The sequence below is a fragment of the Leucopleurus acutus genome (genome assembly GCF_964270905.1).
Source record: "Leucopleurus acutus genome assembly, chromosome: 11".
NCBI lineage: Eukaryota > Metazoa > Chordata > Mammalia > Artiodactyla > Delphinidae > Leucopleurus > Leucopleurus acutus.
This window is the reverse complement of record NC_139152.1, coordinates 84,107,713-84,224,119: the sequence shown is the minus strand read 5'-3', so window position 1 is coordinate 84,224,119 and position 116,407 is coordinate 84,107,713. Positions and strand designations below refer to the sequence as shown.

General features: G+C 42.5%; 1 protein-coding gene across 2 annotated transcripts; it reads left to right on the top strand.

Annotated features, from left to right (window-relative positions):
- The first annotated feature begins 25,534 nt into the window (after positions 1-25,534).
- On the top strand, positions 25,535-110,763 carry GNPTAB (N-acetylglucosamine-1-phosphate transferase subunits alpha and beta). Of its 2 annotated transcripts, XM_082850029.1 has the most exons (21): positions 25,535-25,786; positions 50,715-50,800; positions 59,451-59,570; positions 60,632-60,673; positions 63,382-63,587; positions 81,435-81,499; positions 81,767-81,901; positions 86,381-86,542; positions 86,938-87,117; positions 87,335-87,505; positions 89,063-89,186; positions 90,281-90,484; positions 91,166-92,271; positions 94,329-94,528; positions 94,748-94,967; positions 95,624-95,737; positions 99,861-99,946; positions 100,199-100,297; positions 103,715-103,882; positions 107,316-107,406; positions 109,354-110,763. In XM_082850029.1, the coding sequence occupies exons 1-21, from the start codon at positions 25,670-25,672 to the stop codon at positions 109,429-109,431; spliced, it is 3,774 nt and encodes a 1,257-aa protein (XP_082706155.1). In that variant the 5' UTR covers positions 25,535-25,669; the 3' UTR covers positions 109,432-110,763. The 2 variants fall into 2 exon arrangements, with proteins under 2 accessions (XP_082706155.1, XP_082706156.1); XM_082850030.1 differs by lacking the exon at positions 50,715-50,800 and having other exon boundaries at positions 25,665-25,786.
- The last annotated feature ends 5,644 nt before the right edge of the window (positions 110,764-116,407 follow it).

Genomic DNA, 116,407 nt, shown 5'->3' with positions numbered 1-116,407 from the left:
ATTCCAGTCCAAGGAAACAGCAGGAGAAAATGCACAGATGGTGAATTGCCTGTTTTTCTGGACCTAGAGAAGTACCCTAGGGGACTTCCATGGCGGTCCAGTGGTTAGGACTCCAGGCTTCCACTGCACGGGGCACGGGTTCCATCCCTGGCCCGGGAGGATCCCACATGGCCGGTGGCCGAACTGAATAAATAAACCATTAAAAAAAAAAAAAAAAGAAGCGCGCTAGTGTAAGGCAGGGAATGGAGAGGTGGGCAAAGAGGCCACGTCACCTGAGGCCTGCTAAGAATCTTATTTGTTTGAACGTATGGACACCAAGGGGGGAAAGTGGCGGGTGTGTGGTGGTGTAGTGGGATGAACTGGGAGACTGGGATTAACATATATACACTAATATGTATAAAATGGATAACTAATAAGAACCTGCTGTATAAAAAGATAAATAAAATAAAAAATTTTTAAAAAGACTAAAAATGTACAAAAAAAAGAACCTTATTTGTTTGGTTTTGGTTTTGGTAGTGAGGAAACAGGAACATGGACAGACTTGTATTTCAGGAAATCACTGAGCCTGTGGGGAAGTGACCACCATATCCAATAACGCAGAAGCTTTTGATTATGCTTTTTAAAAAAATCACAAAAGTTGACATCCTTAGTTATCCACTGTAGGTCTCTACTTAGGTTTCTGCATTCTGAAAACCCACCAACTTCCCTGGTCTTGCTTGCTTTTCCCTGTCCCCTCCTGCTTCCCCTTTCCTACTCTACAACTGATCTGATTTAAAAAACCCTCCCTGAGGCAGAGGAATTACGACATCAAATGGAATTCACCTGATCATTTTATCTTTCTGTTGCTTATGTAAGTCCCTTAATCCAACTGGCTAATCACTTTTAACACAAACATACAGGAGTTGTCTGACTATAAAGGCAGAAAGAATAAAATAAGTATGGATACATATATATATATATTTAATACAGGTATATAAGTGTAACTAACTGCATACACATAAATATGGTGTCAAGCAGCCCTAAGGAGCACAGCGCTGCTTTCTTTTCAAAAAGCTTCTGATACCGTAGATCTTTTTTTTTTTTTCAAGCAAGGGATACTTTATTTTATTTATTTTATTTTTGTCTGCGTTGGGTCTTTGTTGCTGCGCAGGCTTCTTATTGCGGTGGCTTCTCTTGTTGTGGAGCATAGGCTCTAGGCACGCAGGCTTCAGTACTTGTGGCACACGGGCTCAGTACTTATGGCTCGTGGGCTCTAGAGAGCAGGTTCAGTAGTTGTGGCGCACGGGCTTAGTTGCTCCACAGCATGTGGGATCTTCCCGGACCAGGGCTCGAACCCGTGTCCCCTGCATTGGCAGGGGGATTCTTAACCACTGTGCCACAAGGGAAGCCCCTTTTTTTTTCTTTTAAATATTTATTTGGCTGCGCCGGGTCTTAGTCTTTAGTGATGGCATGCAAACTCTTAGTTGTGGCATGTGGGATCTAGTTCCCTGACCAGGGATTGAGCCCAGGCTCATTGGGAGCCCGGAGCCTTAGCCACTGAACCACCAGGGAAGTCCCAATACTGTAGATCTTATGACACCCACTGCTTGGAACAGTAAAGTTTATATGGTAAGAAATGCAAAAATCCCGAAAAACAACCTTACTGGTGAAGGAAACCAGGTTATGTCACCCCCAAATATGCCTCTTTGACATACTGTTTTGAGCCAAAGGCAATTAGGAGCAGCGAAAACAGGAAAAGCTCTCTCTACCCTCCTTCTTTCTGCCTAAAGACAAAATATAAATTGCCTTTGCTGGAGGTTCTAGACTGTTAGCCCAGAGATGACACCAAACAAATCTCACTGTTAATTTCCCCCAAATTACATTCCCACAGTTTCCCGCCCTTGGAAACCTTAAAACGCTTTCCTTTGTCCCGTCATTTCTATACAAATTTATTTTTTCTTTGTTAAAATGCTATATACACCCAAGTTCTAGCCATCCCTTTGAGTTACTCATCCCTGAGTTTCTCCTGTGCATTTGAGATATACATATTAATAAACTTCTGTTCATTTTTCTGTTTTTTGTTGACAGAGACCCAAGCTGAGGACCCAGAAGAGTAGAAGAAAAGAAATTTTTTTTCTTTCTCTACACTGGGTAACTTTAAGATGTATAATATAATAAATATTGTGCATCTCCCTTTGAAATGATTCTGACTTTCTGTCAAAGGAAGTCACACTGTCTCAAAAGTAAGGGTCTCAGTGGACTGTCCTTTTGAGGATGAAGTCATTCTTCCTTGATGATCATCATTTATTGAAAGATAGTGATGGGCTTCCCTGGTGGCACAGTGGTTGAGAGTCCGCCTGCCAATGCAGGGGACGCAGGTTCGTGCCCCGGTCCGGGAGGGTACCACATGCCGCAGAGCGGCTGGGCCCATGAGCCATGGCCGCTGAGCCTGTGCATCCGGAGCCTGTGCTCCGCAACGGGAGAGACCACAACAGTGAGAGGCCCGCATACCGCAAAAAACAAAAAAAAGAAAGAAAGAAAGGTAGTGTTGTTTTGATCTAAATAATCCTCACACCAAAGCTCAGGTATCATCCCCTTCTCATGGATGAGGAGACTGAAGCTCAAGGTCATGCAGCTAATGAACAGAGGTGCAGAATTTGAATCCAGGTCTATCTGACTCAAAAGCCTGTAACCCTAACCATTGTAAGGACTGTCTCACTCTTCTAATTCCTCAAACTCCAGAATTACAGAAGGAAACTCCTTAAAATATATAGTTATCTAGGACTTCCCTGGTGGCATAGTGGTTAAGAATCCGCCTGCCAATGCCGGGGACATGGGTTCAAGCCCTGGTCCAGGAAGATCCCACATGCCGTGGAGCAACTAAGCCAGTGCACCACAACTACTGAGCCTGCGCTCTAGAGCCTGTGAGCCACAACTACTGAGCCCACATGCCACAACTATTGAAGCCCGCGCACCTAGAGCCTGCACTCTGCAACAAGAGAAGCCACCGCAATGAGAAGCCCACGCACCGCAATGAAGAGTAGCCCCCGCTCACCGCAACTAGACTGTACACAGCAATGAAGACCCAACACAGCCAAAAATAAAATAAATAAATAAAAACAAATAAATAATATATATATAGTTATTATTAAATTTTTGTATATGTTTATTTATGCATGGATATATTATGCATTTTGAAAAACTTACCCAATATATAATAACAACTGAGAAGCATCCATAATTCCCTGACAATAAGTCAACTTTCTCAATTTTCTAATTTCTGTTTGGCTTTTTCTCATAGGAATATTCAAAATCAAATCGTAGTTGCAAATTTGTAGCTTGTTTTTTTTTTTTTGCCGTACGCGGGCCTCTCACTGTCGTGGCCTCTCCCATCGCGGAGCACAGGCTCCGGACGCGCAGGCTCAGCGGCTGTGGCTCACGGGCCCAGCCGCTCCACAGCATGTGGGATCCTCCCAGACCAGGGCACGAACCCGTGCATCAGCAGGCGGACTCCCAACCACTGCGCCACCAGGGGAGCCCATAGCTTGATTATTTTTATGTATCAAATATCTATTCCATGTTGTTACAATCTTCGAGTTACCACTTTTACTCTGTATTCATCCATTGAATTAATGAACTATAATTTGTTTCACTGCCCCCAATGTTAAACACTTATGCTCATCCAGATAGTTCTCTATTTTAAATAACATTCTACAAACACTTCAATTTTTTCTGCTTTTCTTTTTCCTGTCCTTTTCACACATAGGATTGCTCTGTCAAAGGACAATACAAATATTTTAAAATCCCTGTTAACATTCTAAATTATATAAAAGTACTGTACCAATTTCATTGATAACCTCACTGTTGCAGTTTCATCATATATCACCTCCATTTCTGTATTCTTAGTGTTATCTACTACAGTAGCTATAAAACACTACTTGTGGTATTAACTTATACTTGCTCTCAGAGCTATAGCTCCTTTATTTCATTGTTGTGATAGATCACAAGTTACCCAGTGCAGCACCCATTTTCCCTTCCTCCTTAGTAATAAATTCCCAATTTAGAGTGGACACATTCTGCCCCATACAAAAGGATCAGATTTCTCGCCTTCCCTTGCAGCTAGGGGCAGCCATGTGATGGTTCAGACCTACAGCATGTAATAAGAATCCTTGGGCTTCCCTGCTGGCGCAGTGGTTGAGAGTCCGCCTGCCGATGCAGGGGACACGGGTTCATGCCCTGATCCGGGAAGATCCCACATGTCACGGAGCGGCTGGGCCCGTGAGCCATGGCCGCTGAGCCTGCGCGTCCGGAGCCTGTGCTCCGCAATGGGAGAGGCCACAACAGTGAGAGGCCCACGTACTGCAAAAAAAAAAAAAGAATCCTTATGTGATATAAGAAGGCTGCTTAAGGGAAAATGACTTGCAACATAATGGGATGGCAGGACTCCAGCAGCCATATTGGAGTATGAAGTCACCAAATTTGAGGAGAAAGGCTCTAAGTGAGGATGGTGGAACAAAAAGGTGGTGGCCTAGTCCCTACTGATCATGGAGCTGCTGGGGCAGCCCTGGATCACCTAGCTCTGGGCTTCCTTTATGTGAAAGAGTAATAAACTTCCATCTTACTTAAACACTATTATTTGGGTAGTTTTCAATACAGTTGACCCTTACGCCATCCCCCACCCCCAGTGGAAAATCTTATAACTTTATTAGTTGGTCCTCTGTATTCGTGGTTCTTCATCAGCAGATTCAACCAATCTTGGATCATGTAGTACTGCATCACATATATATTGAAAAAAAAATCCGTGTATATGTGGACTGGTACAGTTCAAACTCATGTTTGTTCAAGGGTCAACCGTACTTCCTAAATTAGTTTTTTTATTGCATCCCTTTCATGATGTCTCTAAATCCCAGGTACCCAGTTGTTCAATGGGCCATATTCCTAGAAAACTGAGTATAAAGTCATTTTCCTAAATACCATCTTTAAAATGCTATAATGAATGCTCTTGTAAATTATGCCATCATGTATCCCATCTGTAAATCTGGACGTGCATATGCTGAACTTGCTTAAGAGCCTTGCTTATTTCTTCTAACAGCTCATGATAATTTTACAAACTCAACCTGCCATCGTTTTGTTCCCCTCTTAAAGTGTGTTTTTACATCCCTGGAGTTCCCACTTTAATACACCACATTGTTATCCTGTATTGATTATTAGACACTGTACTTGAAGAATTACTTTTAGAAATAATTTGAGGTGTTGATGATATTTCTCCAGAGAGTATTTTGTTTACTTCATGTTGGCACTGGGGACGTTTGCTATTCACCATCATGCAGACCTTATTTTATGGCTCGAGGTTTTCTATGCCACGTCCCCCCTGCCTTGCACGCGCCCCACTCCAGATACCTTGAAGCCAGACCTGCAGTGTGTATGAGGGCTGGTTATTTCTTGCTCACCCTTACTTTGGACCCACAGCCCTGGTCTCCAAGGCTTAAATCCCTTACTTAGAAGATGGTTGAAAGCCCTTTTCAATGGCCTTTCCTCACGGGCCGATGCCCCTGACCAAATACAGTCCCAGAGCTGGGCTCACTCCTCTGGATTCTATTCTTTTTGGAGATCTTGGCCCAATAACTCCTCATCCTTTGGTTAAATCTGATGCTTTTAAGATGTTTTTATATTTCCCCAGATTTTTCAGTTGCCTGAATTTCCTAGTCCAACGTTGTTAGAAGCAGAAGCTGGGGCACTGCATTAGGTCCATTTCTTTTATGAGGATAAGTTGTCATGTTTTTGCAAAAGCAACTTTTTAAAATTCACAGTTCAGGAGCTTGGTCACTTGTCATTACTCAGCTCTTTAATTACCAGATAAGAGTACAAAAATTAGCACTGCTAATTCCATTTCCTTTACCATTCTTTACTTATTCTATGTATTTTGATTCACAGGCAATAAAAACCTCAATTATTTCTCTCTTCTAAAAGCTGCAGTATCCCCTCTCCGTGAATGTGGACTGAACTTAGTGACTTCTGAGGACTAGAGTATGGAAAGAGAAAAAAGGTATCTTTACAGAGGAGAAATCTGGCAGACAACACCTTAACCAGATCATCAAAGTTAACATCGCCCGTAATAAACTGCTACTGTATATATTGATATAATAGGATATCATAATATGATGTGATGGGAAAGTACTTCACCTCTGTAGTATTTTCTCCAAAGCCATACCCCCCAGTCTAATTGTGAGAAAACAAGACAAACCCAAATTGAAGGTCATTCTATAAAATACCTGATTGGTACTTTCAAAAGTTTCAAGGTCATGAAAGACTGAGAAGCTCTCACAGACTAGAGGGACAAAGGTAACATGATATCTAAACGCAGTAGGGTGTCCCAGATTGGATCCTGGAACAGAAAAGGGACCTTAATGGAAAAAGTAGTGAAACCTAAATTAAGCCTATAGCTTAGTTAATGGTAATATGCCAATGTTAATTTCTTAGTTTTGACAAATGTACCATGGTTACATGGTACATGTTAATATTAGCAGAAACTGGGTCAAGGTTATATGGGAATTCTCTGCTCTACCTTTGCAACTTTTCTATAAATCTAAAATTAGTCCAAAATATTTATTAAAGTTGCAGTAATATATTTACCAAAACTCAATAAGATTTCATATTTAAAATCGCATACTTCATTAGTCTCCTTTTGACAACCATATTACTTTTCTCAGTTATATTGTAGAAGCAGAGAACATACAGTATGCCTAGATGTTCCCCTAGAATGAAAGATTCCTGCTTCTTTTCCATTGTCTAGTTCTCGCTGGGAAGTGGTTCTTCAGGCAAGGACTTCCCTTCCTCCTGGCCGCATCAGGACTAGCTCTTGCCAATGGAGGTGGTGAGCCATTTCCCAGTATGGGCAGTGGGTATGCCTTCTTCACTTTCTTCTCCCATCAGCTGGCAGTATGCCAGCGCCCACGATGACCTTGGAAGCCACTTGTTATGGATAGAGACTATCAACCTGGGTCCCTGAATAACTTTGTGAAGCAAAGAACTGCACCCAAACCCCAATCCCCAGCCATTGAGAAACACTGGTTTGGGTCTTTACAGAAATGAGATACTAAAGCCTTTGAGATTTCTGGGTTTATCTGCTACAGCAGCTCATGTTTCTCAACATATACATACACTTAACTTGCCTCTCCCACCTTGTTTAACTCATCTGAACGGGGTTGACTTCACATGGTAACTCTAGATTCCCAGAGAAGGTCAGGCAGAGGTTAGTAAACATTGCTATGAACAGCAAACACAGGAGAGCTAAAGTGAATAAAGATGATTGTAATTCAGTACATTTATTTATTTATTTATTTTAATGTGTGGGGTTTTTTCTTTTTTATAAATTTATTTATTTTATTTTATTTTTGGCTGCGTTGGGTCTTCGTTGCTGCACACGGGCTTTCTCTAGTTGCAGCGAGCCGGTGCTACTCTTCGTTGCGGTGCGTGGGCTTCTCATTGCAGTGGCTTCTCTTGTTGTGGAGCACGGGCTCTAGGCACGCGGGCTTCAGTAGTTGTGGCACGTGGGCTCAGTAGTTGTGGCTCGCGGGCTCTACAGCACAGGCTCAGTAGCTGTGGCTCACGGGCTTAGTTGCTCTGCGGCACGTGGGATCTTCCCAGACCAGGGCTCGAACCTGTGTCCCCTGCGTTGGCAGGCGGATTCTTAACCACTGCGCCACCAGGGAAGTCCTGTAATTCAGTACATTTAAAATCAAATCAAAATAGTATATTTTTCAATGAATGGCAGGGCCTCAGGACTCATCCCACCAAAGAGGATGTCACCATGCTTCTCCTTCCAAGAGTCTCTGGAACAGTCAAGGAAATTTATGTGAACGAATGTGTGTAACCATTGCTCTGAAAAAAAAGGGCTCACGTACTAAAGTGTACCATCTCTTTAAAAAGCACCATCTGGGACTTCCCTGGTGGTCCAGTGGGTAAGACTCTGCGCTTCCAGTGCAGGGGGCCGGGGTTTGATCCCTGGTCAGGGACCTAGATCCCACATGCATGCCATAACTCAGAGTTCGCATGCCGCAGCTAAGAAATCCGTATGCTGCAACGAAGATCCTGCTTGCTGCAACTACGACCCAGTGCAGCCAAAATAAATAAATAAAATTTAGCACCATGTATAATTTCTACTCTCCCTTTTACAATTCAGAAGAAACTTAAAATATGCTCGTAGGGGTAGGGGTTAAGTAGAATCTCTTTTCTATATTCCTGCTCTGGCAAAGGGGCATTGTCATAATAGGGATGTCACAACTCCGGGTGTCAGTCACCTTTTGAGTGACCCAACCCGTGTGTGTGTGTGTGTGTGTGTGTGTGTGTGTGTGTGTGTGTGTGTGTGTGTGTGTGTGTGTATTACAGGGCAGGGATCCCTGAGCTGTGAATGGATTCTGGGCCCTGTTCCCAGGTATGGAGAGAAGTCACCTCTGTACACAAAGGCAGGAAACGTTACACAGTGAGCCAGATTTTTCTGGTGCCTAAGCTATACTCACTTGTACATAATTAACCTTTAAAGATATACTGTTTGTTTTCTTTAAATTGTTCATCTGGCACCCTTTCTTCAGGGTATTCTCCTAGAATACCTAAAAAGGGGATTCTTTCTGCTTCACTCACTGATCTATTCCCAGAGCTTGGAGCAGTGCTTTGACATAGGTGCTTAATAAATACTTGGTGAATGTATTCACCTCAGCAATGACCTTCTTCAGGAAGTCTTCCCTCTGTGCCACTCCCCTGTATCAGGAGGCATCCTGGGCTACTTCCGTTACATACTTCACAATGTAACTTTTCAGTCTACCCACTAGACTCAAAACTTTGTGAGCAGGAACTAAACCTCCTACATTTGTATCTCCAGTGCCAAGCACTATGTTTTGTGCTGGTCTCAGCCTATCAATAACCAATGTGGTTGGACCGGCCCTTGTGGTTATTATGATTGCAAGATGCCCTTCAGCAATAACCATCAGGAAACTTTGAAAAGATAAAGTGTTATTACTTATAAGACCTGGAAATCATATAGCACACCTGTGAGGTCTAAGGGAAAAGAGAGAGAGAGAAAGAGCATGCATGGGACTGGGTTCTCCTTTTACTGGGGTGGAATAGATTACTGCAATTTAATAAATATTTTGGAGTAATTATAGATTTATACAAAAGTTGCAAAGATAGCACAGAGCAGGAATATAAATTGAAGGAAGAGAAAAAGATGAATAGTCCAAACGGTCAGTTATTAAAATCAATCAAGATCTCAAAAACAAAGGAGCTTGGCTCTTTATTTAGTCTGTGGCTGGTAGTATGTTTATTTGAGATGGCCATCTTCGGATGCCTTGGTGATCAAAGCTTAAGTCAGGGGACTTCCCTGGAGGTCCAGTGGTTAAGACTCCGCACTTCCACTGCAGGGGGCGAGGGTTCAATCCCTGGCTGGGGAACTAAGATCCCACATGCTTCATGGCATGGCCAAAAAAAAAAAAAAGCCTGAGTCAGGCTGTTGTATTACAAAAAAGAAAAAAAAAACGGTCGGGGCTTACACTACACACTAGCACAAAATAAATGTTTATTGAAAAAATATGTACCAATGAATGCTTAATACTGATTTAATACTATTGCCTAGAGAATCTGGTCTTTATACAATCGTACATACCATCAGCACATTAGCATCTCCTAAGAGGCACTGTTAACCCCATATCACTGAGTACAGAAATCAGAAAGGCTCAGCAAAGGTTTAGAAATTCTGGCTACTCAAAGGGAGAGAAACCAGAGCACTTTGTGGGAGTGATACCTGTTCATTACAAGTTGCTACAGGTTTGGGCAATGGTACCAGAAACTTCCTCAGTTTCATCATATTTTCTGGCAGATGTTTTTAGGCTCCCAGGGTTAAGGAAGAAAGAACATATTTGAGAAATTTGGGGATTTCCATGATGACAATGAGAGTGAGAATTTCTTAAAAATTTTAAGAGTTCAGTTTTTTTTTCCTTCCCCTTATGAATAGTTTCGAAATTAACTTGCAAATATAGCAACTCATATGATCTGACTTTCTCAGTTTAGCTAATCTTAAATCTCTACATATATAGGGTTTTCTTAGGAGGTGCAGTTCATGCTTTAGTTGTCGTTATCTATGGAAAACTGAGGTATATGCTCATGTTTACCATGATCTCGTGAATTTATTTCTGTAGATAAAGATATTACAGGGAAGGGGGAAGAGGTTTCGTCAGCTGTTCTGATGTAAATTGAACAAGATTTGAAATTGGCTAGGAAAATGACAAAAATACCAGGTCAGCAGAAAATTGTTTGCCTCCCACCCATCTGAAAAAAAAAGTAATTTTTTTTTTAGCCATACCACATGTCTTGCAGGATCTTAGCTCCCTGACCTGGGATTGAACCCTGGACCCACCGCAGTGAAAAGCACCGAGTCCTAACAACTGGACGGCCAGGGAATTCCCAAGAAGTAATTTTTTTGAAGGAGGCATTCCTTTCATAATTCTTTTATTACTTACTAACTAAATTAATTAATAATTAATGTTTTATTGAAGAACCAATCACCCAGGATTTGTAGTTAATTCATTCAACAAACATTGAAGATGTACAAGTTGTCAGATGTTGTGCTTTGTGTTTAAGGATACATAAAGCAAACAGTGCCTGAAATTAATGACTCCATGTTCAAATGAACTTGGTTTGCTTGGGGGATGAAAAGTGGTCCTGGGTGACCGGAACACATGAAGATAAGGCTGGGAGATCCTGGGATGACATTGTGAAGGGATTTACATCCGTATGATAGAGAGATTGGGTATAACCTGGAAGAAACCTTCAAGAAAAAGGCGAAAGTTCTGTGAGTAGGGTGGTGTCATTATCAGATTTATTCTCTGCAGGGGAAGGCTGCTGCAGGCGTTGGGTGGATGGACTAGAGATAACAGTGGGGATTAAGGACAGGTGGGTCCTTTTAAGAAATGCTAATGACCTAATCTAAGGCATTGGACTGTGGATGGAGAAAAAATGTGGTGGCCAATTGAATGAGTGGAATAAGAGAAGAGTTGAAATGCAGTTGGTTTCCTGCTTGAGAGGCTCACTGCCTGTATTAATCATGAACTGAGCCCGGGAACAGAAGTATGATTATGAGTTTGGTTTTAGATATAACAACGGTTTAACGACTAGTTTAAGATGCTTCTAGGAAACCTAGGTGAAGCCAACTGACAGGTAGATGGAAACTGACTTAGGTGGCATCAGTGGACCAGGGCAGGGGGGTACATTATTAAAATAGGTGAGACCACCAAGGGAGTACGTGCTGCCGTGACATCAAGCACAAGAAGGAAAAAGATTGGTTTGGGCAGATAAGCAGTCAGTGAACATCGCTACATGAAAAATGTCAGTAGCATGGTACAAACAGAAGTTAGGTTGCACTGGACTGAGGACTGAAGGCACTAGGTTTAGACTTCCGATTCTAAGAGGACAGGTAGAGAAGTACATGATTACAAAATGGGAAGATGCTCACACTGATGGGTTTGTTGCGGGAAGGAGGACCCCTTCCAGGGCCCGAGAGCAGGCTCTTGCCTAATGCTCGGAAATGAATTGTCCGAGGAGACACATGTGCTGACAAAGCAAGAGACTTTACTGGAAAGGGACGCCCAGGCGGAGAACCGCAGGGTAAGGGAACCCAGGAGGAGACTGCTCTGCCACGTGGCTCGAAGTCTTGGGTTTCATGGTGATGGGGTTAGTTTCTGGGTTGTCTCTGGCCAATCATTCTGACTCAGGGTCCTTACTGGTGGTGCTCGCATCGCTCAGCCAAGATGGATTCCAGCGAGAAGGATTCTGAGAGGTTGGTGGGACATAGGGACTGTTTCTCCTTTTGACCTTTACCGAATTCTTCCAGCTGGTAGTAGCTGGTTAGTTCTGTGTTCCTTACCAGGACCTCCTGTGGTAAAACAGCTCATGCAAATGGTCACCTGGCCAGGGTGGGCGGTTTCGGCCAGTGGTTGCCCTCACAGGTTAGGACAGAGTCCAATCTGAGGACTGATTAGCAGAGGAAGTAAGTGATGAAACAAGGTCATGGAGGAGCAGGAGGAGGGAATGAACAGGAGCAAAAGTGTGTTTCATTTCCAGGAACTTTTTGAGTTTCTCAATCTCAGTCATGTAATTTCAGTGCCTGTGCTTAGATTGGGCATAATGACACCGCACACCTCATCTCAGATGGGATTGGATCTCATCCAAAACTCAGAATGGGACTTGAACCCAAGGGCTGGGACTCCAGCCCGCTGTCTTTTTTTTTAATTTTTAAAAAATATTTATTTATTTGGTTGCACCAGGTCTTAGTTGCGGCAGGTGGGCTCCTTAGTTGTGGCATGAGAACTCTTAGTTGCGAACTCTAGTTCCCTGGTCAGGGATCAAACCCAGGCCCCCTGCATTGGGAGCGAGGAATCCTAACCACTGGGCCACCAGGGAAGTCCCTTGAACCCCTTGTCTTAATTGAAATCCTCACACATGGTCTCGGGACTTAATGAAGCTCAGGTTCTTTATATCTCCTCACAGAAGGAACTCAGGGAGAGGCAAAGTAATAGGAAAGAAGTAGATTTATTGAGAGAGATACTCCATAGACAGAGTAGGGGCCATCTCAGAAGGTGAGAGGCCCTGAAATATGGGGGTGGTTAGTTTTTATGGGCTGGGTAATTTTATAGGCTAACGGGTGTGAGGTTTATTCCAACTATTTTGGGGAAGGGGTGGGGATTTCCAGGAATTGGGCCACCGCCCACTTTTTTTTTTTTTTTTTTTTTTGCGGTATGCGGGCCTCTCACTGCTGTGGCCTCTCCCGCTGTGGAGCACAGGCTCCGGACGCGCAGGCTCAGCGGCCATGGCTCCGCGGCATGTGGGATCCTCCCGGACCAGGACACGAACCCTTGTCCCCTGCATCGGCAGGCGGACTCCCTACCGCTGCGCCACCAGGGAAGCCCTACCGCCCACTTTTTGGCTTTTATGGCCGGGACTGTCGTGGTGCCCATGGGTGTGTCATTTAGCATATGCTAATGCGTTACAATCATGAGGCTCAAGGTCTACTGGAAGTTGAAGCTTCCCCATCTTGGGCCTTATGGGTTCTAAGCAGTTTTTGTTGTGTCCTCAACAGCTATGTCATTCTTTTAAATGTTGTGCCTTCGTGCCTCCCCTGTCTCAATATCATTGAGGGGTTCTTTCTCTTGCCCAGCGCAAGTTCACATGCCCGATGCACAGTGAGGCCAAACAAACTGAAACTTTGGAGTTTGGAGCAGAGAAAGGCTTATTGCAGGGCCCTGCATGGAGACACGTGGCTCATGTTCAAGAACCTCAAACTCCTGGATGGTTTTCATGGAGAAGTTTTTATAGGTAAAATTTGAGGTTAGGGCTGCAAAGTGACTTACTTTTGATTGGTTGATGGTGAGGTAATAGAGCGGTGCTCCAGGGATCATGTGCTCACCTGAAGTTACCATCCTCCACCTGGGTGGGGTTTTAGTTCTGCAGAAGAGCTCAAGATGCAGAAGATACTGTGACGTGTATCCCTTCAGGAGGAAACAAGACCCTGCCCCAAGGCTGCACTATTGTTTCATGACTGCTCCTCCTTTGTTTCTGCAATCCCTTACTTCCCTGATTAGCAACTGCTGTTTGAATCTGCCCTTTGGTACTCAGGGAAGGTCTAGGAGGCTGAGACTTTTTTTCCTAAGAACAAGAAACAGGGGACAAGGACTTCCCTGGTGGCGCAGTGGTTAAGAATTTGCCTGCCAGGGCTTCCCTGGTGGCGCAGTGGTTGAGAGTCCGCCTGCCGATGCAGGGGACACGGGTTCGTGCCCCGGTCCGGGATGATCCCACATGCCGCGGAGTGGCTGGGCCCGTGAGCCATGGCCGCTGAGCCATGGCCGCTGAGCCCGCGCGTCCGGAGCCTGTGCTCCGCAACGGGAGAGGCCAAGACAGTGAGAGGCCCGCATACCGCATAAAAAAAAAAAAAAAAAAGAATCTGCCTGCCGATGCAGGGGACACGGGTTTGAGCCCTGGTCCGGAAGATCCCATATGCCGCGGAGCAACTAAGCCCATGAGCCACAACTACTGAGCTGGTGCACCCTAGAGCCCATGCTCCACAACAAGAGAAGCCACCAGAAGGAGAAGCCCGCGCACCGTAACAAAGAGTAGCCCCCACTCTCAGCAACTAGAGAAAGCCCGCGAGACCCGGCGCAGCCAAAAATAAGTAATAAATAAATAAATAAAAGAAGCGGGACATGAAAAGGATTTGTACACTGCTCAGTTTCATCACCATTTCCAAATCGAACATTACAATTGTTCTTACTCTATAGGGTTAAATTAGTTAATATATTTAAAATACTTAGAACAGTGTCAGGGATATAGTTAGACACACAAGAAATACTAGACTTTATTATATTATTATTATAATTATTATTTTGTTATAATATTGTCATACTACTAATAATTATTATTACTATCTCTGTTATTATCATTACTGTAAGCAGATAGGTTAGGGGGTCCCTAGAGAAAGAGAACCGGGAATGGCTTTCTTGATGTTAGAGAAGCCATTTTGGCCTAAGCCTTTTTTTTTGGCCGTGCCACGTGGCGTGCGGGATCTCAGTTCCTCAATCAGGGATGGAATCTGTGCCTCCTGCAGTGGAAGCACAGAGCCTTAATCACTGGACCACCAGAGAAGTCCTGGCCTAAGCCATTTTGTGATTTAACCCTGGCCACAATGCTTGCATGATCAGGTCTCAGTAATCAATTATCTTAGGGAACAAAGGAACGGAGGAACCGGTAAAAGGCAGTCAAACAATAGTGCGGCGATAAAGCAGAGTCCTAGTTCCTCCTCAAGGGATATACGCAATAATATATCTTTGAGTTCTGCAGGAACTAAGGCCCCCACTCAGGTGGAGGAGGGAATGGTGATGTTCACCCTTCTGAATTCAATCAACTAAAGCTTGGACTCTGTCAACCTTTGCCCCAGTTCTATGCTGAACTCTCCTCTGCTCAAGCCGCCTCATGAATATGCAGGTACCCTAGCTTAAAGCTTCCCCAATATTGCTGTTCGGGGAGACTCTGCTTCGGGAAAGATCCCTGCTGTTCTCCTTACTTTGCTGCAAGTAATAAATCCGTCCTTCTCCTGATCTTTGGCTTGGTTGTGTCTATTGTCTTGATACCTACCAAGAGGTGAACCCAGTTTTGGGCTAACATTATTACTGTGGAAAGAGTTTCAAAGTCTCCTTTAGAGTAAGCTCCATGATTCAGGAATGGCGTTTCTTTCCCTTGTAAATATAACCCTAAGGCCTAGCAAAGTACCTGGCACATAGTAAACCCTTGATAAAAAATATTGACTTGTTGAATCTATATGTGAGGGGAACCACTGGCCGAAACCACCCACCCTGGCCAGGCCCAATAGTAACAACTTTCATGAGTTATCTTACAAAAGGAGGTCCTGGTAAGGAACGCAGAAAGAACAAGCTACCACCAACCCGAAGAATGTGGGAAAGGTCAAAAGGAGAGAGGAGACACCAGTCCATACGTCCTACCAACCTCCCAGAATCCTTCTCACTAGAATCCATCTTGGCTGAGTGATGCGTGCGCCACCAGGATGGACCCTGCGTCAGAATGATTGGCCAGAGACAACCCGGAAACTAACCCCATTACCATAAAACCCGAGACTGCGAGCCACGTGGCAGAGCATTTCTCCTGGATTTCCTTACCACCTGGGTGCCTCTTCCCAATAAAGTCTCTTGCTTTGTCAGCACGTGTGTCTCCCCAGACAATTCATTTCTGAGTACTAGACAAGAGCCCACTCTTGGGTCCTGGACGGGGTCCCCCTTCTTGCAACATATTTATAGAGCAAGTTGTGGATCAATATATATGAGATGATATTTTAAATGCAATTTAATGGTGAAGTGTTTAGGGATGATGTGTGCTGATCTCCGCAACTTATTTTGAAATCCGAAAAAATGGACTGATGAATGGGAATTGGCATAGCTGTTTGAATAGATATGTGAAAAAGCAAATAAGGCAATGTGCTAATAGTAGAATCTAGGTAGTAGATGAGAAGGTGCAGGGTGGGTATTGTACTTTCAATAAAAAATGCTTCAACTTTTTAAAAAAATAATTAAATCTGCAAAAACAATTGTCTGGAAGAATATGCATCCTGTTATTAACAATGGTTACCCCTTGGGATTGGCAACGGGGCCTTGGAGGGAAGGAGTCATTAACTTTTTACCTTATATGGTTTTATTGTTTTTATTTTTATGAGTGTGAATTGTTTGGAACAATAAAATTTAAAGGTCAATTTGTGGGAATTCCCTGGGGGTCCAGTGGTTAGGACTCTGTGCTCTCACTGCCAAGGACCCGGGTTTGATCCCTGGTCAGGGAACTAAGATCCCACAAGCTGTGTGGCATGGCCAAAAAATAAAAATAAAATAAAGGTCAATATGCAAAAGAAAAGGCAAGAGGAAACATTCACAGAGAAAAGAAACAGGATGAGAGCTATAGGAGATTTTGTCTTCTTTGACCTACTAAGTGTAATACTTTCATAATAAGAAAACTAAACTAAGATTTAGTTAAAAACAAAAAGATATTAAAATTCATAGAAATAATGCACAAAAGTAAATATTTGCTAAGCAGACATTTTTGATTCTTACCCACATTTATTAGAAATTATTTGCACGGAAAGTAATTCATTGGTAAATTTCACCAAAAAGAGAATAGTTTGACTAACGGGTTCTGTTCTTATTACACTCTTGTTACCATGATCTTTGAAGCCTCAAGGATGTGCTTGCTGGAATTGGACCTTCTTTGGAAATTATCATTGTGGGTCCTGCCACTTAGAGGTGAAATTGAAACCAAGCAAGACCCTGAAGGCCCTTCCCAGGTACAAGTCTCTCCGTGTCTCTAGCTTCTTGTCTGTAGAAGAAGCTTTAGACTTCTAGGCCTTCCCTGAGTTCCAAAGGGCAGACTCAGTTAATGATTGAGAAAATGAAGGAAAAAAGGAAAAGCAGTCAAGCAAGAAAAGTACTAATAACTTGAACAATAGAGTCACAGGACTCCTAGTTCCTCCTGGAAGGATATAGATAACAATCAGATGCATATCCTTGAGTTGTTTCATAGAAACCGGGACCCCCGCTGGATAGAAACTGCTAATCAGACTTGTTGGAACCAGAAGGTTGAGGACTGAGACTTCTGAAATAATCACCTTGTTACCTCACCACCAACCAATCAGATGAATGTCCACAAGCTGATCACACACCCTGCAACCCTCACCCCTAATGTTGCCTTTAAAAACCCGTGCCATCAGGGAGTTCAGGTCTTTTTAGCATTAGCTGCCTGTTCTTCTTGCTTGGTGCCCTGCAAATAAACACTGTAATTTCCTTCACTACAACCCAGTGTCAGTAGATTGGCTTTGCTGCATGTTGAGTGAGTGAAACTGAGTTCTATTAGGTAACAAATGTGTTGAGTATTTGTTGTCAAAATCTGTAATTTGGACAAGGGATTTAAGCAAGTTTTAGGCCCATGATTGAATCATTCATTTATTCATTTTACAAACATTTTCTGAGTCCCTTCCCTAACAGAAACCTGATGGGCATGAAGAAGGTTTGAAGACGTATGAGGAGTAGACCCTGCCCTAAAAAAGGCTTACAGTCTTGTTCAAAATACAAGTACGCACTTGAGAATTTCAATAAAAGCATGATGCAGTGTTGCATACCATAAAACCATGGCATCTCACATTTATGGAGGATCTTTTTTTATTTTTTAAATAAAAAAATTTTTTATACAGTAGGTTCTTATATAGAGGATCTTAACCATTATTTGGTTCAACCTCATGAGATGGTTAATGTCAAATAAGGGATAGAGAATTTACAAGCAGAAGAGATCACTGACTGAGGGTCAGAGTGATTTCTGAGGTTCCAGCCTAAGAGTCTGTGAGAGTAATGGTACCATTGATAGAGGCACAGAAGGTAAAACAGGGAGGTGATTTAGGCACAAAGATGATGGGATCTGTTTCAGACACTGAATTTGAAGGAATAGGACGTTATATTGACTAGTCTCCATTTGCTCCCAGATTCATTCCCATACCCTTTGCTGACCCTATAAATGGCTTTTCCCAGCCTCTTGTAGCTTCTGCGTGGCTGACTTCATCCCTTCTGATAATGCCTGCATTTCTAATCCACGACTGCAACTCCTGTTGGGCAGCTCCTTTTCCACAGCTCCAGCTCTCACCAGATTCTGATAACACCATTTCCTTGAAGATATTGTTAAATATACCATTTCCTTTTAGACATTTCCGTAGAGATATTATAATTTTGCCATGGAATGAAATGGAAAAGGAGAAGAGCAGAGGGCAGAGGTCTCGTCCATATAGTCTGGACCACCTAGAGAGGACAGGAGGACACAACCCAAAAAAGGAATTTATCAAAGATACTTAAGGGGAATTCCCTGGTGGTCCAGTTAGGACTCTGTGCTTCCACTGCAGGGGGCCCGGGTTTGATCCCTGGTCAGGGAACTAGGATCCCACAAGCCTCAGGGGCTGCCAAAATAAAAATTAAAAAAGATACTTGAGAAGAATCAGGGAAGTATTCTGTTCTGAATACCAAAGTAAGACAACATTTCAAGAAGGGGGTTGTTTGGGACTTCCCTGGTGGTCCAGTGGTTAGGACTCAGTGCTTTCACTGCTGAGGGCCCGGGTTCAATCCCTGGTCAGGGAACTGAGATACCCCATGCTGCATGGCACAGCCAAAGAAGGGGGTTATTGAAAATATTACCAAACAGTGTAGGATTCATTATTTCAGTGGTGTTTTAGTATTTCAGAGGGCAGGGTTTTTTTTTTTTTTAGCACTTGGTTTAGAGTTGAGGGTAGTTGTCTCATCAGAGAGGGCAGTTTTAATAGCAGCAAGGGTAGAAATCAGGTTGTCAGAGGTTAAGGAGGGAACTCAATTTAAGATTTGACAAGGGATTTGAATTGACATTTCATCCAAGAAGACATACAAATGACTAATAAGCATCTGAAAAGATGCTAACATCATTAGTCATTAGGGAAAGGCAAGGAAGTACAAATCAAAACTCTACTGAGCGACTATAAATAAAATGAGAGGTCAGGGGTGGTGGTGGTGGTGGGATGAATTGGGAGATTGGGATTGACATGTATGCACTAATATGTATAAAATGGATAACTACTAAGAACTTGCTGTATAAAAAAATAAATAAAATAAAATTCAAAAATTCAAAAAAAAAAAGAGAGACGGTGCCGACTGTTGGAGAGAATGAGAGAAAACTGGAATCCTCTTGCATTGCTCCTGAGAAGGTAAAATTGTGTAGCCACTTTGGAAAATGGTTTGGCAGTTTTTTCAAGTGTTAATGTAAACTTACCACAGAACTCAGCAATTCCGTTCCTTCATATTTACCCAAGAGAAATGAAAACGAAAACATAAGTCCACCTGAAGACATGTATGTGATTGTTCACAGCAGCATGACACATAATGGACCCAATCTGGAAATGATTCAAATGTCCAGTGACTGGATAAACAAAACATGGTAAGAATACAATGGAATGCTGCTCAGAATAGCAAACAAGTCCAAGAGAACTTTTTTTTTTTTTTTGGCCGCTCTTTGTGGCTTGCGGGATCTTAGTTCCCTGACCATGCCCTCGGCAGTGAAAGCACAGAGTCCTAACCAGTGGACTGCCAGGGAATTCCAAAGAGAACTTTTAAGGTTATGAAAATATTCTGAATTCTAAGTCTGGATTACGGTGATGGTTGAACAACTATAAATTTACTAAGAACATTGTTGACCTAAAATGTCTCAATTTTATGGTATGTAAATTATCTCTCGATAACGTTGGTTTTTAAAAAAATGTTAACTAGATAATATTCTAGGAAATTGAGGTAAAAGAATTAGGGCGGTAAATGGATACAGAAGCCAAAATATTGTTTCAGGATTGCTCAACAGACACTGAGGTTTTGACCCATAACTTTTTATTTAATATTATTAGAGAGGAACTTATCTCAATATAAAAGAATGTTTCAGTTTTTTTAAAAAAGGAATATTTCTAGCTTATCTAGAGGAACTTCTCAGAATTAATTAGCAGTAAATCTGCACATTGTGAAGTGAAAATAAAGCCAAGAAGAATGACTTTACCCATTGACTCTAGACAAGTATGAAGTGGGTTGGGAAACATGAGCAAAACTAGTTCTGTCTCATCTCAATTGCAGTTTTAATGCAATTAAACCTGCTTTAAATTGAGGACTCAAAGAGGATATCAGCCCTAGGAAGGAATAGAACTGTCCACATTGCCAGGGAGAGAACTTAGAATGTAGCTTTTAGAGTTTTGTTTGTTTCACATGCACCTCACAATGGGGCAATAGAGAGAAACCGGCAGCTAGTCTGTACTTGATGATAGAAGAAAAGATAAAAGAAAATAGACTTTTCTTTTTCATGAGCTTCCCTCTCTATTCACACTTAACGCTAATCATTATTAACCCTTTCCTTTGGTACCCCCTAGAGATTCTTACCATAATCATTTCCTAACCCTTTTGGCCTGAAATGTCAGAGGCATCAGTTATATTGCCTTCTACTGTGATATTTGCCCTTCAGATAAACTAACTCTGGAATTTGGTGCCCTTAACTATATAGCTGGTATCACTTGGATTTATACTGTTTCCTTAAGATTGGTAACAGTCACTATAATAAATTTAGAGCATTGCCAAAGCATTGTAGCAAAATATCGGAGTAACCCCTGCCAATCTTCTAGAAGGCAGACTGTGTAAGATACAAAAGTCTTCCTATTTAATTATGCACTTAACATTGCAATGAGTTAGATAATCAGTGTTTACGGATAATCAAATACCTATGTTGAGGGACTTCCCTGGTGGCACAGTTGTTAAGAATCGCTTGCCAATGCAGGGGACACAGGTTGGATCCCTGGTCCAGGAAGATCCCACATGCCGCGGAGCAACTAAGCCCGTGCGCCACAACTACTGAGCACGCATGCCACAACTACTGAAGCCCGCATGCCTAGAGCCCATGCTCCGCAACAAGAGAAGCCACTGCAAAGAGAAGCCCGATCACCACAACGAAGAGTAGCCCCCGCTCACTGCAACTAGAGAAAGCCCGCGCGCAGCAACGAAGACCCAATGCAGCCAAAAATAAATAAATAAACAAACAAATAAATAAAATATGTATGTTGAGTGCTCATTACTTTGGCTCTAAGGAGCAGAAAACTAAAAACCAATAAAAAAAATCATGGAGATCAGAAAGTTCCAAAGGTATGAGGATCAGGAAACTGATACAACTTTCAAACAGAAGGGTAGGAGTTAGCTTTTGCAGGTAGGTAGATTTTGCAAAGCATATCATGGTGGGCTTGATATTGATCCTGGGAAATAGTTGGAACCTGTAGTTAAATGGATAGCTTGTGAGAACTTAAATGGGGAAGTATAGGAGCTGGAGCGGGGTGGGCAGAGGGAGAGAGAGAATATATATTCTTTTTGAGCAAACCTGAAACTTTCACAAAAATTGACCATATACTAGACAACAAAGGAAGCCTCTATGAATTCCAAAGTGTCAATATCATATGAAATACATTCTTTTACCTTGTTTTGGTCAGATCGTTATTTGTAGACTAGAACATCTACTCATTGATTTAAACATAAAAAGATTCAGTTGGTTCATCCATGAACCATTAGGAGGGATGAACAAAGATTTTAGGTTGAATATGTAGGAAGTGCTCCCCAAACCTCAGCTGAACTGAGCTCCAAGGGAGCTGTGGACTCTGCCACGGTCGGAGAAGAGCAGACCAGGACATCTGCTACAGAGGCAGGAAGCCACTTCCAGCAGTGCTGGCTTCAGAACAAAATCACACCTGCACTGACTCACTGGCAAAAAACAGGTGCCCTTTGCCCAGCTTCTCACCCCATGTCACTCCCGAATTAAAATATTCTGTGAATTCATCTTATTAGGAGAATCTAATTACACCTGGAACCCTAGTTTCAGGGATGTGCCAGTTATCAGTTGTTGCCTCTCAGCTCCGACTTCAACCGTTCAGAATTGGCTCCGTAATACTGGACTTGGACTTGGAGTATTTCTCCTTTGTAGTGATTCTGACGCTAAACTTTGCCAGTAGAGGGCGCTGGAGGCATACTGCAGGAGGAAGGGGGCGCTTCCTGATTCCACAGGGTTGTTTTCGGTTTTTCTTTCACGTGCTGCCTGGTGGGTTATTGTTCCAGTGTGTGGGGACATAGTGGTGCTCTGCCCCATCCATGAACATCCAGAGAGCCCAAGTTACCACCTTAGCTTAGGTCTGGAACCATCTTGCCTCGGTCCCCCTGATGTGGACACTGTGCGCCCCAGGCAGGGCACATGCAGTGGAGCCCCACATCCCAGAGTGCACCTGCATTCCATATTGACATTCATGCGATGCAATAAAGTTAGTACTTAGAGGGAAGCTTATAGTTTTGGAACATTTATGAAAAACAATAAACACTGAAACAGCTAGCTCAAGAGCAACAGAGAAGGGAATTCCCTGGCGGTCCAGTGGTTAGGACTCCTTCCTTTCATTGCTGAAGTTCCTGGTCCGGGCGCAAAAATGCCCGCCTTGGGTGCGGCCAAAAAAAAAAAAAAAAAAAAAGGAAAAAATTGAGACAGACGAAGAAGTAATATACAAAATGAAACAGAGTAAATAACAATAAACATAACAGAAATTTAAAAACCTAGATGACTTGAGTACATTTCTGGAAATCCGCCAGCCAAAATGATCTAGGTCCAGATAGTTTTCAAAGTGAGTCCTACCTCAAAATTTTGGTGGGTTCTTCATAATATTCTTTTTTTTTTTTTTTTGCGGTACGCGGGCCTCTCACTGTTGTGGCCTCTCCTGTTGCTGAGCACAGCCTCCGGACGTGCAGGCTCAGCGGCCATGGCTCACGGGCCCAGCCGCTCCGCAGCACGTGGGATCTTCCCGGACTGGGACACGAACCCATGTCCCGTGCATCGGCAGGCAGACTCTCAACCACTGCACCACCAGGGAAGCCCGGGAAGCCCCATAATATTCTTGTTTCCATTAACAACATATTGAAATTCAACTCACCAAAACTTCAATAATTCCAACTGTGTACTTGATACTTTTATCAGTTCAAAATATATACATTCATCCAATAATTTTTATCAATTGGCTACTATAGGCAAGGCACAATACTAAGGGTAGGGATATATTATGAATAAGATGGGCAAGTCTCTTGCCTTTATGATGCCTGTATGGCATCGATGAAACCTACCAAAAAACCCACAAGTAAAAATCAAGTAAGTAGAATAATGTATGGTCACACTAATGAGAAAAACATGTATATTTGTTTATGTGTACATGATATATTTGCATTCACAAAAATAAACAGTGGACCACGTTATGTTTTGGCTCTTGGAATTCTATCAGAAGCAATAAAATTTCTTAATAATTTTGTTTTATTTGATATTTTGCAAAAAAATTAAAAGCCTCCCTGGCTTTCTTTTTTAGGATAAAGAAGAAAGGCATGAGGTCACTTACAACTGACCTGTGTTTTATGAACACACACTGTATATCCTGAAAGGAGGCAGGGGACAAAATTAAAGTAGGTTGTCTGACAACAAGCAAGTATTTCAAACCTAAAGCTGAAAAGTAAAGGCATTTCATAATGTGAACACTTTATTTTATTTTATTTTATTTTAACAACTTTTTACCTTGAGTAAAGCAAGGACTCAGCTAAATATAGATGTATCAGGAGTTATTTCAACTTTGCTTAATCAGCTAGTTCAAGCTCTTTGTTTAGGTTCAGTTTTCTTATCAAGCTTAAGGTAAGGCCTTCCAAATACATCATCTTTATATTCAACATTTACGTTTTGCAGGCCCAGGGCAAGAGGCTCTTCTTTGTGTAGGATTGTTTATTTTGGTTGCTCATTTTTCATCAAGACTGAGCAAAAGGTGACTCAGAGATGGATGGTGTTTTGGAGCCCAACACTTAAAGCATTCTCGTCTCCTAAGTTTCAAAACCACTGAGAATGTGGTATAGGTACAGAGAGATGGAGATCAAAGCGTCAGCTTTAGTACTGATAGAGTTAATTGGAGAATGTTGTTCACCTCCTCAGACAAGTGGGCAGCCAATATTTTCTCCCTGAATGAGACAGACTTTCTAGGCCCAGGCCTAGGCTGGGACACAGGTGCTCCTGTACTTGGCAAGATAGTGGATCAGAACTCCTGTCTCTGGCAGACAAGCTCAATTCCTTGCAACCTCACCAGTCAGGTACCTCCCTCTTCTCCTGGGATGAGGGGTGGAAAGAGACACCAGGAGTGTTAATAAAATGTTGAAAGAAAAAAGTGTATCTTGAAATGAAATATTGTCATTGCAAACCCCTGGAGACTTAAGTCCTCTGGTTTTATTCCATTATGTGGTACTGTCTAAACCCCCTCTTCTACCTGAAGGCCCTGCTAGAAATCATCTGGTGCCAAAGTAGAAATAACTGACCCCCTTTGCATGGGTTCCTGCCCGCATGACTTCCAGTACATCACATGACTTCTATCATAACAACTTTTTCTGTATTTAGTGGTTTATGTGTTTATCTCCCCAACTAGACTCTCTGGGAACAGCGGCCTGATCTAGTTTTTTTTTTTTTTTAATTTACTTTATTTATTTATTTTTGGCTGTGTTGGGTCTTTGTTGCTGTGCACAGGCTTTCCCTAGTTGCGGCGAGCGGGGGCTACCCTTCATTGCGGTGCGCGGGCTTCTCATTGCGGTGGCTTCTTTTGCTGCAGAGCATGGGCTCTAGGCGTGCGGTCTTCAGTAGTTGTGGCGCACAGGCTTAGTTGCTCCGCGGCATGTGGGATCCTCCCGGACCAGGGCTGGAACCCGTGTCCCCTGCATCGGCAGGCGGTTTCCTAAACACCGTGCCACCAGGGAAGCCCTAGCTCATTTTTGAATATCCAACACCAAGCACTATGCCAGGCACCGGACACTAAATACATATTTAATTAATAAATGAATGAATGAATTTAGGTTTTGGCACATTTAGCCCCCAAATTTCCTCTTTCAAACAATATGGTTAGACAGCCAGAGAGGAAAGGAGGCCCATAACAGTATCTCCTCTTACGGCTGTGAAAAACCATGATTTCCCAATTATTGTAAATGCAGGAAGGGTTTTGCGCACCAAAACATTCGTGTCAATATAGCACCGTCTGGGTCGCGGCCTCCTTGCAGAGGCCAGCCCCGGCCCGGTCGCCCGCCCAACCCGGTTTCGAGGATCCCAGCCAGGCCGGGAGAGCCCGCGGCGCACGCGCAGTCGGGGAGGGCACTCGGTTGCCCTCCGCCCCTCCGCCCTGCAGGTGGCGCTGCTGTTCCCACCGCCGCCGCCGCCGCCGACCCCGTCTCTAGCTGGGCTAGACCGGGGCGGCGCCGGCCGCCTAGCGGGCCGCGCGACCGCCTCCGCCGCACCGAGGGCGTGGGCTCCCGGCTCCCGGAAGCGGCGGCCGCGGCGTGGAGCCGAGCGGGCGTCGATCCCCGGAGCGGCAATGCGCGGCGGCCGGAGCCTGTGACCTGAGCGCGGCAGCCCGGTGGGGGCCGCGGAATGGCGGCTCGTTGAGGAGGCGGCGGCGGCGGCGGCGGCGGCGGCGGCGGCGGCGACGTCTCCGGCCCTTCGGGCGCGGCGCGGCGTGTCGGCGGCCGGGGTGATGCTGCTCAAGCTCTTGCAGAGACAGACCTATACCTGCCTGTCCCACAGGTATGGGCTCTACGTCTGTTTCGTGGGCGTCGTTGTCACCATCGTCTCGGCCTTCCAGTTCGGAGAGGTGAGTAGAGGCGCGGGAGCCCTGGCCGGGGCGCGCTGAACCCGCACGACCCCACGGCGCCCCAGCCCCGGCGCGCTCCACTCTTGCCTCGCCATCCTCCCTGCAGCTCCGGGGACGAGCTCCAGAACCTGCCCTTTCCCCGGGGGCGCCGCGAACTCTGAGCTCCTCTCCGGGCTGCGGTTTCAGCACCTGGGCTCCAGACCTCGCTCTCCCGACGGTTTGGGGGATACGCGCTCCTTCTGCCGAGTCCCTTTCCCTCCAGGTGCCTTCTTCAGGGTCCCCAAGTCATTTGACTTTCTTCCTCAGGCCTTGTTCTCCACGCACCCCTCTCCCGGGACCCAGAGTTCCTAAATTGCACTGATTTCTCAGTCCTTGCCCCACCTGCGGTTTCCTTCTCAGGTGTCACCCTTCTGATCTTTTCCCTTTGACAGAGGCACTTTATATTCTTAATCCTGTTTCTTCCCGGATCTCAAAACTTTGTCCAAGAGGGGTGTTTTCTTGGCACGTGAATTTGCAGTGGGGAGAGTGTACGGGCCCCAAATTTAAAGGACTTCCACGTGAAAAGGTGCTTTTTTTTCATTTTTTTTTAGTCTCTTATTTGAGACAGCTGAATATCATCAGTGAGCCCTTAGAGGCTGTACTGGTAGATGTGAAAACACTGATGTGTGTCATCTCCAAACACTTTTCTCTATCCCGAGATCAGCTGAGCCTAGGGCCCCTTCCTGTGAACAGGATGCCCATAACCGTCTTGGACTCCAGCACCCAGTCTCTTGGGAATCAGCACAAGCTCTCGGATCATGGGATATGCTAATCATTTAGATTCCAGATCACACAAACCCAGCCTGTCTTGATCTGCTGTTAGTTAAAGCGTAAAGCATATGTATAAGTATAAAGTAATTCGTTAAGATTGTAAACCCCAGAGGGTCCAAGCAACAGGTTTGGCAGGTGGAAACACCCAGGTTTAATAGATTTTGTGCCCCTCTGGGTATGGACTTTAAATATTTTCTTGAATGAAACAGCCTTTTGATTTAGGTTGCATGGCTATTTCATGACTGACAGTCTCATACAGTATTCTTTGTCATAAACAGATGTACAAGAGACTATGAATAGGTGAGAACTGGAGTACACGTATGTGATTTTAGAGAACATCCCCTTTTAAAATGTGTCTAGGAATTGGAAGAAAGTTGTAGTTTCAAGTTGTTAGAAATTCGTCTCTTTGTTTTATTATTTTTTTCTTTTTTGGGGGTAGGAGGTTGCAAAAGGTTTAAAAATTGACAGAATATTTTTCAGAAATGCCACAGTATACATTTGCTTGAAGTCTGTACCCATGCTGGATTGTGGACTCCATAAGAGAGGGTGCTATCTTTAACCACTGTGACCAGGTGCTGTGCCAGGTACTGCCAGAGTATACAGTCTAAATATTTGTCTAATGAATATATGGCATGATTTTCAGGTTTACACTTTTAGTAGTTCTTGGTCTAGGGGCTGATGAAAATAAGTCTTATAAGTAAGGGTTGAGAAAGTGCCCCAGACTTGTAAATGTGGAATATGTACCTAATATTATACTACCTGATGTTCTGTCTTTGTTTCATGTATTGCACCTTAATGCAGTGATTGTATCTATACATAGTTAAGTGTCTTATTGCTGATAAAAGATTTTTTTGGCCCTGAGTAATTTTAAGTTAGCTGTTTATTAACTCCCCTGCAGTGTGAAGGTGACTCAAAGGCATCAGTTGTTAGCCTGCCCTGTCCCCTAGGGCTCTGCCATCACTCTGGACGCCTCGTCTTGGTGAGGCAGGGACTGGATTAAAGGTCATTCACCTGAAAAAAAAATTTTTTTTTCTTTTTATGTATTCCACGTCTGGTTATTTAGTTACTGAAAGTCTTGAAATGGCCACAGATCTTAAAGTTTGGAACAGACAAAAGAAATGAGAGGCAAAGAATGCCAGCAGGTGGCTTGGGAAATGGAAACAGCTGGCTCCATACCCCTACTATATTGCCTGTAGTTAATTTCTACAGTGCAGCTGAAAAGAGGAGCTGCAGGATTAGGCAGATCTGGGTTTGAATGCTGGTGCCAGTGTTAATGATCATGATCATGGCTAATACATAGGGCTTATCAGATGTTAGGCACTCTCTTGACTGCTTTACATATATTAACTCATTGAATCCTCACAACATCATACCTGTGAGATGGGTACTAGTGTTAACCACCCCCCACCCCTGCCTCCAATACCAAAGTCTGAAGGTGATCAAGACCCTTACACTCAGCCCACCGTATCCTCCAGTTCCGCATCAGGGATACTGGAGGGCTGACTGTATACCCGTTTTACAGGTGATGAAACTGAGGCACCTGCACAAATTAATCCAGCTAGTTCATGGCGGAGCTGGGCTTCAAACCAAGGCAGTGTATGGCTCCAGAGCTGTACTCTTAAGCATGTCTCTGTGGCTTCTCAGATAGTCTGGGCTGTCCCTTATATGATCTTCAAAAGGATACTTAACCTCTCTAAACTTCAGCCTCCTCATCATCAAAAAGGAGGCAAGAATACCTTCTTTGCAGGGTTGAGCCTATTAGCTCCTGGCACATAATAGGCTCTCGTTAAGTGGTAGAACTACAGCTGCTATCATTATTGTCATCAACTATCTTATGCCCTTCGTACTTATTTTGAAACAAACCTTTGAAATAGAATATGCTCAGCACACAGTTAATATTACCAACTTGTTAATAACTTCACTGATTGTAATGGGTAGAAGGGCTAAGATCATTGTTAATTGTGGGTTCATCACTATCTTTTTTCCCTCTCTCAGGATAAGTGGTATTATTGGCTGCTACCTTTTAGTAAGCTGTTTGTATACTCATCCAAATACTGAGAAAGAAAAGTGGAATTGAGAGAGGGAAGTACTAAAAAAAAATGTTTTTTTATTTTCCCCTTAAGTTGAGCCAGGTCTTTTTGAAGAACCCTTGGGAGCTCTGATGAGACAAAAGCAGAACCTGATCCAAACCCACAGGGAGGGCCCTCTGGATGGGGACTAATGGCCACTGAAGTGCATCGCCTTGGGTGAGGGTAGCAGGTAAACTAGTTGATTTCGGCGAGTCATGTGGCCTCCGGGAGCCTCAGTTTCCTCATCTATAAATGAATGATTATCCCTTTTAGCTCAGAAACTTCTGATTTTAAATGTTTGTCCTCTGTTAATATTGTATAGACCTTAAAACGTGCTTTTGAAGTAAAAATCTGTTATTTCAGGGTCCTCATTATTTAGTACATTTTATATGGAAATCCACAATCCCTTATCTGAAAATTCTACTGAACTTTGGAATTAAACATCGGTATCTTGTAGTGAAACATGTATTTACACTCAGTGGGGAGAATAAAGACAATAAATAATTTCAAGTCAGTTTAGGTCAAGTTTTGCCACCAGATGAGTTCAGGTCAGGTCAGGTTTTCCGCCAAAAAAGATCTTCAGTGTTGAGAGCTTTTTGGATTTTAGGATTGTGAATAAAGGATTGTAGATCATTACTGGGTATGTGTGTATCTGTGTGCATGTGTGTGTATAAAATACAGTAGATCACTTCCTTACATGTACTAAGTATGGAAACAAAGAGGTGTCCAAAAATTAACTTCAGTGAGGGAGTCGGACAAGTTCAGATAGAATCTACCCATACTGGGTAGTAACCCTGGCCTCCCTCCTCTCTTTTGCTCACCTGTCTTCTATCGCCATTTTGGATTAGTTAGATATTCAGTGAAAAAGAAGGTTGAAAACTGGGTCCAGCTCCAGTTTCTCATACTGGCCCAATTTCAAGAAAGAAATTAGTTATGCTTATATTTGATTACTTTGCTCATTAAACAGATACATTTTGAGTGTGTTCTTTGCCAAAGGCAACAAATAGTTGACGTTATAGGAACCTGGCCTGAGAGCTGGGAGGCAGCCTCTGGCCTGGCTCTAGCCCCACCATAAACTGTATCCTCAGCGGTTTCCAGACTGTGTTACTCCCAGCTGCCTCCTAGGTTGGGGCAGCCACTCTTGCCTGTTTGTGTAGATTTCTTTTGGGTGTGGAGAAAACTTTCATTATTAAAAATGTTTTAAAACTTCCAGACTGGATTTCTCACACCCCCATTTTAGCTTTAATGTTCTGTGAATATACATTTATTGGATGTTTCACATGGGAAAGCATGAACTGTAATGTAATGGAGTTTGTGCTACAGAGAAAATGCCGGTGGCTGCGCTGAGCCTCTTTTATTTGGCTGTGCTGCGTGGCTAGCGGGATCTCAATTCCCCAACTAGGGATTGAACCTGCGCCCTTGGCAGTGAAAGCGCAGAGTCCTAACCACTGGACCGCCAGGGAATTCCCTTACTGAGCCTCTTTAAATGGTATCTTTCTTTTGGGGGGTTTGGGAGAGATACACAGCCCAGCTAAGTGTCAAATCAGAGACATTGTCATTTTCCCTGCTATTATTAGCACCTCTAAAGTGCTTTGTACCCAGTAGGTGCCAAATAAATACTTGATGTGTGAATGAATGAATGAATTGGGGGTGATCTTAAAGAACCTCCCGTTAAGCTCATTTCCAGTAAAGTTAAGTTTTCTACTCTGATGCAGCCCATCGTTACTTACCTTTTATTTCTCAGACATGATTGGTCAGGTTATACCCTGTATGGTGGAGGGTACTATCAGATACAAAGAATTATGTACAGCTCATCCTTGGCCATCTTTGGCTAGTTGAGATGAGGCCATGATATACATATGAGTAACAATACAAGGGAGTAAGTAATTGAATGCCTGAGTAGGTGCACAGTAATGACTTAGAAGATCAGAGGAAGGGAAGAAAATTATGGGTTGAAACATCCTAAGGGAAGTTGAGACTTTTACAAGGAGACGGGAGCTTTTTCTTTTTGAATTATTAGTGGTTTAAAATTGTTGCTGGTATTAGCCAATGGCAGTTGGTTGCAAGTGAGAGAATTCCACTTCGGACCTGGGTTAAGAAAAAAGCAGTTTTTTAATTCATGTAGTTGAAAAATATAGGGTGAAATTTCTGGCTGGATCAGATCGAGGTGCTCACATGATGTCATCTGGACTCCTTGTCCCTGTTCTCCAGCTCCATGGGTTTAGTTCTCAGACAAGCTCTCGCCGTATGGGAGCCAAGATTGGTGGCAGCAACTCCAGCAGCTGGTCTCCCAGTTTAGTAACCTTCTCTTCCTCATTAGTGCCAGCTAGACCCAGGGCAGCCTGCCTAGCTGGGGAGTGAGTGCCCTTGTGCCTTCATTAACCACCTTGATCATTTCCGGAGCTAGGGTTATGGGTGGGACTGTCAGCCTCCACTGAACCACATGAACTGAGAGGGGTTCCCCAGAGGGAAATCAGGAGGCTGTTATCAAAGAGCCGGAGCAACAGATGTCCTAGACACTGGCTTGAGTCAAAACCCATCTTTTCCTTGGCCTTAACATTGACACATTGGCATTGTGACTGTGATAGCTGTTAGCCCTTTACCTTGTTCTAGAAGATGTGAAAGTGTGTTGTTTCCATTTTCCATTTTTGATACTGTGTTTTTAAGTACTCTTATCTGTGAAACTTGTATTCTGTTCTAAAAATTTTATTTATTAACTTTTTTTTTGCTGCATTGGGTCTTCGTTGCTGTGCATGGGCTTTCTCTAGTTGTGGCGAGTGGGGGCTACTCTTTGTTGTGGTGCGTGGGCTTCTCATTGTGGTGGCTTCTCTTGTTGTAGAGCACAGGCTCTAGGCGCGTGGACTTCAGTAGTTGTGGCATGAGGACTCTAGAGCACAGGCTCAGTAGTTGTGGTGCATGGGCTTAGCTGCTCCACGGCATGTGGGATCTTCCCGGACCAGGGCTCGAACCTGTGTCCCCTGCACTGGCAGATGGATTCTCAACCACTGCGCCACCAGGAAGCCCACCGAAACTTGTATTCTTGAGTGGGCGTATTAATATGGAGTTTTGTTAAACACAGCGCTAGTGTGCACTCATAAATCTTTCAGTAACGATTCAATATATGTCTTTAATGGGTGATTTGATAGTTGCATTTGATTTGACTTACTCTTGAGGTCTAAATAATGTTGATCTTGTTAATGAAATTAAGCAGAAAATTAAGAGAGAAAGCTTCACCTGACCTTTTGCAGCATCTGTCACCCCATGTATGTGACAGTGAGTGAGGGAATGCTCACTCCCTCTTTCTTCAGGAAGACCCCCTCTTTGTTCTCCTTGTCCTCACCATTACTTCTCTGTCTTAAACGCTGGGATTCTCCAGGCTTTGCTCCCTGGCTGTCTCCTCTTAGAGGGGATGTCAGGTTTCAGACCCCAGCCGGATGCTTGTGACTCCCCGGTTCCAGTGCCTTGCCAACAGGTCCTGGATGCACACCTCCTGCTGGCTGCCTGCAGCATGTCCCTGCCACTGCGCCGCCCTGTGATGCAGGGGCCTCTCTCGTCACGGTGCTCTCTCCTCACCACGCGCAGACGTGACTGCAGAATAATTCTGTAACAGTTCAGCGTTCTTCCAGCTCCTGAACTCTCCCAGAAGATACAGGAAGAGTTTGCCCCAAGACCTCATCAAACCTTTCCTGGAACTGGCCCCAGCTGGATCATAGAGCCACCCCTAATAGACACCTTAAAAGGAGGAAGAGGTTTGCTTTTTGACCAGTCTGATGCCCCCGTGAAGTTGGGGCCCCTCTCCTGAACATTTGTGTTATATGGAGGTGGTGTTCCACTAGGAAAGAATAGGTCGGTGTCGCTGGCGGCTACTAGCTGTACGGTTGTAGTAGCTGTACGGTCGTGTTGGTGAGCACATCCGGGAGGACATGTAGCAGGTGTCTTTTTCTCCCACTGGCCCTTGATGTCAGCTTGTAGGGTTAGCTCTGCCTCTCCCCCTGGATGAGACACTCTTGTGGGCCTAACTCAGCCTGCTCTTGTCACTCCTGGGTAAGAAAATGTCCCGTGGTTGCTTCAGATTACAAAACACAATGTCAGTTCAGCCATGAAAGCCTTCAGTCTCATGTCACAACAGAGCTTTGAGCCTGTTGAAGTTGAAGCTTCTTGCCTCCGGCCCAGGCCTGCTCCAAGCAGAAAGCCTGCAATTGAGGAAGGGAGCTTGGGTACGGTGGGCTGCTTCTCTCTTTCTGTCACGGAGCCTGTTTCTGACCCCTCCTGGGTTGTAGGACTGGGAAGAAGGAAAGGAAATGAGGGCAGGAAAGTCCTTCCTAAATAGGCGCTGGAGCTCTGCGATTTGCTGGTGTCAAAGCTCGTTCTCTTCTGAGTGCTTTCAAAGGGCATCCTTCAGAGACCCCACCCTGAGCGCTGTCACTTGCTTTTACTCTGCTGAGAGCAAATGCCTCTTCCTCTGGGCTGGTTGCTTGCTCCTTCCTTAGCCCCTCAGTGTCTGCTCTTCTGGCGGACCACGGACCTGGTCTGAGGTGACCCTCTGCAGTGCTCTCTTGTGAATGGCCCACATCTCATCTCTTGCACAGGTGACCTGCATCCTTTGCTCTGTAAGAGAGGAAAGATACCTTTTCCTCTACTCTCCTTAGTTCTCAGCTAGGGCCCCTGTAACAGAAGATAGATTAGCAAGAGAAAAGCATACATTTATTTAATGTAAGTTTTAGGGACTTCCCTGGTGGCACAGTGGTTAAGAATGCACGTGCCAATGCAGGGGACGCGGGTTCGATCCCTGGTCCGGGAAGATCCCACATGCCGTGGAGAAGCTAAGCCTGTGTGCCACAAATACTGAGTCTGCATGCTCCAACCACTGAGCCCGCACACCACAACTACTGAAGACCGCGCACGTAGAGCCCATGCTCTGCATCAAGAGAAGCCACCGCAATGAGAAGCCTGCGCGCCACAACGAAGAGTAGCCCCTGCTCGCCGCCCCTAGTGAAAGCTCATGTGCAGCAACGAAGACCCAGTGCAGCCAAAAAATATAAATAATCTAAGTTTTACATGACCTTGGGGCCTTCATAAGGAAATGAAGACCAAAGAAGCAGTTAAACCCGAGGGTTGTAATGCTGGGCTTGATGGAGCATGGAGAATAGCGGAAAAAATGCGATGAGACAAAAAAGGGTGTGCGCTCTGGGGAGTAAGCTGGGGGAGACGCGAGGCCTGTTCATTCAGATTTCTTGTGGCATTCCTCTGTCTTTAGAGATGGGGATTTCTCCTTTCTTCCGAGCATAGAGAGGGCCTGTCTCACAGAAAGTCTTATGACCTGTTTCAGGGGAAGGTCAGAAAATCCTTTTTATGTGGTGTTTCTCAAATTCATTCAGCTTGAAATATTCAGTTTGCCAAGGTGCCGTATTTTGAGGTAGCATGTCCTGAACCCCATCAGCTCAAAGTGGGGGTGTGTGGGCTGACTCCAGGCTGGCAGTAATGTCTCCCCATCCCCGGAGCCGATAGCCAGCCAGCCCTTTCTGTTTCTCAGGTACGAGGTGGATGTTGCATGCACCCAACTGTGTGAACCCGAGGTTGGCTCTCTCGGTGATCCTAGTTGAGTCCTTTTCCCGGACTTGAGGTTTCCTGGCGTGGGAGAGAGATTTCTACCCCGTCCTTTCGATGAGGCAGAACGGGATTAACAGAGTGCCAGCAGCTTCCCAGAGCTCTCCTCTGACCCCTTTTGCCATGATGTGGATGAGTTTTCAACCACCTGAGGAAACGTTGCATCTTGGTCCTACATATCGCTTTGGAATGTGGTATCTGGTATATTGGTGCTTTAGAAGAAACATGTCTAGATGTATAGCTTCTCAAAGCAGGTACAAATTAATTGAGCTTGCCCAGGAGATGAAACTTATTTGCCATTTCTGTACTCAGCTCTCTGAACACAAAGATGTTGTCTTTCTTCCCTTGGAATCCCTGTGCCCCAGCAGAGCACTTAAATCATTCATTAAACTAATAAATTTTTTGTTGTAGCACCGCCCCTGGGCTTAGAGCAGTGAACAAAGCCCACTGGTTCCTGCAGACTGAGCGTTTATATCCTGGTTGTGCAGACAGACATTAAATGCTACTTAATTACAATTGTGAAAAATGCTAAAGGGGAGAGTGTTGCGGGAGAGACCAGCAGTGAGACCCACCCTGTAGTGGCTGCGTCGGGAGAGGCTTTCTTTTTTTCTTTTCTTTTTTTTTTAACATCTTTATTGGAGTATAATTGCTTTACAATGGTGTGTTAGTTTCTGCTTTATAACAAAGTGAATCAGTTATACATATACATATGTTCCCATATCTCTTCCCTCTTGTGTCTCCCTCCCTCCCACGCTCCCTATCCCACCCCTCCAGGCGGTCACAAAGCACCGAGCTGATCTCCCTGTGCTATGCGGCTGCTTCCCACTAGCTATCTGTTTTACGTTTGGTAGTGTATATATGTCCATGCCACTCTCTCACTTTGTCCCAGCTTACCCTTCCCCCTCCCCATATCCTCAAGCCCATTCTCTAGTAGGTCTGTGTCTTTATTCCCATCTTACCCCTAGGTTCTTCATGACATTGTTTTTTCTTAAATTCCATATTCACCCTGTATGACAGACTCTAGGTCTATCCACCTCATTACAAATAGCTCAATTTCTTTTCTTTTTATGGCTGAGTAATATTCCAGAGGCTTTCTTGATGCAGTTTGAGCTCAGCTTTGAAGGGTCAGAACTACTGAGGCAGAGGGCGGAGGGAGAGCAAGTCTGCTCTAGGCGGTTGGTTCTCACCTGGGAGTGATGTTGCCGCTCAGCCTTGAGGCGTTTGGCAGTGTCTGGAGACATTTTGGATTGGCATGACTGGGGCATGGGGTTGGTGCTGCTGGCATTAGGGATTCTGCTAAATATCCTACAGTGCCCAGAACAGTTCCCACAACGAAGAGTTGTCAGGCCCTGAATGCCAGTAGTGCCAAAAATGGGAAACCCTGAATTAGAGGAAACAAGAATGGCTGCAGGGCACTCAGTCAGGGGCCTTGCACTAGGCTGGTGGAGGGCAGATAAAGAGAAGTGGGCAGATTTGAGAGATTTAGGAGGCAAAATCATCTGGCCTTCATGTTCCATTATGTGCCAGACACTCCACTGACATCTTGGTATATAAAAGTGAACAAGATAGACAGGTTCATTTGTCCTCCCAGACCCTAGCGATAGGTGCTCAGTGCATATTTGTTGAATGAATACTTACAAATATTTAGTTTTGCTCACTGATTGTGATTGAGCCTGTGAGGAAAGGTGGTTTAAATAAGATGCCTAAAGTATATAAGGTACCTTGCATAGTGCCTGGCGCAAGGTGCTGAGTAAATGCCAATTCAATGCCAAGTGCCCCATGCCAGCCCTGATCTTCCCTTGACTACAACACTCATGAAGACAACAGGGCACCTACCTTCTGGCCTGATGTCCAAGGTCACACTGAAGAGTATATTAATCTTTTCTTAGAGACAGAGTAGAAAAGTTCACAATGATTTCTTTATCTGAGTGTGCTTTATTTTGGTTGATATGAAAGCAGAGGAGGCAAGTGCCTTATTAATTTAGCACAGCCTGCACTTTACAATAACGTATGTTATCCTGGTTCCTTCTAAACTGTAACGAACAATTGTAGCTGTGATAGGTTATGTATATTCACAATGTATCTTCTTAAGTTCTTACTGTCCTTAGATTGTTTCAATCTTGTGATCCACATGCAGTATCTTTAGCAGGTGATTAGTCAGCCTGTGTGTGATTCATACATACACTAAATTAAGCAGGGAAAAAAGTGATCTTTCAGAAATGTTACAGACTAAGTCACACTTGTGCAAGGAGAGTCAAATGCATTCTATGTATGATCAGACTAAAAACTGTATTGCCCTTTATTTTTTAATTTTTTATTTATTTTTGGCTGTGTTGGGTCTTCTTTGCTGTGCGCAGGCTTTCTCTAGTTGCGGCGAGCGGCACCTCTCTTCGTTGCGGTGCGCAGGCTTCTCATTGTGGTGGCTTCTCGTTGCGGAGCATGGGCTCTAGGTGCGTGGGCTTCAGTAGTTGCAGCACGCCGGCTCAGTAGTTGTGGCGCACGGGCTCTAGAGTGCAGGCTCAGTAGTTGTGGCACACGGGCTTAGTTGGTCCGTGGCATGTGGGATCTTCCCAGACCAGGGCTCGAACCCATGTCCGCTGCATTGGCAGGCAGATTCTTAAGCACTGCGCCCCCAGGGAAGCCCTGTATTGCCCTTTAAAATTGCTTCCCAAAATTGTTTCTTCTTTTAGCTTCTAGTTTATCCCTCCTTCATTACCTCTCTCCATTAACTTCATTTCTGTTTCTGACTAATTCTAAAATGGATAAAGTTTCTTTACCAAATTTCGTAAGTTGTTCACTCAGCAGAGATCAGTGGAGGTGTTTACTCTGGGCCAGGTACTCTACTGCTTAGAGACACAAAGATGGTTCTGTATCTTTCTGCTATTGAGGAGCTCACTCTCCAGACAGAACAGCAAATAGGCAAACTTAAGATGCATTGTGATAACTTAAGTTGAAGAGCTAGGCCTGGGTGTCCGGGGAAGTTTCTCAGGGTGACATGTGAGCTTGATCTTGAAGGAGATGGCTGAGGGAAGAAACGGGAGCCCCTCCCCCCTTGTAAGTGAAGGATGCTCTAGGTGTAAAGGTATGGGTATGAGAGGTAGCCCTCACCTTCTGGAACAGAAGTGGTTCTGAAGGGCCGCAGCAGCGTACCCAGGAGTGAAGCTGGAGAGGCAGGCGGTGGCCAGTTTAGGATTTGCCTATGGAGTGACTCCAAGGAATTTGGATTCCTCCTGAAGAAAATGGGGACCATTCAAATGGTTTTAAGCAAGAGAGTGATGAGTCAAATCTGTGTTTAGAACAGTTGCTCTGAGGTGTTGTGAACAGTGAACTGCAGATGGATAACTGGGAACAGGAGACTGTGGGGCGTAGTAGGGGTTCAGGTGAACCTGCCACACTGGGTGCAGTGCTGCACAGTCAGCAGGCTTTGCATGTTGATTTTTATAATTGTACAAAGGCCTGAAAGAACAATGTCTTCGCTTTTGGAAACTGGCATAATCTATATCTAATTAATTGCTTGACTTTTTGGGCGAGTCTCTTTATTTTAAAGTTGTCCGTACTGAATAGTATGTAAAGTAGAGTAACTTACATCAAAGTACAGTCAGCCCTCCATAGTCACAGGTTCCATATCTGCAGATTCAACCAACCAGGGATTGAAAACATTTGGGGAGGACTTCCCTGGTGGAGCAGTGGTTAAGAGTCCGCCTGCCAATGCAGGGGACATGGGTTCAAGCCCTGGTCTGGGAAGATCCCACATGCCACGGAGCAACTAAGCCCATGCGCCACAACTACTGAGCCTGCGCTCTAGAGCCCACGAGCTGCAACTACCGAGCCCACGTGCCACAACTACTGAAGCCCGTGTGCCTAGAGCCTGTGCTCCGCAACAAGAGAAGCCACCGCAATGAGAAGCCTGCGTATCGCAACAAAGAGTAGCCCCCGCTCACCTCAACTAGAGAAAGCCCGCACACAGCAACAAAGACCCAACGCAGCCAAAAAAAAAGGGGGGGGGGGAAATTCTAAAAAGTTCCAAAAGGCAAAACTTGCAAGTGCGCCAGCAACTATTTACATAGCATTTACATTGTATTAGGTATTATAAGTAATCTAGAGATGATTTAAAGTATATGGGAGGATGTACTTAGTTTATATGCACATACTGTGCCATTTTATATAAGGGACTTGAGCATCTGTGGATTTTGGTATCTGTGGGTTGGAAGCGGGGTAGGTGTCCCTAAGGATACCGAAGGACAGCTGTACTTCAGAATCACTGAGATTCTAGCATTTAAAAGTAAGCTATTACCCCAAGCCAGCAGTTTGCCACAGGTAGTCTGGGGACCCTATCCAGTGATCCACAAGTTCAAACTATTTACACGATAATACTAAGACATTATTTACCTTTTTTCGCTCATTCTCTTATTAGAGTACAGTGGAGTTTCCCAGAGGCTTAACAGACATGTGACATTGCAGCAGACTGAATGCAGAACACAAAGATATTCCAGTTGTCTTCTATGAAACCACACATTAAAGAAATTTGTGAAAATTAAAAACAATGCAACTCTTCTCACTAAACTTTTTTGTTTAGGAAAACAGTTATTTTTCATGAAAATCTTTATGTTGCCCTGTAATGGGTTTATTTCTTAAATGAACAAATATTTTAAAATTTCCTCAGTTTTAATTTTAATATGGTGAATATCAGTAGACATAACCCACATAAAATTTAAAAATTTAAAAACTCTTTGGAATCTTAAATAATTTTTTTTTTTTTTTTTTTTTTGCGGTACGCGGGCCTCTCACTGTTGTGGCCTCTCCCGTTGCGGAGCACAGGCTCCGGACGCGCAGGCTCAGCGGCCATGGCTCACGGGCCCAGCCGCTCCGTGGCATGTGGGATCTTCCCGGATCGGGGCACGAACCCGTGTCCCCTGCATCGGTAGGTGGACTCGCAACCACTGCACCACCATGGAAGCCCTTAAATAATTTTTAAGAGTATAAAGGGGTCCTAAGACTGAAAAAGCTGAGAACCTCTGCTCCAAGAATTTAAGAATAAATATGTGGTGGGACTTCCCTGGCGGTCCAGTGATTAAGACTCCACACTTCCACTGGCGGGGGCGCAGGTTCAATCCCTGGTTGGAGAAGTAAGATCCCACGTGCCATGTGGGCCCCCCCCCCAAAAAAAAAAGATGTGGTACCTGTGTTATGGATATTTAAACCACCATCATCTCTCACCACTATTGCTTCATTACAGTCCATTCTCCACATTGCAACCAGGCTACCTTTTAAAAAATGTGAATCAGGTTACATCATGCCCATTGTACACAGTAGAAAATTCAGACTCCTTCTAATGGTCTGTGTGTAAGATCCTAAATGCGCCACTTCTTTGAGCAGATTGTGTCATGTATCCACTGTGTGTGCTGTAACTATTTCTACAAAAATGTACCCTAACAGACTACCTTCAAGTTTGCTGGCTTAAAACAGGAGCAGCAAACTACGCCTGTTTTTGTATGGCCTGCAGTCTAAGAATGGAGTTTACATTTTTAAGTGGCTTTAAAAAACTAAAAGAAGAAGAAGAATTCATAACACATGAAAATTATATGAATTATAAATATCAGTGTCCATAAATAAATGTTTTATTGGAACATAGCCACATCCATTCATTTACTGTTGTCTATGGCTGTTTTCTCAGTACAACAGCAGCATTGAATAGCTGTGGCAGAAACCATATGGCCTGAAAAGCCTAAGATGGTTACTGTTTGGCCCTTTACAGAAGAGGTTTGTCAGTCCCTGGCTTAAAATGACAGTTATTTCTTCTCTGGGATGTGCAGGTCAGGTGGGAGCTGGCTCATCTGGGTTGGACTTGGACCACATGTCTTTCGTCCTGGGACCAGCAGAGCAGCCTGGACATGTTCTTCTCAAGCAGTGGTAAAGGCACAGAACGCAAGCGGATACTTGCAAACCTGCCTGAGGTTGAGGTTCAGAATTGGTGCCTTCTTTTTGTTCCTTGACACATTAGGTTTGTGTCCGCCTTAGGACCTTTGCACTGTTGTCCCATCAGGCTGGAGAGCACTGCCCGCAGACCACCATGTGACGTGCTCCTGGTCATACAGGTCTCAGCTCAGTAATGCCGTCTCAGGTGGGCCTTCCCCACCACCCAACCTAAAGCAGCCTCTTTCACAGGTCACTCCTTTTTCTATTCCCCTTCTTTTTAAAAGTAGTACGTAGTTTCAGTCTGAAAATATGTATGTGTGTATTTAATGTCTCATTTCTCTCTCCCTCAAAATGTAAGCTCCGTGGGAGGAGCATTTCTGTCTTATTCACTACTGTATCCTCAGCCCCTAGAATAGAGCCTGGCACCAAGAGGTGGAGTGCAGAGATACTTTTTCCCTAGTATCTAAATATGGAAAGGTCACCTGAGTGATCAGTTTCTAAATTGAACCTTAATACAAAAGTATACAGGTTTAGTTGATATCAGTTGACATATAAATATATTAGGGTTCTTCAGAGAAACAAAGCCAATAGGATATATGTATGTGTGTGCATATGTGCATGTGCGCACGTGTGTGTGTGTGTGTGTATGGAAATAGACTGATTATATGGAATTGACTTACAGGATTGTGGAGGCTTACAAGTCTCCAAGATCTGCATTTAGCAAGGCTAGCGATCCAGGAGAGCCAATGAAGTAGCTCTAGTCTAAGTCCAAAGGCCTGAGAACCAGGAAAGCCGATGCTGTAGTTCCTGTCTGAAGGTTGGCAGCCTAGAGACCCAGGAAGAGCTGACGTTTCAGTTCAAGTTAGAAGGCAGGAAAGACTGATGTTACGGCTCAAGGCAATCAGATCAGAGGACTTTCTCCCTTACTCAGCCTTTTTGTTCTATTTAGGCCATCAACTGATTAGATGAGGCCCACCTACATTAGGGAGGGCAAGCTTCTTTACTAGTCCCAATGCAAATGTTAATTTCACTTGGAAATAGCCTAGTTGAGGAAGTTCCCTTCTGTTCCTAATTTGCTGAGAGGCTTTTATTTTTTATTTTTAAATAATAAAATGAGTGTTAAGGGAATTCCCTGGTGGTCCAGTGGTTAGGACTCCACGCTTTCACTGCTGAGGGCAAGGGTTCTATCCCTGGTTGGGGAACTATGATCCCACAAGCCACATGGTGCAGCCAAAAAGCGAAAAAATAGGTGTTGAAGTTTGTCAAATACTTTATCTGTTGATATGATCATATGATTTTTCTTCTTTTGCCTTGAGATATGGTAGATTACATTAATTAATTTTTGAATGTTGAACCAGTTTTCAAAAATACATACCTAGAATAAATCCCACTTGGTTATGTTATATAATTCCTTTTATACATTGTTAGATTTTATTTGATAACACTTTATTGAGGATTTTCACATCCATGTTCATGAGAGTTATTGGTTTATAATTTTCCTCATAAAATGAGTTAGAAAGTGTTCCCTTTGCTTCCATTTTCTGGAAGAAATTGTAGAGAATTGGTATCATTTCTTCCTTAAATATTTGGTAGAATTCACCAGTGAACCCATCTGGGCCAGTTGCTTTCTGTTTTGGAAGGTTATTACTTATTGATCCAAATTATTTAATAGGTATAGGCTATTCAGATTATGATTTCTCCTTGTTTGAGCTTTGGTAGTTTGTATCTTTCAAGGATTTGGTCCATTTCATCTAAGTTATCCAATCTGTGATCAGAATTGTTGATAATGTTCCTTTATTACTCTTGGGAGGAGTATTATAGTGATTTACTTCTCTTCCAAAATTTTATGGCAAAATGCAAATAACAAAATTTGCCTTTTTTTTTGGCGGTATGCGGGCCTCTCACTGTTGTGGCCTCTCCCGTTGCGGAGCACAGGGTCTGGACGCGCAGGCTCAGCGGCCACGGTTCATGGGCCTAGCCACTTCGCGGTATGTGGGATCTCCCCGGACCGGGGCACGAACCCGTGTCCCTTGCATCGGCAGGCGGACTCTCAACCACTGCGCCACCAGGGAAGCCCTGCCATTTTAATGATTTTTAAGTGTATAACTCAGTGGCATTAATTACATTTACGTTGTTGTGCAACCATTACCACTGTTTCCAAAACTTTTTCATCACCCCAAACAGAAACTTGGTATTAAGCAGTAACTCTCCATTCTCCCCTTGGGCCCTGGTAACCTCTGATAACTTCCTGTCTTTATGGATTTGCTGATTCTGGACATTTCATATAATGTATATTTCATACAATATTTGTCTTTTATTTTTCTGGCAGTTTCTACTTGTTTTTCAGTGTTTCTGAGGAGATGAGAGACTGGAGTTGCTTACTCTGCCATTTTGCTGAGGTTACATTCCAGACTGATAGTTCTGATTGTTACTTTTTTCATGTAATATTTTACCAAACACTTTACCCTTTGACTAGTCTGTATGCTCCAGAAGGAAGACATTTTGTTTTGTCCATTACTATGTCCTCAGAGTCTGGAATGGTGCCACATATTTGTTGGCTAACTGAAGTTACTAATTTTTAATAGTTGCTTAAAAACTGCATAATTTTTAATAGCTTCATAATATTTGTGTGACTGTACCTTAATTTATTTACCCGATTACCTGTTGTTTAATTTTTAAACTATCTCTCCAGGTTTTATTTGTATAAGTAATAATGGTTATTATATTTATACAGAAGTGTTTGGGTGCACCTATGATGATTTTCTCGGCATGTATTTCTAGAGGTGGAATTAGAACAAAGACTTGACCATTTCTTTGGTCCTTTGATACATGTGGCTAATTGCCCCTCAGGAAAGAGGTTTTTTAATGGCTTTAAAGCTATTTAAAAATATATAGCATTCTTTTTGCCTAATTTATGACTTCTCTGCATTTGACACTCACAAAAAGAGAACTCTCCTTGGTGAATTTTAAAAAATGTTTTTGTCTAAGTAACAGTATGAGATAAAATTCATTTGTTGATGGAGGTAAGTATAGTAAGCACCACAAGCAGATATTTTGTAAAATTTTATCTCATTTCACTAAACATTTTTATGGCAATTAAATTTTACCAAAATAAAGAGAAAAAACAAAAAAACTTAGTTTGATTAGTTTTGGCTTCTGGTTTAATAATAACAAATGTTTACCAACTACACTTTTATTTATACTTTGGGTATATTTTTCACATGTTATGATTGTTTGTTTCATATTTGTCTGCCCAGTAGGCTGTGAGCCTCTTGAAGGACTAAATAAGTTCAGTGTTCTTTCATAGTCTTAATACCTTACATTTCCTGTAGTACTTTGTAGTTATTAGAATAGATGGATATATATCAGCTCACTTGATTTCTTTTATAACAGCCCCTTATGGGATAAGGAATTGTTTTGGAACTTAGAGAGCTTTAAGTGACTTGTCTAAAATCACAAAACTATTACATTTGTCCATCCTCATCCTGCCCATGCTTTCTACCTAGGGTTAGCTCACTATAGCATTTGGCCAAGAAAACCAGGTTCCCCTAAATGAATCTCAAAGATAAATATCCTCACTGCAGTACTTTGGCTTCTCCCATTAAAAAAATAACAAAAACAAAACTATAGAGACCTTATCCAGAGGAAATAGGAAGAAAAGCCAGGGAATCAGAGCTGCTCTCTTGCCAGAAATGCATGTTCTGAGGGGAGAAGATGGTGAAAGATATCTGTGCCAGATCCCACGCGAGAAAGAAGCTGTCTGAGATCCGAGGAAACATCCGTCTGCTAAGAGGAGCCAGCAGCCTGTTGACAAAAATTTGGGAGGGGAGGGGGAGTCAGAACTCTTCTTTTTTTTTTTTTTTTTTTTTTGTGGTACGCGGGCCTCTCACTGTCGCGGCCTCTCCCGCGGCGGAGCACAGGCTCCGGATGCGCAGGCCCAGCGGCCATGGCTCACGGGCCCAGCCGCTCCGCGGCACGTGGGATCCTCCCGGACCGGGGCACGAACCCGCGTCCCCTGCATCGGCAGGCAGACTCCCAACCACTGCGCCACCAGGGAAGCCCAGAACTCTTCTTTTTTAAAAAAAAAAAAATTATTTATTTTATTTTTATTTATTTTTGGCTGCGTTTGGTCTTCGTTGCTGCACACAGGCTTTCTCTAGTTGCAGAGAGCTGGGGCTACTCTTTGTTGCGGTGCTCGGGCTTCTCATTGCGATGGCTTCTCTTTTTGTGGAGCATGGGCTCTAGCGCGCAGGCTCAGTAGTTGTGGCACGTGGGCATAGTTGCTCCACGGCATGTGTGATCTTTCTGGACCAGGGATTGAACCCGTGTCTCCTGCATTGGCAGGCGGATTCTGAACCAGTGCGCCACCAGGGAGGCCCAGAACTCTTCTTTTTGTGTGACTTTAGATAAGTCACTCAAACTCTTTGAGTCTCAGAGTCTCATCTGTACAATAAAGAGTTTATATGAAAAAAATAAATAAAATCACAAAACTGGGGCTGAGGTCAGGGCCTGCTTTTGTGACACGTACTTAATCTTTAGGCATTGAATAGCTGCAGCCCTGTCCAGGAGAACTCTGTGCAGTGTTGGAAATGGCCTGTAATTAGGAGCTGTCCAGTACAGTAGCCACTAGCTACATGTGGCTGTTGGGCACTTCACATGTGGCTAGTGTGACTAAGGTACTAAGTTTTAAATTTAACTTATTTAGTCTTAATTTAAATAACCACACGTGCCTAGTGGGGAATACCATGTTTTTGGACAGTGCAGATCTAAATTCATAGGTACAGTAACTGTTTGCAAGGACGTTCTAGCAGGGCTCACACATTGGCATTGGATTTAAAGTACTCCCTGTGTAATTCTGTGATTCTGTAAACTCTGAACTGTAGAACAACGAAACCTACATATATGTACCCAGAAAGTCAGTTTGAATACATTTGGAAACCATCTTTAGTAGTTCCCCACCACCACCTTTTCCTTTTATTCAAGTGTGGTTGAGGAGACTTTTTTTTTTTTTTTTTTGGGCTGCGTTGTGCAGCATGTGGGATCTTAGTTCCCCAACTGGGGATCGAACCCGGGCCCTCAGCAGTAAAAGAGCGGAGTTCTAACCACTGGACTGCCAGGGAATTCCCTCTCTTTGCTCCTCTACTTCTTTAAAAATCTCAGCTTTCTCTCCTAGAAAAAGGAGAGAGATTTTGTTAAGTTATTATGGTTAACCCTATCCTGGATTATTCCTTTTCTCCAACAGTAATCTGCTTTAATCTGTACTCATGTAAAAGCTGAACAGTAAGTATTCCTAAATCATTTCATGCAAGTACATGATTAGTCCTTAACAGGATGTCAGCTCCCTGAGGACAAAGCCCTGGTTCCCATTTTTTGCCCTTTAAAATGGTCATCAAATGTAGGTCGTGTATCTAATTCTGTGAAGAACTCAAAGAAGGTAGATGTGGTCTAGAAAAGTATCTTTGAGTTTAATTAATGTTCAAGTAAATAGTGGTCATGCATCTTGGGTTTGGGTCATTTCCTGTGTATGAAAAGGAGAGATCAGCCCACTTTTGGTAACCATTCAATGCCTAATAAGAAATGGGTTAATCTTTTATTTTAGCCACTTCGTGTTGGGAAATGCAGTGAGCTGTTTGTGTCCTCCCAAAATTTATATGCTGAAACTATTCCAGTGTGATGCTATTAGGAGGTGAGCTCTTTGGTAGATGATTAGGTCATGAGGGTGGAACCCCCATTAGTGGGATTAGTGCCTTTATAAAACAGACCCCAGAGAGCTCCCTTGCCCCTTCCACCATGTGAGGTGACACAGCATGAACACAGCCATCTATGGACCAGGAGGCAGGCCCTCACCAAATAGCAAATCTGTCAGCACCTTGATCTTAGTCTTCCCAGTCTCCAGAACTGTGATAAATAAATTTCTGTTGTTTTGAGCCACACAGTCTGTAGTATTCTGTCAGAGCAACCCTAATGGACTAAAAAGCAGGAAAACAAACATGTTTAATCAAATGTGATTAGAAAATGCTGCTGGTGATGAGATTTGACTTCCTGATTGATCAGGGGAGGAGGGGAATTAGCAGAAAAAGATAAAGCTTAGATTATCTTTGTCTGCCATTTAGTGGCTCTTAATGCAACATATATTTTGTTTTCAGAAACTATGGAGAACCTGTTGTAATTTGGGAATATTATAAACTTCTGATGTGATTATCAATGTATGAAAAGCTCTGTCAGAGTTACTTAGAGTTCTTGCTGCTTGAGTTTGGAGAGCCCTGGCATCTTAAGTTTTACAAGGTAGCTCGTCACATTTATACACTTGAAACTTTGAGAAAGGGACATGTGTTTTTACAGAGAGAGTTTTGCATCCTTGTGTGCTGAGGCCTGCTGTCGTCTCTCTATACCTGTAGCCTTTAGCCTTTACATTGACTATCTGGGAGTGGATCTGAAAGCAGGAAGCTCTGGAGGGAAACCACAGAGCAGTAGGCTGTTCCAAGGTGTTTGTCTTGTAAAACTAGTAGCCGTATTCACTCATTCTAGAAAGTTTATTGATTTTGTGCCAGGCAGTGTGCAAGGTTCTAGGACTGAAAATGAGAGAGATTAAGTTCCTGGCTTTGAATTGCCTGCAGAGGTGTAGATGATATTTAAACAGGTGAATTAATTATATTGTAGCATGTAAACGCTGTCTTTAAGAGACCTGTGAGCAGTTTGCAGTGAGTATTGTACAGCCCTACAGGATTTGCATATCTATCAAAACAATCTTGTGAAATAGGTGGTATTATTATCCTCATTCTACAGAAGAAGAAATTGAAAATGGAGAAGTGCCCTAGATTTTATTATTGATACGTTCCAGACTTAAACTTCTGATTGTAATCTTATGATCCTTGCACTGTTCACCAGTCCGCTTCTTAATAATTACCTTCCTCCTTTCCTTAGCTGGGGAATCCCCAAAGGATTATGGGGCTTGCACCTCATTCACTGTTACTGTACCACAGGCATGCATTTGGTCCTGTTTCGGGACCATCAAGATCATCAACAAAAGTGTATGCCGGTTTCATAATTGAAAAAGTTTATCAACTGAAAATTTTAGCGTTTGTGCGCACAGACCAGCTGAAGGACTATCAGACATTCTAAAAATGCTGGGCCATTGAATTAAGGGTGATAAACATACCAGTTTCAACTGGTTGAATGACCACATTCATGAATGTGTATTTGACAAAGCTGGCTCTGTAAATAAGCATCAGAAGAGCAGGCCAGGTGAAGCTGACAGAGCCTGGGCCAAGCTAAACAGGAACGTGGGCTACGGAGTTCGGTTGATTCAAACCTCAGCCCCATCACACACACTGCAACTTGGCCTGGAGCTTCTTTTTGTGCCATCGTAGTACGTGCCTCAAAGTGGTGCCTTGTTGTGGGGATTCAATGGAGGGGTGTGCCTGGCACAGTGGTGCTTGGTGAGTGTGTGTTTGAACCCCTTCTCCTGTGATCAGCACATTAAGACTGACTTTGGCTGCAATTTTGTAAAACTAACCAACAATTGATCTTGAATACCTTGGACGCCATGATTACTAAGATGGAGTCTTAAAAGTGATACACATTAAAAAAAACTTTTTTTATTTTATTTATTTATTTTTGATTGCACTGGGTGTTCGTTGCCGCGCGTGGGCTTTCTGTAGTTGCGGCGAGCGGGGGCTGCTCTTCGTTGCGATGCGCGGGCTTCTCATTGCGGTGGCTTCTCTTATTGTGGAGCATGGGCTCTAGGTGCGTGGGCTTCAGTAGCTGCAGCATGTGGGCTCAGTAATTGTGGCGCACGGGCTTAGTTGCTCTGCAGGATGTGGGATCTTCTCGGATCAGGGCTCGAACCCGTGTCCCCTGCATTGGCAGGCGGATTCTCAACCACTGCGCCACCAGGGAAGTCCAAAAGTGATAAACATCTTTAACTAGTAGAATAAACTACCTTTAGATGATTTTTATAATTCTTTATTAATAATACATTGTTTATGTGGTATTTGAGAGCTCATGTAGTATTTTAGTAAATAGTATTTTGTTCATTGTGTCTTAAATTTTTACCAACAAACTACCCTTAGTAACAGACAAAAGTAAGTCCTCTGAGGAGAATAATGTAGAGAGGAGGGGTGTGTGTGTGTGTGTGTGTGTGTGTGTGTGTGTGTGTGTGTGTGTGTATGGGGAAAATAGCTCAAAATGGCAAATAGGACATTTTTTGAAGGTCAACATTATATCTGGTATTTTTATCACATCAATATTCCATTTTTCTCCATAAAAAATTTGCATTACTACCAATAGAATGTTTTAAATGTCTTGCCGTTATAAAAATGATGGCATTTCAGAAGTTAAGCTTGTTTACCCTTGGCTTCCAGTATGCCTGGCACACTCCCCATACCCTTTACTTGCCCACGTCATGGGAGAATCACTGTCCTACTACAGCAGCACAGCAGACCGATGAAATAGATTTAGTACTTATTTCATAGTTGAGGAAATTGAGGCCCACACATTGTAGTTTACCCAGGGTTACACAACTACGAAGCAGGAGAACTGGGAGGTTCTCTTAGAAGGCATCCCAAGTTCCCAAATCCAGCCTGCTCTTACGTCACTCCTACAGTAGTGAGGTAATATTTACTAAGAAGAAGATGGTACGTAATGTGCTGGGTATGAGTTGATAATAAGCAGAATTGTAAGTCGTTCTCTACCCTTTGAGCAGTTTGCTTGGTCTGTCAAGATGCTAACATGGGGTAAAAGGTAAATAACAATAAAACTAAGTGATGCAAGGCATCAAGTAAGTGATAGAGATAGACGTTATCCAGAGTTCTGAGAAGGAAGCATTCAGACGGGGCTGAAGAATATGGAAAGGCTTTGTGCAAGAACAGAGACTCGATTTTACAGTAGTCAGTGTTTCTCTCACCTGTTCCTCTGGTCTTTTGTTTACTGCTGATAATGGCTGAAAACTATCTAATTGCAAGTTTAAGTCTTTTTTGGCTTCTTTGTTGTTTGGAAGGTGTTCATATTTTTACAGTTTACCCCAGAATAAACAATTTTTTAATTGCACAAGTTTTTTCTACTCTTTTCCGTCCTTGATAGTATTAAGGAAATGATCTGACGCTAACCCTTAGATGAATTTTATTTGATTTACAAGTTTCCTTTTCCATTCCTCATAGAGCATATTACTCATTCATCTAGAAAAGTTTAGAAAGATGTTCATAATAGGGTTTAGTTGACAGGAATAGCAGAAAAGGGAAATGTTTCTGATGGAAGAGAATCAAGTTCAAATGTTGATGGGCTTAGGAGCAGGGACAAAAGACCCAGAGGAGGTGAAGACAGGAAGAGACACGGTGTCCTTATGGAGTTGACGTGGGGGCATGGAGGATACAGGTGAGAAACACAGTGTCAGCCCTGCAGCTGGGAGCCCCTCTTAAGTCATAGACTTTTAGGACTGGCAGGGATTTCAAAGACCCCCTGCATTTTACAGATGAAGAAACAGCCTGAAGAGGCTAAGTAACTTGCTCAGTGTCACTCGTAAAAGTGACAGAGCTGGGATGAAAACCCACATCCCGAGTAATAAGCCAGCATTCCTACCACTTCCACCAAGATCTAAGAGTGCAGAACTCTGAACTAGAGGAACGTTCCTAAATGTGGTATTTAAGGACCCTTTGCTATTGCCGTTGTTTCTAATACACTGGAGCGGTTTGGAGATGCCAAGATTAATTTATCTGATGAAGGAAGGCATGTTGTATTAACATACAGCACGTCAGCATTTCTCAGCCGTTTGTGAAGCGCACTCTCTCTGATGTTTTCTCCCCACCTTCCAGGTAGCCGTACTAGCCAAGGACAGTTATATTCAGCTTATTTTATTTATTTATTTATTTTTATCAATTTATTTATTTTTGGCTGTGTTGGGTCTTTGTTGCTGCGCAGGGGCTTTCTCTAGTTGCAGCCAGCAAGGGCTACTCTTCGTTGTGGTGCACGGGCTTCTCATTGCGGTGGCTTCTCCTGTTGTGGAGCATGGGCTGTAGGTGCATGGGCTTCAGTAGTTGTGGCACGCAGGCTCAGGAGTTGTGGCTCGTGGGCTCTAGAGTGCAGGCTCAGTAGTCATGGCACACGGGCTTAGTTGCTCCGCGGCATGTGGGATCTTCCCGGACCAGGGCTCGAACCCATGTCCCCTGCACTGGCAGGCGGATTCTTAACCACTGGGCCACCAGGGAAGTCCTTGATTGGGTTTGTTGTTGTTGTTTTTGAGTTGCATGAGCTGTTTATATATTTTGAAAATTAAGCCCTTGTCGGTTGCATCATTTGCAAATATTGTCTCCTAGTCCGTAGGTTGTTTTTTCATTTTGTTTTTGGTTTCCTTTGCTGTGCAAAAGCTTGTAATAAGTTTGATTAGGTCCCATTTGTTTATTTTTGCTTTTATTTCTATTGCCTTGGGAGTCCTTTAGCAATTCTTAATGAAATTAAAATGAAATGAAAGTTACATACTCTCAGTATTTGATGCAAAGAAAACATTGTTTTTCTTTTCTTTTTTTCCCTAGGTGGTTCTGGAATGGAGCCGGGATCAATACCATGTTTTGTTTGATTCCTACAGAGACAATATTGCTGGGAAGTCCTTTCAGAATCGGTGAGAAGAGATCAGTTTTGGAGAGTAGCTTATTTGGGCTTAAATAAGCCTTGAAATCACCCATGCTTTAAGTAGAGCAGTTGAAGGGGTCTTTCCAAGTTGTAGGTATGGTTTAGCTTGTTCAAGACTACTCCCATGTGAAGGTACCTTGTAATCCATCCTCACGTTTTATGGATGAAAAATTTGATTGCCAAAGAGCAATCCTGCTTTGCAGTATATTGAGTACTTTAAGTTACACGATCTCGCTTTGTCCTTGCCCCAGTTCTGTGAGCTCAAGGTAATTCCATCCCCCTGTAGGATGAGGAAGCCAGGCGGCTACTCTGCAGCCAGTTCCAAGCCCCGGCCAGTGTTCTTCTGTTGACATCACTGTGTTAACCAGGGCATCTGCTGTGGTATCCACCAGGACTGGACGCCCACATGCCCCTGTGGTCACCACATCTGGCTGCCTCACTGTGGGGAGGAGCAAACAACCTCACAGGTTGGGTCTTGTTCTCCTTAAAGCCAAGCTTCTTGGTGCAGCCACTCCTGAATGCTGCCTTCACCCTTTTCCTTGGAGACTTTTTCGTCCCTCACAAGACAGACCTCAAAGTTAAAGCAATCTTTTCCAACATCCTCCTTCCCTTCTCACAGCTAAAATAAGTCACACACGGTCTTTTCATTTTTTTTGTCTGTAAAACTGTTACTTGTATGGTTTTATATCATAAAAGCAATATATGTCTATGGTCAAAAACAGTTCAAACATTATAGAAAAAGAAAAACAAAAAGAAAAAGTAAAGCCTCTCTCTGTTCCATTCTGAATTTCCCCTGACCCAGAGGAACCATGGTTAATGAATTTTTGTTTTGGATTCTTCTGGTGACCGTCCTTTCAACTTAAAAAAAAAGCAAAAACAAAAAACGGAGTTCTCTCCTTTTTGGTTTACTCACTTTATGCAGTATCTATTAACTGCTTTGCATTGTAACGGCACACAGCTAATCACTATAGGGCAAGGAGCACGGGGTGACCAAAAACAAATGTGAGGTAGCTAACAAAGGTAGTTAACCTCACAGATAGACCTTGGTCTAACTGTCAGAGGCCATAATCAGAAACTTCCCTAGATCCTGACTGTCCATTTTCCCTGGAGGATAGACACCGGAAGTCCTCCTCTCTACCTTCACTGAACCAGAAAACCTAGTGAAAGTGTAACTAGTAATTGGTGTCAATTGATGCACTTGGACCATTTTCTGGGAGCCTCTAGACTGCATCGGCAGTTCTGCTGGAGCTCTTGTCCCCGCTTAGAAGCACTTCGTTGCGCCTCTATCCACTTGTTATGAGTGCCTATATGGTCCCTATCAAATAAGTAGTTTTTTTAAAAAGCTGTGCTAATTAGACATAGATGTATGCACTATTATAGTCCCGAACCTCTCAGCGAAGAAGGGCTGTAGGATTCCTTGAGTTAGCCTAAGCTTTACTTTAAGCAAGTGAAGGGCAAAGTAGGGAAACTCTAGATCTTTCTCTTAGGATCTCTTAAAACAGCAGTTTCCAAAGAACCTGGGGGATCTGCGAAATCAGAGCTATATTTATAACAGCGCTGAGGTGTTATTTGCCTTTTTTTACTGCGTTGACATTTGCACGAATTGTGTAAAAGCCATGGTGGGTAAAATTGCCACACCTTAGCACAAGCCACTGTGATTCACCACCGCCACATATCTGCACGGGGCAGAAAAAAGCCGGTTCGCTTAAGAACGTTCCTGAGGAAGCAGTAAAAATCGTTGATTTGATTCTACCCTGAGCCCGTGAGTACACATTTTCTTAATGTTCTGTGTGATACACCGGGAAGCACACCTCAGGCACCTGGCTGCATGGCGATTGTCTTGAGGAAAAGCCCTCTCGTGGTTGTTTAAGTTGCAGCCTGAACTCACTGTTCTGTTTCATGGATCACCATTGTTATAACTTGAAAGGACAGATGACAGTGTCATTACTCAGACTTGTTATATTTGGCAGGTATTTTCTTGACAGTAAACAAAGCGATCCTGTGTTTGAAAGGAAAGAAATGATAGTATTTGCTGCCAAAGATAAAATTTGAGCTTTGAAGTGAAAATTAGAATTTTGGAAATCTTGTTTCCACCACTGTAAGCCTAACAGCTTCACAATACTGTAAAGACTTCTCTGATTAGATCTGCAGCATTATCCAAGAAAATTGCATTTGTTAATATTATGTAGGAAAATTAAGGAAATATGTCACATTTGGCAGAGCTGCATAACTCAGTAAGCTGTTGTTTTCCAGATAACCAATGCATTGATGTTACAGAATTTCACATGGGTGAAAGCCATTCAAAGTGCAAGAAAGACCGATGGATTTTAATGTAAAAGCACAAAAAGTTCACTAATGTAGTTTCAGATCACACATTGCAACCAATTTTTAAGAAACTTCCACTTATTTTGGTGTAGTGTCAAAGAAGAATATGCACTATTATTTGAAAAGGCTATTAAAATACGCCTCCCCTTTCCAAGTACATATCTGTGGGCCTGGGTTTTCTTCAACCAAAAGAGCATATGGGAACAGATTGAATTCAGATGATTTGAGATGCTTGCTTGCTTGCTTCTACTAAGTCATTAAAGAGATTTGGAGAAATGTAAAGCAATGCCTCTCTTCTCACTAAATTGTTTTGTTGTTTCAGAAAATACTGCTATTTTCATTTAGTTTTTATTTTATTTCTTTTAAATTTACTTATTTTTGCTGCGTTGTGTCTTTGTTGCTGCACGCGGGCTTTCTCTAGTTGCGGTGAGCAGGGGCTACTCATCATTATGGTGCGCGGGCTTCTCATTTACGGTGCCTTCTCTTGTGGCACGCAGGCTCAGTAGTTGTGGCTCTTGGGCTCTAGAGCGCAGGCTCAGTAGTTGTGGCGCACGAGCTTAGTTGCTCCGCGGCATGTGGGATCTTCCGTGACCAGGGCTTTAACCGTGTCCCCTTCATTCGCAGGCAGATTCTTAACCACTGTGTCACCAGGGAAGTCCTATTTTATTTTTAAAAAATATTTATTTATTTATTTGGTTGCACTGGGTCTTAGTTGTGGCTTGCTGGCTCCTTAGTTGTGGCAGGCAGGCTCCTTAGTTGTGGCATGTGAATTCTTAGTTGTGGCATGCATGTGGGATCCTGCTTCCTGACCAGGGATCGAACCCGGGCCCCCTGCGTTGGGAGCACGGAGTCTTAACCACTGCACCACCAGGGAAGTCCCTGCTCTTTTCACTTAAAAAGTTATTTATGTTAACCCATGAAGGGGTTTATTATTGTTTTAAAATGAATTTTTGAATGTCTGATTTATTTTTGAAAATGGCAAGTGTGAATCATTAGAGAAATGCAGATCAAAACTACAATGAGGTATCATCTCACACCAGTCAGAATGGCCATCATCAAAAGATCTACAAACAGTAAATGTTAGAGAGGGTGTGGAGAAAGGGGAACCCTCTTGCCCTGTTGGTGGGAATGTAAATTGATTCAGCCACTATGGAGAACAGTATGGAGGTTCCTTAAAAAACTAAAAATAGAACTACCATACAACCCAGCAATCCTACTACTGGGCATATACCCTGAGAAAACCGTAATTCAAAAAGAGTCATGTATCACAATGTTCATTGCAGCATTATTTACGATAGCCAGGACATGGAAGCAACCTAAGTGTCCATCGACAGATGAATGGATAAAGAAGATGTGGCACATATACACAAGGGAATATTACTCAGCCATAAAAAGAAACGAAATTGAGTTATTTGTAGTGAGGTGGATGGACCTAGAGTCCGTCATACAGAGTGAAGTAAGTCAGAAATAGAAAAACAAATACCGTATGCTAACACATATATATGGAATCTAAAAAAAAAAAAAATGGCTCTGATGAACCTAGGGGCAGGACAGGAATAAAGACACAGATGTAGAGAATGGACTTGAGGACACGGGGAGGGGGAAAGGTAAGCTGGGACGAAGTGAGAGAGTGGCATGGACCAAATGTAAAATAGATAGCTAGTGGCAAGCAGCCACATAGCACAGGGAGATCAGCTCAGTGCATTGTGACCACCTAGAGGGGTGGGATAGGGAGGGTGGGAGGGAGACGCAAGAGGGAGGGGATATGGGGATATATGTATATGTATAGCTGATTCACTTTGTTATAAAGCAGAAACTAACACAACATTGTAAAGCAATTATACTCCAGTAAAGATGTTAAAAAAAAAAAAAAGGAAGTAAATTATATCCAACCACACACACACACAAAATGAAAATGGCAAGTGTAGATAGTTATAACCTAAAAACAAAAGCTTTTAGGGTTCCTTAAGAATTTTTAAGAGTGTGAAGTGTCTGGACCCTAAAAAGTTTGAGAATAATTCATTAATGTAGCAGTTCTCAAGCTTCATTGTGCAGCAGAATTCCACAGAGAGCTTGAGAAAATACAGTTTCTCCCCATCTCCAGAGTTTCTGCATCTGTAGGTCTCAGAGGGGTGCAGAGAATTTTCATTTCTAACAAGTTCACTGGTGATACTGAAACCACTGGTCTGGTGACCACACTTTGACAACTATTGTATTAACGGATTCTTAATGAAACATAATTTTCCTCCTTCTCCAACTTTTATTTTAACAATGCTGATTTTCCTAAGAAAAGCTCAAAATGGCCTTCTTTCACTCCCAACGTTTATTGAGTACCCACTCGGCCTACTGTGTCTGATGCTGTGCTGCGTGCTGATGGTGCACAGACGCATAAATCTCTGCCTGGACGGAGCCTCAAACCTTTTAGAAGGAAAACTAGCTCAGAAAATCTAGATACTGAGGTCAGCAGTTTTAATCAAACACTCTTGTTCTCTTTCTGAAGGGTGTGTGTGTGTGTGTTTTAAATATTTCTTCTCTTAATTTTAGATTGCATTAAAATATAGTTTGATTTTTATGTAGGGATATTTCAAGATTATCTAATTTCGATGATGACAAGAAAATGGATCATATGTAATATCTAATACGTTCTAATATATTTTAAAAAACCATAATGTTTATAGGAAATTTTCATTGTTTTGCTAGTGTTTCTACATGTCTTTTTAATGTTGTTTGCCCTGAATGAAAAAAAAAAATCCCATTCTATATGCCAGTGACCAATGAATATGTGAACTGTCTGCTGCTGCTAATTGTGAGGGCTTGAGTCAGTCTGGGCTCAGTTTTGTCATCTCTAAAATGTAGATATTAGATGAAGTGTAAACTCTCTTCCAACTTTGTTTCTAAGATACTGTTCATGTTCTAAGTTTTCCTCTCTGCTTTATGTGATGTAGAACCAAGGGACTATTAAGTGCCTTCATATTCACTTAAACTAAACTAATTAAAATAAAAGGTATCACCACGGCTTTGGTTCTGAATCATAGGTAACTTTCTTAGTCTTCAGCTCTAAGTTAAAGACTTCCTTCTCTTCTGGAAACTAAGCTAGTGGTCTGTGGTTAGAACAAAAGACTCACACTCACTGTGACCATGTCTAATAAGTAGAAAAACAACTGACTCACTGACCAGGGGCAGATCACAGGATCTCCTCAGGGTTGTCGGTTTAACACCAGAGACTTGGATTGATCATGTAATACAGCCTTACTAGAAGCACCAGCACATTAATGCATTATTACATACTTATGCTGTTTTCCTCAGTTGAGCTTGCATGGATATCTCTTGACTCTATTAAAACAATCTTTAATAGCAGATAATTACTCTTACAGAAAAGCTTTGGAATGCGCAAATTTTTGCCTCCTTTTTAAAAGCCTTTTCTTTCTAAAATATGTCACTTAAGCTTTTTTTTTTTTTCCAAATTAATTCTTAGTCTGAGCATAGATAGATCACCTGTGAACTTGGGAGTGAGATGACTGGATAATTTACTTGCGGGTAATGTGAGGCATTTTTTTTTTAATAGGAAAGACTAATGTTTATGTTGAGGGAATGAACTAATAGTTATTTGGACAGTAAATACATATTAAACCCCACTATGTCCCAGGCACTATTCCTAGGCATGTAGTGATGAACGAGAGGAGCTCATTGACCTCATCTAGAACTGATATTTTAGTGGGGAAGGCTTTTTTTTTTTAACTTAAAAACATGAACTATAATCTACCTATAAATCAGTAGTTCTCAATGTGAGTTTTTGGACCAGCAGCATTGGCATTACTTGGGAACTTGTTAGAAATGCAGATTCTGGGGCCCCACTCCAGAACTAATGAATCAAACTCTGGGGATGGAGCCCAGCCATCTGTATTGAAAGTCCTACAGGTGATTCTGATGTCTGCTAGCATTTGGGAACCATCCATATAGACACACGCAGAAGAAAACCTAGATGAGGAAGCATTTGCGTATCATTACAGTAAGGAGAGAGAGCCTGAGCCTGTACAGGAAAGAGAGGAAATAATTAATGAAGAGGGGCACAGAATGCGTGACACCATTTTTGCCTTAGAGATAGTTGATCTAGTGGAAGACAGACATCAAAAAAAATAGTACAACCAGTATGCTAAGGATTCTTTAGAGTACAAAGTACAGTGGAAGTTGCTTCTTAAGCAGTATATTTTCTTTGTGGGAGGTGAGGGAGGAGGGCATTTGGGGAATGAGGAAGTGGTTAAAAAGAAGCATGAAAGAAAGGATATTCTAGGCAGAGGGAGAAGCATGTTCAAAGACACAGAAGCCTGCAAGTTCTTATCCTGTTTGGGTAAGGGCATACACATGGAGCGTCTAGAGCACAGGGTATAGATTATGAAGGAGTTTAGATTTTATTCTACAGGCAGTGGTGCACCTTTACGGGAGGGTTGGTAGATGCTCAGCTGTCACTTGTGTCTGAGTATGAGCTGATTGATTCTGCATTTTGCACATGAAGCTCTGGGTCCCCTGGAACCTCTTTGACCTTCATCTCCTCTTATGCTCTTCGCTTTGCTCCTGTTGTCTCTGCCACACTGGCCTCTAGTTCCTTAACCATGCCAGATAGGCAGCTGCCTCAGGGCATTTGCACATGATGTTTCCCTTCTCTGGGCTCTTCTTCCCCAGTTGCCCACATGGCCTGCTTCCTCACTTCCTTCATCTCTTTGCTGAAATGCCACCTTCCAGTAAGGCCATCTCTGCTCTCCCTGTTTAAAACTGACCCCCCACTTAGACGTACTGTGTATCCTCATTTTCTTTATAACATGGAACATCATCTGACTTCACTTATTTGGTTTATTTCCTGTCTTCACCTTTCTAGAATGTAAGCTTCATGAAGGCATAGATTTTGTTTTTTTTGTTTACTGCTGAGTCCCCAGCACCTAGAACAGTGCCTAGCACATACTGAGTGCTCAGTAAATATTTATTCACCAAATGGATAAGCACTTCTTTCATCCAGTCATCTCACCTGCTTCTTTTAAGCTATAAGTGTTTGTCACTCTATTTATTTTTTTCCTTCCATAATTTGAAAGATTTATCCACCAAACTGCATTTGTTTTCCGCTGAGATAATTAACCCTGTGGCCAAAAGTCATGTTTTGCTTAGTCTTTGGGGCCCTTTGTGCTGCTGGGGGCCTGATCCTGTGCCTGGCCTGTGAGAAAGACAAAAGGAGGGTAAGCTTTAGGTCCTTGGCCTAAAAAAAAAACCAGCAACCAAAAAAACAACCCCCCCCAAAAAAAAACCCGAAAAAAGCAAAAAAACTGTACTGTTTCTTGGAAAAGATCAAACCTGAAACAGAATTATCCGAAATATGTCTGTGTCACTATGAACTCCCGTGTTGTAGGTCTGGAGCAGACTCTGAAAGATGGGTAGGATTATGGTAAGTTGATGAAGGAAAGGAGAAGAAAGCTTTCAGCAGGGGTAAAACCTGAACAAAAACACTGAGATGGAGCTTAGGATACTCAAGAATTAAAAGCCTGCCTGACTCCTTAGGGGTAAGATAGTAAGGGGAAAATCAAGCAGGTTCGGGAAGGTCTTCTACGCTAGTAGTGTTCAAGTAAATCATCGAGTTCCTCACGTTGCAGGCACAAATCCTAATCCGCTGGGTACTTTAGGGAACAAAACAGGTATGTTTCCTGCTGCCTTGGGGCTTACATTCTGGGGGAGGGACACATGAATTACCAGTGTATGTAACATGTTAATTATTTCATAGGTGATCATTGCTATGAAAAAAAAAAAACAGAGTAGGGCGAACAGGATGGGGAGGGGCCAGGCTTGGGGGCAGCTGGGAATGGGAAGCCTGTAGCATTAAAGAGGGCCAGGTCTTCATTGGGGACTGCTGGCTAACTTCTTTTTTGGTAATTTTGTTTAAGCTTCTAATTTCTTTTCTATGTTTGGCTGCATTTGTATCCCAGCTTTCTCACTTGCTAAACTGAGAATGTAGCAGTTTAAAGTGAGCTTCTAAGACCTCCCCCACAGCCTTAAAACTGAAGGGACAGCAGCCTCCACCGGGTAGCTGTGATGATCAGACGATGCAAAACTGCATAAAGTGTCTAGCAGAATACAACTCCAGAGAAGGGGTTCAGTAAATATTAGTGCCCAAGCCCCAGTTTGAAAGCATGCAAGTCTGTGGTATACGCCATGGTTGGATCACCTTTTCGCTGATTTTTTCATAACCTCTGAGTTTAAACCCTGTTATGCTCTTATTCCCAAGTATGTTGGCAACATGCACATGAGCTGGAGGACTTGTGTGTTTACCCTAGGCTCTGTCTGCCCATGCCGATCGACGTGGTTTACACCTGGGTGAATGGCACGGATCTCGAGCTACTGAAAGAACTTCAGCAAGTCAGAGAGCAGATGGAGGAGGAGCAGAAAGCAATGAGGTAAAACTGATCGTCAGAAAACAAGACACACAAAGCTCTACACTTGTAACTAATGGTACATTTCAGAAGGTAAGATGATGCTTACACTGCTGTTCAAACAAGAATCTGCATCTCAAATTCATGCCGTTACAAGATTCTGGCAGTCATGCAGCCGACCCTTGTTTCTTGGCGCCCAAGGAGGACTCGGCCACTTCGGTGAGATCTTGGCCTCACTTTGTCAGGTGGCCATCTCATGAATGTGGTGTTCTAGTGACGCCTTGGTCTCCAAAGGGCCTAAAGGTGGAGGAGCCACCTAAGGGAGCCCTGGGCTTCCTGCTCATTCAGTCTGAGTCCCAGATGTGATAACTTCATGAAGTAAGCTTTTATTATGCAGAATTGCTACACAGTAAGATGGATTAGTCCCTTGAAAATAAAAGAGCCCTACAGACATAAGTTTTTTTCCATTTGATAAAGGCAGTAAAAAGTATATTTGTTACCCTTTTTAATATCAAATAGTATACTATGGAACTAGAAACCTTGGTAATTTTTTTAAATATGGAATTTTGATTATCTTATTTATCTGGGAAAAGTACAGTGGGCTTCTGGAGAGCCTTCTGAGCTGGAGATCTGGCTGATGTAACTTCCCTCTGAGTCCTCAGGAGTATTTACCGAGAATTTCCCTGTTCATTTCTTTGTAAATGTTATGGGTGCCCCCCAGTTGCAGGTCTTTGGCCATGTTATACTGCAACACATTTGTCTCTCTCTCTGTGCTCCTCCCCAGTGCATGAAAATCACTTTGATAGCCTCGTAACTATGTTTTACTAGTAAATGTAAAAGCTTATATTTTAAGTAAACTTTTGTGGTTACTGTGGGTGGTACGTGATAATATTTGTTGATCATAGCATATTAAAATGTATAATTTATTATGCATCTTAAATGTTATACACAGTACAGTACTTCTTAACTTACTGGTTGTTTCTCGTGGAGTAACCAGGAAAATCAATGTTGTTAAGTTCCCTCATTCACATGTAAGTCTAGCACTAGTCCATGCATATATAATGAAATCTATTTGCTTTCACTAGAGAAATCCTTGGGAAAAACACAACGGAACCAACTAAAAAGAGGTAAGCATTTTGATTTTCCTCTCAGTAATGAAAATCAAAGGAGGGAGGTGAAACGTCTAGGTTCTTCTCCCTTGCTTTTGTTGAGTACACAACAAAACAGAGTAAGTATTTTTTACTTACTCTGTTGCTCCTGTTCAGTCCCTCTTCTTTTGGTTTTTGACCCCCAAATTAAGTGCATCCGTTAGATGAGAAAACAGAGGCACAGCTGATTGAGAACTGTGGTTATTCTGGTTGTAGCTAACCAAAACTTTATCGTTTCTAGATATGTTAGGTAAGGTTTTTCTTCTTTGTCGTTTCCATTAATCGGTCTTGATGTGCTGTTCTCTTGGTTCACTTAAGTCTAACTTACACCAGTGTTTTCATTTATAGAATCTATGTCCATTGTTTAACTATGTGTTCAATGTATATTTCCTTATCTTTAAAAGCTGTCATAGTTGTATGTCTTATATTTAAGGACTTGGGAAGGAGATTTAACCCGATGACAAGAATCAGATGATCTCTCTTGATTTGAATCATACCTGACTCTGATAGGTCCTTAAAACAAGACCGTCTCACTAACAGGTGGAAATCTCTGTTAACTGCCACATCCCCACTGAACGATTAGACTTAAAATAGAAGAGTTATTCATAGAAATGATCCAAAAGTGCCTTCTGAATCATCTGTTAATGTTAATTATGCATATTTATTTATAAATACCTATTGCTAATACTGTTATTTTTATTTGTTTATTTTTTAATTTATTTTTGGCTGCATTGGGTCTTCGTTGCTGCACATGGGCTTTCTCTAGTTGCGTTGAGCGGGGACTATACTCGTCGTTGTGCGTGGGCTTCTCATTGCGGTGGCTTCTCTTGTTGCAGAGCACGGGCTCTAGGTGCACTGGCTTCAGTAGTTGTGGCTTATGGGCTCTAGAGAGCAGGCTCAGTAGTTGTGGCGCACGGGCTTAGTTGCTCCACGGCATGTAGGATCTTCCCGGACCAGGGCTCAAACCCGTGTCCCTGCATTGGCTGGCGGATTCTTAACCACTGCACCACCAGGGAAGTCCCCAAGACTGTTATTTTTAAATGACTTTTAAATTGAAGCAATGATGCAACATTACAGAAAGGTCGAGAGGAAAGACAAGAACTCACATAATTCTTTGGCCCTCACTCAATAATTATGATCATTTTCTTATTGCATTTTCATGTATGTTTTTATAGTAAATAATTTATAATCTTTGCAATTTTGTGTCCTACTTTTTATTTTATATAATCATACATATTTCTATGTTGATAAATTATTGTAATACTTCTTGTCAATTTTAATAGTTATATAATATTCCATAAAGTAACTGTACTATAATTTGCTAAATGTTGGGTACTGCCGTATTTTCACTTTGTAAATATTTTGTGATATTATATTTGGGCCTATGGCATTTTCTGTGTGTGGGTTTGTTGTTTTTCCTGTCTTTGTTTCTCTTCTACTTGGACTAGATTCCTGGACATAAACTAATGAGGAAGAAACGTATGTATGTTTTCATGGGTCTGAAGAAGTATATATGTATATATAATGTAATTGCTTTTCCAAAGAGGAAATGGGGAACCCATTTGGAGGGATACCTGCAGAGTTTGCTGCACTTGCACTAACATTGCATCATCATTTTTTGAGGGGTGCTAATTTAGTTAAATAAAAGGTCATTGTTTTCTTTTGCATTTCTTTGAATATTAGTGAGGTTGCACAATTTCATGTAGTCTGTTAACTGGTCATAGCTCCCACCTTCTGAGTTCTATAGCTGTGTCCTTTGCCCATTTGTTTAATTTAGGTATTTCTTATGTTTAGACAGGAATATTTCATGTAACTTCATAAAACTTTGTCACATTTGCTTTTGTTTGTTTGCATCAGTGTCCTGTCATATTCAGTGTACTTAATTGTATTCTAGTTGGAATTAGTAAACTGTTTCTGTTAAGATGATACTCTGTTAACCAGAAGTTTTCTACTTCCTAACCTGTCTGATATTGGGCTTTACTGGAATTACAAATAATGTTTAAAACAATAGTAATGAAGTGCTTAATTTCTTGTACACCTTTGAGTTAGTAAATTTTGTGGCAGTCCTATTTTATTTTTTAAATTTATTTAATTATTAATTAATTTTTTTTGGGCTGCGTTGGGTCTTTGTTGCTGCACACGGTCTTTTTCTAGGTGTGGTGAGGTGGGGCTACCCTTGGTTGCAGTGCACGGGCTTCTCATTGCAGTGGCTTCTCTTGTTGTGGAGCACGGGTTCTAGGCGTGTGGGTTTTGGTAGTTGTGGCACATGGGCTCAGTAGTTGCAGCTCGTGGGCTCTAGAGAGCAGGCTCAGTAGTTGTGGCGCACGGGCTTACTTGCTCCACAGCATGTGGGACCTTCCCGGACCAGGGCTCGAACCTGTGTCCCCTGTACTGGCAGGCGGATTCTCAACCACTGCGCCACCAGGGAAGTCTGCAGTCTTATTTTATTAACAGGAGTTTGAAAGCTCTGTCTTTCGAGTTGCACTTGTTTGATAGTTTTATGCCATACTTGCTAACTTACTAAATTTTTATATTCTTGAGATAAAATTCCTTGTTTATTGAAAGATCATGATTTTTAAATAAAATATAGAAGAAACACCTGTGAAATTTAGTAGTACCAACAAGCTTTTCAGTGTTGATTAAATTTTCAAGCGTGTAGTTGTGAGCTTGTTCATGTCTCTTTCCAGTGAGAAGCAGTTGGAGTGTTTGCTGACACACTGCATTAAGGTGCCAATGCTCGTCCTGGACCCAGCTCTGCCGACCAACATCACACTGAAGGACCTGCCATCTCTTTATCCTTCTTTTCATTCTGCCAGTGACATATTCAACGTTGCAAAGCCAAAAAACCCTTCCACTAATGTCTCAGTTGTTGTTTTCGACAGTACAAAGAATGGTAAGATCTTCTTGTGGGTATTTTAAAATCATGTTATCATTGGATGTTGTAATAACAAAATTTTGAATGGAACAGAATTGGTTCACTTTTAAAGAAATGCCTGATAAACCAAAAATGTAAAAAGGGGAGCTACCATTAAGTCTAATGGTTCAGCCCTGCTGTCAGAAAGGGATTGCATCTGTTTTACTCTGTGTAATACACATGCCTTCCTGTGCTGTGGTCGGGACCTTAAACCTGGTTCTCACTCAAATTTACCGTATTCTCTCGGCTGGGAGAAAATGCCTTTTAAAGAAATGCCTGATAAACCAAAAATGTAAAAAGGGGAGCTACCATTAAGTCTAATGGTTCAGCCCTGCTGTCAGAAAGGGATTGCATCTGTTTTACTCTGTGTAATACACATGCCTTCCTGTGCTGTGGTCGGGACCTTAAACCTGGTTCTCACTCAAATTTACCGTATTCTCTCGGCTGGGAGTTATTCAGGAGGCTTTATTTTTTTTCTTTTTTCTTTCAAAATTCCTCAGCAAGGTTGTTTTCTGCAGCTTGGACTGACCATACTTGGAGCATTCATACTTTAAGTTCTGAATCGTCTGGTTATGCAGTTGGTTTGGCCCGATAATAGAATTAAATTTGTAGTTCTTGACATAGAACTGCACCCGCATCCTTAGAGATCCCGTCCTCTCCTCGGCCACTGAGCTGCTGAGCCCCACGCCTGCGTCTCCTTCAATCATCCTTCCTTTTGTCTCATCCTTCCTCTGTGCTGAGTGACTCTCCCAGGAAGCTCTGTTTTCACTTGTGTAAAATGAAAACTGTCGCATTCTCTTTACAGCCCTGTTCTCAAGTTCCCATTCTTTCAATGCCGTACCTCCCAACCTAAATCTTTGGAGCCATCTTTGACCCGTTCATACTCTAACCAGTAATCCGCCTCATCCTATGACTTGCTTTTTTGCAAAAATCTTAGATTCTCACCTTTCATACTCATCGGATTTCTTCTACACCAGACTGAGTTTCTTCACCCAGGCCCCAATAATAGATGCCTGTCTGCTCTGCCGGCCTCTGAAGTTCTTCTCTGATCTGTCTAGCATGAAACTGATAAAATCAGAGTTTTCCAATTTGTTTACAGTTGCTATCCCTTTGGAGAGAATAATAGTAGTATATATTTGTTTTTCACATGGACACAAATTCCTCTTGCTGGTGTTCCAAATGGAGTTTTAATTGCCTTGGTCCTGCCCATCGGCCCTCGCATCCCTGCCCTCCTCGCATCTCCTCACAGCCGCCGGCGTCATCTCACAGATGTGGGCCTGCCTGTCCTGAGCCTCTTCCTCTCCCAGCCCATCTCCTATTCTTTCCAGCCCCCTCTCCAGTTCTGTCTCCATGGAGATCCTGGACTAGTACACTCACAATGATTTTATTTTTCTGTATCCCTGTAGTACTTGTAACCTAACTCACAACTTAGTTTTTGAGTGCACAGGAGTTTATGGTGTTCTCATCTAATTTCTTTTTTTTTTTTTTTTTGCGGTACGCGGGGCTCTCACTGTTGTGGCCCCTCCCGTTGCGGAGCACAGGCTCCAGGTGCGCAGGCTCAGCAGCCATGGCTCACGGGCCCAGCCGCTCCGCGGCATGTGGGATCTTCCCGGACCGGGGCACGAACCCGCGTCCCCTGCATCGGCAGGCGGACTCTGAACCACTGCGCCACCAGGGAAGCCCTAATTTCTTTTTTTAATTCACCATTTATTTTCAGTATTTTATTTTATTTATTATGTATTTATTTATTTTGGCTGCACTGGGTCTTTGTTGCGGCATGTGCGGTCTTTAGTTGTGGCATGCGGACTTCTTAGTTGCAGCACGCAAGCTCTTAGTTGCAGCATGCATGTGGGATCTAGTTCCCCAACCAGGGATTGAACCCGGGCCCCCTGCATTGGGAACGCTGAGTCTTACACACTGGACCACCAGGGAAGTCCCTCATCTAATTTCTTTAGGGCAGAAACCTTATCCTCCCCATTTGGTGTCCTGAACAGTGTCTAACACAGTGCTCATTTCCTGGTACTTATTATTTGTGATTTGAAAGGAAACTGTGACTTTTCTAAGCAAAGGTATCTCCCCTTCACACCATAGACCTGTTTCTGAACTATTTTGTATAACTAACTTTTTTTTTTTTTTACTTATAATTACTATTTATTTTTATTATCATTATTATTTACAGTGAGTAATTTTTTTTAAACATCTATATTGGAGTATAATTACTTTACAGTGGTGTGTTAGTTTCTGCTTTATAACAAAGTGAAAAATATGGAACGCTTCACGAATTTGCATGTCATCCTTGTGCAGGGGCCATGGTAATCTTCTCTGTATCATTCCAATTTTAGTATATGTGCTGCTGAAGCAAGCACTAACTAACCTATTTTTAAAATTTAGGTTATATTTTAAAATACATAGGGAAAGTACAGGGGTAATTTTTGACAAATTTAACAAGTTATATGATTTATTGTTTTGCTAAATATAGCTTTGTTTTTATTTTCTTTCTCTTTATTTTAAAATCTTTATTGGAGTATAATTGCTTTACAATGGTGTGTTAGTTTCTGCTTTATAACAGAGTGAATCAGCTTTACATATATCCCCATATCTCCTCCCTGTTGCATCTCCCTCCCACCCTCCCTATTCCACCCCTGTAGGTAGTCACAAAGCACAGAGCTGATCTCTCTGTGCTATGCGGCTGCTTCCCACTAGCTATCTATTTTACATTTGGTAGTATATATATGTCCATGCCACTCTCTCATTTCGTCCCAGCTTACCCTTCCCCCCTCCCTGTGTCCTCAAGTCCATTCTCTACGTCTGCGTCTTTATTCCTGTCCTGCCTCTAGGTTCTTCAGAACCTTTTTTTTTTTTTTAGATTCCATATATATGTGTTAGCATACGGTATTTGTTTTTCTGACTTAACTTCACTCTGTCTTTCAGTCTCTGGGTCCATCTACCTCACTACAAATAACTCAATTTCGTTTCTTTTTATGGCTGAGTAGTATTCCATTGTATATATGTGCCACATCTTCTTTATCTTTTCATCTGTCGGTGGAAACTTAGGTTGCTTCCATGTGCTGGCTGCTGTAAATAGAGCTGCAATGAACATTGTGGTACATGACTCTTTTTGAATTATGGTTTTCTCAGGGTATATTCCCAGTAGTGGAATTGCTGGGTCGTATGGAAGTTCTATTTTTAGTTTTTTAAGGAACCTCCATACTGTTCTCCATAGTGGCTGTATGAATTTACATTCCCACCAACAGTGTGAGAGGGTTCCCTTTTCAACACAGCCTCTCCAGCATTTACTGTTTGTAGATTTTTTGATGATGGCCATTCTGATCGGTGTGAGGTGATACCTCATTGCAGTTTTGATGTGCATTTCTCTAACGATTAGTGATGTTGAGCATCCTTTCATGTGTTTGTTGGCAATCTGTGTATCTTCTTTGGAGAAATGTCTCTTTAGGTCTTCTCACCATTTTGGGATTGTGTTGTTTGTTTTTATGATATTGAGCTGCATGAGCTGCTTGCAAATTTTGGAGATTAATCCTTTGTCAGTTGTTACATTTACAAATATTTTCTCCCATTCTGAGGGTTGTCTTTTCGTCTTCTTTATGTTTAAAAAATATGGAACACTTCACGAATTTGCATGTCATACTTGAACAGGGGCCATGCTAATCTTCTCTGTATTGTTCCAATTTTACTATATGTGCTTCCGAAGGGAGAGCTAGCTTTGTTTTGTTTTTTCTTTTTTTTTTAAGTTTTGAATTTTATTTATTTTTTTATACAGCAGGTTCTTATTAGTTATCTATTTTATACACATCAGTGTATACATGTCAGTCCCAATCGCCCAATTCATCACACCACCATCCCCACCCTGCCGCGGCTTCCCCCCTTGGTGTCCACATTTGTTCTATACATCTGTGTCTCAACTTCTGCCCTGCAAACTGGTTCATCTGTACCATTTTTCTAGGTTCCACATACATGCGTTAATATACGATATTTGTTTTTCTCTTTCTGATTTACTTCACTCTGTGTGACAGTCTCTAGATCCATCCACGTCTCAACAAATGACTCAATTTTGTTCTTTTTTATGGCTGAGTAATATTCCATTCTATATATGCACCCCAACTTCTTTTTCCATTCATCTGTCGATGGGCATTTAGGTTGCTTCCATGACCTGGCTATTGTAAATAGTGCTGCAATGAACATAGGGGTGCATGTGTGTTTTTGAATTATGGTTTTCTCTGGGTATATGCCCAGTAGAGGGATTGTTGGATCATATGGTAATTCTTTCTTTCATTTTTTTAAGGAACCTCCATACTGTTCTCCATAGTGTCTGTATCAATTTACATTCCCACCAACAGTGCAAGAGGGTTCCCTTTATTCCACACCCTCTCCAGCATTTGTCATTTGTAGATTTTCTGATGATGCCCATTCTAACTGGTGTGAGGTGATACCTCATTGTAGTGTTGATTTGCATTTCTCTAATAATTAGTGATGTTGAGCAGCTTTTCATGTGCCTCTTGGACATCTGTATGTCTTCTTTGGAGAAATGTCTATTTAGGTCATCTGCCCATTTTTGGATTGGGTTTTTTGTTTCTTTAATATTGAGCTGCATGAGCTGTTTATATATTTTGGAGATTAATCCTTTGTCTGTTGATTCGTTTGCAAATATTTTCTCCCATTCTGAGGGTTATCTTTTCATCTTGTTTATGGTTTCCTTTGCTGTGCTAAAGCTTTGAAGGTTCATTAGGTCCCATTTGTTTATTTTTGTGTTTATTTCCATTACTCTAGGAGGTGGATCAAAAAAGATCTTGCTGTGATTTATGTCAAAGAGTGTTCTTCCTATGTTTTCCTCTAAGAGTTTTATAGTGTCTCGTCTTACATACAGGTCTCCAATCCATTTTGAGTTTACTTTTGTGTATGGTGTTAGGGAGTGTTCTAATTTCATTCTTTTACATGTAGCTGTCCAGTTTTCCCAGCACCACTTATTGAGGAGACTGTCTTTTCTCCATTGTATATCCCTGCCTCCTTTGTCATAGATTAGTTGACCGTAGGTGCGTAGGTTTATCTGTGGCCTATCTGTCTGGTTCCATCGATCTATATTTCTGTTTTTGCGCCAGTACCATATTGTCTTGATTACTGTAGCTACATAATATAGTCTGAAGTCAGGGAGTCTGATTCCTCCAGCTCCGTTTTTTTCCCTCAAGACTGCTTTGGCTACTCGGGGTCTTTTGTGTCTCCATACAAATTTTAAGATTTTTTGTTCTAGTTCCATAAAAAATGCCATTGGCAATTTGATAGGGATTGCATTGAATCTGTAGATTGCTTTGGGTAGTATAGTCCTTTTCACAATATTGATTCCTCTAATCCAAGAACATGGTATATCTCTCCATCTGTTGGTATCATCTTTAATTTCTCTCATCAGTGTCTTATAGTTTTCTGCATACAGGTCTTTTGTTTCCCTAGGTAGGTTTATTCTTTTTGTTGCAATGGTAAACGGGAGTGTTTCCATAATTTCTCTTTCAGATTTTTCATCATTACTATATAGAAATGCAAGAGATTTCTGTGCATTAATTTGGTATCCTGCAACTTTACCAAATTCATTGATTAGCTCTAGTAGTTTTCTGGTGGCATCTTTAGGATTCTCTATGTATAGTATCATGTCATCTGCGAACAGTGACAGTTTTACTTCTTCTTTTCGATTTGTATTCCTTTTATTTCTTTTTCTTCTCTGATTGCCGTGGCTAGGACTTCCAAAGCTGTTTCTCTGCTCAATCCCTCCCATTAACATTAACAAATACTCTCTCAGCTTAATTCCTGAGCCTTATTTCCAAACAAACTGCTACTGTCCTTTCTCTTCCTCTTAGCAGCCAAAGTTCTAGAAAGAATTATCTAAGTTTGTCGCCTCAATTTCTTCTCCTCCCATGTGTGCTTTAAGCCACTTTAAAACAACTTTGGCCCCTCCCACTAATTCAAAATGGTGATCGCTCTGAAGTGACCAGTTATCTCCGTGTTGCTGAATTGAATGGATGTCCTCTGGTCCTCACCTCACTTGACTCTCAGCAACAGTCAAAACTATCGCCCACTCTTTCTTCCCTCATTCTGTCTTCCTTGGGCTTCTTCCACAGCTACACATTCTCTTGTTCCTTTATCGTGGCAGCTTCTCAGTGCTGTGCTAGCTCTTCCTCCTCTAATGGACCTTTAGATGCTGGAGTTCCCCAGGAATTGGTTTTACTCTTTTTTTTTTCCCTCAGTTTGCGCTCTTTCTCTAATGTTTTCATATGTACATATGGCTTCAAATATCAGTTTTGCAAAGTGTGGTTCATGGGCCAGCCTGTACCAGGATCACTTGCAGAGGGTGAAGTGGGGCATGTGGCGCAGTGGGAGAAAGGGGTGTTAAAATTCAGGTTCCCTGGCCCAATCCAGGGCCTACCAAATTAACTGTGGGCGGAGACTGGGAATCTGCATTTTAAATTCATTCTCCAGGTTATTCCCATACCAACTAAAGTATGGAACCACTAATTTGATTTGTCACATTAACAAGGACAGCTCAACATCTCCATCTGCTGACTTATTAAAATCATTGTCTTATTTTCTCAAATGTTAGGAAACAAAAATCAGAAAAACAGGAACAAAGTAAGGAACAAAAGAGATGAAAGAATTATCTGCCTCATGAATAATCGAGATTGGATTATGTCAGCTTTTGACTTTCCTAGCTTCAAATGAGAACTATTCTATATTTGGGTTTCAATTTTTAATCCTTATCGAACTGAATAAAAATGTAAGAATTGGAATGACTATTTCATCACACACAGTCTCTTAAAATGCAGCATTTTATTCTTTTGTTGTTATTTCTGAGATATACATTTTAAAGTAATAACTGGAATTATATGACTTACAATATTATACCAGAACATATAAGATTTTTAGAAATTTCATGTAATGTCTGAAACATTTATATTAACATATTTCCATACAAATAACCCAAAGAAAGTTTAGTATTAGTTGTTTTGTTTGTTTATTTGTTTTATACTGCAGATTCTTATTAGTCATCAATTTTATACATATCGTGTATACATGTCAACCCCAATCGCCCAATTCACACCACCATGCACACCCCACCACGGTGTTCCCCCCTTGGTATCCATACGTTTGTTCTCTACATCTGTCTCTAAACTTCTGCCCTGAAACCGGTTCATCTGTACCATCTTTCTAGGTTCCACATACATGAGTTAATATACGATATTTGTTTTTCTCTTTCTGACTTACTTCACTCTGTGTGACAGTCTCTAGATCCATCCACGTCTCAACAAATGACTCAATATCGTTCCTTTTTATGGCTGAGTAATATTCCATTGTATATATGTACCACATCTTCTTTATCCATTCATCTGTAAATGGACATTTAGGTTGCTTCCATGACCTGGCTATTGTAAATAGTGCTGCAAAGAACATTGGGGTGCATGTGTCTTTTTGAATTATGGTTTTCTCTGGGTATACGCCCAGGAGTGGGATTGCTGGATCATATGGTAATTCTATATTTAGCTTTTTAAGAAACCTCCATACTGTTCTCCATAGTGGCTGTACCAATTTACATTCCCACCAACAGTGCAAGAGGGTTCCCTTTTCTCCACACCCTCTCCAGCATTTGTTGTTTGTAGATTTTCTGATGATGCCCATTCTAACTGGTGTGAGGTGGTACCTCATTGTAGTTTTGATTTGCATTTCTCTAATACTTAGTGATGTTGAGCAGCTTTTCATGTGCTTCTTGACCATCTGTATGTCTTCTTTGGAGAAATGTCTATTTAGGTCTTTTGCGCATTTTTGCATTGTGTTGTTGGTTTCTTTAATATTGAGCTGCATGAGCTGTTTATATATTTTGGAGATTAATCCTTTGTCCGTTGATTCATTTGCAAATATTTTCTCCCATTCTGAGGGTTGTCTTTTCATCTTGTTTATAGTTTCCTTTGCTGTGCAAAAGCTTTTAAGTTTCATTAGGTCCCATTTGTTTATTTTTGTTTTTATTTCCATTACTTTAGGAGGTGGATCAAAAAAGATCTTGCTGTGATTTATGTCAAAGAGTGTTCTTCCTATGTTTTCCTCTAAGAGTTTTATAGTGTCTCGTCTTACATTTTAGGTCATGAATCCATTTCGAATTTATTTTTGTGTATGGTGTTAGGGAGTGTTCTAATTTCATTCTTTTACATGTAGCTGTCCAGTTTTCCCAGCACCACTTATTGAAGAGACTGTCTTTTCTCCATTGTATATCCTAGCTTCCTTTGTCATAGACTAGTTGACCATAGGTGTGGGGGTTTATCTCTAGGCTTTCTATCTTGTTCCATTGATCTATGTTTCTGTTTTTCTGTCAGTACCATATTGTCTTGATTACTGTAGCTTTGTAGTATAGTCTGAAGTCAGGGAGTCTGATTCCTCCAGCTCCGTTTTCTTCCCTCAAGACTGCTTTGGCTACTCGGGGTCTTTTGTGTCTCCATACAAATTTCAAGATAATTTGTTCTAGTTCCGTAAAAAATGCCATTGGCAATTTGATAGGGATTGCATTGAATCTGTAGATTGCTTTGGGTAGTATAGTCCTTTTCACTATATTGATTCCTCCAGTCCAAGAATATGGTATATCTCTCCATCTGTTGGTATCATCTTTAATTTCTCTCATCAGTGTCTTATAGTTTTCTGCATACAGGTCTTTTGTTTCCCTAGGTAGGTTTATTCTTTTTGTTGCAATGGTAAACGGGAGTGTTTCCATAATTTCTCTTTCAGATTTTTCATCATTACTGTATAGGAATACAAGAGATTTCTGTGCATTAATTTGGTATCCTGCAACTTTACCAAATTCATTGATTAGCTCTAGTAGTTTTCTGGTGGCCTCTTTAGGATTCTCTATGTATAGTATCATGTCATCTGCGAACAGTGACAGTTTTACTTCTTCTTTTCGATTTGTATTCCTTTTATTTCTTTTTCTTCTATGATTGCAATGGCTAAGACTTCCAAAACTATGTTGAATAATAGTGGTGAGAGCGGACATCCTTGTCTCGTTCCTGATCTTAGAGGAAATGCTTTCAGTTTTTCACCATTGAGAATGATGTTTGCCGTGGGTTTGTCGTATATGGCCCTTATTATGTTTATGTAGGTTCCCTCTATGCCTACTCTCTGGAGAGTTTTTATCATAAATGGGTGTTGAATATTGTCAAAAGCTTTTTCTGCATCTATTGAGATGATCATATGGTTTTTCTTCTTCAGTTTGTTAATATGGTTTTTCACATTGATTGATTTGCATATATTGAAGAATCCTTGCATCCCTGGGGTAAATCCCACTTGATTATGGTGTTTGATCCTTTTAATGTGTTGTGGGGATTCTGTTTGCTAGTGTTTTGTTGAGGATTTTTGCATCTATATTCATCAGTGATATTGGTCTGTAATTTTCTTTTCTTGTAGTATCTTTGTCTGGTTTTGGTATCAAGGTGATGGTGGCCTCATAGAATGAGTTTGGGAGTGTTCCTTCCTCTGTACTTTTTGGGAAGAGTTTGAGAAGGATGGGTGTTAGCTCTTCTCTAAATGTTTGATAGAATTTACCTGTGAAGCCATGTGGTCCTGGACTTTTGTTTGTTGGAAGATTTTTAATCACAGTTTCAATTTCTACTTGTGGTTGGTCTGTTCATATTTTCTATTTCTTCCTGGTTCAGTCTTGGAAGGTTATACCTTTCGAAGAATTTGTCCATTTCTTCCAGGTTGTCCATTTTATTGGCATAGAGTTGCTTGTAGTAGTCTCTTAGGATGCTTTGTATTTCTGCGGTGTCTGTTGTAACTTCTCCGTTTTCATTTCTAACTTTATTGATTTGAGTCCTCTCCCTCTTTTTCTTGATGAGTCTGGATAATAGTTTATCAATTTTGTTTATCCTCTCAAAGAACCAGCTTTTAGTTTTATTGATCGTTGCTGTTGTTTTCTTTGTTTCTATTTCATTTATTTCTGCTCTGATCTTTATGATTTCTTTCCTTCTGCTAACTTTGGGTTTTGTTTGTTCTTCTTTCTCTAGTTCCTTTAGGTGTAAGGTTAGATTGTTTGAGATTTTTCTTGTTTCTTGAGGTAGGCTTGTATAGCTATAAGCTTACCTCTTAGAACTGCTTTTGCTGCATCCCATAGGTTTTGGATCATCGTGTTTTCTTTGTCATTTTTCTCTAGGTATTTTTTGATTTCCTCTTTGATTTCTTCAGTGATCTCTTGGTTATTTAGTAACGTATTGTTTAGCCTCCATGTGTTCTTGTTTTTTACGTTTTTTCCCCTGTAATTCATTTCTAATCTCATAGCATTGTGGTCAGAAAAGATGCTTGATATGATTTCTGTTTTCTTAAATTTACTGAGGCTTGATGTGTGACCCAAGGTGTGATCTATCCTGGAGAATGTTCCGTGGGCAGTTGAGAAGGAAGTGTAATCTGCTGTTTTTGGATGCAATGTCTTAAAAATATCAATTAAATCTGTCTGGTCTGTTGTGTCATTTAAAGCTTCTGTTTCCTTATTTAGTTTCATTTTAGATGATCTTTCCATTGGTGTAGTGAGGTGTTAAAGTCCCCCACTATTATTGTGTTACTGTCGATTTCCTCTTTTATAGCTGTAAGCATTTTCCTTTTGTCTTGAGGTGCTCCTATGTTGGGTGCATATATATTTATAATTGTTATGTCTTCTTCTTGGATTGATCCCTTGATCATTATATAGTGTCCTTCATTGTCTCTTGTAACATTCTTTATTTTAAAGTCTATTTTATCTGATATGAGTATTGCTGCTCCAGCTTTCGTTTGACTTCCATTTGCCTGGAATATCTTTTTACATCCCCTCACTTTCAGTCTGTATGTGTCCCTAGGTCTGAAGTGGGTCTCTTGTAGACAGCATATATATGGATCTTGTTTTTTTATCCATTCTGCAAGCCTGTGTCTTTTGGCTGGAGCATTTAATCCATTCATGTTTAAGGTAATTATTGATATGTATGTTCCTATGAGCATTTTCTTAATTGTTTGGGGTTTTTTTTTGTAGGTCCTTTTCTTCTCTTGTGTTTCCCATTTAGAGAAGTTCCTTTAGCATTTCTTGTAGAGCTGGTTTGGTGGTGCTGAATTCTCTTAGCTTTTGTTTGTCTGTAAAGCTTTTGATTTCTCCATCGGATCTGAATGAGATCCTTGGTAGAGTAATCTTGGTTGTAGGTTCTTCCCTTTCATCACTTTAAGTATATCATTCCACTCCCTTCTGGCTTATAGAGTTTCTGCTGAGAAATCAGCTGTTAACCTTATGGGAGGTTCTCTTGTATGTTATTTGCTGTTTTTCCCTTGCTGCTTTCAATAATTTTTCTTTGTCTTTAATTTTTGCCAATTTGATTACTATGTGTCTCGGCGTGTTTCTCCTTGGGTTTATCCTGTATGGGACTCGCTGTGCTTCCTGGACTTGGGTGGCTATTTCCTTTCCCATATTAGGGAAGTTTTCAACTATAATCTCTTCAGATATTTAATCTGGTCCTTTCTCTCTCTCTTCTCCTTCTGGGACCCCTATAATGCAAATGTTGTTGTGTTTAATGTCGTCCCAGAGGCCTCTTAGGCTGTCTTCATTTCTTTTCAATCTTTTTTCTTTATTCTGTTCTGCAGCAGTGAATTCCACCACTGTCTTCCAGGTCACTTATCTGTTCTTCTGCCTCAGTTATTCTGCTATTGATTCCTTCTAGTGTAGCTTTCATTTCAGTTATTGTATTGTTCATCTCTGTGTGTTTGTTCTTTAATTCTTCTAGGTCTTTGTTAAACATTTCTTGCATCTTCTCGATCTTTGCCTCCATTCTCTTTCCAAGGTCCTGGATCATCTTCACTATCATTATTCTGAATTCTTTTTCTGGAAGGTCGCCTATCGCCACTTCATTTAGTTGTTTTTCTGGGGTTTTATCTTGTTTCTTCATCTGGTACATAGCCCTCTGCCTTTTCATCTTGTGTATCTTTCTGTGAATGTGGTTTTTGTTCCACAGGCTGCAGGATTGTAGTTCTTCTTGCTTCTGCTGTCTGCCCTCTGGTGGATGAGGCTATCTAAGAGGCTTGATGGGAGGGACCGGTCGTGGGTAGAGCTGACTGTTGCTCTGGTGGGCAGAGCTCAGTAAAACTTTAATCCACTTGACTGTTTGGTGGGGCTGTGTTCCCTCCCTGTTGGTTGTTTGGCCTGAGGCAACCCAACACTGGAGTCTACCTGGGCTCTTTGGTGGGGCTAAGGACAGACTCTGGGAGGGCTCACACCAAGGAGTACTTCCCAGAACTTCTGCTTCCGGTGTCCTTTTCCCCACAGTGAGCCACAGCCACCCCTGCCTCTGCAGGCGACCCTCCAACACTAGCAGGTAGGTCTGGTTTAGTCTCCTCTGCTGTCACTGGTCCTTCCCCTGGGGTCACTGCTCCTTGCCCTGGGTCCCGATGCACACAGTACTTTGTGTGTGCCCAAGAGTGGAGTCTGTGTTCCCCCAGTGCTGTCAAAATCTTGCAATGAAATCCCAGTAGCCTTCAAAGTCTGATTCTCTAGGAATTCCTCCTCCCATTGCAGGACCCACAGGTTGGGAAGCCTGACGTGGGGCTCAGAACCTTCACTCCAGTGGGTGGACTTCTGTGGTGTAAGTGTCCTCCAGTCTGTGAGTCACCCACCCAGCAGTGATGGGATTTGATTTTACTGTGATTGCGCCCCTCCTACCATCTCTTTGTGGCTTCTCCTTTGTCTTTGGTTGTGGGGTATCTTTTTTGATGAGTTCCAGTGTCTTCATCTTGATGATTGTCCAGCAACTAGTTGTGATTCTGGTGTTCTCACAAGAGGGAGTGAGAGCACATCCTTCTACTCCGCCATCTTGGCTCCTCTCCCACTAGCTTTGTTTTTTAAATTGAGGTTTCTTTAAATTAAGGTACTCTGATAACACTTCTCCTGAAGAGAAAAAAGAATGACACTATGTGAGCAGTTATAACGTCTATGGAGAGAATCTTGGGTTTATCTCCACTAATTTTATAACATATCAGAGACATAAAAGATTATAAATTTTGGTATAAGTAAAATCTGTGTTAAATGACAGCCTTCTGAACCCTGTTTTTGAATTTTGACTTGGGTTTTTATTTGACTATCCTACTATTATATTGATTCTTTCAGTAAAGATTTGTCGAGCCACTGCTCTGAGTTGGTGGTTGTTGTAGGCAAACAGCGGAGAAAAAGAAAAGGCACATTCCTGCCTTCATGGCGCTTCCATTTTTAGTGGGCCACAAGCTTACTCTTTTTTTTTTTTTCCGGCTCGCGGGCCTCCCACTGCCGTGGCCCCTCCCGCTGCGGAGCACAGGCTCCGGACGCCCACGCTCGGCGACCATGGCTCACGGGTCCAGCCGCTCTGCGGCGTGTGGGATCCTCCCGGACCGGGGCACGAACCCATGTCCCCTGCATCGGCAGGCGGACTCTCAACCACTGCGCCACCAGGGAAGCCCTCTTTTTTTTTTTTAATTTTTATTTATTTGTTTATTTATTTTTGGCTGTGTTGGGTCTTCGTTCCTGTGCGAGGGCTTTCTCTAGTTGCGGCGAGCGGGGGCCACTCTTCATCGCCGTGCACGGGCTTCTCACTGTTGCGGCCTCTCTTGTTGCAGAGCACAAGCTCAAGACGCGCAGCTCAGTAGTTGTGGCTCACGGGCCTAGTTGCTCCGCGGCATGTGGGATCTTCCCAGACCAGGGCTCGAACCCGTGTCCCGTGCATTGGCAGGCAGATTCCCAACCACTGCATCACCAGGGAAGCCCCAGAAACTCACTCTTTATCATTCTTAGTTATTGAGATCCAGGATCACAAAATTCTTTTTTTTTTTAAAGCTGAGTTGTTGTTTTTTTAATTTATTTTTGGCTGTGTTGGGTCTTCGTTGCTGTGTGCAGGCTTTCTCTAGTTTCGTCGAGTGGGGGCTGCACTTCGTTGTGGTGTGTGCGCTTCTCACTGTGGTGGCTTCTCTTGTTGCAGAGCATGGGCTCTAGGCGCATGAGCTTCAGTAGTTGTGGCACGTGCGCTCGGTAGTTGTGGCTCACGGGCGCTAGCGTGCACAGGCTCAGTAGTTGTGGCACATGGGCTTAGTTGCTCCACGGCATGTGGGATCTTCCTGGACCAGGGCTCGAACCCATGTCTGCTGCATTGGCGGGCAGATTCTTAACCACTGCGCCACCAGGGAAGCCCACAAAATTCTTTGTTAAAGGACCAGGTAGTAAGTATTTTAGGCCTTGTGGGCCAAGAGGCAAAATGGCAGATATTATGTAGGTATTTGTATAAACATTTAACCACTTTTAAATGTCAAAATTGTCTTTAGCTTGGGGCCATACTAAATTCGGCAGTGGCTAGATTTTGGACCATGGACTGCCAAACCCTGATCTAGATTAAAAAATTTTAGCCATGTTTGGCATTTTTAAAAAATCTCAATTAGGGTCTCCCTGGTGGCGCAGTGGTTGAGAGTCCGCCTGTTGATGCAGGGGACAGGGGTTCGTGCCCCGGTACGGGAAGATCCCACATGCCGCGGAGCGGCTGGGCCCGTGAGCCATGGCTGCTGAGCCTGCGCGTCCGGAGCCTGTGCTCCGCAACGGGAGAGGCCACAACAGTGAGAGGCCCGCGTACTGCAAAAAAAAAAAAAATTCATTTAGCCTCTTTCCAGGTAATCATTGAGATCTGTTGATTTTTTTCCTTCTCAAATGTGTCATTTCTCTCCCGGTTACCCTGCCACTTCCCTTGTGTCCACCGATTGGACAGTCCTCCTGCAGTCAGCCATCCTGCCCTGCGGCCGGGGCCTGCGTCTCCTCAGCAACATGGTTTTTCCAGTCAGGCTTATCCCTTTGATGTTTAGGAAATGAATTTCCTCCTGTGACACTTGATTTTACCTCTGGACTACATTGACTTTTACAAGGAATTACAAAGTGCCTCCTTATAGCTGTCTCACACTGATCAAATTTATACCCATTGGGATGCTACAGAACTAGTGTAATCCCTTTCCTGTGTGACATTTCTTCTTCTTCCTTTAGCTGTCTCTTAGGGGCTTGTCTGCACCCTAGTTTGCTCTTCTCAGAATGAGCTTCAGTTTCTATTACTTTATAAGTGTTTCAGCTGGAATTGAACATTCTGTTTCAGTGTGGTTCAGTCTTCAAAGAGATCAGGACTCTTCATTTGTGAAGTGTTTACTGAGTGCATACTATGTGCCATGTACTACTCAGTGCTGAAGATGCAGCAGTGAGCAGATGGACAGAAATCTCGGCCCTTAGCAAATTTACATCTTGGGTGGCTTCCCTGGTTGCACAGTGGTTAAGAATCCGCCTGCCAGTGCAGGGGACACGGGTTCGAGCCCTGGCCTGGGAAGATCCCACATGCCGCGGAGCAACTAAGCCTGTGCGCCAGAACTACTGAGCCTGCGCTCTAGAGCTCGTGTGCCACAGTTACTGAGCCTGCGTGCCACAACTACTGAAGCCCACATGCCTAGAGCCTGTGCTTCACAGCAAGAGAAGCCACTGCAATGAGAAGCACGTGCACCACAATGAAGAATAGCCTCTGCTCGCTGCAACCAGAGAAAGCCCACGCACAGCAACAAAGACCCAACACAGCCAAAAATTAAAAAAATAAATTAAAAAAATATTTACATCTTGGCAGAGGGAGCCAGACAATTGATACAACGTACAAGTAAATTATATAGTTTGTAGAAGATAAATGCTGTAGAGAAAAATTGAGCAGGGGAAATTGAGTGGTAGGGCAGACTCCCCAAGAAGGTGAATTTTGAGTGAAAATTTAAAGGAGGTGAGAGAGCCAGCAACATGAATATGTGGGGAAGGAGTGATTCTCCATATATTCCCTATATATAAGGTAAGTGGAATAGCCAGTGCAAGGGTCCTGAGGCAGGAGGGTGTCTGACATGTTTGAAGAAGAGCAGGGAGGCCAGTGTGGCTGGAATAGAGTGAACCAAGGGGGAGAAGGCAAGAGATGAGCCCAGAGAAGTCACAGAGACCAAATGGTACAGGCCTCAGTAACCACAACGGGCTTTAGCTTCCAGTCACAGTGCGGTGAGGAATCAATCATTGGAGGGTTTGAGTAGAGGAGTAATGTGATCTGACTTACATTCCAGAAGGATCAGTCTGGCTGCTGTGGTGGGAATAGACTGAGGAGGGGCAAAGCTTGTAATAATTCAGGCAGGAAGGAAGGGGGCTTGGATCAGAGTGGTGGTGAGAAGTGGTTGGACTGTGGACATTTTGAAGGTCAGCTCAACAGGGTTTCCTGATGGGTTGGTATTGGGGAATGTCACCCTTCTTACTCTAAGCCTCTTCTTCTGCTTAAAAGCACAAAACTGGGATGGAAACTCAGTGTGGCCTGAGCATTACTGCCTCATACTGAACTCACTGTCCGCTAAAACTCCTAAGTCTTTTTAAAAATCTTACATGCGCTAATGCTCAAATACCCCTTTTATTTATTTTAAAAAAATGTTTTGTAAAGTACTCCTTTTAATTTTTACTTGGCTTGTTGCCACGTTAAAGATCTTACCTTTTGTAAGAGGTTGTATCTTGCTAGATTTGACTGATGGCTCCAAACAGTCAAGGACTTTGGGGAACCCTTAGTCTGTTACCCAGGATAGTAGCTTCTCTGTGGGCTCCGTGTAAGCCCACACATTTCCCAAGCATGCCTTCTGTGTCTTCCACAGCGCTGACGGATTGCTGAGCAGACCTACAGCGGACCCCCAGAACTCCCCTCTAGGCTGACCGTGGCTTTTACAATGTTACGCTCTCTGAGCAGAATTGGTTACAATCCGCCCAACTTGAGATCTGGTCTCTGTGAAATCCACAAAGATGCCGTGTGTTGTTTAGCTGCCTTCCTGAGATTACGTACAAACACATATCGCTCATCTATTCGAATTGTCGGATTTACCAGTATAGAATCCACCATATCAATGGGGAGAGACAGACAGACAGACAGACGGAGGCAGAGTGAGGTGTGTGTCTGATAAACTTACCCATAATGAACTCATGCTCTTAGTGCCCAGTACTTTCTTTAAAGACAAACAGTGTGTTGTGAAGACTCTCCTTTCTCCAGTGCTCACCAACTGTATTTTTCTGACACAGTTGAGACTCTTGCTCGGGATCAACACCCATCTTGCAGGCTATAATCTGCAGACCCTGCTTCCTGTGCCCATTTTGAGGATCAGAATTGCAGCCTTCCAACCTGTCCTGTTTTCCGTGGTCCCCGAATATCAGCAGGTTTGCTGATCTCATTTGTTCCCGTCACTTTAGAACTCTCTCCCCGTAGGGCTGTGTCATCACCCACCTCACCCGCAACTTAATCTGCTCTAATCACATTACCTGATGAATTTTAGGAATTCACTGTGACTCCGGAGGAACCTTAGGAGAGTCCTAAGTGGCTCCCTGCCGTTAATCTAAATGCCACTGGCCTTGCTTTCAAAGCCCCCTTCTGGTTGCCCTTTTTTTCCTAGTACCCACCACTCCCAGATGTTTTATTCTGGTCAAACAATTTTGTTTTTTAAATTAAAGATGTTTGCTTCTACCTCTGTGATTTCTGTCCGTCTGTCATTTCTACGTTTCTTCTGCCCACACGAGTCTCTCCTTCAGTATTACAAAATTTAACGTTTAATTGTACAGCAGTTTACATTTGTTCCCCTTTTGTTAGATGGGTTAATTTTGTCTCCCCCAACTACCTTTTCTTTGAGACCATGTATTATACTGGTTTAACAGCTCTCAAAATGCCTTGCACAGTGTCCTGCCAGACATCATAGTTAAGTATTCCTTAAAAACATGCTTGTTTATTGTATTCTCTGTTGTAGTTGAAGATGCCCACACTGGAATTTTTAAAGGAAACAGCAGACAGACAGTTTGGAGGGGCTATTTGGTATGTTACTTTAAATTAACTCTATTTTTGCAGTAGATTAGAATAAAAGTATGAGGAATAAAACTTTTACTTTGAGAGGCTTTTTAATGTTTACTTTTCCTCTAAGCCTAGCTTTCTAGTACTAGTGAATATCGATTTAAATAATTGTAATATTCTTATTTTGAAGCTTGTGTGATGCAATAGATATTTACTAGTTTTCTCAGCTGTAAGTTTTCACCAGCCTTATGATGTGGAAAGTGAGTTGTGTTTTTCCCCTTTTTATTTCAGACAACAGATAAGGAAGTCCCTGGGTTAGTGCTAATGCAAGATTTGGCTTTCCTGAGTGGATTTCCACCTACATTCAAGGAAACAAATCAACTGAAAACAAAATTGCCAGAAAATCTTTCTTCTAAAATAAAACTGGTAAGAGCATAGAAAATAGAGCAATTAGTGTAGCACATCCCATTTCATGCGTGCCTCTTCTCTGTGGCCCCCTTTGTTATAGTATAGCCGACAGTCATAAGCAAAGAGGGTCTCAATTCTGTCACAGTGTTGTCACGAAGACAGCTCTTTATTTGTAGAAGATCCTCCCTTTTTACTCTTTATTTGGGCAAAATTCTGAGTCTTAACTTGGTTTGTTGGTTTCCCAGACAGAAGCAGGATTCATTTGTTTAACAAATGAGCTTCTACTGTGTGTCAGGTGCTGTTCTAGCTGCTGAGAGTGTAGCAGCGGACAAAGCAGGCAAAAGCCCTGATGGCAGTGGAAGCATGGAAGGAGGGGATGGGGGAGATCAGACGTGTGGTGGTAGGCACACACAGGCTCCTGTGGATTTACGAACAGCTTCCACTCACAGAGAGGGAATGCTTCAGATTTTTGGAACATTTGATAATGTGAAACCTTCATTCATTAATAGCTAGTTGAGCCACTAACATATTTAGTATTTATACTTATTAACTCTTCACGCTTGACCACCGAGGCCATTCGCGAGTTGACTTTGGAGATGGTGACATGTCTTTCCATAACATTTCTTGTTCTCAGAGCCATCTGTCTGATTCATGTAGGGCACAGTCCGCGTGGGTATACTTTCCTTTTGACCTTATGCCAAGATGCCTGCTTTTCTGTCAGAAACAGTCCAGGTTGTAAAACGTGAATGTTTCTTCTCTCAGACTAGAGGGCATAAAGTTCTTGGCTCAGAATTTGTCAGGCTCTGCTTTTCTTGATTTTACAAAAAAAATGTTCTTTAAATTCTGCCACTGTGTTTAGCTTCCTGCTTCTCAGTCCCTGCTCTTCTTGATGTCATTTAACAGTTGGGAGGTGAAAGGGTGGAGGTAGTGGCAGGGAGAGCTGTGACTCGGGGAGGGTCGGTTATTTAGTTCATGTCTGGACCATGTTTTCTCTCTGCCGGTCAAAGTTCCTGTTTAACTTGTTTCCTTTTCCCCTTAAGTGTTTCACTGTTTTAAGATACATTGTATTACCTTTGTAAATACCATGGTAATATGAATGACATTTATGCTTTTTCTTTTCTTCATATTTTCCTCCATAACTTTCTTTATGGTACCTGGAAGTATGGTGATGCCCGGCTAGATTAGAGTTGAGTAATTTCTTAATCTGCAGTTATTTTATAATAGATATTATATTCCTCCTTCCCTGAATTATTTTCAGTATGGATTTGGGCAGATAAAACCATAGATTAGCATTCATTTCAGCCAATGTTTATTTGGCTTCTTGGCTTCCTAGCTGTTGGTTCTACAGTTATAGACATATGCGTATCTGTACGTTTGACCAGCACATGTGCTGCTAGGTGGGCGTGTCCTGCCAAAGATCACCCGCCCAAGTCGTGGTCACCCCGCAGCAAACGAGTTTTTGGGCAGTGTGGAGTGGTGTGTGCCAGGAGACGCTGGGGGCGCAGGAACTTGAATTGGACAGTAGCACCACCAGGCTCGGTACATGTGGACGCCCCCTCCTCCGTCATTCACCCAGTTGGAGGTTGATCTGGATTCCCCAGACTTGTCTCTGTGGAGGCCGGCACCTCCTGGGGGTACAGCCAATTATTCGCAATGTGCATTGCAGCTCACTGTCACGATGCCAGCACCTGCGATTGGCTTCAGAGATGAGGACTTCTGATCTTTTGGAGGCTAGAGAGAAAATGAGAAAGAGGAAGCACAGAAGGAGAGTGTCAGTATTCAAGCCTGGTTCTCCAAGGGACTCTCTTTCCTTGGGTCCCACTTTCTGGTTCTATTATGGGCACCCTGAGAATGAAGTTTCCAGTCATTGGGTTCCCAGTCCCTTTAGTGAGCGTTGATTAAACACCTGCTGTTGTGCCAGGGACTGTGCTAAGGATAACTGAGTGACTAAAATCACTTAGTGTTTGGGTGTGATTGCTTCCAAACAAAGTGTTTATACGAAGTGCTGGGAGAACATGTGGGCTTCGGTTGCACTGCAGGCAAAGATGGCTTTGCAGAATAGGAAACATTTTGGCTTTGGTTGCACGCACAGAACAGCCGTTCTTCCAGCAGAGAAGCCAGTGGGAAAGACCTTTCTGAGAGGAGGGAGCAGCTTGAGCAGAGGGCTAGGGGCTTGCAAGTGAATGGCCTTTTCAGAGAACCTTTTCAGAGGCAGCTGTTCAGAGGCCAGAGCCCAGGTGGGGATTTTCCTGATGCTGAGACTGGGAAGTTAGGCAGAGGCCAGATTGAGAAAGATCCCCTGGTGAGGAGGCCGGACTTTATCCTGGAGGCAGAGCGCGTCTTGAGGAGGAGGACCCGGTTCAGGTCTGCAGAACACGGGAGCGGAAGGTGTAGCAGGTGGACATTAAACAGGAAGCCGGAGGCAGGAAAGCCAGTTCAGCCGCTGCTGCCGTAGCCCAGCAAGACACTCAGGTTCCACAAGTGCCTTGGCAGTGGTGCCAGTGATGAGAGTGGTTCCAGAGCCATCTGAGAGAAACCTTCAGCACGACCTGGTGACTTATTAGCTACTGGAGCAGATGGAAGGAGAAATGAAAGGGGAAGTGGATGTGACCAGCAAAGATGGATGTGGTGGCATTAACCACACTCAGAGCTTCATGGGAGAAGCGAGGTTTTCAGAAGGACCCTGAGAGCTCAGTTTGGGGTGTTACATTGGAGGGGCCTTGTGGCATGTGGGAGGGAGGGCCGTTAGACATTGGGCTTCAGGACCTGAACAGCTGAACCTCTGTGCCCTCCCAGGCTCCTCCAGGGGGCCTTTGCCAAGGCCTGTGGACCCCAAGCCACCTAGCACTCAGTTCTCTCCCAGAGACCCTGGCCGGGCTGTGAGCATCTCAGGACAGGTACTGCCTACTCATCTTGTGCCCTAGTGATCACCTTAGGAAAATGTCTGAAATTTCAAAATACTTTCCTAGAATAAAAGCAGCTTGGATAGAAGAGATTAGTTAAGATAAGGGTATTTTCCAAATAAATTTAAAATTAAATTAGGATATTAAAGTACTACGTTTATTTATCCTATAGTAGTGATTTTTGCACTCCAGGGAGCCCCTCCAAGGTTCCGTAGGAGCCACTGTGGGAGGAGAGGCTGGGGGCGGGCAGCGAGACTGTTAGGTACCCAGATAGAACAGACAGAATGTTTGCCCTGCGTGGCCCGCCTCCCATCCGTCCCCTACATAGCGAGGCAGAATAGAGACGGCAGTGAGAGCTGACCTTGGGTGAGTGCTTTGTGTATACCAGACACTGTTAAGGTGAGAGAAAGTAATCGGGAAGACAACACACGTGTGCATGTGCACACACACACTCACACACACACACACACACAATTTGCAGTAAGAGTTAATGCCTACATAATAAAGAGGGCCTACATAAACTCTCCTTTTGGCCTATATAAACTCAGGAAGCTTTGCAAGATGAGCTAGATATAGTCATGTAGCACATACAAGAGATCAGAATGAGCCCAGAGTAATTGTTTGCTCTGTTTTATAAATTAAGAAAGAAGGCTAAAAAATCAAGAAAGAAATTGGCCCTATTAGAAGAGCCAGTTCAGCAGAAGGATGTTGCTGTCCTAGATGACTGGTTTTCAACCCTCTCTCTGCTTTTTAAGCTCTGAAAGCCTCTTTTCACAGGAAATTGTATGATACAGAGTTAAAACAAAAAACGTATCAAGGGTGGTGTGGGCTCTGGTCAAGGTGGGGAAGCCTGCCTGTAAAACACGTTGGTGCTTGTGGTGTTCCCTCCTGGATTTATGGTTGCTTTGAAAACGTTGCCTCAAGGTGGTTTTCCCGTGGAAACACTTCAAGCAGCCAGGACACCCGTCGTAGGTGTGGGCACGAGAGCTGTTAGACACCTGCTGGCAGGTGTGCTCTCCACCAGTGTTCAGCGAAGTTACCTTGCAGGGCTTTCCCCAGTGTAGGCAGATGGGTAATATTCTAGAACAGAGGTCACAAACTGGGGACCAGATGCGTTTTGTTTGAATGCATGCCAATCAGAAATATTTGCGCTACCATTGAAAACCGGGAGATTTCATGTAACACTGGGGATTCTGGCCTCTCCAGAGATCTGGCAGCCTTTGTCACTATTGACTAGTGGCTGCAGTTTTCAGATGGGGCCTGAGATGTCCCATTTGCCAAAGCCCCTGACTCCCTCTTGTTTCTAAATACTTGGTCCATTGCATCATTTGGGAAATGTGTCTGGCCTGTTCAGGTCTTCTGTTTTTGGTGATACTGGCTTACTATTTCATACATGTATGTGAAACTTTTAATCTTTTAAATATACGTAGTATACATTTAGTATGTACAATATGTAGCATATAGCAGAGTACACAATATGTAGTATATATATGTATTGTATGTATTTAAAGATCGAGGATCAAACTGGGAAGTTTAAGGTGTCTCTTCTTTGTTGTTCAGTTTTTCCACATGTAACCCTCTTGTTATTTTATAGTTGCAGTTGTATTCAGAGGCCAGTGTAGCACTTCTAAAGTTGAATAACCCCAAAGATTTCCAAGAACTGAATAAGCAGACGAAGAAGAATATGACCATCAATGGAAAGGAACTGACCATAAGTCCTGCATATTTATTATGGGATCTGAGTGCCATCAGCCAGGTAAGGGTTGCAGAGATTGTTTTAGAACCCGAATTGAGGGCTTTGATTATTAAAGATTTATGAGTCACTATATTAGAAGAAGGAAGAGGGCTTACAGAGAGGTCACTTGATTGGCACTTTTCTAATTTTCCAGTCACCGCCATTGGTTTATGCTAATTGAAAGTGACCTAGAATCAGATCCAAGAAATTTTTCTTCAAAAAATGTGTGAAAGAAATGCTGTTTTTGCTGTGCTGTTTTAAATATGCTGAGTGTTCTGCATTTTTTGTAATGTGTAAAAGCTGGACACGGTCTTTGGAAGTTTGCTGGCGCTCCCTGAGTGCGGAAGGGACAGCTGGGAGGGGCAGTTGTGACTTAGGCGCATTTTACATCTTTCTGTGCCCCATGCTTTTCTCAGTCTAAGCAGGATGAAGACGTTTCTGCCAGCCGTTTTGAAGATAACGAAGAGCTGAGGTACTCACTGCGCTCTATCGAGAGGCACGCACCATGGGTTCGGAACATTTTCATTGTCACCAATGGACAGATCCCATCCTGGCTGAACCTCGATAATCCTCGAGTGACAATAGTCACACACCAGGTAGTGACTCACCATGTGTCACAAGGCTGCGATTTCCTGTTCTGTCTTTTGCTGTTCTTTGTCTTGTTCCTGATTTCATCCTCTTACCCATCTCACCTCCATTTCCACCTTCCTTTAATCCTTCCATTCGCCTCCCTCCCTCCCTTCTTACAAAAACAAAACAAAACAAAAACCTCTCATCCGCCTTCTCTCTCTTTCTCTTTTTTTCTGTTAAAAGGATGTTTTTCGAAATCTGAGCCACTTGCCTACCTTCAGTTCACCTGCTATTGAAAGTCACATCCATCGCATCGAAGGGCTGTCCCAGAAGTTCATTTACCTGAATGATGATGTCATGTTTGGAAAGGATGTCTGGCCGGATGATTTTTACAGTCACTCCAAAGGTCAGAAGGTGAGTAGCTAAGAGATGCCTGGCTTAGAAGTCACTTAGAAGTTACAGACAGGAAATAAGGACATCAGTATATATACCATATTCACATTTGATCAAACAAGCATTTTTGAGTGTTAAGCTCAGGAAAGTTAACAATCAGGGAGTGAGAAAACTACAGTGGGAACTTCGCTTCCCTATATTCTCACCCAGGACCCACTCTACATTTGCTACTACAACAGCAGAAATAGCAAATAACGGTGAAACACAAAATCATGTTTACCATGTCAGCAAAATACCCAAGATAGAAAGCTCAAACTAGTGCTTAAAGACAGGGCTGAAATTTCATTGGAGGCAGCCGGTCTCACTGTGGCTTTGAGGGGCAGGATGGGAAAGTGGTCACGAGTACAGATATGGGTGCCAGCTGTGTAGCACTGTTGTGGGTGATGACCTGGCCTCTAGGTTTCCTGTCTGTGTATTGGGGGGAACAGGAAGACCCTGGTAGTGTTGTTAGAAGGGTACAGTGATCAGTTGGAGACTTAGCACCATGAGCTTGTAAGTTCTAGAACTCTGTCAAGCTATGGCTTGACAGGGGAGACAGACAAAACCAGTGACTGTGTACAGCGATTTCTGTGCCAGTAGGTGTGCCCTGGGTGCGAGGAGTGGGAGCGCCAGAGAGCGAAGTCACACTGGGATAGGGACTGAGATGAGCTTGGAAGAACAGGAGTTAACCAGATGAAGAAAGACCTTGCAGGTGGTTGCACCGTGCAAAGATACGGAGATTTTAAAGGGGAATGCATTTTTCAAAAATGATTTTAATTTAGAAAGCAACCATGTACCATGTCAGTTGTTTTGAAAGCAGACAGGTTCACAGCTCAGAATGCTGTGCTGGATAATTCATCATAGGACCTCGCGTATAAGGATATTGAGAGTTCGTCTGCCCCCCCTTTTCAGCCTTGAGACGAGACGGTGCATGAATCTGCTTAGGAGTTGACAACAGTGTCACAGAAAAGCAGTGACTTGTGTGCACACTTTCCACCTGCACGCTCTTGAACTCGCATTTAAGTTTGGCATGTTGCTGCTTTATTTGAAAATAGATCATTTATAAAACCATGTTGTAAGACTGACCCGTAAGTTGAGTCCTTGTCTCCTTTCCTTGAGCAACGGAAAAGAGTAAATGTGCCGGGTAAGACCCATCAGCAGGGCAGGACTGAGAAACTACCACAGGATGGCCCTGAACGCAGACCTTTTCTAGAGGCTCAATTTGTTTTGTTTTTCTGTTAAAGGAATCCTAATTTAAGAATAAAAAGTGTCAGGGGACTTCCCTGGTGGCGCAGTGGATAAGACTCTGAGCTCCCAATACAGGGGGCCCAGGTTCGATCCCTGGTCAGGGAACTAGATCCCACATGCATGCTGCAACTAAGAGTTCGCATGCCACAACTAAGGAGCCGGGAAGCTGCAACTAAGGAGCCCGTCTTCTGCAACTAAGACCTGGCGTGCAACCAAATAAATAAATAAATATTTTTTTAAAAAGTGTCAGAAACCAGAAACCACTTTATTTTCCCTCTGGTTTTATCATAGGTTTATTTGACATGGCCTGTGCCAAACTGTGCTGAGGGCTGCCCGGGATCCTGGATTAAAGACGGCTATTGTGACAAGGCTTGTAATAATTCGGCCTGTGATTGGGATGGCGGTGATTGCTCCGGTGAGGGTGTGTTCAAATGTAACTTGTCCATGTTGACAGAATTTTTTTCATTTGTCGTCATTATCAACCAGGTACAGTGACTTAATTAAACATTCTTCGCGTATTGAAACAATCATCGTAGACTCTTTGGAGGTGATGACTGGTGTCCCCATGTGGCCCAGTTTATTCATATTGTTATTGTTGGGGGCATTTTCCCATATGACCCTACACTTGAAAGTGCCTTTTATTATTCAAAATATGAAAATCAGTTTTACCCTTAATTATGTGAGCTCGAGAGTAAGAATCGCTCTCACTGATTCCTGTCGGAGCTCATGGCCAGTGGCCCCTAGAAGCACACTGCTCCAGGTCAGTGAGGGACTAAAGAGATGCAGAAGAAATAAACATCTCCTCTCGTCAGCATCTCTTCTCCCTTTCTTGTACACTAACATTTAGACTTGTTGAGGATAACAAGTTTTTACATTTCTTTATTGCCTTTCAGTTTATAAAGCATTATCCACTTGAATTTCTCAGTCACCAAAAGAAGGAGAGTAGGTGCACAGATATTCTCATCCTACTGCATTTGAGGAAACAGGTTTGGGAAGGTGTTGGAAGAAACAAAGCTTGTGTTTCAGTCAGCTCTATCAGAGGCACTTTTGAAAAATACGAACCGCTGCAGGGAGAGAACGTAGACGTGCAGGAGAGTCTCTGCAACGCGGAGAGCTTGGGGACAGAGCAGTGACACTTGGTCACGAGCTGATTGCCAGTGTTAGGACATGTTCTTGTCAGTCCCGAGAGTCACGGTCTTCAGAATAATCTGATCCTCCATACACATCTGCATGTGCCCCCCTTGAGCACATCTGAGGCCTGTACTTCTGGGTTGCACAGATGTAAGTGCCGAGGCCTGGTCATCCCACACCCAGTCCACTGGCAACTGATGCCCCCTTTTCAGATTGTCTCTTTTTAAGCTATGTAAAATCTTCTGTTAAAGAATGGGGTGAACCTTTCCTGACTGAAATTCATGCATCGGTCTTGAAAACACAGCTGAGAAATAAGGAACTGGCTTTTTTCCAAGACTGTAAGCACAGCAGGATTCTGTTTTCCTCCTCTCCCTCCAGGTAACAGTGGTGCAGGTCGCTATGTAGGAGGAGGTGGGGGCACCGGGGGCATTGGAGTCGGACAGCCCTGGCATTTCGGTGGAGGAATAAGCGGCGTCTCTTACTGCAATCAAGGATGTGCAAATTCCTGGCTGGCTGATAAGTTCTGTGACCAAGCCTGCAATGTCTTATCCTGTGGCTTTGATGCTGGTGACTGTGGACAAGGTATATTTATTGCCATAAAAACGTATTTAGGATAAGGGGATAACAATCTTTCATAAATAGAGGGGTTTGGATCGTTTTTGTTATTTAAAGTAATAATTCTCTAGGTATCCCTTTCCCAGCCTTGCATACAAACTAGTTGTGAGTTATAAGAGGGCACAGATCTTTAGACAACACGAGACACTGAAGCTGCATCTTTTCCTGTTACTGCTCTAGTCTGATTTTTTTTTCTTTTTTTTAGTAAGCAGATTTATCTTAGCAGATTTATCTTACATGGTGAAGGTTTAATTTGGGAACAGTGAAAGGAGACCAATAATTCATTAAATAAGCTTGGTTTGAATACTGGATCTTGTTGATAGCTTATTAATGGCGGGCCTTTTGGTCAGAAAGCTGTCTTTTTTTCAAATGGACAAAAAGATGGAAGTTGACCATCGGAATTCGCTGTCCTGAACCGTGCCTTGTCTCTGTAGTGAGTCAGCCTCAGCATTCCATGTCGATAATAGTGATTGCTTCAGAAAGTAAAAATGAGCCCTATACCAGTAGCTTTTGTGTTAGAACTTCTGATGATTTTAAAGTCCATTTAAAGTCACTCTTAGAAAGTGAAAACTCAAACCCTAAGAATTAAAGGAAAAGGGGGAAAATGCGTAGTTTTTTAAAAATCATGTTTGTGTTTTTTTCCTCTAGATCATTTTCATGAATTGTATAAAGTAACTCTTCTCCCAAACCAGACTCACTATGTTATTCCGAAAGGTGAATGCCTGCCTTATTTCAGCTTTGCAGAAATAGCCAAAAGGGGAATCGAAGGCGCCTATAGTGACAACCCAATAATCCGACATGCTTCTATCGCCAATAAGTGGAAAACCATCCACCTCTTAATGCACAGTGGGATGAATGCGACCACAATACATTTTAATCTCACATTTCAAAGTACAAGTGATGAAGAGTTCAGAATCCAGATAGCAGTAGAGGTTGACACAAGGGAGGAGCCCAAACGGAATTCTACGACCCAGAAGTCTTACCAAAGTTTGGTTAGCCCCTCAGCTCTTCTTCCGGAGGTGGAAATCCTGTTTGAGGATATCCCCGAAGAAAAACGCTTCCCCAAGGTCAAAAGACACGATGTTAACACAACAGGAAGTTTCCAAATGGAGGTGCAAATTCCGCTGGTCAATATTTCACTCCTTCCAAAAGAGACCCAGTTGAGCCTTAATAACTTGGATTTGCAGCTAGAACATGGAGACATCACCATGAAAGGATACAATCTATCCAAGTCAGCCCTGCTGAGGTCGTTTCTGATGAACCCACAGGATGCAAAGTTAACAATAAATCACCCTCTGATGACAGAGCAAAGAAATGACAGTTTGGAGGCCCCACTGGAAAAACAGGCTCACAAAAGCATCTTACCCAGCAGCTTAGGAACATCTGAAAGATTCCAGGGGTTATTGCCTTTTCCAGCAGTGACAATGACAGTGAATGGCCACTCCCAGAGCCAGACTCCACCCCTGGACTTAGAAACCAAAGCAAGATTCAGGTCCAAAACTGTGACCCCGAAAGTAGGAGGTGGAGGTGTGTCAAAAGAAAAGCTCTCATCTCTGATTTTCCCACTGGAAAACAGGGAGACACAAAAGGTAATCACAGGGAAAGAACAAGAGAAGAACAGAATGGAGGAAAATGCTAACAGTTACCTAGGTGGTGATGAAGTATTACCTGGAAGAAAACTGCAACATTACACAGAGAGTTACCTGGGCTTTTTGCCATGGGAGAAGAAAAAGTATTTCCAAGATCTTCTTGATGTAAGTTACATCCAGCCTTATTGTTTCCCATGCTCAGGAAAAATAAATAACCTTGTAAGTGGTAGTGATATAATAATAGCTACCATTCATTCAGTACTTCCCTGTGCCCGCCACTGGACTCAGTACTTTTCTTATGTGGTTTCATTTAATTGTCCCAATAATTCTAACAATAAAACTACCTTGTAAGGGTCTGCTATCATTGTCCCCATTTTGCAGTTTAGGAAGCAGCCTTCATGTGAATGAGTAAGGGATTTAGCCAGGGGCATACCCTGAGTCCATAGTAGAACAGGGATGGTATCTTTACTTGGCATGTTGCGATATCAGAAAACGCTTTTGAATACCTCGTGCAGTCAGATCTCATGTTTTTCAAACTTTACTAATGAAAAACCCGAGAGGCAGATAAATTCGTTAGCTTTCCCGACATCACAACAGCAGGTGAGGGTGAGCCCAGCGCTCTCCCTCCTGTACCACGGCCTCCACGGTGCCCTGGGGTCCTTTGTACATCTCACAAGCGCCGTCACTGTGCTGACTGCCGGGGAGTGCAAGATGGTGAGAACAGTTGCTGCTCTTGGAGACTCAAAGAGCAAGCTGGGAGGACAGATGTGTGGGCAAATAATTGTGGCAGTGTGATAAGTGTCTGCTGAAGTATGGACAAGGAGTCCGAAGGGAAGATTCCTTAACTCTGCCTGGAGGTACTGGGGGAGGCATACAGGAGGACATGCCCTGTGAGCTGACTTTGGAAGGATGGGGCTGGATCGTGACCAAAGCACAGCCGTGAGTGGATGTTAGGCTGGGGGAAAGTGATGAAGAGGGGCGTTGTCTCATTCCTCTCATGGTCTTCAGGAAGTATCTTGTCCCTGCCATGGTAGCATTTACTAATTGTTAAGCAAGGTGCCGCAGAGTTCTTGCCTACATTGATTTCCTCATTCTCCCCCGCTCCCTGCTTTTTAAATTGCAAAAGTACTATAGGCTAATGGTAAAAATCGCAAGCAATGCAAAAAACAAAAAAAGCAGAAAAAAAAAAAGGGAAAGGTCTGTCTCCTTCCTTCCTGAATCTCCTTACTTGAGACAGTCACTATGAATATGTAGTTTGGTGGGTATTCTTCCAGTATTTTTCTATAGATATGCAGACATACTATATAGTTTGTTTTGCAGCAGTGAAGTTATATATATTGCTCTGCAGTTGCCTTTGATGTGGTAGTATGTGGGCAAATTGCCATTGTTTATTTTTAACAGCTGTAAGTTGCGTCCAGTGTTTTTGCAAGTACAAATACCTAATGTTGCAATAAATATTCTCGTACATATATCTTACTCTTGAGGAAGTTTTATTTCTGTAGGTAGAATTGCTAGGTTAAAGGGTCTATTGCATATAAAATTTAACTGTCTTTCTTAAATATTGCACCCCTTCCTCCTTCCACAAACAGTATGCAAGCGTGCTTGTTTCTCCACAGGACTAACCAACAGCAGTTAATAGCATCTATATTTTCATCAGTTTGAGAAGCAAAAATATTTCGTCTTCTGTAAAGTGTGTTCAGGTTCTTTGCCAATATTCTTTGCCCATTCATTCAGTTTCGCCTCTTACTGGTTTTGATAGGGTTCTTTACATTTCATAATATTAACAGTATTATATGGTGAAACCAATTTTGTATTCTAGTCTTTGTGTTCAGAACTCAAGGGACTTGCTGCTTTGATGTCACCAGTAGAAATAACTTGATACTGAAAGCACTATCAAATTTATTGTAAATCAATTAAATATTGCATTGAAATTGGCTATGAAATCTCATGATCAATGACTAGTCCTTAAAGAGTACCCTAAAAGCAGACCTCCACCCCACAGCTGTTGTTCTCGAGCCGATGTTGGCGATACTTTCACTGAAATCCAGTTTGTCCTGATGTTAGGATGCTTGAGGAGACCTGTTAGTGCTCGTTTCATTTGCCCCTCAGGACAGTTAGTGACTAGTTATTACCAGGTGACATAAAGTAGTACCTCTGTCTCTTGTTAGCACAGGGCACCTGTGCACTAAACACAATGCTGTGTTGTGTGGAATTCTTTTCAGGAAGAAGAGTCACTGAAGACACAACTGGCATACTTTACTGAGAGCAAACACACAGGGAGGCAACTAAAAGATACGTTCGCAGATTCCCTCCGATATGTAAACAAAATTCTAAATAGCAAGTTTGGATTCACGTCTCGGAAAGTCCCTGCACACATGCCTCACATGATCGACCGAATAGTTATGCAAGAACTGCAAGACATGTAAGTCTTGCTTGTGTTTGAGTTGTTTGTGTGTGCTCAGAGCCAAGGCTGCTTGAAGTTTACATCCTTGCTATGCTGCGTTTATGGCTCTAACACTTGATGACTAGTATGTCGAAGGTATTATCTAAATAAGTGGGAAGGAAGATTCTGACTCCACAAGTGTTAGGTACTGTATATATCTTAAATATCCAGATCTTACGATATGCTATATTTGGACAGGTTCCCTGAAGAATTTGACAAGACGTCATTTCACAAAGTGCGCCACTCTGAGGACATGCAGTTTGCCTTCTCTTATTTTTATTATCTCATGAGTGCAGTTCAGCCACTGAACATATCTCAGGTTTTTGATGAAGTTGACACAGACCAATCTGGTGTCTTATCTGACAGAGAAATCCGCACGCTGGCTACCAGAATTCACGACCTGCCTTTAAGTTTGCAGGTATTGTCATTTTTTCCCCCTAAACTTAATGACATTTTGAATGAAACTTTTACATTTGATACCTTCTCTCTTTCCCCTACGTACTTCAGTGGAATGCAAGTACAAGTAATTCTTCATATTTAATGAGGGGGTTCACAACTAGTCCATTTTAAATGCCAGGATTAAATTCAAATTTGAAGTTCCTATTTTATAAGATTTTTTTTTTAGGCTTTTAGTAGGGATTGTAATTGTATTGTCTGGAGACGAGGCAGACCATACCTGCAGATAAGATTCTCGTGTCAAGCTCATTCAGGGCTGAGTGGAGATCTTAGCCAGGCCCACGGTGTTGCAGAGCCCCTTCTGTCATGGCATCCTTTAGTCCCAGGAGTAGGACACTCACTAATGGAGAGCTCCAGCTGCAGGACACCCATCTGGTGATCCCGTGGACCACCTTGTGTAAAACGGTGCCTCACAGGCCCGTATGTTCTACTTTGAGACAAAGATGAGTTATTTGTATTGTTTCATTCTGCTCTTTTTAGGGTGTCTTTAAGAATCATATAGTCAAACCCTCTTTGACGATAACGCTTAAATTTTGGTGACTTTAACATTTTATTTTTAAAACCACAGTTGTTACTTGTAATGTATATAGGTTTATCCTTTTATTTTTGCTTTGTTAGGACTTAACAGGTCTGGAACACGTGTTAATAAATTGTTCGAAAATGCTTCCTGCTAACATCACTCAGCTAAACAACATCCCACCAACTCAGGAAGCGTACTATGATCCCAATCTGGTGAGTGCCATGGGTTCTTTTATGTAAAGTAGAACGTGTATCCTTATCGGGTGTTAGTTACATCATTTCTGTAGAGCACTTGAAAAACTAGAAGCAGGCTCTGTTTGTAGGTCTTTGGTGGAAATCAGTAGCACAGATAATCCAGAATCATTCATATTTTTCTTTGGAATATCTTTTTTTCCTCCCTAATGGATGTTAAGCTAATACTGAGATTAGTTGCTTATATTCTGTAAGCAGACATCCTGTTCACTAAGGATAGCGGAAGGCAGCGCCAGAGTGTACTCACTGGGTTGGGAGAACAATCCTGAGGTTAAACATCAGACGGAATCCCATCTTTCATCAAAGCTCAGTTGCTTTGATGCTGGCATTTTCTGGATCTTACCACTAGGGGCAGTGGATGATCTATACACAAGTATATCAGAGCAGCATTTGGCTGAAATGATTGGAAGACTCTGTTGATATCTGTAAGATGCATCCCAGCTTCAGAGAAATGATAATGTGGAAAAAAAAAGTGCATTTAGAATTGATGGACCAAGGATATAATACAGCCATTATGTGATGCTTACAGTTAATTTTTACTGATATATATGGAAGAATGTTTATAAAATAAAATTAGGTGGGGAGAAAATGGGTACTGCCATATACAGAATACGGTTTGAACTATGGAAAACTCCTGATACCTTCACACACATCCCCAAAATTAATGAAAATGACAGTAGGTTAAATTATAGGTAGTTCTTTTTCTTTTTTTTAACATCTTTATTGGAGCATAATTGCTTTACAATGGTGTGTTAGTTTCTGCTTTATCACAAAGTGAATCAGCTATACATATACGTATATCCCCATATCCCTTCCCTCTTGCATCTCCTTCCCACCCTCCATAACCCACCCCTCTAGGTGGTCACAGAGCACCGAGCTGATCTCCCTGTGCTATACGGCTGCTTCCCACTAGCTATCTGTTCTACATTTGGTAGTGTATATATGTCCATGCCACTCTCTCACTTCATCCTAGCTTACCTTTTCCCCGCCCCATGTCCTCAAGTCCATTCTCTACGTCTGCGTCTTTATTCCTGTCCTGCCCCTAGGTTCTTTGGACCTTTTTTTTTTTTAGATTCCATATCTATGGGTTAGCATATGGTATTTGTTTTTCTCTTTCTGACTTCACTCTGTATGAAAGACTGTGTCCATCCACCTCACTATAGATAACTCAATTTCATTTCCTTTTTATGGCTGAGTAATAGTCCATTTGTGTGTGTGTGTGTGTGTGTGTGTGTGTGTGTATATGTTTTGTTTTTTTTTTTAGATCATGCAGCGTGCAGTCTTGTGTCCGGCTTTTTTTTTAATAACATAGGTAGTTTTAATATAAATTTATTTATTTTTATTTTTGGCTGCATTTGGGTCTTTGTTGCTGCGCGCGGGCTTTTCTCTAGTTGCAGCCAGCAGGGGCTACTCTTTGTTGCGGTGCGCAGGCTTCTCATTGGGTAGCTTCTCTTGTTGCAGAGCATGGCCTCTAGGTGCGTGGGCTTCAGTAGTTGTGCCACTCGGGCTCAGTAGTTGTGGCACTTGGGCTCAGTAGTTGTGGCGCAGGGGCTTAGTTGCTCTGCGGCATGTGAGATCTTCCCGGACCAGGGCTTGAACCCATGTCCCCTGCATTAGCAGGCGGATTCTTAACCACTGAGTCACCATGGGAAGCCCCATAGGTAGTTCCTAATATCATTTTTTCACACTAGTATTTTCCATATTTTCTATAATGAATAGACTACACTTTCATAAGCATAATAACATGTATTTAAAAAAAACTGACCATCTTGCAAATGTTCAAGCCCTATAATTAACTGCAGATGTTTGTAAATGAATGTAGAGAAGTGTAATGAATCAGTTAAAAATCTGATTCCTAAAAGAAGGCAGTCATTCATTTGGCATTCATTGCACACGGCAGGGATGGTATTTCTCACTTGTGTTCTCGGAGGGTCCTGGGAAGCTCCCTCATGAGGAGACAGTGTGAGGGGCAGCCCAGCAGCTTTAGGAACCCGTAGACAAACTGTAAGTATTGCTGATCATGCGTTGGTTAGTTTAGCATATGACATGGGTTTGTATACAAATGTGTCACTTAAAGCCAGTTCTCTAAATATTCTAAAACTTAAAACTATGAAATCAACAAAACTGAGGTAGAGGTATAAGACCTGGTGTCAGCCCTAAGGGATTTTCCTCTAGTGGGGTAAACAGGCATGAATCAGCAGGTGGAGACTAGTCCTGGGTTGTGGGTTCTCGGGAGGCCTCGCATGGAGCTGATGCGCAGTCAGGCTGATAGGAGAATGGCAGCTTGTCTTGTGAGCTGCAGCAGCTTCTTCTGGGTCTTTGGCGCAATCCAGTAAAAATGCTTTGTCAGACCCAGACTGTTATACAGAGATGTTAGTAGTTCTTTACAAGCCTGTTCTTAATGATTAAAAAGGCACATCTGTAATCACTGTAGGTGTGTTCCCTGCCTCCAGAGAGAATAGAATCAAAGTTAAAAAAAAAAAAAAGAAAGTAGATTGCATGGGCTAAAAGACATTCTCAGTTTTAGGACTTTTCAAACAATGATAAAGCTCTTTTCTGTTTTCCCCCAATTTGGAGTCACCCCAACAAAGCTAATATAGTCAACTCTAAATCATCCAGAGGTCAGTGTCCTGGTTTAAACATTTTTTTTATGTATTTGTCCAAATAAAGTTCTACCAGTTATCAGACATCTGGGTTCACCCTTTCTCCAGGAGGGGAACAGTGAGCCGAGGGTTCCAGGCCGCCCTGACTTGTCTTTTCTGGTATCTTCTTGGTGGGCAAACCCAGAGCACTGGACAGAGGAGGAAGAAAGGAGAAAGTGTGCTGGGCTCCTAAACCATCTCCGCTCAGCCTCTCCCCTGGACCAGGCCTCTCTGGTCTTTACTGTCTTCGGGACCACACTGTGATCGTACTGACAGGTTGCCTTAGAGGCACTGACGTCACCCCAGGTCCAGGGAGCTTTGCGAGTGGCTCAGCCTGTTTCAGTGCTCGCTCCAGACTTGTCTTTCACCATCTGTATTTCCACATCCGTCCTTTCACTTGTCTGTCTTTCCTTCTCTATAAACTTTGGTTTCCTAGTAAGATTTTACACTTACCAACCCCTTGCACTGGTATAGAACTTAGAGAAGAGTGTTCTTTTCTAAGGAAGATGATCTATGCGTAGAAAACAGTTATTCATCTTTCCCTTTTACAGGCACGATGAAAGGTTCTTGAGGGATTTTAGGGCTTTTTTTAAAGAAATGCACACATATTCATCTATTAGAGTATTTTACTGTTTTACCAAATATCTGGCATGAGGTTTAGAATCAGCAAATATCCTTTGAATGCTAAGGATTAAGTAGGGGCTGCTTTGCTAATGGTTATAAGTTAGTCTTCAGGCTTATGCAAATAAAGCTGTTTAGAGCATAAGTACTAATTATACAGACAGCATTAGTTAACATTACTCGAGTGAACTCTTAGCCAAGGTGTTGGCTTCATTACTGTAATTAACTGTGATTACACACAGGATAAAGTATTTTCTAATTAGACTATAAGAATGACAGCTTAGCTTATGAGTATCATATAGACCACTTCATTACAGTTTATCTTCGAAATTTATTTTCATTTTGAAAAAATTATAGCAATCACTTATAAGACTGTTTTAAAAGATAGTCTGTAGTAATGTGTGATTAAAATAAAACTTTATTCACAATAACAGGCAATTAGCATGCGGGCCATAGTATGCCAATTTGATTTTTAAGAATATTACATTAAAATAGTCATCTTGGGCTTCCCTGGTGGCGCAGTGGTTGAGAGTCCTCCTGCCGATGCAGGGGACACGGGTTTGTGCCCCGGTCCGGGAAGATCCCACATGCTGCGGAGCGGCTGGGCCCGTGAGCCATGGCCGCTGAGCCTGCGCGTCCGGAGCCTGTGCTCAACAACGGGAGAGGCCACAACAGTGAGAGGCCCGCGTACCGCAAAAAAAAAAAAAAGTCATCTTAATTACTGAGTCTTTCTGTGCCCCCTTAAATTTTGCACCTGAGATGATGCTTCAGTTGCCTCACCCTAGTCTTTGCCCTGATATAATGTCTGTATTTTCTCGCAGCCACCAGTCACTAAAAGTCTAGTAACCAACTGTAAACCAGTAACTGATAGAATCCACAAAGCATATAAGGACAAAAACAAATATAGGTAAGTACTACATACATTTTCTCTTTGTTTAATTTAAGGATAATTATGAGTGGTATTTTCATAATTTTACCATAGTTTATCTATTAAGCATTCTTTGAAATTTATGTGAGATTTTCTTCAGTAATATGGAAAAATTAAGTCATTCCAAGGATGCTGATTTTTTTTAAGTTTTATACAATGCTTTTCTTATTGAAATTTTATTTTACATATCCACATAAATATTTAAACTCTTTAAATATGTTTTGATATTAGATTTGAAATCATGGGAGAAGAAGAAATTGCTTTTAAGATGATTCGTACCAATGTTTCTCATGTGGTTGGCCAGTTGGATGATATAAGAAAAAACCCCAGGTACTGTTGTTGTTTGTTGTCGTTGTTTTTAATTTAGAACATTTTAGGTTCACAGCGCAATTGAATAGAAAGTATGGAGGAAAAAAAGCAATAGGACTAGAGAAACGGAAGTGGCTTATTTCTGTTTGGAGCAGACGGAAATGTCTAACGGTAGAGGTAGTGTTTGAACCGAGAGATGGGAGTTGTGAGTTGAGATCGGGCCCCGCGCGCACAGGGACTAGCACGGACATCTCAGAGTCCAGTGACAGGACTGTTCAGTGAGGCTGAGGGCTGGGCTGAGGGGCGGACAGCATCATCGGGGAGGTGAGGCCAGACGGCTGGCACTCTCAGAGCATTTCTAAAAAGGTGCTACCAGAGAAGTTGTTTTGGTGGTTAGACCTGCAATTCAAAGTAAAGTTCAAATTAGCTTCTGAGGAAAAAGGAATGCTACCATAAATGTGAAAATCCAGTAAACTGCAGTCATTCTTTGGGGATAAATTCAATGTTCAGGTTTACATAAACCTTGAAAATTTCCAGCCTGGCCCCCTAACAGTTGCCCTAGTTCGAAAAAATTGGTTAAAACCTGCATTTTTGAGTTTTGAACTTTAGTGGGAAATAGGTGTTTCACTAGTTTCTCAGAAAAAAAAACCTTGGCTTATGAAATTGAATATTTTCATCTGAGTTTTTCAAATGCTTTCGGAAGTTTTCAGTTTTATCTCTTTTAAATTATGATCTTAATTATACATGATCAGAGGTGTAAAATTTCCGGGCATTTTAAAGCCATGGCATTTTTTCTTAAAATTCCATTCTTGATTTTTGGGCAGGGGGGAATATGGAATTTTAAGAAAAATGAAAATATTTTTAATACTTATGTAGTATATTCATAAAATATTTCCTGCAAAATAACAAATATTTCCCACAAGCTAAGCAAACAAGAAGCCATGATAATTAAGAACCACCCAGCTTGCAGCTCTTTTTGTACATGCTGTTCCCTTCTTGGAATGCCCTGCTCAAATTTTAAAAGACAGAAACAACCTTAAGAGCCAATTTCAGTACTTGCTTCTTGCTTCCCCCATTCTGTCGACGTGCTTGCTCAGCCCTTGGTGATCTGTAGTGAGACCAATGGAGAAGTTAGAGGTTTTAGTTGTACCCTGTACTTTTATGTCTTGTGCCCGTTTGAAAGTTGTTGGGCGAGAGGAGTCACAGACATCTTCATGATACTTAAAGGGATAGGGTTTTGCTGAAAAGACCCAAGGCAAGACAGGCTTTTCCAGCAGTGTCTGCCGGGCCCAGACACGTCCTATAACCCTGAACAGATTGTATCATTTTTAACTCTTGTTCTGTTTTACTTTGGGGGGCTGATTTTTAAGTCAGGAGTGGAAAACCAGCCTTCTGACCGACTTACACTTTAAGGACAGGTCTGTCGCATTAACAGGGAATCTAGGATAGGCGGTATCTGGGCTCTGCTGCCCTTCTCCCTTCCTGCTTGTGTTGGCTTCATCCTCAGGCTGGAGATAGGGCAGCTGCAGCTGTTCCAATGTCCCTGCAGACATAGCCATGTTCTGAGGCTATAGGGGATTGTCCCTTCCTGTGTGTCGTGTGTTGTTCCCTCCCCCCATTTCTATACCAGTCGCAGTGAAGGGGAGGGATTCACTTACGCTAGTCAGAAGCTGACTCTGGGTTGGGGTGCGGTTGCCTACCTTTTGAGTCAGCTCATGGGGGAGAAATACGGAGCAAAATGCAAATTCTCATTGGAAGGAGAGGGAGTGTTTGCTGGGCACCCAGCAAGGTCTGCTTTAGTTACCCTGTGTCTACACCTACTCTTTGTCTCATACACATACTTTCCTCTTTAACTTTTCCCAACTTATTGAAAAATTTTGAAGATACAGAAAAACTGAAAAAAATAGTACAATAAACCCTTAGCTCAGACTTTTAAAGTTTCAGCATTTTGTTATGTCTGTCTGCTCTCTCTCTCCATCTCTCGGTATGAACACAAAAACACACAGGTTTGGTTTGTTTTGTTTGCTAAACCATTTGAAAATTAGTTGCAAACATCCAGACCCTTTACCCCTCATTATTTTAGCACATCTTCTTCCTTTTTTGGCTGCATTGGGTCTTCGTTGCTGGGCGTGGGCTTCTCATTGCGGTGGCTTCTCTTGTTGTGGAGCATGGGCTCTAGGCGTGTGGGCTTCAGTAGTTGCGGCACGTGGGCCCAAGAGCACGCGGGCTTCAGTAGTTGTGGTGCATGGGCTCAGTAGTTTTGGAGCACGGGCTGTAGGTGCGCAGGCTTCAGTAGTTGTGGCTCACGAGCTCTAGAGCACAGGGTCAGTAGTGTTTAGCACATCTAAACAGAGTCATTCTCCTTTATACCACAGGACCACTAACACATATCCAAGAACCTTAACACTGACTAAAATAGTACCATCTAATAAATGGTCTATATTCAAACTTCGCCAGTTGCGTCCAGATGCCCTTTACAGCTGTTGTTTGTTATCCAACTTTAGAGAAGAGATAGGATAATGAACTTTCACTTACTCATCACTCATCTTCAATAAGCAGAGACTTTCCTCCTCCATTGTCTTTTCTTTGTTGGTTTGAAATGGTATCAAGTTAATTCATTGCAATTAAGTCCATAGGTTCCCCATCTCTTTTAAACCATATAAATGTTTGCATGTGTATATGAAGAAATCAGATTATATATTCTGTAGATTTCCTGAACTTTGGACTTTTCTGATTGTCTCCCAGTTGTTTAACGTGTTTCTCTGTCCCCTGTATTTCCTGTAAGTTGGTAGTAGGATCTGAGGGCTTTATTAGACTTGATAAAATTGTAAAAAGAAAAAAATTAAATGTACTTCAAAAGTGGTGTTATCCCTACCTACTGTTTTAATGGGCCCTCAGTTTAGTGACTTTTGCCGGGAAGGGAACCTGAAACAAGTAGGGAAGCACCACTGTAACCTACTTTTTGCTGGAACTCTAGCATCTTACAGCCTGGTTGGAGACATGTTAAGAAGTCGTCATCAATCTCATAAAAATCTATAGCTATAAGGAACCATCTCTATCGCAATGATCTACAGGACTGTTCTTAGTAATGTAACTGTATCAGTTCAGAGAACTCAGTTGTAGGCATTTAGTAGGTTTTCCCTGGATGCTAACAGAATGCTTCAGTCAGGGACATGCCAAATAGAAATTAAAATAATTTACTCCCATAGCTAGAAGGCACATTCAAAATTATCATCCCTAGTTCTTTTTGTTTTACAGGAGAGGAATATCTAAAGAAAAATTTTACAGAACATTATTCCCCTAGAGAATCATATCAGTAAATGCAACGGCTTGGGACATAAGTCCGTTTAAAATATATTTGGAATCCACACTTCTTTTGTTAGGTAAGGATCATCCTTATGATAACCAGTAGTAACCCTGGGTCTCTCTCGTTTCCAGGAAGTTTGTTTGCCTGAATGACAACATTGACCACAATCATAAAGATGCCCAGACAGTGAAGGCTGTTCTCAGGGACTTCTACGAATCAGTGTTCCCCATCCCATCCCAGTTTGAGCTGCCAAGGGAGTATCGAAACCGTTTCCTTCATATGCATGAGCTGCAGGAATGGTAAGTTTTCCTGTTTCATATACGTACATATGTGTATTTTTTCTTTTTTTAGAGTGATGAAATTTCTTTACTGTGTTATTTGCTTTCTTTGTAAGATACACGCATAGTTTTTATTGAGCTCACTGGCTGAGCACGCTTTCTGAGCCTTACTTGTCATCACTGCCATCAAAGTGGCTGCCCTGTTTCTTGAGTACCTGCTGGGCAGTATATTTACTCTTTACAATGAAAGGTGCTACTCTTGTTGCCATGTTACAGGTGAGAGCACAGTAACAGAAGTGAGTGATTTGCTCAAGGTGGAGTAGCTGACAAGTGGCAAGTCCAGCCCGATTGCTGACCCTCCACACGTTCGTTCCACTGTATTCCAAAGCTGCTTTAGAATGTTTCCTTCTTTGATTTTTACTACCAACACTTCATTAGAAAGATCATTTTATCTTTCAATTTAGGGAAATTTTTGACCCCTTGCCTGCCCGCCACACCAGGCACTAGGAACAGGGGCAAAGCCTCGGAGATACTGCGGGTTCGGTTCCAGACCAGTGCCGTCCCCAGTTCACATAAATGTTCAGACTATGTCATAGTCTATTAAATGTGCACTAGCATTATATCTAAAAAAAAGTACATTCCTTAATTTAAAAATATTTGCTAAAAATGCTAACCATCATCTGAGCCTTCAGCAAGCTGTAGTAATATCAAAGGTCATTGATCGCAGATCACCGTGACAAACATAATAATGAAGAACTTTGAAATATTGCAAGAATTACCAAGATGTGATACAGAAATACGAAGTGAGCAAATGCTGTTGGGAAAATGGTGCCGACAGACTTGCTTGACACAGGGCTGTGCAGTGCAGTAAAGTGAGGCCAGTTAGGTGTGGTATTATTGCCTGTTCAAGACGGAAGGGACACTGCGCCGGCCTTCACCAGAAGCCAGCAAACGAGCCGTGACACGGAGGACGTGACTAGATAGGCTTCAGTGCTCTCAGAGTACAGAGGAGGAAGCAGCTAGTTCCATGGCAGGACGGTGACATTTGGACTTGGTTTTGAATTATGAAAAGGACTTTTCCAGAAGACAGTGCTGTGGAGAGGGAAAGGAGAAATTGTGAAGGGCTGTATCTGAGTTAGACATCTTTCTTTAGAGAATAGGGGTTCCCAGGAGAGACTTTTTTAGATGTCTGTCTCATCAGAGTTCACGATCTGGAAAGATAACTAACAGTGCTTGCGGGGTGGACTGGTGAGGAAGGCGTCTGGAGTAAGGCAGTGTTGTCTGGGAACTTGAGGCAGAGAGACAAGCAGTAAGCATTTCACTTGTCCTGGAAACAGATGGTCAAGGTGTGAACCAAGGACATGGCCCAGGGAATAAAGAGAAGCAGTAGATACAATTGGCAGAGATTTGAGAGAGGAAATTAGCAGACCTTGGCAGCTAGAGCTCTTTGGTGTCTTGCAGTTGGGTAAGTGAGACAATTAGCATGTGTATTGCTACTATGTACATATTTTTATTTTCATAAGGAGAAGTTGTTACTAAATAACTTGTCTTCTAGCAATGGCAAGGAACGGCTTCTCATCATTTTCACTTTGCCTTAGCTCAGAGGAAAAAGATCTTTGGACGGTTCCACCTGTCAGTCCCCACAAATCCAGTTGGTGACTAAATTCACCTTCAAGGGCCTACTGAATAAGAAGGAGTGGGTTTACGAGTAGCTGGAGAGGGCTTTGAGTTCTGTGTTGTACAGATGAGGTGAATCAGGTGCAGGTTGCTGATCCGGGGGCTTCCTTTTCCTCAGCCGCCCTGCTTCTGTGTCATCTCTCACTGCTGACCCACCAACGCTGCCCTGCTTTCTGTTGGGCTGGCCAAAAAGTTCCTTCTGGTTTTTCCACATTACGGAAGAAAACCTGAACGAGCTTTTTGGCCAACCCGATAGAAACGTCTTCCTTCGCTTTCCTTTCGTGATCCTGCACTCCTGAGTCCCCGTCACCTTCCCCTGGTCTCCTGCAGTGGCTTTCTTCCTGTCCCTTTCTCGGGAAGAGCAGCTTCTGCACTTAGAGCAGTCCATGTGGTGTGCTTGTCGCTCCTTGTAGACTGTGAGCCCTCGTCGGGGCAGAGACTGGCTCTCCCTGTCCGAGTCCACTTGCATCCCTGGTGCACAGTAGTCGCTCAGTGCATGGCTGGCTGAGGGGAGCTCAGCTCCCGTTACAGGGTTCTCTGGTCGCTGGGGCAACTCATTAGCTGTGTCACAGCCTGTGGCGTCTTAGCTCTTCAAATTACACATAGTTTCTGAATGATACTGTAGAAGTTAGAACTCACTGAGCTGGTTTTTGATCCTCTTAACGTAGGAAACACAGGAGGAGGAACAGTGCGGGGCAGGGTACCATTTGGAATATGTGACTCAGAGTAGAGACACCCACTACCAGGCAGGTGTGAATAAGCCTGGAACTCAGCAGAGGCCTAAACCTGGCAGTTGTTAGCATAGCATATCTTCTAAGCCTTATGTTAAGCATTTATTTAATTTCATAACAAATTATTATTTCCAAATTACAGGTGATGAAACTGCTGTACTCCCATTTATCTCCTAGGCCAGTTGATCCCACCCTCAGGATGTCTCTTCTGTTGCTTCATTCCTTCCATTCTCACTGCCCTAGTACAGCCCTCATTCTTTTCTCTGCCCAGACTGACCGGATTGCCTGCCTCTGGCCACCTGCTTTGACATCCATCCTTCACACGGCCGCCATTTGCACCCCGATTGTGACACACACACACGCACATGCTATATATCATCCCCCTTCCCACAGAGTATTATGTCCAAACGCTATTGCATGGTTTTCCAGAACAGCTGCAGTTTACACCTACCTGCTTCTCCTCGGCCGAGTGGCCCTCGTGCCTGCGTGCAGACTGGGCTCAGTCGAGCAGGACGCAGCTTGCAGGCGGCTGCTGACGCTCATCCCCTTTCTCAGCCACAGGCTCTCCTTCCCCACGTCAAGGCTCAGATGGAGTGTCCCCATCTCTGTGGTGCTTTCCTCATTTCACTGTTTTGATAACAGATATTTCTGTCCACGTGTGTGATGGCTAGTTGTCTGCGCGTCAGCGCCTCCCCAGGTTTGCAGATACTTTAGAGCAGGGACTTCTCCTCGTCACCTTGCCGTATCCACAGGAGGTGTTGGTTGGGTGACTGAGCAAATACAAATGAATGGAAGAGGGGATTTTGTTTAATTTGTTAAAAATTCTTATTTTCTTTTGAAGTCCTCTCCCCTGCCTGGGTAACTTTTACTAATTCTAATATTTACTATAACAATGAAAATCTGAACTCAGGTGGGAAATATATAATTATGTTAACATTTTAGAATTGCCTCCAGACATTGTTTTTGCTAAACTAGTAGCTTTACTAAGTAATGATAGTTAAACCCTACACATAACTACATATTTTCCTTCTTTTCTCTCTGAACAGGAGGGTGTATCGAGACAAATTGAAGTTTTGGACTCATTGTGTGCTAGCAACATTGATTATATTTACTGTATTCTCATTTTTTGCTGAACAGGTAAGTGTTGTTATATATTTTATGCGGATGTCAAACAGTATTTCTTGGTATCATTAATCTGATTTTTTTAAGAAAATGATATAAATTCATAAGAAGAAAATGTTTATTTCTCCTGTTGGCTTATACTCATGTTAAATATTTCATAATATTCAGGCAACAGTCATAATCGCCTTTTTTTTTTTTCCATTTATCTTCTAAATCTATAACCAGTATCCTTTGTACCTGGAGCTCAATAAACAGAGCTTTTCAGTTTTAGCCTGAAGTCTGCAAGTCAAAACAAACTATTTTAAACCAAAAAAACCACCTCGAATCTGCATCTGACACTAATTTTCTGTTAATCTTTCCAAACTAGTGGCCACAGCATCTCATCTTCGGGCCTCCCCCTGTTCTGCTGACGGTGCCTGGCTCGGGCACACGGCCCGTCTCCCACTTACATTTCCTTTGAGCTGCTGGGAGTTCATCCCCACACAGGCTCACACACAGCCACCTCCCAGAAGTCAGAGGGAGATTTGTGAGGTCAAAAGAAAGGGATAAGAGAGTCCTCATTAGGCCACAGCAGGTGTGAGATGCTCTGAAAAGAAAGGATTCGGAAGGAAGGGACGGGTGTCTGGGCTGACCGACTTGTGCCGGGCAGGCGAACCTGCCTCAGCCTCATTCCAGGTGACTCTCAAGTGGAGCTTTTCTGGCTGTCAGGATGGGAAGCTTACACTGAGTTTACTTACAATGAGGAGGCCGGGCGTGGGGCGGCGGCCCGGCCCGAGAACTGAGAGCTTTAGGGTAAATAGCCCTGGGCTTCGTGCTGCAGATGGAAGGAAAATCAGGAAATAAAGGTCTGACAGGCGAGCAGAACTGCAATTTAACCTTCATCCACTTCCCACAGAATAGAAACCTTCCTCTTGGTCTTGTTGCCATTGTTCTTGGCAAGTAAAAATCTCAGGAAAAAAATCTTAGAAAAAAAATCTTAAACAGATTGTACCTGCTTTTAGAACGGAGGTCCAGCGAGGAACCTGTGAGTCAGCTGTGTGCTGGCCTGCGATGGGGGAGGAGAGGGACACTGGCTGAAAGGAGGAGCTGGCGGCCATGGAAGGAACAGGAGGGTCTTTCTCCGCTGTCGTTTATACCTGCAGAGAATAGGGGACCAGAGAGGCAGGGCGAGAGGAAGGGAAGAGTAAATCCCCTCTCCTCCCCGACACCCTGCTCTTCACCTGCCTGAATCGGATTCCTTAACTCCTGCACACTCCCACACAAGCCAGGGCTGCCTCTTCCGCTGCCCCAGAATCCCAGCTCGTCATCCAGACCAGGGTGGTCCCATGCTTGGGCAAAGGTCTGCTTTCACCTCAAGATGGAGCAGTAGAAATCGAAACTTTCTTATAAAGGTGGTCAGGTTTTCTATTTCAGATGTATCATGGATAAACTGTTTCTATTAGAAGTATTTATCCAAGTTCTAAGCTGCTAAGTTATAAATGAACTTTTGTATTTCAACCCATTCATGAACTTGAAAATACAGGCAATGCCCAATGATTATTGCTGTGGTCACTAAGTATAGGGAAAAAAAGTGGTGATAGAATTCTTAAAATTAAAATTCCAACTTACACATGTAGTCATTTTCAAACCCAGAGACAACATCTTAATGGCTGAAGAGTCCATTTCCTTCAGTAGAAAGACTTGACAAACAGACACTGTGAAAATAAATATACGTGGTAATTGCTATGTAAAAATCTGTAGTTTTTATAGGTCTTAAAAAAATGAAACTTGGACCAAAGTAACTTTAACCAAAGCCAAACAGAATCAGTGGTTGGTTTCGTTTTGAGGGGAGGAATGATGTTTGCTGTCTGTTTTTTATGTATAGGACTGTGGAAAAGATTAAGGTCATAGGACCCTCAGAAAGAAAGTTAAAGTTTGTCAACCTGGAGAATTAAAATTTATTTTCTGTCTTTCATCCTTTAGTTAATTGCACTTAAGCGGAAGATATTTCCCAGGAGGAGGATACACAAAGAAGCCAGTCCTGACCGAATCAAGGTATAAAGGATCTTCATCTGAAAATCTACCTCAGCATTCACTGAGCATTTTAAAACTCGACATCAGAGATGTCTTCATGATGTAATGCTTAGCCAGCTTGGCCTGAAGAAGGAATACCATCCAGTATAATACTTGGTTTCTGGAATGAATGTAGCCTACTGACCAGGAATTGCTTAACCAACACACGGGAAATGTGTGTGTTGAGCAGCTCTGGTTTTACTTTTAAAGCACCTGCTCGGGGACCGATCTTTCTTTTAATGAAAAGCCTCGCTGATGAGAGACAGCAGTGGTTGCTATGGCAACTGAGCAGCTAACTAATATGAGAAGCCTCAGCCAGCTTGAGTGCTACTGCTAAGAGTCCCCAGTCTTGCATTCCAAAGCTTTTTGCTGTGGTTTTACATTTTGGGGTTTTTTTTTGTTTGTTTCTCTTTTCCATTTCTCATTTCTCAAGTAAGTACATACTAAGTTAACTAAGTTATCCTTGCTTTTGAAAACAGTGAATCGGGATGTGTAAACATGTTTTTATAGATGTTATTTAACTAATGCAGCAGCAATATCATGTCCTATTGGCAGTACCTAAATCATGGATTTTATTAACATTTAAAACAATGTGATCTTAACCCACTTACCATTATTTATGAGCTCAGTGACTGACATCTGAGACTTTGTGCTTGTTTTCTTCAGCCCCTGAGAATACTGTGATTTCATGTGGAGGCCTGATTACAAAGGGCTAGAGTTAAGTAGCTGAGCTACTTGCCAGATGTAATTATGTTTTGAAGATGTACATATTCAAAAAGAAGTGCCTCATTTTAGAGACGAGTAGTGCTGGTGGTCGTGGCCCGTAACAGTGGTGTCTTCTTTAATACCCATCAGTATATTCCAGTAGCTGGCTCTCAATCAGTTTCACACAATGAAGGGTCAGGAAACTTTTTCTGTAAAAAAGCCACATGGTAAATATTTGCAGGCCACATGTGTCTATGTTGCATATTCTTTGTTTAGTTTAGCTTTTGTTTTTAACAATCCTTTAAAAATGTCAAAACCATGTCTAAGTCGCAGATGTACAAAAACAGGCCACCAGCTGGATTTGGGCCATAGGCCATTGGTCTGTGTCCACTGGGATAGAGAATTAGTATTTTTACGTGTGGGTAAGCCCTGATGTTCAGCCATGCTTTATTTATGTCATTGTACTGTGGACTTTATGTGTCCTTTTTGAACTCTGACAGGCATTTTAGATCATGATCTTAACAGTATTCTTTCAAAATGGCATACATATTTTGTAAAAAGAACTTGTAAATAACTGTGTTTGTGCTGTAAGAGTTATGTATTTCAAAAACTGAAGTCTCATAAAAACTTAAGTTTTATCTGCTGCTTTGATTTTCAGTCTTTGAGGAGTGAGTTCGTTATCCAGATTCAGAAATCACTTTGAGTGCTTACATGGAATGTCAGGATCTGTCCTTAACACAACTGAAATTAAGTGGAACGCAGTGTAAGGAGAGGGTGGTAATATTACAACCTGGAGAATGTCACTGTATGGGGGAAGATAAGTTCTAAATGGGATTTATGTGGTAAAAATTTAGGGGTTATCTGGGTATCATTCTTAACGTGAAGAATTCTAGAAAAGTTAGAGAAATGAATATTTGGGTGTGATGGAGATTTCTGGTCAGGTGAATACAATCCACACCTTATTCAGAGCTTAATAGATAATGAGATGGATAACAGAATCAGAATGTTCATGGAATCATTTATCTAATGATTCAGTAGAATCATTAGAACAAAAGAACCTCAGAAGTTGATGAGTCGTCAAATGGTCTTCCAGAATTTTAAAGCCTCAGAACCAATAGTCCAAATGAAACCCTCTGGAAGACCAGTATGTAACACAGAAGAGGGAAAGCTGCTCACCCTACCTGACCCCAAGGCAGTGCCTCCAAAACTCCCAGGCTTCACAGGCAGAGTTTCAAAGCCCCACATCTTGTATGTTATCATCGAGGACACTAGGGTCAGGAAGATTACGTGATTTGTCCAAGGTCTCACAGCCAGTTGGGGGCAGAGGTGGGCTGGAGCCCAGCTTGTCTCTTTCTCTAGTCCCCTCCAGGCCATGCCGCCTCCCCAGGACACAGTGGCATGTGCACGTGAAAAGCACACTCTCTGCGGTCCGACTTACGGGGTTTGAGTCCTCGCTCCTAGACATTGATTGCCAAGATTCAGCTTTCTCTTCTAAAACGTAGGAGGCAATACTGGTGTCTGCCTACCTCATAGGCTTCTGGTGAGGATGGAAGAAATGACATGCAACATACCCAGCACAGTGCCTGGCAAATATTCCTGTCTGATAAATGTCAGTGGTGAGGATGATAGTGAGGAAAGTATGTAAAGGATTGTTATCCAGGTCAGGGGTGAGGTTTCCAGTGTAGTCTTTAGGGTGAAATTATTACATTGCTTTTAGCTAAGAAAGTGACACATTTTCTAATTAAAAATATTTTTTGCCTACTTTTTCTTAAAGTGTTTATTTTTAAACCTGTTTCTACGTACACCAAAAAGCATACAGATAATGATCAAGGGTTTAAAAGTAAAATGTGATTGCAGCTTAGGTCAGAACACTTAAGGAAGGAATAGCACTAATCCCCCAGAATTCTTCCAGAGCGTGGAAAAGAGAAGGAAAACATCGTCTCATTTTTCCGTCAAGGTCAACACAACCCCACACCAAAGCCTGGTTCAGTTGCCACAAGAAAGGAAAAACCATAGGCCAGTCTACCTCATGGGAATCCCAAACGAAACACTAGCAAGCCACGTTAGTTCATTCTCCAAAGGAGCAACACTTTATGATCAGGCTGGGCCCATTCCAGGATTGCAGGTTGGCCCAACACTTGAAAAGCAGTGCAAATCACATCCGGGGGACCAAAAAGGGAAACTGCAAGAAGGATTCCCACGTGGTTGGGTAGGATAGGAAGAAAAACATCGGCTCGGAAACAAAACAGAACAAAACAAAAAACCCCAGAATTCCCTGGTGGTCCAGTGGTTAGGATTCCATGCTTTCACTGCCAAGGGCCCGGGTTCAATCCCTGGTCAGGGAACTAGGATCTCACAAGCTGCACAGCACAGTCAAAAAACAAAACAGCATTGAGTCGAGACCTGTGCCTCTGAGAGGGGACTCACAGGGGAGGGGAGGGGAAATCGCAAGGGCAGAGACTTGCCCCGAGGAGTGAGTGGCTTGAGCCACAGACTGGGCCTCCCACGCAGAGGACAGAAGCCTAGACCCCACTCGTGAGAAGTACACGGGTGCTGGCTCATCCCCAGACAGGGTGGAGAGAGGTCTGCCCTAGTGGCTGCTGTCTTACTGCACGCCCCATTTGAGCTGAATGAACACCTCACTCCACACCACAGCTGGTACTGGATCTAGCGCAGCCAGGTCCTGGGAAAAGACTTGATTTAGGATGCAGAAGTGGCTGGGAGGCCTGGGGTATGATCCAGGTGGGGTGGCAGAGGCCACTGGCATTTACTCAGACAGTGTCACAGAAGCAGCCCAGACTTCTGACAGCAGCCCAGCTGCTTCAGTGCCCACAACCAGAATGCCATGAGCCCCAGCCAAGCAAGCGCTTGAGCCCTGCCCATTCCACACCACAACATTGCACTAGATGTGGGACAACCACAACAAGGGAAAAGATGCGACCTTAGGCTACATCTGAGTGGAGCTGCAGACACCTGTATAGGCAGTGCATGGAACCTCTCTAAGTACACGAGCCCCACTTACTTCTGCACTACCCTCCTTGGACCAAAGGCCCCAATGCAGGGAGAAGGAAAAAAACACAAAGGGAGCAGAGCCAGCTCAAGCCTGACCCTCAGGGCATCCACTCCAGCCACTTGGGAGCAGGCCCTGCCCCTGCCACTGAGCAGAGAAGAAGTCCGCCTCACACCCTGTGCAGACTCTAGCTCTAGCAACACCAGCCACACGCCCTATCAAAGTGGCAGTGGACAGCACACCCTGAGGAAAGATGTGGCTGACATCCACATCAAATCCAGCCCTCCCATCAAAGACATTGGACACATGCAGTCTACACAGGGATGCTCCTACATAAAAACACCCCTTCAAGACAGTAGATAACTGTTAAACCTAAATTCATAGAGACAGAGAAAGTTAAGTAAAATGAAAAGGCAGAGGAACTACTCTCAGTTGAAAGAGCAAGAGAAAACCCCTGAAAAAATAATGCAACAGAGATAATCAGTCTACCAGACAATGAATTCAAGACGTTGGTAATAAAAATGCTAACTAAATTAAGAGAATCAATCTAAGCACAGATCATTTTAATAAGGAACTAGAAACTTAGGACTTAATAAAAAAATAGATAATTCAATTTCTGAGATAAAAAGCACTCTAGAAGCAGTGAATAGACAACTAACTGACAGAGAAGAACACAAGTGATCTGGAAGACTGAATAATGGAAATCACCCAATCGGAAGAGCAGAGAGACAAAACAAACAAAAACAATGAAAGCAACATACAAGATCTATGGGATAGTGTAAAACGTACCAACTTTCACATTATAGGGGTTCCAGAAGGAGAAGAGAGAGAGAGAAGGGGATTGAAAATGTATTTGAAGAAATTATGGCTGAAAAATTCCCAAACCTAAAGAAGGTAACAGATATCCAGGTTCAGAAAGCACAGAAAGTCCCCAAGAAGATGAATGCAAACAGACGCACACCAAGACATATCATAATTAAAATGGCAAAAGTCAGAGAATTCTAAAGGCATCAAGAGAAAAAAAAAGAATCATATACAAGGGAATCCCCATAAAGTTATCAGCTGATTTCTCTGCAGAAGCTTTGAAGGCCAAAGGGGAGTGACATGATATATTCAAAGTCCTAAAAGGGAAAAACCTGCAACCTAGGATACTCTACCCAACAAGATTATCTTTTAGGATAGTAGGAGAGAGAAAGAATCTCAGATAAGCAAAAATAAAGAAATCAGCAATATTAAACCTACCTTGAAAGAAGTGTGGAAGGGTCTTCTCTGAAAGGGAAAAATCCCAGTAGAAAAGGCAAATATGTAGTAAGGATTGAAGATCATTTAAATAAGCCAGTAGATAGATTTAAAAATTTTTTTAATTGAAAAGCAATTATGACTACAATAAACAGTAAAGAGATAAGCATGAAGATATAAAATATGACATGAAAAACAAAACATGGTAGAGGGGAATAAAAAATGTAGATCTTTTATGGACTTAGAGATGATCATATTAAGTCAGAAAGAGAAAGACAAATACCATATGATATCACTTATATGTGAAATCTAAAATATGACACAAATGAACCTATCTATGCAACAGAAGCAGACTCACAGACACAGAGAACAGACTTGTGGTTGCCAAGGCAGGGGGTGGGGGTGTTGGGGAGGGAAGGATTGGGAGTTTGGAGTTAGTAGATGCAAACCATTATATAGAGAATGGATAAACAACAAGGTCCTACTGTATAGCACAGGGAATTATAGTCAATATCCTGTGATAAACTATAGAGGAAAAGAATTTTTAAAAGAATGTGTGTATATCTATATCTATCTATCTATCTATATAATCTGAATCACTTTACTATACAGCAGAAATTAACACACTGTAAATCAACTATACTTCAATTAAAAAGTTAAAAATTTAAATGTAGATCTTTTAGAATGTGTTTGAACTTAAATGATTATCAGTTTAAAGCAAGTAGATATAATTATGGGTCAATATATATGAACCCTATGGTAACCACAAATCAAAAACCTACAGTAGTACACAAAAACTGAGAAGAAAGGAACTTACGCATACTACAAAAGAAAACCATCAGACCACAATGGGAGAAACAAAAAGAAGAAATGAACAGAGAACTACAAAAACAACTGGAAAACAAGGAATAAAATGGCAATAAATACATACCTATCAATTATCACTTTAAATGTCAATGAACTAGATGATCCAATCAAAAGACATAGGGTGGCTAATTGGATAAAAAAACAAGACCCTTCAATATGCTGCCTACAAGAGACTCACTTCAGGGCAAAAGACATACAGAATGAGAGTGGGGATGGTAAAAAGATTTTATGCAAACGGAAATGACAAGGAAGTGGGGGTAGCAATAATCATATCAAACAAAATAGACTTTAAAACAAAAGCTATAATGAAAGACAAAAAAAGAGCATTACATAATGATAAAGGGATCAATACAAGAAGAGGATATTATACTTGTTAACATATACACATCCAATACAGGAGCACCTTAAATAGATGAAGCAAATGCTAACATACATAAAGGGAGAAATTGAGAGTAAGACAATAATAGTAGGAGACTTTAACACCCTACTGACATCAGTGGACAGGTCATCCAGACAGAAAATGAATAAGGCAACAGAGGTCTTAAATGACACAATAGACCAGTTGGACTTAATATCTCAAGGACATGACATCCAAAAAAAGCAGAATACACATTCTTTTCAAGTGCACATGGAATGTTCTCCAGGATAGATCACATACTAGGTCACAAAACAAACCTCAACAAATTAAACAGCATAGAAATTATATCAAGCATTTTTCTGGATCACAATGGGATGAAAGTAGAAATCAATTACAGAAAAAAAGGGGGGGAACATGTGCAAACTAAATGACATGCTACTAAAAAAACCAATGGGTCAATAATGAAATCAAAGAGGAAATCAGAAAATACCTCAAGATAAATGAAAATGAAAACACAACTTTCCAAAATCTCTGGGATATAGCAAAAGCTATATCAATATACTAAGAGGGAAGTTCATAGTGATACAGGCCTTCCTCAAGAAGCAAGAAAAATCTCAAACAACCTAGAATTGGAAAAAGAAGAACAAAAAAAAGCCCAAAGTCAGCAGAAGAAGGAAATAAAGATCAGAGAAGAAATAAAATAGGGATCAAAAAAGCAATTAGAAAATATGAAACCAAGAGCTGTTTTTTTAAAAAAATAAATAAAACTGATAAACTTTAGCCAG

Coding starts and splice junctions, on each gene's coding strand:
- GNPTAB (XM_082850029.1), top strand. CDS start 25,670: ATGCTGCTCAAGCTCTTGCAGAGACAGACCTATACCTGCCTGTCCCAC. Junction 95,738..99,860: donor CGTACTATGATCCCAATCTG/GTGAGTGCCATG, acceptor ATTTTCTCGCAG/CCACCAGTCACTAAAAGTCT. Junction 107,407..109,353: donor TCTCATTTTTTGCTGAACAG/GTAAGTGTTGTT, acceptor TTCATCCTTTAG/TTAATTGCACTTAAGCGGAA.